Source organism: Acartia tonsa, chromosome 12, assembly GCF_053477335.1.
Source record: "Acartia tonsa isolate MP-2025a chromosome 12, ASM5347733v1, whole genome shotgun sequence".
NCBI lineage: Eukaryota > Metazoa > Arthropoda > Copepoda > Calanoida > Acartiidae > Acartia > Acartia tonsa.
In genome coordinates this window covers 20,837,607-20,981,785 of record NC_137271.1, presented here as the reverse complement: position 1 = coordinate 20,981,785, position 144,179 = coordinate 20,837,607, and the positions used below count along the sequence as shown (strand labels likewise).

Sequence of the window (144,179 nt, the reverse complement as noted above, 5' to 3'; positions counted from 1 at the left end):
AACTGTATAAAATGTTGTATTTGTTTGAAATGAAAAATACTATGAAATTTATTTATGCATGAACAAATAGAATAATTCATAAGGTAACTTATTCTTATATTTTTATCAGGAATCGGCAGCCGCAGCTATTTATTTTCTTCCACAGTAGCTCATTATATTTAAGTCAGTATTTAGCTGCTAGTGTGATTAAAACCAGTTTTTATAGCCGGTGCCTTCGGCACCTCGGGGCTAAAAAAAATAGGTTTAATCTTATAATTGTACATTCTATATCCGCGGAAAGCAGTTTATAATACGATACGAGAAATAACAATTACAAGTTTATTGGTCCAAGGACCAATAGTTAATTCTTCAGATTAGGTTAGGTATATTTCCATATTAGATGTAATTTGGGGGAAGATTTTAAAGTAGGGTTGGGCCGGATACTTTTTTGGCCGGATACCGGATATCTGACCCAACCCTAATTCGAAGCAAACAATGGTCAATAGATTTTAAAAAGTATATTTTAATAACACAGTTTACAATATTTTTTTATGATATCAAAGCAGCGTAGCTACTCAGTTTATAGGTCTGACCGTTACTCTCAGTGTAAAATTGCCAACCTAGATATTTATAGCTGTCGATCCCTAGTGTTTTTTAGAAAATATTTGTTTTAAAAAATCTACAGCGAAAATTGATGATCATTATACAAAAATTGTATATTTATATAAGAAAAATTGTAAATAAAATTTTTAACTGTCTTTTTACTGAAAATCGACACAACCCAATCTGTCCCGATTTTGTATCACTTTGAAAAGTGCGATTCCAGTTACGTCATATACGTTTCGGGAAAGAAAAAGGGAAGGGGGAAGAAAATCTCTTCAAAAGATATGGTAGAAAAGGGAAGAGATTTTCTTCCCCCCTTCCCTTTTTATATGACGTCACAGGAATCCCACTTTTCAAAAGTGATACAAAATCGGGACAGATTGGGTTGTTTTGAAAATCTGTTGCCAAAAAATTGCATTGGTTTGCTTTATTAACTGCCACCTAACTTAACCCTATTCTGGTATGCATACATATAATTACTATTCCGGGGGAGTGGGAAGGGGGCATTAAATTTCCACACTCCTATCTCAGAAACTATGAGAGATATCAAGACACGTTGAAAAGGAAAGTTGTTGCAGCCAGGATTGATGGATTGATGAGAAGTCATAAAAATCTAACAAAAATCTAATCACAATTAAAATGAGAAGCAAAACGCTTTGAGGGGGGCATTCATTCATATGGCAATAAGTCTCTATTAATGTTGATGTGCTTCGCCTTAATGTTTTGCATTAAAACTAATAATAAAACTATCTATACTATCGCATCGTATTATAGATAACCGAAGACCCAGGCTAACAAAACTGGTTATGAATTTATGATTTTTATTTAATATTCCCAGAAAATTGTCTGTAATATGATGTTATTATGACTGAGAACCTGTTTTAATCCAGCGGATGATGAACTCCAAATGGATTTCCTATTCTAGCACTAGTTTCCTAAAGTGTACAGCAGATAACCCAATTATTGCAGACCCTTTTTTCAGCTACTCCGGAAATTTGTGAAAACAAAGCGATTTATACATTATACATTCAAAATTTTAATGTTAAAAATTTAAATTTTTTTTTTTTGGAAGTTTGAAGCTATTTTAGCTAATAGCAAATTTCGAGATAGGACGCGGACGCTAGGTACACTTTCGGAAACTAAATCGGAGTTCATCCAGCGGATATTAATCGGTTTTGAAGCTATACTGGAATAGTTATTTCTCGCATCGTATTATAAACGGCTTTCCGCGGATATAGAAAGTACAATTATGAGATTAAAACTAGTTTTTTTAGCCCCGAGGTGCCGAAGGCGCCGGCTAAAAAATGGTTTTAATCTTATGATTGTACATTTCTATATTCGTAGAAAGCTGGATATAATACGATGCTAGACATAGTTTTTTCGTATGGATGGAACCGGTTCCTATCCACCGGATTCGAATGAATACGAGAAAATAAATTACATACCTTAATTTTTAGAATATTTATCACAAAAAACGCATGTGATCCTTAACACAGAAAAAAAGTTTTTTTTTCAATGCACCTTCGCAAAAAAATATTTATGTTTCCACAATATTTTGAAATTGTTTTGATAGCATAATTATCTTGTTATACCAATTGTGATTTTTTTTTATAAATAGAATGACCAAAATGAAGACAAACCCTATGACTGAATTTTTATGTTGAATCATCCTGCAGGATTATCACTAGTATAACCTAACCATTCCAGAGAATCATTAAATATATGTTTAACAAAAAAAAAGAATATTTAATTTGATATTATACAACTTTAGCATTATCCTCATATTAAAGTAAAAAAATAGAGGGGACATGGGCTATAGCATCGGAAATATAAACACAGCCGAGTCCCTACAAAAGAACAGAAAGCAATTTGAAAAGGGTCTTCATCACTTGGGCCAGGTAGTTGTCTGGGTTACACATCTATACCTATATATTTATTGAAGCTCTAACCTGAATTTTCCCATTTAATTTACGAACCTAACCTAATTCGAACTAATAATTAGCGAAACTTTAATTTTCTTTGTATGTTTGTGTAAATGATATCAAGTTCTTAAACTTTTTTTTGCTGAGTGGGGGACCTTGACTATCACTGAAATTCAGGGTAGTGTGGATTAATTTCCACAAAAGGTCTTATTTGCTTATTTTTTTCGGGAATAGTCCCTTTCGTGGCAACGCCCCTTAAGGGACGATTCTTCGTATTTTTAAAATGACTTTTTATAGGTTATTTTAGGTTAGGTTAGGTTATATTGGGTTAAGGGATTGCCCCGCAGGGTTAGAGCCCCCGCAGGGGCTAGATATATGAGGAAAGCTACTGTTAAAAATACAAAGAATTACCCCTAAAGGTGCGTTGCTACGAAAGGGACTATACCCGTTTTTTTTTCAAATTCGCAATCAGAAATCGGCTAGGATAGTTTGTGCTGTTTAAACTATTTGTAAATTTAATACATTCACATATTTTTGAACTATAAGGACAATAGGTAGTGAATTATTAAATTCAGGGCAAGAGGGGTCATTAGATTTTAATTGTTTAATAGTTATTTCTTTCATCGTATTATAAACGGCTTTCCGCGGATATAGAATGTACAATTATAAGATTAAAACCAGTTTTTTTAGACCCGAGGTGCCGAAGGCTCTGGCTATAGAATGATTTTAATCTTATGATTGTATATTTTTATATTCGTAGAAAGCTGGATATAATACGATGCCAGACATATTTTTTTCGTATCGAAGAGAACCGGTTCCTATCCACCGGATTCGAATGAATACGAGAAAAGTTGTACATGCTCTCTCATTCGATAGTCCAAAAAGTTGGTTCTTTTGTTTTCTGATTGGATTGTTCCAAGTTAACATAAGCGATAATTTTGTTTATCATCATTGGGGATGTACAATGTACATCAATTTATTGTACATTGTCTCTTAACATTCCTGATAAATAAAGGTTATTAACAATTTCGATGAAAAAAACAATTACGTTATTTATTTTTGGTTGCAGATATTTAGTAGCGAAGCTACTCTATAATTCGAAATGTCCGTCTGTCCGTCCGTCTGTCCGTCCGTCCGTCTGAGACAGAAAGGGGGAAACGTGATTTTTTTGGCTCCTATAAAAGATAGAGAGCTGGATTAAATTTGTTACCATACTTCATATTTTCACCAAGTTTCATTAAGATTCGTCAATTGGTTGAGGTGCTAGATCGAATCCTACATTTTTAAGTTTTCATGATTTTCTCAATTCCAATTCAAGATAGACGGCTGAAATTTTCAGGGATTGAATACTTTCATATTCTGCATGCTTTTATCAAGTTTTATTAAGATTTGCTTATTGGTTGGGGTGCTAGTTCGATTCCTAGATTTTTAAGTTTTCATGATTTTCTTTAATCCTATTCAAGACAGAAGGCTAATATTTATAGGGATTATATAAGTTAACAATTTACATATCCCCACAAAGTTTCATCAAGATTTGCTTATTGGTTGAGATGCTAGATCGATCTTAGATTATCAAGATATAAATACTAGGTTTCGTGATTTTTTAGTTTAGTGTTTTTTTATGAAACTGCAACATACTTTATTTTCGCCGGATATCCATCTATAATTTTTATGCTTCGCTACTTATGGATGTTGTCATCCTTGTTGTAATATAATTGGATATATGTATTAGATTTTTAAGGTTTTAGGGTTAACTTGTATTAAAATTGATTAACGCATTGTTCCAATATTAAATCTTATATTGGTTATTAGATCTTTTCATGAAAATACCCATTCTCGAATTTCATTCTTCTGCTAACCTAAAAAGTTACTTTAGGGGCCTAGAAATACATGTACAAAATTTCAACTCTTTATCTCTACTGGCGACCTAGCGCCAGGCATGTAAAATATCAACAGATAACGGTAGCACGGCGGTTTTAACAATATCTCAGTAATGTGCAATTTTTAAGCTCTTCTGCATATTTCAATTTAAACACATAAGGCCAAAGATATTATATCCAAAAAATCTTTTGTCAAAGTCTACTCTACACCTAGCGCCAGTCAGTTTTCTAAAATCATGCATTTTATACCTGTGAAAAATGAAATCGCCAGCGCTAGGTGTAGAGTAGACTTTGACAAAATATTTTTGGGATATCATATCTTAGGCCTTATGTGTTTAAGTTGAAATATGCAGAACACCCAAATTCACCTTCCAAGCCAATTTCTATGCATTTTAAATTTTTTTATGAAATAACGGGATTTTAAAACTGCCTTTTGAAAAGGCCTAAAAAGTATCTTTTTTTGTCCCTTTTTCACTGTTTATAGTTACAACTTATTAAGATATTATTCTCAGTTAAAAAAAATCGGCGCTTCCAGCACCAAAACCGGCAAAAACAGGCAGTTAAACTTCTGTACCCCTACTTAACCCCCTAACAGAACCCCCCCTCTATCTCGGCTCCTGTTACAGATAGAGACTTAAAACTTTTTTCTGGTGGTTCATGTGTATTTTTAGAGAAAATTACTTTTCTAGTCATAGCGGTCAGACCGCTCCTTATCCGCTTTTTAGCGGCCAGCCGCTAAATATTAAAACTGCTGTAGAGCAGCCAATTTTAAGGCTAAGAAAACAAATTTTATGACGAACTATTATTTTTTATAACAAAAAAATACCTTTCTGACCATGGCGAAAAACGACTGTGTTGGAATGATTTTTCTTGTATTCCCTGGCAAGTTCGAACCCATTAATTCCCTTTTCCTTACACCAGAGAATGAGTGTGTTACGCGGCATTCCTAACTATCTCCGCGCTTCGCTTGTAAACAAACAAAGGCGCGCACATTTTTTCCTTGTTGATTCCCATGTGAAGAGCTACGTGAATAAAAATAATGTATTGGATGGATATACATGCGCTCTAATCCGTGGAAGATCTCAAATAAGCCTTCCTGCTTAGTTTGACATCATAATGTGGTAAGAATTTATCTTAATTCTTAATAATAAGTGTAGTATGGTATATTTTTACGAAGAAAGTTAAAACATTAATTTTTCAACAAATAGACCATTTAACTGCTAACTTTTGACATACGAATATTTTCCTTAATTTTATTGATCATTTGAATCTAAAATTATCAATTTCTGATGCTATTTAATATGTTTCGTGCCAATTTAAAGTTTTTTAGAAATTTTATATTTTTAATTAAATTGAAATCACGCAACCTCGATATACAAAAATAATAAACCATTAATGCTATGTAATTAATCTTTATATTTTTGTTTTAGATTCACCGTTTTCATGGTAATAAATACACATTTGTAAACATTCACATGTTGGTCATTCGGAGGGCTTGGAGATTAAGATTTCGTGTACGGCAAGGCATGCGTACCGAAACAATGAAAACGAGACAGAACAGATGCGGCTAAGAAAATATCTGTGAAGTTTTGTGAATGTGTTGGTTGTGTTACCTTACCACACACTATTATAATCGTAATCAGTACAGTTAATTATTGTGACAATCATGGGTCCTAAAAAGAATAAAGGCGCTCAACTGGGACTACGGCTGCGCCCAGCCGTCGAGGCCCTAACCAGTGAACTAGATAAAGTGATGAAGTTGGTCAGTGAATCTTCAGAGCTTGATGTTAGACATTTCACTAAGGAGTCAATCCTTGTCCATGACAAGTTCGAGACATTCGATAGCATTATGGTCGGTTTTAGCAAGCTTGGTGTGAGAATCCAAGAGCTTGAGGAGTTTAGTGACATTTATTCTAATATAATTACTGTGCAAAAAGATTATAACGCTCTGAAAGATGCTCTAGATGCTATGGAGGAGCTTAGTGACATTCAAAGTGTTGTTGATTTAGTTGGTGATAATTTGCCTGACCATAAGGCTGAACTATATGATCGTTGCTTAAAGATTGTGAAGGTTATTAAAGGGTCATACTTTCCCTTACCAGAACCAATTATAAACACTTTGTCTGCTTTGATGAAACGGCTGGCCGAGGTTAAGCTTGAACCTGTGAAGCCGCCTACAACGACGGCGGGTGCTTCGACAGCATCGCCATTTGTGTCGCCGTTTGGCACACCACAGTTCGGCACCGGTTCTATGTTCACGCCAGGATATATGAATCGTGTCGACGAACGTCTTCTTCCAAGCTTTGACGGCTCAGAGTCAGCCTACGTAAGTTTCAAGGACAATTTTAAAAAGCTTACCATAGGACAGGACCCGTCATATTTACAGTTATTGTTGAGCAGTGAAAAGGTCTGCAAAAATAAAGAGTTAAGACTTCAGTTAATTCAGATTCAATCACATGAATCTCAATGGGCTTACCTCGACGCACGTTTTAAGTCCAAAACACGTCAGATGCTCTGCCTTTTCAACCAATGGGAGAAGAAGCCTAAACCGTCGGACTCCAACCAGATTGTGACAGTCTTAGCAGAGTTTGGTGGTGCAGTTAGCCAGCTCGAGCAGCTGACTAAAGATGATGATGATGAGGAAGTCACCACAAGCCAGTGGTTGACCATTATTCTTTTGGAAATGTTATCCAAAAAGTTGCCACGTGATTTCCAGGACAAGCTCAACCTGGCGTTGGGCTCGATGGATACCCCAAATATTCCTAAGCTGTTGAAGATTATAGAGGAACAGCGTGGCGCCATTTTGATGAGGTGTTCAATCGATGTAGACACCCCCTCCAAGAAGAAAGGTAATCCTGCGGCCGCAGCTACAGCCGTTGGTAAACCTGGGTCTCCAGCTAAGACCAAGAAGAAACAGCCTTGCCCGTCGGAAGGTTGTAACTCTGATCACCTGTTGTTTAAGTGCTCCAAGTTTAGGGATATGTCTGTTCCTGAACGCAAAGTCTTCATCAAGAAGATAGGCGCCTGTTTGCTCTGCTTACAAAAAGGGCATCGGGTGGCCGATTGTCCCAGAGCCGATAAGCTTGGCAGCTGTACCATTGACAGTTGCAACCAGCCTCATAATTCATTATTACATGAATCAGTTGCTAGTGGACAAGTTGCGGCAGTGTATGAATCACAATTGTTTAGCAAGAACAATTTTATGCTGATGTTGCAGCAGGTCCCGGCGTTGGCGGCTGACAAACGTCAAGTCACCGTCAATGCCATGTGGGACAGTGGAGCAAATTTGACGTTGATTTCTAGAAGTATTGCCAAGAAGTTAGAGTTGCCATCAACTGGTCGCACAGCTACTATTTCTCTGGCAGATGGAAAGAGCCAAGCATGTCCTACAGTCAAGATTTGTTTGGTTGACCGCAACCGGAATTCACATATTCTGGAGGCGGCGGTAGTGCCCAGCATTGGTACTGAAGAAGGGTTGCGTTCTATTGATCCTACAGCCGCCGCCGACATTTTCAACATGAAGCCTGATAATTTTTCTATGGTCGACGGCAAGATTGATGTTTTAATCGGCCATTTAACACCAGCTATGTTCCCGTGTGCAGATAAAATGGTTGGTGATTCTAGACTGTACAGAAGCTTATTTGGTACAGGCTATTTAGTTGTGTCTGCAGATGGCAGGACTGTTGCTAATCCTGTCGCCTGTAAAGCTGTGAAGTTGGAGGTCAGCAAGATGGAGTTCCTGAGTACTGAGAGTTTGGGAATACAGCCGCCATCAATGTGCAGCGGTTGTAAGAACTGCCGTCATTGCGCCGCCATAGCCGCCGGGCAGTCCGCCTTGGATGTGCGTAAGCGGCAGCTGATTGAAGAAGGTCTGACATTAGATCTTGAGAACCATGTTTGGACGGCTTCATATCCCTACAAGCAGCCGCCAAGTGTGTTATTTGACAATTCAGAGCAGGCCTATAAGATCTGCTTACGTGACCGGCAGAGAATGATTAAAAAAGGTGAATACAGCACCTTCTGCCAAGTGTTTCAAGAAGCTGTGTCTCGTGGAGTGTATCAGAAAGCTTCGCCAAAAGACCTAGCTTATACTAAGCCCGTGTATTATTCGAGCCTAGTCTGCGCATATAAAGAGTCTATTTCCACACCCTTGAGGATATGCGCCAATTCTAGCCTCTGCTGCAAGGGGCTAAGCCTCAATAGTATTATGATGGACGGCCCAGTTCCATTATATACTCTGATGCACAATCTTATCCGGTTCAGAAGTTATAAGTGTGCATTCGTGGCTGATATTCAGAAGTTCTATAATTCATTATTAGCTACCTATGAAGATTCTCAGCTGAAACGTGTTTTTTTCGCTGATACAGTTGATGGAGAGCCAGAGGTCTACCTTACCAAAACCATCAACTTTGGTGAGGCCTTGGCTGGAGATATGGCCGTGACCGCCCTCAGACTCACTGGTCGTATTTTTGGTGGACGTTCCCAGCAGGATGTTCAAGATGTTTATGGATCTGAGAAGATCAGAGGTTGTGACGTTGTAGCCCAGCAGGATGTGTGGAGAGATGTTCAGCAACCACTCAGTTCCGAATTTATTTTGTATCAAGATCCTCCATCGGTCAAATTGGAGACTTGTACTTACGTGGATGACTGTTTGAGCGGTCATAACAGCAAACCTGAAGCTGTCCAGCTGGTCCAAGAGCTGGAGAATATGATTGCACCTGGCAATTTCAAGTTTAAATCTGTTGTTTATTCTGGACATGATGTTGACAGTGTAAAGGTTCTGGGCCTTGTATGGGACCCTAAACAGGATAAGTTGTTCCTACCTGTCAGAGCCAACCACGGCGAGAAGATTAAGGGTAGAAAGTTACTGGAGGATCTGGATCTGGAGGACCTCTGGAGAAGTCTACCTGAGTTGATAACTAAACGTGAAGTTTGGAGAATTGTGCAACAACTTTATGACCCAATGGGTCTAGCAGCGCCATTGCTGCTTAAATCCAAGCTTTGTCTACGCTCAGTTTGCATACATGGATGCAACTGGGATGATGTTATACCTGGAGAGTTGAGGTCGGAGCTCGTGTCCAGCCTCCAGGACCGTTCGGCACTTGGAAATGTGTCGTTTAGACGTTCGATGGTTCCTGATAAGCCGTTGGGGCTTCCAATGCTTGTTGGTTTCTGCGATGCATCTAACCAGGCCTATGCAGCCATCACCTACCTGAGATGGCCAGTTCCTGGAGGATATGATGTAGTTTTGTGTTGCGCCAAGTCACGTGTCGCACCAGTGAAGATTGAGTCTATACCAAGGTTAGAAATGCTTAGTTGTCTAATTTTGGCAAGGCTTGTGGATACTGTTGCCAGAGCCCTACCTTTCAATATTTCTGGCAAAGTGTTTTTTAGTGATAGCAGCTGCGCCCTAGCTCAGCTATCCAGTGACAGTGTTATGTTAAATGTTTTTAACAGTCATCGTGTTTCCGAGATACAACAGTTGACGAGCCCTGAAGATTGGAGATGGGTTCCAACCCAGCACAACATTGCCGATCTGGCAACGCGTGGTTTGTGTACGATTGAGGATGTACAACCTGGATCTACATACCAGGAAGGTCCAAGCTGGTTGCGCCTGGAACAGGACCAGTGGCCCGTTAAGACGGCGGGTGAGGTAAATGCATCCATTCCCGAGAGCGAGCTAAATCCCAAGATGGCGAAGCTCAAGGTAATGTTCACACAGGTAGTGGACAATGATTTTTGGAGGTCTCTGGCAAGAAGGACCTACAGGCAGGCAAGGAGGACTGTGGCTGCAGTTCTTAAGGCTGCCAACTGCTTTAAAACGCTGCTTATCAAGAAACGTGGCGTTGCAGCAAATGAGGATGGTGTTAGCAACAATGATAGTTCTAAGTATCATGAGAACTATACTTTCACAAATACATACATGGATTCTGTTTGTGACCTGTTTTTGACTTCCTTCAACCAAGAGGAGGATATGACCATGGACGCCGAGGGGAAATTTGACTCCCTTCAACCGTATCATCACAAGGTCCAGGTTTGTTGGCCCATTGTGGGTCATGATGGATGTTATCCTCTTAGGACATTTACAATATTGAAAATGTCCGGGAGAGGAGATGAGGCTCTTGAGGCCGCTGCTGGAGGCCCCAGGAAGATTATGAAGGACAGCCCAGGTGTTGTCTTGCTCAGCCGCCACAACAGGCTGGCGCGGCTCATCCTTCAAAAGTCCCACGATGAATTGGGGCATGGAGGCCATCGTAAGACGTTGGCGCAAAGCCGCAGGTATGCATGGATCACACATGGCCGCATGGAGGCTATGAAGGTGGTCAAGAGTTGTGCTGCATGTTCCATTGAATATGCCAAGCGTTCGAGTCCCGCAATTGCTAATATTCTGCCAGATCGTGTCGAGCCCTCTGTGCCCTTCAAGGAGGTGCATATGGACCTTGCGGGGCCGATCGAAGTTACGAAGCCTGGCGTTGGTACCAGGAGTTCCAAGACCAAGTACAAAGTTTGGTTGTTGATTGTGGCCTGTAGATTTACACAGGCTGTGTTTGTTGATGTGTTGACTGATTATTCAACTGAAGCCGTGCTGGTCGGCTTGGGAAAACTTCAGGCGTTTTACAATATGCCTAGAAGGGTTACCACAGACAGAGGCACCAATATGGCCGGTGCCAAGCGGATTATGGATGAACTTTTGAAGGATACCCGAATGCATTTTGAATGGCATCTGGTGCCCACCGCAGCACACTCGTTCGTGGGTACTGTGGAGAGGCAGGTTGGGCTGGTCAAGCGTGTGTTGAACAAGAAGTTGGCTGGTGCTACTGTAACCTTCAATGATTTATTGGTATTGTGTGCTGAGACTGCAAAAGTCTTGAATTCTAAGCCATTGACCTATGCCACCCAAGGAGATGACGTCAATTGCTGGAGAATAATTTCACCTGCTGATCTGTTAGGCGGCAGGACCAACGATGCAATCTGCACCTTTGAGACAGGTTGTAAAGAGCCCATCACCAGGAGGCTGGAGAACTTGGAGGAGTTGACCCGTCAGTTCCATCAGGTGTACAAGGAGCAGCTCATGCCTGAGCTACTCAAGTCCGTCAAGTGGCGCAGCAACAAGGTGCTGCTCGAGCCGGGAGACGTGGTGCTGATCGACGATAGCACAAATTTGATGAAGAAGTTCAGATTGGGGCGTGTGGAAGAAGTGCGCCCAGGTGGGAGGACCGTGGTTTGCAAATTCAAATTATCAGATGACGCAGCCGCCACGAGTAACGAGACTTCCGCAAGACGTCTGCTCAAGATCAATCTACCCAAAGTTTAGTATAAGTATCGTTCTTGTTTAACTTTGAATTTTATTTTTACGGTAGATTTATCAGATATTTTTTTTCGAAAGACAAAAAACGCAAATTTTGACTCAATTTCGTTTAAACTTTCAAATCGACGCAAGATTTTTTCATTTGAAATGCAAACTTAAGTTATTTATACGTTTACACAAGTTTTTTCAATGAGTTAAGTCTTTCCGGGACCAGGGATTTTTTTCGCGGAAATTTTCCTAGGTACCTACGCAAATACGAACATTTTTATCCTTGTTTAGTTGAAATTCGATATGATAAAAAGTAACACAATGAAATTTTTTACATCATACAAATATTTCTTTAAGATGTATTATAATCACATAGATAATTTAATATTACATATATATTAAAATTATTTCTATTTACCTTTTAACCGATGTACCTAAAGAAAAATGCAGATTTTTTTCGTCTTGAATTAAGTAGATTCTTTGAGTTCGAAGATTTAAGCTTAATAAGACCGCTCTATAGTGTATCTTAGCTCTGTTACCTCGGCCAGACATACTACAGAACGGCAAAACTAAAGCATAAGATAATTTTATTTTGATTGCTTTGATTGATGATTCTAAAGTTTCTTGAATTATTCATGATCCTTTTAATTTTTGATTTGATTTAAACATCACTAATTATGTTTATTTTCAGTTGATGGAGCCCTGCGCCAGAAATCCTGTCGGAAATTATGCAGTATCAAAAAATTGTGATGGAAAGACATAACGTCCGTCAGGATAGCTGGAACATGGCATTATTAATATTTGAAAGATTGGTTAGTTTGTATCTTGAGGGGTTCATTCTAACTGAGGCCCCAAATTGCCTTAATTTTGACTGTATGAATATGTACAAGTTGCTTTCTTCTTAAAACAGAGAGAAATTGCAAACTCAGCATTTAGAGAAGTTCTTTTCTTATAATTGAGCTTTTGTTTTATTTTGGTAATTTGATTTGCATATTTCAATTGCAATTTTATTTTACGCAATTTTGATTCACGAAGATTTAAAATCATGAGATTTTAATTTTCCGATGTTTGATGATTTTTTTCACAGTCATATTTTATTTAGATTTAAGTATCTATTTTATTAAACATGTAAGATTTAAGGATTTACCTATTTTATCTAAGAATGTCTAGATGTAAGCCCGAGTATTTTTCCGCTGGAGAAAATGCTTAATTTTGAGAAGTTTTTTATGAAAATTCTATTTTTCTTTTCTAGCAAAAAGATTTAGTAGAAAAAATGTCATTATTTAATCTTTCTTTCTTTTGATTAAAAGTTTGAGTTGATTATTTAATTATTGATGCGATTTTTAATATAAAAATCATTTGCCTATTATTATGTAGGTACCTAATCAAAGTTTAGGTACTATTGATATTAATTCATGTATTCGCAATTACATGGTCTGTAATTCTAACTTTAATTGAGATTATGAGGCCATGATTAATGAGATGTGTGAGTGGTAAATGTGCATTTCATGAATATTGAATGCTTTTCCCATTCCTTGTTCCTATCCTTATGTGGTAGTGGAGTCGGTTTGAGTTATTGTGGTGTTCGTAAGTTACCATAATTAATTTTAGGCCTGATGGCCATGCCATTTTAAACTCTTGTAATTTATGCGTTATGAGATTGTGATTTGTGGACACTGTCTGCACGCATGATGTTAAGATGAGTTATTGTGTTCGATTCCCAGTGACTAGACGGGTGTGTGTTGGAATGATTTTTCTTGTATTCCCTGGCAAGTTCGAACCCATTAATTCCCTTTTCCTTACACCAGAGAATGAGTGTGTTACGCGGCATTCCTAACTATCTCCGCGCTTCGCTTGTAAACAAACAAAGGCGCGCACATTTTTTCCTTGTTGATTCCCATGTGAAGAGCTACGTGAATAAAAATAATGTATTGGATGGATATACATGCGCTCTAATCCGTGGAAGATCTCAAATAAGCCTTCCTGCTTAGTTTGACATCATAATGTGGTAAGAATTTATCTTAATTCTTAATAATAAGTGTAGTATGGTATATTTTTACGAAGAAAGTTAAAACATTAATTTTTCAACAAATAGACCATTTAACTGCTAACTTTTGACATACGAATATTTTCCTTAATTTTATTGATCATTTGAATCTAAAATTATCAATTTCTGATGCTATTTAATATGTTTCGTGCCAATTTAAAGTTTTTTAGAAATTTTATATTTTTAATTAAATTGAAATCACGCAACCTCGATATACAAAAATAATAAACCATTAATGCTATGTAATTAATCTTTATATTTTTGTTTTAGATTCACCGTTTTCATGGTAATAAATACACATTTGTAAACATTCACATGTTGGTCATTCGGAGGGCTTGGAGATTAAGATTTCGTGTACGGCAAGGCATGCGTACCGAAACAAACGACAAATAACGGAAATCGCCAATTTTGGCGGTAAAAGGGCGGTTGGCGGCGCTAAAGAATATTTTTATCTGTTTATAGTTACAATTTATTAAGATATTATTCTCAGTTAAAAAAAAATTTGCGCTTCCAGCAACAAAACCGGCAAAAACAGGCAGTTAAACTTCTGTACCCCTACTTAACCCCCTAACAGACCCCCCCCCCTCTATCTCAGCTCCTGTTACAGATAGAGACGTAAAACTTTTTTCTGGTGGTTCATGTTTATTTTTAGAGAAAATTACTTTTTCTAGTCATAGCAGTCAGACCGCTCCTTATATGCTTTTTAGCAGTCAGCCGCTAAATATTAAAACTGCTGTAGAGCAGCCAATTTTAAAGCTAAGAAAACCAAATTTTACGACGAACTATTATTTTTTATAACAAAAAAATACCTTTTCTGACCATCGCCAAAAAACGACAAATAACAGAAACCGCCAATTTTGGCAGTAAAATGGCGGTTGGCGGCGCTAATTAATATTTTTATCTGTTTATGATCACAATAAAAGAATACAAAAATTGGCTGATTAAGGTCCAGAAAGGGGCAACACAGTTAATTGTTGAAACTAATGTAATAGATTTTTATTTTAGTCAGATGCCAGACGCAGGCAATTAAATAAATTAACATTTAGAAATAGGAAAGAAAACAAAGTCATTCCTAATTAGGACAGAAGTCACTGGAAATTGATCTAATTGATCTAAGGAAGGCTACTTATGTCCTTCATCTAACAAAATCTAACTTAAGGGAGATGACTTATGTCCTTTGTCTGACAAATTCTTACATTAGGAAGGCTGCTTATGTCCTTCATCTTGCAAAACTTAGCTTTTCTGTCCTTCACATAGCAAAACCTCACAAAACATAGCTTTTCTTTCCTTCACATAGCAAATTCTTGCAAAACATAGCAAATTCTTGCAAAACATAGCAAATTCTAGCAACACATAGCAAATTCTTGCAAAACATAGCAAATTCTTGCAAAACCTAGCAAATTCTTGCAAAACATTGCAAATTATTGGAAAACTTAGCTTTTCTGTCCTTCACATAGCAAATTCTTGCAAAGTATAGCAAATTCTTACAAAACATAGCAAATTCTTGCAAAACATAGCAAATTCTTACAAAACATAGCAAATTCTTGCAAAACATAGCAAATTCTTGGAAAACATAGCTTTTCTGTCCTTCACATAGCAAATTCTTGCAAAACATAGCAAATTCTTGCAAAACATAGCAAATTCTTGGAAAACTTAGCTTTTCTGTCCTTCAAATAGCTAATTCTTGCAAAACATAGCAAATTCTTACAAAACATAGCAAATTCTTGCAAAACATAGCAAATTCTTGCAAAACATAGTAAATTCTTGCCAAACATAGCAAATTCTTGCAAAACATAGCAAATTCTTGCAAAACATAGCAAATTCTTGCAAAACATAGCAAATTCTTGGAAAACTTAGCTTTTCTGTCCTTCACATAGCTAATTCTTGCAAAACATAGCAAATTCTTGGAAAACTTAGCTTTTCTGTCCTTCACATAGCAAATTCTTGCAAAACATAGCAAATTCTTACAAAACATAGCAAATTCTTGGAAAACATAGCAAATTCTTGGAAAACATAGCAAATTCTTGGAAAACATAGCAAATTCTTGCAAAACATAGCAAATTCTTGCAAAACATAGCAAATTCTTGGAAAACTTAGCTTTTCTGTCCTTCAAATAGCTAATTCTTGCAAAACATAAAAAATTCTTACAAAACATAGCAAATTCTTGCAAAACATAGCAAATTCTTGCAAAACATAGCAAATTCTTGCAAAACATAGCAAATTCTTACAAAACATAGCAAATTCTTGCAAAACATAGCAAACTCTTACAAAACATAGCAAATTCTTGGAAAACTTAGCTTTTCTGTCCTTCACATAGCTAATTCTTGCAAAACATAGCAAACTCTTACAAAATCTAGCAAACTCTTACAAAACATAGCAAAGTCTTACAAAACATAGCAAATTCTTACAAAACATAGCAATTTCTTGCAAAACATAGCAAATTCTTGCAATAAGGGTCCCAAACTCAAAAAACGTGTGATCCGACCACCGGTTCTTGAGATACGGTGACCTGGTGTCCTTGGTACTGACGGTAAGATTTGGGAAACGGTTCAAATCCTTAGTAAATTTGGTCCAAAAATATTTTGACACTTAGTCAAATTTTTGTAGGGGTACAGAAGTTTAACTGCCTGTTTTTGCCGGTTTTGTTGCTGGAAGCGCCAATTTTTTTTTAACTGAGAATAATATCTTAATAAATTGTAACTATAAACAGATAAAAATATTATTTAGCGCCGCCAACCGCCCTTTTACAGCCAAAATTGGCGGTTTCCGTTATTTGTCGTTTTTTGGCAATGGTCAGAAAGGTATTTTTTTGTTATAAAAAATAATAGTTCGTCATAAAATTTGGTTTTCTTAGCTTTAAAATTGGCTGCTCTACAGTAGTTTTAATATTTAGCGGCTGGCCGCTAAAAAGCGGATAAGGAGCGGTCTGACCGCTATGACTAGAAAAGTAATTTTCTCTAAAAATACACATGAACCACCAGAAAAAAGTTTTAAGTCTCTATCTGTAACAGGAGCCGAGATAGAGGGGGGGGTCTGTTAGGGGGTTAAGTAAGGGTACAGAAGTTTAACTGCCTGTTTTTGCAGGTTTTGGTGCTGGAAGTGCCAATTTTTTTTAACTGAGAATAATGTCTTAATAAGTTGTAACCATAAACAGTGAAAAAAGGGACAAAAAAAGATACTTTTTAGGCCTTTTCAAAAGGCAGTTTTGAAATCCCGTTATTTCATAAAAAAATTTAAAATGCATAGAAATTGGCTTGGAAGGTGAATTTAGGTGTTCTGCATATTTCAACTTAAACACATAAGGCCTAAGATATGATATCCCAAAAATCTTTTGTCAAAGTCTACTCTACACCTAGCGCTGGTGATTTCATTTTTCACAGGTATAAAATGCATAATTTTAGAAAACTGACTGGCGCTAGGTGTAGAGTAGACTTTGACAAAAGATTTTTTGGATATAATATCTTTGGCCTTATGTGTTTAAATTGAAATATGCAGAAGAGCTTAAAACCTGCACATTACTGAGATATTGTTAAAACCGCCGTGCTACCGTTATCTGTTGATATTTTACATGCCTGGCGCTAGGTCGCCAGTAGAGATAAAGAGTTGAAATTTTGTACATGTATTTCTAGGCCCCTAAAGTAACTTTTTAGGTTAGCAGAAGAATGAAATTCGAGAATGGGTATTTTCATGAAAAGATCTATTGGTTATAGTAGTCTTTAACTTGTTAAAAGGTTACTATAAACTTTTCCATGAAATAAAGGAACATTTATTTACACTTACAATTTAACTTTTATTTTATTAGCACAGCTATTATTTAAAAGCTTGTAAGTTACCCGCTGAATGATATTTTGATATTTTTTTCTTTCTAACTTTATGTTACATTGCATCGGTAGAGAAATATAGGTGGATTAAATTTTCTAAACCACTTACTTCTAATCCCAATAATTGTTAGCTACAATAGCCAAAATTACACGTATGAAATTATGGTGTAGAAATATAGCTTGGAAATATCGTATATTATATATTTATCCTCCATTTATCTATCCCTGCATTCGTTACTTTATAGGGGGGGGGGGGGCCGGGGGGGGGGGGTTGGGAGAGACAATGGACTGTTATTATACTAGTCCCAAAAGTCTTAAAATAAAGTTTTAATATTCCTTGAGTTAACAATTCTGTGGTGACTTTTATTGAATTTAATTGGTTGGTTTATCTATTTGAGCGTTCAAGGGTTTCAACCAATAATCTACAGAAGGGGTAATTTTGTGTATCACCATTTGGAAATGTACATCAAATTTTCGGCCATTGGCCCATCCCTGCAGATCTCAGGTTACTTTATCTAACTTTGACCTCAGCAGCTAAATGGCTATTCAACTTTACCAGAATGTTTATACATTGCAAATTCTTTGACAACATAGCAAAATTTGTATTTAAATTTGTGTGACAATTTCAAATGACCAAAATGAATTATGCGATTTGTAACATGAAAAATTAGTTCAAGGCCTGAGGTGAATTCTTTAAAAAAAACTTTTGCCCCACTAAAATTTTAGTGAGGCAAAATTATCCCCTCTAAATTTTTAGTTTGCCATACTGATTTTAGTGGGGCAAACTGATTTTAGTGGGGCAACAGTTTTTTAAGAATTCACCTCTGGACTAACAAGAATCGTATTGATTTTATGATTTTTATTGTCTGTAATACGATAATATAATTCAGAGGATAATAATCGATTTCGAAGCAATATGTGCAATTTTTTTTAACTTAATACTTTTTTTAAGTCCTCTGTTGTACCTTACCTGTTGTAACATTATCTTTACCTAAAATTAGTCGTTTTGTGATCATGTTAATTTGTTGCTCCAGTAATAGATTTTGGATATATTGACTAGGGAAAATTTGTCGTCAGTTTAGGTTGCTAATATGGACCTCATTTATTATACAGGTTTTTTTTATTTAGTAGGTGAGGAAAGGATGAGGTAAATGGGGTGGTATCGTTATTTTGCCCAGCTTTGAGCATTACTTTATCAGAGTACATGCAACTCTGGTGCAACATCCAAGTAATAATGTATCGATTGATTTAGTGAAAAGTGTGATTGTCTTTAACAACATTTAGTAGGTTGGATAGTTGATTAAACACAGTGAGAATTTCTAGGAAATTTTATTAAACAATCTACAATGGTAACTCCTGGTAATATTCCATTCTAATTTTGCTGAAAATGAAGTAGGTTAAAAAGATTTTCACAATTTCTATTAAAAAAAACCTACGATTTTTTTTACAGTTTTTTGTTAGCCAACCTGTATATATCTGAATACTGTGAGTTTAAATCTACTACAAAAGACCAAGTTTTAAATATATTCAATATAACTTATTTTAACTTATTTCCTTCTATTTAACTTTTCATATTTTTAACAATTTGACCTAGTAATACAATTAATGCAATAAAAGATTTGTATTTTTTTAGAGTTTTGAGGCTTATTAGCCATTAGTAAGTCGTAGGGAAAGATAACTAGATGAATAAACCATTCATTTTATGATAATCTTTCAAATAAACTGCCATTTTTGAGACTTTGTAAACAAAAAGACAAACTGATAAATTCAAAATATAGAGCAACTTCAATACACAAAATTACCTTCTTTAGTTTACAATTAGTGGTTTAAACATTTTAAACTTTATTAACCAACCCATCAAGTCCCCACAGTTGTTAAGCCAATGAATAACAAAATGCTTTATAAAACTTGGGGACTATAGCCCAATGTCCCCTCCCTCCCTGAGCTGTATTCATATAATTATTATTTGTTTACATACTGACGTCATTTGTTTGTGATATCGTAGAGTAGCGAAGCTACTCAACAACCTAACTATTTGTTGATTCAAACTCAGTTTCTACTGAACTAATTTTCCTATTTCTATATCGTCTTCCATTTATGTTTGTCCAATGAAGGCAAATTCTGAACAAAAACTTCGCCACCAGTGGACGTTTTTGTTCTTGTCTATTGTTAATGCATAATAAACAAAAGTATGTTGGTAAATATTATAATAAATTGTTCTACATAAGAAAGCAAACATTTTTGAATACTAGAATCATTTTTCGTATCGTATTATTAGACAGCTTTCCGCGGATATTAAAAAAAAATTTAATAAAACTGATATTAATTGTATGATAATTATTGAAATATTCGTGAAAAAATTGTCTGTAATACGATGTCATACATGATTTTTTAGTATGGCTGAGAACAAGTTCTTATCCAGCGGATATTAATCGTTTTCGAACAATGGAAATGTTATTAAATATGTAGCGAGTATTCCTAAATACGGTGGTCTTAGACAAGTACTTTTAACAGTTATAAATCTATCTCAACCATAACATTTATAAATTAGTAACTACTGCTGCTTCATAACGAAATATATTTCAAAGAAAAAATCTTCATTATCAATCGCATCTGTAATAGAAAACAACAACATAAATAAATGAAAAAAAAGCATTAAGAATTATACAAAACTAGTCAAAATGTTAAAATATATCATAAAAAATAAAATTTTAAATTCACAGCTACTGTTTAGATCTTTACTTTAGCACAACCAAACACCAAATAAAGGATAAGCGGTCAAACTGGCTGTGTTATGAGAGAGAGAAAGGGAAGGGTGTAGACAAGTACCCCCCTTACAGTCGGGCCCCTTGCCGCACCTTAATCCGTTGGGGGGGGGGGCGTTCAACGCCCCCCCCCCCCCTATTATCTCAGTTCCTATTAGAGCTAGAGGGCTAAAAATTGTTGTGCAAGTCCTCTGTGTTATGATGAATTTCCGACTTTAATTACTTCAAGGTCAATTTTCGCTTCCTTCACCCTTTTATTTAACAACCTTTGTTTTTAGGTCCTTTTTTACTTATAAATTTCAAACGGCTGTAATTTTTTTATTTTTGAAGCTAGAATCAAAATATTTTTGCAGAAAATGTTTATCTTTATGTAAACTTTATATTTGAAATATCAAAATATAATTTCAGCGGCCGCAGCTGTACTTTGCAGCTGCCAGCCGCCGCAGTCGGCGGTCGGCGGGAAAACGGTGGCGTATCTTTATGAAATTTTAATACATTATGTAGACATGTAAGATAAGCTTAAGTTTGAAATTTGAAGTCTCTAAGTCAAAAATTGCGGCCACAGGAGCCTTTTAAAGATTTCTGGAGACCTGGAGGATCAGGACCTGCAGGATTATACCTGGAGCCTAAAATTGACTTGAAAACCTGTATTTAATATGAGGATTTACGCCAGGATAAAGATATTCAAAAAATTTCAACTCTCAGTTATGTCTCATACCCACACTTAAAAAGTCAAGCAGTTTGGGCTCTTTATCTTTCACACACAGAAAATGAGATAGAAAAAACCGAATAGGGGGGCGTTCAACGCCCCCCCCCCCCCCCGACCGTTAAGGGTTAAGTTATTTTCTCATTCAGTTAATCACACTTAACCTCGAAAATCAACTATGCGCTCAAACAATTTGAAACCTTGTATATTTTATAAATATGAATTTTCTGATTAAATTATTTGTTGAAAAATACACTAATTTTGCTAAAAAAAATCTAGCAAAATGGTAGGACCATCAAAATTGCGACTGTATATGTCTGAATTCATATATTATGTCGAATTTAAGTTCATATTTCTATTCTTAAGGACAGGGATAATTGCTCTCATAATCATATTTGGTATGATTTTCGCTTAACTCTTCATAAGTTTAAACTTTAGTGGGAGTCATGTCTTGCCAATGAATTTAGAATATATGTGGATATTATGACAGGGGAAAATTGTCGTCAATTTAGGTTGTTAACATGGAACTCATTTATTGGTCAGTTCGTTCATCAAGTATAAAGAGAAGGGATGTTGGACAGGGGGTGAATGGGGGTATAGTTATTTTAGCCCGCTGCAAGTTTCACTTTCTTGAAGAACATGAAATTCTGGTTTCAGATCCAATTATTAATATATCCATTGTTATACGCAAACCCACAACGCTTTACCCTCTAAGATATCAAGATCTTTAGTTTTTCAAACAGTCGGTCAAAAGGACCACAAACTTAATTAAATCTTAGTGTTTTAATTTATCTTTGAAATGTATATCCGTCTCCCTGATATATTTCCTGGTTATTTTAAAATTCAGTACCAATATGCAGGAAATATATCCCAAATTGCCATTTTAGCATAAATTCCAACCCCTGTATTTTAGGTTTTTGAAAAAAATTGGGGTATAGTCCCTTTCGTGGCAACGACCGTTAAGGTGGCGATTCGTCGTATTTTGAAAATGGCTTTCAATAGGTTATTTTATTAAACACATGATTCAGTGGCCAAAAATCTTACTAAAGCTTTAATTGCAAGATCTTTGTCAGAAAGCTCTAACTTTGCATTGTTAAGAGGTTAGGTTAGATCAAAAAGTATTAGAAGACCCCAAATGGTTCGGTTGGTGCTCGCAATTTGGGCTTCAAACTATTTTTTCATACAACCAGACGGTAGAGGTGAGGGTAAAGGGTTAAATTGTACACATGTAAAATAGAGGGATGTTCCAATATGCATAATATTTTATTGTGCATTTATATAGATATTAAGTAAACGTATTCATAAAATCAAATCAGTATAGACAAAGAATTGAGTAAAAACAAAAATATCCAGTAAACTTTTAGAATAAGAAATAAATAGTAGGAATTGATATAGAATATACGTGGATGTTAGGCTAGGGGGGAAAATTGTCGTCAATTTAGGTTACTAATTTGTACTTATTGGTCAGTTCGTAATCTAATTGGAGGGAAGGGGATAGCGTAAATGGAGTGTATAAGGAGTATAGCTATTTTAGCCATCTACAAGTTTTGCTTTATTAGAGCACATGATAATCTGGTGTAAGATCCAATTAATAATTAATCTATTATAGTGCAGACTATTAAACATAATTGTCCTTGTTTTAATAATATCCATCCTTTAATAGCTGCCGGATTGAATTTTAGATTCTTGACCTTTTCATAAATTTGTATGCACTGCTGTATTCAGAAATAATTATAGCTGAATAGTCTGGTAGTTGGAATATTGCCGCTAAAATATCTCTATGCCTCCATTATTATTGTCATTTTGGTGTTTGAAATTACATTGTTGCTAATACAAAAGATTTGATTACAACATTTTAAGAAACTTGTTTTTTTTTTGATGAAAAGTCTCATACACACTAATCTTAAAATATTTAAAATTTATAAATTAGATAAAATATTTATATACTCTGCCAATAGATATTTTTTTTGTGAAATTAAAAATGTAATTTATGCCTTTTTGACATTTTCAAAGCTTTTAATATATGTATCTCTACATTTTTAAAAATAGGAAAAGATAAAGGTGATACAAATTTTTAATTGAATTTTGAACCTGAGACATGACGATGGTGAGACTTGGTCTTACTTACTGACTTTCTGACAACCATATTGAAAAACTTTCATGACCTTACTAACATAACAGGGACTTCCTTGCTTATGAAATAGCGTATAGTGTCCAATAAAGAATGATGTCTTTCTATACCAATGACCAATGATAGGCCAGTATATATTGTAATTGACCAATGGTAAATTGTTTACTGGCCTATCATTGGTCATTTGTATTGTATGACGTAACTTTATATAGGACACTATACGCTGTTTCCTAGCTAGTCTCAGCTATTGAATGATGAAAAAAATTTCAATTTTCCCCCAACTTCTTAACCCTTTATTCCAGAAAAGGGTGCATTTTCCTAATTATTTTTTTCCTCAATCTTTGAGTATATTTCTTTTTTTTACACAAACTTCTAAAACGTGTTCCATGGGCGAGCCTTTACTTAAAAACTATAAAATCAAGGGAAAATAATATCACGTATCTAAAGTCTTTACAGGAATTTGTTAGGTTTATAACTAAAAAAAATATCATACACATCCAATATTTAAGGCTGGGGGAGCTTACACCAGATTATTATGTACTCTAATAAAATAAAACTTATAGCTGGCTAAAATAACGATCCTCACCCCATCCCCTCCCTTCACTATGTCCATGTTGGTAATCTAAATTTACAAAAAAAAATCCCCTGTCATAATATCCACGTAAATTCTATATCCAAATTTACGTTTTATATGAAAGTTTTAGCGAGTATGAAACGGTATTTGTAACTTTTATCAAAACTTTCATCGTTTTCCTCGATCAAAAACTATATCAGAAAGCTACATGGACAAAAAAAATTGTGGAGGGAGCGGGTTATGTAAGAAATAACACATAAACCCCTATGAAAAGGGTATAAGATAGATAGAAAGAGTAATTCCCTTATCTTTTTCTCTTCAAAAAATGCAATGATATATTAGGGCAGTTTATACCTATAACATTTATATAAAACAGTATAATATGACCAAAAATAGTTGAAAAAGACAAATTAATGTTCGTCCGTCTATCTATCCAAAAGGTAATGGATGTGGATGTGTTGATAAAAAAAGTTTGATTTGCAAAACTGTTATTTAAGACTACCAAAATGTCTTGAGCAGTTAATTTATTGTACATATGTTAGCTTTGTTATTAATGTTTGTTTTCATCCTTGTTCGTTTTATCAAATAATGCCTGTTACAGTCAAGGCATATATATCATGTGTCCTAAAACTGTATTCTTACTTTTTATGATAACAAAATGCAATTTTGTAGGGGGGGGGGAAAGGGTTTAAATAAAACAGAATTATTTTTGATTGATTATTGAAGCAATATCCCCTTTAAAAGTAAAAGGATGCCTTTCAGTCTGTTTGTAACAACAGACATTGCTAACCAGTGGACTTATATGGTTCTACAACCCTCCGAGGCTTTGTATATGTAGAAAATTATTTAAAAAATTGTATTGGGTTAGGATAATTCATTTCATCCAAGAGAAATCGCCTTTAAGTTTTTCAATCTTTTGCAATAAAATATATAATGATTTACAATAATTTCAATCTTAAGACTATAGTCTCTAGGTGCTTTATTTAATGTAGTAATTGGAGATTCAGATTTCTTTTAGGTATGGACAAACATACAAACATTATACTACTTTAGAATTCTAGGATACATGTTCCAATCAAACATAAATTACACAAGGATCTAAAGGGATAAGACAATGTCCGATAAATTGATGCAAATCCTCAATGATGATACACAAAATTACCCCTTCTGTAGATTACAATTACTGGTTGAAAAGTTTGGAGACTAAACTTAATAAACCAACAAATCAAGATTCAATTGAAGTACCCAAAGTTATTAAGCTAATGAATAAAAACGTTATTGTAGAACTTTTGGGACTAGTGTAATAAGCAGACCAATGTCCCCTCCCTCCCTGTAAATCACGTGTCCTTGACAGAGAGACCTCATTTCAAAGTGTTAATTCTCAATTCAATAATTTTCAGGAAAAAAAGGGTATTTTCTTTTCTCGTATTCATTCGAATCCGGTGGATAGGAACCGGTTCTCATCCATACGAAAAAACTATGTCAAGTACCTTATTATAACCAGTTTTCTACAAATATAAAAATGTACAATCATAAGATTAAAACCAGTTTTTTTAGCCCGTGTCTTCGGCACCAAGGGGCTAAAAAACTTTCCATAAGATCGTAAGTATCTTTTTTATTTAACATAGTAGGTTTTCCATGTTTGTTCGTTTTGCTAATTACTGAACCGATTAAGTATAAAAATTTAAATGTTTAAGATATCTTTGATTCCTGAATTGAAATCTGATGATTTAATTTTGGTTAACTTAACATTGACTATAAGGTTTGAAGCACATCTATAATGGATATAGAATATACGTGGATACTATGGCAGGGGAAAATTGTCGTCAATGTCAATCATGGAAATAATTTATTGTTCAGTTCGTTCATCCAGTAGAAGATGGGGATGGGGAAAAGGAGGTGGATGGGGGTTCGTTATTTTAGCCATCTACAGGTTTAACTTTATTAGATTACATAATAAACTGGTGAAAAATCCAAGTAATAATAAATCCATTACATCTATACATATTTCAGTATTCTTAGTTTTCACAATATGTTGTAGGTACAAGTCAATGGCATGTAATTAAATAACCAACCCAATAATTGGTTTAGAACTTTGACGGACAGCATAACAATTATTGAATAATAAGACGTACCAACATATCCTAATAAAAAATCAGCCGCGCTACTCATATAAGAAGTGTAAAACCGATGTAGGAAGGGGCAATGGACACTAAATGCCGCTGGTACCAAAAGTTTTAATTGTTTGACACACAATTTTTTTGTTACTTATAATATAATTTAATTGGTTGGTTCCAAACTGGTAGTCTCCGAAAAATTGATTTCAATAATAGTTATTTCTCACATCGTATTATAATCGGCTTTCCGCGAATATAGAATGTACAATTATAAGATTAAAACTAGTTTTTTTAGCCCCGAGGTGCCGAAGGCACGGGCTAAAAAACTGGTTTTAATCTTTTGATTGTACATTTTTATATTCGTAGAAAGCTGGATATATTACGATGCTGGACATAGTTTTTTCGTATGGATGAGAACCGGTTCCTATCCACCGGATTCGCATGAATACGAGAAATAAGTTTAACCTATAGTAGGAGTACTTCAAATTGTCCATTTTCGTATCCCTTTAGATCTCTGAGTAAAACCATTGGCATATGGTTATTTATGTAGTAATATTTAAGGGATGAGATAACTGACAGCAAATGTTTGTACACCCCAACAATGATAAACAAAATTATCCCTTCTGTAGATTATAATTATTGTTTAGAAACTTTTTACACTGCTGGTTTCAACCAGCCAAACAAGATTTCATAGAAGCGTCCAAAGTGTTTAAACCAACGAATAAGAGAATATTTCTTTTAAAATGTGGGTACCAGTATAATTTATAGCCATTAATCCCTTCCTCTCAATATTAGAGTGACTTTATTTTGCCAAAGATCTCAATCTTAATCCTTTTTGGTAGCGAAGCTACTCTATAATTCACAATGTCCGTCTGTCCGTCCGTAATTAATGAATTGGGGGAAACGTGATTTTCTCGGCTCCTATAAAAGATAGAGAGCTAAAATTTTTTGACAACATTCCCATCAATAAGGAGCACAATTAACTATAAAACATCAATGGCGGTCGGATTGCTTTTTAGCAGGTTTTAGGCTATTTTTTATGTTTTCCAAATTTTCCCCATATCTTTGGTGTTTATGTTCCGATTTTCAAAAATTTTTCAGTTAAAGATATTAAAATTAAATTTCCCGTCATTTAAAGAAAACAACAATGACAGTCAGACTGCCTTTTCAGGTTTTTGGCTATTTTTATATTTTTCACATTTTTCCCCATATCTTTGCTGTTTATGGTCCGATTTAAGGAATTTTTTCAGTTAAAGTTATCAAAATTAAATTTCCTGTCGTTTGAAGAAAACAACAATGACAGTCAGACTTCTTTTTTGCAGGTTTTTGGCTATTTTTATATTTTTCACATTTTTACCCATATCTTTGGTGTTTATGGTCCAATTTTCAAAAATTTGTCAGTTAAAGATATTAAAATCAAATTTCTGGCGTTTTAAGAAAAGAAACAATGGCGGCCAAACTGCCTTTTAGCAGGTTTTTGGCTATTTTTATATGTTTGACACATTTCCCCATATTTTTAATGTTAAAACTTTTTTGCATTAACAGTTTCAAAATATTTTTTTTTTATTTTGATGTGCATCTAGTATGTAATTTACTTTAACCGTCTTCATCATACAAAATACAACAAGGTTTTGTGTTTATTATGATTTATCTTTCTATATCTGTACTCTCTCTATCACTCTCAAGTCTATTTATCTGTATATATGTCTCTATTTCTTTGACTATCTATTTTTATCCATCTCTCAAACTTTCTTATTATCTTTTTTAAATCCTAATTTTGGTTTACTTTAAATTATCTTTTTTTCTTTCTCTCTCTCTCACTCTTTACAATTTTATTTATATCTCACTATTTTTCTGCTGCATTAACCCTTAGCGGTTGGGGGTGGGGATATATTATATACATATATAAAGAAGGGAACCCGAATGTTAAGGATTAATCTAGTCAGGGAGAAAGGGGACATTAGACAGTTTATTACACTAGCCCTCAAAGTTGTATATTAATGTTTTCTTATTTTTTGGCTTAATAACTTTGGTGGCTTTTATATAATTTTGATTTGGAGTTGAGTGTCTAAACGTTTCAACCACTAATTGTAATCTACAGAAGGCGTTACTTTGTGTATCATAGTGTACATTACTTTATCAGCCATTGGCTTATCCCTGTAATCTAGTTGTATGTGCTTGCCAAAGATAACAATCTTTTATATTCGTCACAATTGTTTAATCCAACCCTATGTTACCCAGGATCTTAAGGGATAAGACAATGGACGATAGATTGATGTATATTCCCAATAATGATAAACAACTATTAAAATTGTTGGTAAAAAATGCTCTATAATAAAACCCCAACAAGATTTAATTTTCTTCTAACGTTATATATTTAAACAAGGACAATTATATCCATTAGTTGCGCAAAAATGATCATTTGTTTGATAAAAAACATTAGTACCTCTAAGAATGATAATATAAATCAATTTAAATAATATATGTACTTGCATCTTGGGACTTTGTATTCGAAGTATAAGAAAAAAAAACAGAAAAATAGCCTAAAAGCATCCTAGGACATATGTGAAGATTCCCAAAAATGGAGAACACAATCGGTTCAGTAACTGGTGCATTATTTGCCAAATGTACCACTTTTCTGCACTACCTCTCCGATTTTGTTAATACTCTATATTTTGGTCCGGTGATTCAAGGATGCTGGATGGCCGAAAAAAAAAGTTTCAGAGTCCCTGGATGTCTAGATATCTAGCTATCTATAAAGGTAGGTAACAAAAATTAAAAAAACAACCATTTTTTCACAATTTTAAAAATTAATTTTTTCATCAATCTTACATCCAACCTATACATTTTATACACCAAAATGATCGGAATTTTTTACGTTTTTTGACAAAAAACGGTTAGCTGCACAAAAAATTTTGACTTAAAGGAACCCTGCAAGAAATACCGCGCTTTAACTTCTTAAAGCCTGCCACGAGTAGACCCAATACCCAAAATTTGAAGCCTCCAGATTCAATAACAAAAAAGTTACAGACATTTCAAAATGATTCTTTTAGTACAATGGAAATTTTGAAAGATTTTCATTGTACTAAAAGAATATTTCAATATTAAATTACGTCGTCAGGAAGCAAAATTAAAAGCTTATCTTTGTCAGAATTTTAGACTGCCAGTAACTGATAACATTATTGCAATAAAAACGCCCCTTTTTATAGTTAAAATGTCTTTAAAAAATTCGGTTTAAATTGCGTTTGAAAGCGTAAAATCATAGCGGGAAAAAAATTAAACTAATGTAAGTAATACAGATGCTCAGCTGTGATTGGTTGTTCAGCGGACTTAGCATAGACTCAGGCTTCTGATTGGCTGGAAATCCTAGAGGCTGGCATTCTCACGCTACAGTACTCTCAATACAATGCAATATAAACTGAATTTTTTTTAATGATTTTGACTATAAAGAAGAGTGTTTTTATTGTATAAACATTATCAGTTACTGGCATGCTAAATTTATGACAAAAATAAGCTTATAATTTTGTTTCTAGGCCACGTAGTTTAATTTCATAATTTCTAACATTAGCATTGTAATTCTTTCAAAATTTTCATTGTATATAAAATGTCATTTTAAAATGCATAGAACTTTTTTGTTATAGAAGCTGAAGGCTTCAAATTTGGGGCATTGGGTCTACTCGTAGCAGTCTTTCATCAGTTAAAGCGGTATATTTCTTGCATGGTTCCTTTAATATGAATTTTAGAAAATTAAATTTCCTAAATAAAAGTATTTGTATTTCAGAGTAATCTTGAAAAATCAACGTCTTCCTATCTAAACTGCGCATTAAATCCTCGGGAACGGCAAAAAACGTAAAAAATTTCGCCTTTGGCAGTGAATACGGCAAAACGGTTCGGTTTTTGCGCTTTTTGCATAAATAACAAATGATGTATCTTGAAAAGTTCTACAAAAATGAAGAAATAGTCTATGGCCTTAAAACGACTCCTTCCTCCCAAAAATGGGCAAAAACCATCATTTTTCAAAAACATGCACAGGGTGTCCCAAAAGTGTAAAAATTTGTAAAATAGGCAAACATTATTGTTATTAGTCAAAATCTGTATCTATATGACAGTTTTAAGTAACTTAAAAATAGAAAAAAAAATTTAAAAAAAAATAATTTTTTTTCTCTTTTTTTGAAAATACAGGGTGTCCAAAAAATAGGAAAATATTATCTGGTCAGAAAACACTGTAAAATTAGAAGTTTTGGCCAAAATAGCATTATGTGCGCTTTTTACATGAATAATCATTTTGGTTATAAAATGTATAGGTTGGATGTAAGATTGATGAAAAAAATTAATTTTTAAAATTGTGAAAAAAATGGGTGTTTTTTAAATTTTTGTTACCTACCTTCATAGATAGCTAGATATCTAGACATCCAGGGACTCTGAAACTTTTTTTGGCCATCCAGCATCCTTGAATCACCCAACGGACCAAAATATAGAGTATTAACAAAATCGGAGAGGTAGTGCAGAAAAGTGGTATATTTGGCAAATAATGCACCGACTATAAAAATCTTACAAACAAAAAAACCTTACTACTTTATATAGTAGGACTTTTTCTTATTATGTGTCTCATCCCCCAAGAAAATGGCTTAAAACCATCGCAGGACCATTAGCTATATTCCCCGAAGAATAGAGCAAAATCGGTTACTGAGATCCTAAGCTTCAGACAGACATCTTTCTACTTTGTATTTTAGATATACAAATACCTCCAAAACAAGATTTAGATTTATCTTTTCTTTTAACTTGATAATAATGTAATTATTGGTATAATTTTGGCAGGAGATGGCATACAATCAAATTTATACAGTTATGCTTCCTTTTATTAGGTTAACCTTGTTTAATGTATAGGGAACAGGGATAAATATTGGGCCATCTCAAAAAACGCCTATCTCAAAAAACGCTATCTCAAAAAACGCCTATCTCAGAAAACGCCTTTTTTTAAAATATTTTTTTTTAAATAAAGCCCTATTTATAACTAGTATTCAATAGAATAATAAAATACTTGTCATTAACTATGGAAAGTAAAATCTAACAAAATGTTGAATTGCCTTATAATTTATAATAATTATTCTGAACTAATTTTTAATTTTGATGAACAGCCGTTATTCTATTATATAAAGTAGTAAGGTTTTTTGTCTGTAGCTCAAGATATATATAACTACTGAACCGATTGAGTTCTTCATTCTATGAAGCCTTCACATAGGTCCCAGTGTTGGTTTTAGGCTATTTATGTTTTCAAGCAATTGTACAGATTTATATTAGAATTCACCAAAAAAATTAGTATGGTTATTAGTATTTGATTCAGTTAAGTACTGCGTAATATTAAAGATTTTAAATATTCAGTAGTTACGTCATTTGCGTGATATTGTTAGTGAAAAAAAGAGGAAGACGTAGTTAGTGTCGTCATAAAATTGATTAATAAAATCTCAGTGCAAAGATTAAAAAACGAACAAACCAACATTAGAAAATTGTAATAGCTTTACTTCTAGAAAATTTATGGAAGAATAAAATAATTGAATCGATTTAAAACACTGTATCAACATCTAAAAAAATAAAAGTTATTTTGTAATGAATATAGAATATACTATAATGTCATATACATCTCTTTGTGCCTGAATTATATTTAAATGTCTGAATATCTGCACAGGCTAGTTGGGTATGAAGGATCTACTAAGCTCAATTTTTCCCTGGAGTTCAGAACATTTCAGAATACTGGTCTGATCCTCTATCATAAACTAAGGTAAGTTAATGGATATAGTAGATATGGATATATTGACAGGGAAAAGTTAGGTTGCTAATATGGACCTAATTTATTGGTCAATTCGTTCATTCTGTAAGATGCGAGGGGTTGGGGGTAAAGGTTGTTTTTTTTGTTATTTTAGCCAGCCTGACTGAGAGACCGATGGACCAAGTTAATTATATACTGGAAGCTAAGATGTACATGAATTCTTTGACAAAAATTTCAGCTGTCTATCTTAAACTACATTCGAGAAAATAACATTTTCGTTGTTGATACTGACGGACGGACGAGCAGATAAATTATAGAGTAGCTTAGTAACTAAAACATATTTTTAATGTTTCTATGGTTTAAGCTATACTTGATTTTAACCTCGATTTTCTGCGGTATACTAAAGATATCAACAGCAAAACTTTTTGACAATCTTAAGCCCCTCTGCAACAAACTATGTAAGTTTGAAAACTTATGGGGCTAGACTAAAACAAGAACTAAAAGGTCCATAAAAGCGCAGCAAAAATTATACATATATTATTGAATATTAAGGTCTGTGTAGTAATAGTTATTTATTACATCATATTATAGGCAGCCTTCGCGGAAATAAAATGACAAATGTTAATATAAAACCAGTTTTGCTAGCCCCGAGGGACCAAATGCATAGGCTAACAAAGCTAATATTGATATTTTATTAATATTCGCAGAAAACTGGCTGTAAAAAGATATGATACATGATTTTTCATGAGGGATTAGAACCTGTTCTAATTAAGCGGATATTTAAAACCATCTTGAAAAGTATATAGAATTTCAGACACAACGTAATATCAAAAACACAATTTTTGTAATAAAATAAGGATGACAACATCCTTAAAAGCGAAAATAAACACATAAATTACATTAATACAAACAAACATTTGTAATATAAGAGATACATTTCAATTTTAATAAAATATGTTCTCAGAAGTTTTTCTCTGTGATGCAAAATGAAAGGATTGCTGTCTGCTGAAAGTGTTTATTGATACAATGATAATCTATAGATCTGTTTTATGCAGTATGCATAGATTTTTAAAATTTAAAACAAGGACAAATACACTGCGAAGCCCTTTATTATTTTTCAACATAGGACATCAATTTACTTGTTTTTGGATACTGCTAAAAAGACGATAGTTAAAACCAAAAAGAACAAAAACACGTCTTAAAACATGCGCTACAGACCATCAGACTTTTTTTGCATATGTAAAGAAACGTATCTTCTGATTTTTAGAAATATAACTTAAGTGAAAACAGGTAGAAAACTAAAAATAATCATAATTTTAAACAGTTTGACTTTAACAAAACAAGCGTTCTTCTACATTTGTTTTAACTTTCATAATTTTTAATGTTCGTTTGCCCTAACATTTTAGAGCCTTGCTTTTATGGATTTTGCCATCCTTGTTGTATATATAGGTTCACTTATTTCATACCTATTTATCTATCTATGTTTTTAGTTCTGATGGCTACGTGAAGGTATCTCTGGAGGGTGGCCAGGTGGCCACCAGGATCCAGTACTTGGATACTAAACCTCTCCAGCTTATTTTCAATCAGGTTAACTAATATTTTCATATGAAAGTAACAGGATGTTTGTCTGTATGTCTGTTTGTTTGTACTAAGATGGTTGTCCTCGAAAGTGTAGCTTCTTTTATGTCCAGGGGAGGTTTATAACTATTTTTGGCGAGGGTTCCTACACTTCCACCCCCAAGAAAAATCGTCATAGGAGAAATAACTAAAGCTAAAGGCTTCTATTCGATACTTTTAAAAAATGGAGCTACTCCACAACTAGTATAAGTCTGCCTCTACATTCTAAACTATGTCTCATCTTTCAATAGATATTAATTATTGAGCCGACCTTAGATAAATATCCCCAGGGTTTGTTTAGCTTCCGGAACTAAAAAGTATAAAATTTAGCTTGTTGATGAATTATTAATTTCATTGGATTTTCCTTCTAAATTGTCACATTGCATTGGACTAAATTAATTAAAGTATCTAAGGGAGGGAGGGGGCAATGATGCTTGAATTAATCTACATCCCTTTCTTTAAAAAAAAAGATAGATTACCCTTAAAAGAAATAAAAATTGAGAGAAAGATTAATTCAGGATTATCCATCACACCCCCCCCCCCTCCCTCCGCCGTATTATATGTTTGTGGGGGGATGGGGTTGACCCTTTTTAAGATACCAAAAACGTAAGTTTTCTAAAAAATAGAGATAGATAGTGCTACAACCAACCCTCTAAACTAACAAACAGACAAACATCCAACTACTATGTTTTGTCACATTATGAACCCATTGTGCCTACTTGTCAGATGAAGTTAATAGGATGAAAAGTGATATTCCTACCAAGGAGAAAGGGATGGGCATTCTTGGACATTATTAACACTTTAATAATGAGGTCTACAAACAATCATATATAGCTGTGACTCATTTATTTGGCGATTTCACACAAAATACATTACTGAGCACTGATAACTTTGCCTATCCTTATTTTGGGTGTTAGTGCAGTCAAACATCGTTAGGGCCCCCTTCCCACACGGGTTAGAAATAGCAAAAAAAATAAATCCCATCTTAATTCAAAAAACTATAAGTGAACAACATGTAATTTGTATGAAAGCACCATTTATCGTAAGTGCAGACAACCACACACATATAAAAATGAATTAATACACGTTCACCACAGCCACGCGTTTTTTTGCCTTTTTTGGTATGGGATATATATGTTGACTAAGCGAGCATCTTAACCCTTAAATCAAATAATTTCCTTCAGCAAATTTAACTATCAATATATTTATGTATTATGTTTGGGGAGGGAGAGGATTTTTGGCTGTTTATTACACTAGTCCCCAAAATTTTATTATTACGTTTTTTTATTCGTTGGCTTGACTAATTGGGAACTTTTATTGAATTTTGATTTGTTAGTTCATTAAGTGTCCAAACTTTAAATCACTATTTGCAATTTATAAAAGAGTAATTTTGTGTGTCATCATTAAAGATGTATATTAATTTATATGCCATTGCCTTATCCCTTTATATCCCTGATGTATAAATGTATAGAAATTTCATATCATCAAAGTAAATTTTTATTTTCACATAAATTTAATATTCTCTTTTTACCAAGAAAATTCACTCTTCCTGTTTCTTTTTATAACTATCTATCTATCTAGCTAGCTGAATATATCCTACAATATAAAGTAGTAAGGCTTTTTTGTCTGTAGCTTAAGATTTCTAGAACTGCTGAACCGAAATATTTCTCTTTCGCATATGTCCTGCTATTATTTAAGGCTAATTTGTATTTCAGATTCAAGTCTTGGGTTGTTTTATGCTATTCTTCTACCCTTCCCTTTTAGATGCTAGAGGCGCAGCCGCTGGTCTGTCATATTTTTTCTATTTTTATATCTTTTTTCTATCAATCTTTGTTTTTCTAATACTTTTATCTTTGATTGTCCTATCGATTTCAAATTTTGCATGGTGATTCCTTTAGTAGTTAGGTACAATTTAGAAAGCGTAGCAACTCTATAATCATTACCAAAATATCCGTACGTCCATTTTAAACATATTGATTTTTTTACTTTTTTAAATAGCTTTTTTCGTTAATTTAGGCATGTTAGAATTGTCCTATCGATTTCAAATTTTGCATGGTGATTCCTGTAATAGTTAGAAAGCGTAGTAACTCTATAATCATTACCAGAATGTCCGTACGTCCATTTTAAACATGTTGATTTTTTTACACTTTTAACAACAAATTTGTATGTGACCTAATTATCCGATTGGTCTGATTTTTGGTATACTGATTCCTGGGACAACAAAGTACAATATTATAAGCGAAGCAACGCTATAATCAAGTCCTAAAAATGTAAGTATGTCCATAATCATTATCCTGTATCAAGCAGTTTTTCAACAAATTTACTTACAATTTTGCTTTGACTCTTATACATTCGCATTCTGATTATTCAGTTCTGACATTATACAAGTGTTAATGTCCGTTTGTCCTACCGTTTCAGAGCTTCGCTTTTATGAATGTTGTCATCCTTGTTATTTATCCAATCATCTATCTATCTCTCTTTTTTCTATTTTTGTATAACTTTATCTTCCTCTCTCTATAATTTTTTATATCTCCTTATCTTTGCATATATCTATTTGTGCCTATCAATCTAATATTTTAAATTATCCATCTAAGTTTTGATATCTATCTATTTGTTCTACCTCTCCCTCTTTTCCCCATTTCAATTAATTTCCCTTTTTACTTTTATTCTGTACAAATATGAATTTAAAATTTACTTTTTGCAAAATATTTCAAACTTTTTCATGAGTTTAATAGATAAAGATAGATAGCAATTTTCAGGGTTGGGACAATGGTACCCTCCAATTATGAAAAACAAAAATACCCTTTTATGTAGACTACACTTATAGGTGAATGCCAATTGTTTGTACAACCCAATCTAGATTCAATATTACTATCCACATCTTTTTAAAGTAACAAATTGTAGAATAAGTTTACAAACTTCGGAGGGCAATATCATTGACGATTGTCCCCTCCTGCCCTGGAAATTTTTTTAAGAACATCACAACTATGCAATACATAAAAAGTATAGAGAATAGTTATTATAAATGAAAGTATATCAGGAATAATTATCCTGTATTTAAGCGCTTCATTTGTTAAATGTATGATTTTTTTGTTTGTTTTTGAGCTATTAATTTTTCTTGTTAAGGTTGTTGTCATCCTTGTTAGAATCCTAAATCTCCTCGTAACACTTTATATTCTTTAACTAGAGGCTGCTCCCCCACCTAAAATAGAAAACCCAACCAGTTCAGTATCTATTGAGCCCTTAAGCGTCAGACCCCTTCTACCTTCAATATTTTTTTAATATATAGATTGTACTTCCGTTTCTTTAAAAAAACTTTTATTGCATATTTATTAGATGAATAGGAATATATTCTTGGAAGAGTAGATACCTCATTTACTAAAGCCTCTACGCTTACAAATGTTCAATATCATTCTTTTTATCTTAAATTATTCAGAGATAATGAACAATAGATTTTTTACCCAATAATGATAAATTAAATTACCCCTTATGAAGTTAAGATTATTTCTGGAAAAGCTTTGACACAGTTAGTTTGTTTTAGCGGATTAAGATTTACATTTGTTGTCCACTCTCTCTGGTTTTTTTGCTTGAATAGTAACCTCTTCATAGACTTAAAGGGGCTTTCTGGAATTTGTTAGACTTTTTTGGGAGAGTTGGGGGGTCATATTCTAGGTAATTCTTAAAAAAAAAACACAAACGTACCAGCAATTATTTATGCTATTTGCTTTGGTTATGAAAAAACCTTTCACTTAGGATATCTTTTTATAGGAATTTAATTCTATGTAGGTGTATTTAAACTGTCTTACCTTTTTGCTCACATCTCTACGCGTAATAAGTTGATTGAGAGTCATGTGATATCAAATTAATAATTATTTAATTATTTTTCAGAATATGAGTGATGGAGAGTGGCATGCTTTAGGGAAACATCTCATTTTTAAAGAAATTTTATCATGCTAGTAATAGGATGTTTAATTGTCTGTTTTACTTACTATAACTTTCATCAAAATGGATTATGAACTTTTATACCTGCTATTAAAGGTAGATGTATAGAAATTAGTTTTTATATGACCAATGCATCATTTGACAATTAGCTAAATTTATCAATTCACTCATTTCGTATTAAAATAAAATATAAATTAAATGAACAAACTAACAAACCAACACAATATTTATAAAGTAGATCCGCTGCCTCCGAGAGAAAAAACTGCACTGTTATTAAAAATTTCACTTATATAATATAGTTTCATAGAAAATTGCAAAAATTATATTTATGACTTATTCATTTTTTACTAAGAAATATTTCTAGAGATAAAGAGATATATATTTATTTTTGAACAAGGACAATTACTTCGAATATTAACGAAGCTCCCTAAAAAATAGAGAATAAGTAGATAAATTTAAATGTAGAACTAGTTTTTACTACCTTTTTGACGGACAGACAGACGGAGTATATTGGAACTATTTAGGGAAAACACATCAGGAAATTATATCTTTGCAGTCGATTAAATTACATGACTAAGTGATGTGTAAACTGTATACTCAACTCATTGTTATGGAGAATCATTAGACAAAAATTAAGCCAACTATCCTAAATACCAGCTGAAAAAATCACAAATGTTTCAGGCAAAAATTTGGAATTAATTATTGAAAAGTTTTGCAGTGTTGATATAAATTTTTTGGCGTTAATTTTAATTCACTTGCTGCCTGAAAAATATAATAATATTAGAATTATTTATTGCAGTATTGCGAACCATGCAGTGTCAGGGATAAGTATTCATAAATTACTACTTCTGTATATTGAAATTATTGGTTGAAAAGTAAGTCGACAGACGATAAAGAGAATGTTTATAAAACTTTGGGTACCAGTACAATAAACATCTAACAATAAATGTGGAAAGCTGTTATGTCAGACACATGATATAAATTATCTAGGTTATAAAATGACTAGTAGAACTCTCAGACAAATCTTTACAATTAAAGGGTTAGTTGTATGCAATGTTCACTTACAAAATGAGTTTTAGGGCCAGTAGGCGTCTATTGGTTAAAAGAAACAAAACAGATGTATTACCTCAATATTTAGAGGTATAATCATTTTTAAAGTTGAAGGGATCTATATTATAAACACAAACTTTATATAATTTAAATTAATAAATGTCTGTCCTTGCGTTTGATTGCAACTGCAATTGTTTATTTTTGTGGCCGGTTCTTCAAATGCTTGTAGCAGCATAATTACACTACAATTTAAATCTTAAATAATTTACTATTATGATGTGATTCGCCTATATTTCTATCTTTGTATGTTTGTGAATTTCCATGAATAAAAATATTTATAGATATTGCTTTTGAGAATTATACAAAAAAGTAAAGTTACAAAAATGTAATTTTTAATTTCGCAATTTTTTGGGACAATTTTTGCAAAAGTAACGCAGCAATTAACTTTGTTAAAGAACCCTTAATTTTAATAAATGCTCCTTACACAAAGTAGTAGCAAATGTATTTTACTTTGACTGTAAAGTTTAGATCGAATTAGATTTTCTAGCTGTTGTTCATGTAGGTATCATATTTTGCTTACATTATTTTACTAAGACGCTTAATTTATCATAAAACTATGTTGTTTGTCAGAATACATCTTGTATGATTCCGAATTGCTCAAAAACTTTTTTGTTTGTTTTGTTAAAACATAAAGATACAGTAAAAGTTATGAAATTTTGCTCTGTTTTTGTAGCAGCCGTAAATTCAATTTCTTGCAGATTTTAGGAGATACTGTTTTTGCAGTTTTTAGGAATTTACAATTCTAACTGAAACATCTACTTCAATATGCAGTGTGCTTTTATTAATGGAACAAAAGTATTGTTTTTAACCCACCTACCATTGACAGAATCCATAAGCAATATCTTATTTTCTTCATTGGTTTGGGGATTTTTGTACTTATAAAAATATTTAATAGTTTTCATCAAATTATGCATTAAAACAAATAACAAATTCCAAGGTTATTATACTGACTAAATAACATTTAAATTGCAGCTAGGTCCCAAATGGCTGGCAGTGCAATATCTGTTCCCTTATCAGATGAAGCATTATTCTTATAATAAAGTAACAGGATGTTTGTGTGTTTGTATGTCTGTTTGTCTGTGTGTTTGTGTGTTTGTATGTTTGTACCGAAGGATCTCGCTAACCGCTGAACCGATCGGGTTCTCCTTAACAGGGTAGCTTCTCATAGGTCCTGGGAAGGTTTATAACTATTTTCTTGGGGGGGGTGGGACACCCCCAACCCCCCAATAAAATGAATTTATTTTTTGAATTTTTTTAACTAAAATTAAAAATGAGGGGGGTCACCCCTCCCTAAAAAAAAAAATTTTCGCCCCCCAACAAAATTTTGTTTTACCCTTTTAAAATCTAAAATAAGAAATTGAATTATTAAATTCGACTCTCTCCTCCTCAAGTGCCCCTAGAGGCCTCTAGGGGCATAGCCGATGGTTTGTTATAAAGAAATCGAAAACAGCTTTTTTGATATTATCTACTTATTTTATTTATGATAAAAGTATTTTGAATATCATTGTAATGGTGCAGACAGTAATTCTTTAAGCAAAACGAAAATATAAAAAAAAAGGAAGATAAAAAAATAAAATATTGTAAGAAATTTTAATTAACATTTGTATGTTACAGCATGTATAAGCTAATCAGTATCAGATTTCAAATAACGCCAATCAGATAACTTAAAAATTCAAATCAATGTCTAAATCTTTACCTAATCCGACAATCTATATTTTCAGAACTATATTTTTGTACTCAAGCAGGTTTAAATTTGATCCTTATGTGAGTCTGAGCCACCAAGCCCTGTTAAATTATCATAGCCAATCAGGGCCCAACTTTATATAATTCACCACACAAAAAAAGATGTTTGATGACACCAGGTTTTTATCTTGATGGAGAGGAGGGAACTTTGACATTGGATAAAGAATCTTTGATGACCACACTTGTTAGAGATGTAAGAACAGGTGACTTTGTTTAAGATTTTTCTCTACAGAGAAAGATTTTTCTATATACAAAAGGAGATGAGAGTTCAGTAAGATGTCTTTAACAGGTATACAGAATTGTTAATATTAAATGAAAATTAAATCGATCATTTCAATTTTTGTTTTGACAAGTTTCTAACAAAAATAAACCATAAGCAAACATACATAATATGTAACATATTTTATAAAACAAATAAAGTGATTTTAACCAAGACAGATTATCATCGAAAACATTGGTTTTAGCCAAAAAAAAACGTATAAAAAATGAATTTCACTATAAAATATTATATTTAAAAAAATGTTCTTTGTTGACTTTTTTAACAAAAGAACTATTTTTTTCTTGCATTTCTTCAAGAAATGCTTCTCTAAACTCCATTTTTAAAGTTTATTTGTAAGTCATAAAAAAAATAAAGTTTATTAAGAAAGTTATTCTTACAGCAACTTTCCACAAAATTTTGATAAAAATATCAATGAAATGCTGCTTTAGTTTTGAAATTATTTTTCCTTGTATTATGAAAAAAGAATATGTTATGTGTCATCCTTGAATTCTTATTTCAAAACCAAACAATGAACAAGTTACAATTTCTCAAAGCTCAGATGTGTGAAAAGAAAGTATAAAAATACCTCAAATTTTAATAGCTAATTTCAAATGACATAAGCTGTTTATTCAAAATCTCTAATTCTTCAATTTTAACGTGTTTTGAAACTTTTTACTTAGTATTGTAACAATGAAAAAAGGTTCAAAGCATGTTTCTTTCTGAATAGTTAAAAATAAAAATTAAATTTAACTTATATAAAATTGCTTTTATATGTCACCTTGATTCTAGGCATTCTCCTATTGTCCTATTGTCTGTTGGTGCAGTTTTTTGGTCTTGATAAAATCGTTATTTCCATACTATTGAATATTTCATCATTGCATTCATCTCTTTTAAAAATACAGGAACATGTATTACAGTATGGAATTGTATTTAAGACAATTTTGCACGAATAATAATATATACCAGTTATGTTAGCATAAGGCCCTTTAGGGGAAACAAAACTGGTTTTAATCTTAATAATATTTTTTATTTCAATATCTGATGCGACAAATATAACTATTCTAATAATTTTGTCGAATCTTTGGGGTCTAAAATAGGGTTCCTTTTTTATGGTTGGGGAGAGGAGGGTTGATTATCCTATTATATAAAGTAGTAAGCGTTTTTTGTCTGTCCCGAAGGATCTCGCTAACCGCTGAACCGAAATTGTTCTCCTTTACAGTGAACCTTCTCATAGGTCCTGGGAAGGTTTTAAACTATTTTTGGGGAGGGTGTTTTCACCCCCCTCCCCCCAAAAAAATATTTTAAAAATCTTTTGAAACCCAAATTTAAAATGGGATGAGGTCGACTTTTCACCCTCCTACCAGTGCCCCTAGAGGCTTCTAGGGGCGTAGCCGCTAGTTATTGATAATACACACTATTAGAAGAAATTCAACGACTTGAAAGATTGATCACTGTAACACCTTCATTAATATGTGTATCAAATATCTTATATAATCAAAATTTTCAAATGAAAATTTATCTCCGTCCATGGTTTTTGTCAGGGAGGGATAGGACATTGGGCTGTTCATTGTACTAATCCTCAAAATTTTTCTAATAAAGTTTTCTTATTCGTTGACCTAACAACTTTGGGGACTTCTATTGAATATTTATTGGTTGGTTCATGAAGTTAAGTGTCCAAACGTTTCAATTATTTATTGTAATATACATCAGGGGTAATTTTGTGCATCATCATTAAATTACATAATATTTTCTGCCATTGTCTTATTTCTTTTTCCTTGGGTTTCTTGTTCCCCTGAGGTTCAAATATTTTTTCAAACTTCTTGAATAACAAAGAAAATTCGATGCATCATATTTTGTCATACTGAAAATTGATGGATATCTTTCAGGATAGATAATTGATATCTTTCAGATAGAAAATAGACCATTTATTGCAAGAATAGAAAAGAATTTGTTAACAATACAAAAATTAGCTAGTCATGTAAAAAGCTATAGGCATATTCAGCCTTTAATCATTACTATTTTAATCAGTGGCTTCGCCCCTTGCATCCAGGGGCTCTGCATTGGAACGGAGAGAAAGGGGCCGAAACCAGAAAAACAAAAAATGGACTAGAACTATCCCTTATCAAAGATTAGGAACTTATACTTATAGAGCAGCTATGCCGCTAACTAAATCAGCTGACATAGAAAAACTTTATTTTTACAGAAACGATGATAGTTTCATATGAAAAGTGTAAAATGATTGTAAACCAAATGTAAAAAGAAATATTTTTAAAGCAAAAAGGTAAAAAGAAATATCTTTTTAAAGAAAAATAATAATAAACTCTCTTGAAATTAAAAGTCGTAGAAATTATGTGGGAGGGGGGAGTTGGTGTCTTACACTCTTATTATAAATTTGAATATATCAGATGAAACTAGACCTACATTTCCGTGCTTGGCAGACGCGCGTCAGTCGCGTGTAAGCCACAGTGAAATCGTCGCATTATAACTTTAGAATCCATCTGGATGTTTCAACCTTTTCCTAAACAGACAATCCATCTTTTCAGAATTTGAGTAAAACATTAGAGGGGGAAGGGGTTTAGTAACTCTCCCCATCGCAGTGTCCTTGTGCCGACTCTCAATGGTGTCGGTTATATTAACACAGCCAAGTAGCAGAAAACAATTTGCTAGCAGACGAAAAAGGTCATTGAAAAGGGAGAGAGGTAGTTATCTGTATATAGATCTATACTTTGGATCTGGTTTTATTCAGATGGTTAACCCTTTACAGTCGGGCCCCTTGCCGCACCTTAATCAGTCGGGGGGGGGGGGGGGCGTTCAACGCCCCCCCCCCTATTATCTCAGTTCCTATTAGAGCTAGAGGGCTAAATTTTTTTGTGCAAGTCCCCGGTGTTATGATGAATTTTCGACCTTAAGTAAGTCAAGGTCAATTTTCGCTTCCTTCACCCTTTTATTTAACAACCTTTGTTTTTAGGTCCTTTTTTACTTAAAAATTTCAAACGGCTGTAATTTTTTTATTTTTGAAGCTAGAAGAAAATTTTTTTTGCAGAAAATGTTTATTTTTATGTAAATTTTATGTTTGAAATATCAAAACATAAATTTCAGCTGCCGCAGCTGTACTTGGCAGCTGCCAGCCGCCGCAGTCGGCGGTCGGCGGGAAAACAGCGGCGGATCTTTATGAAATTTTAATACATTATGTAGACATGTAAGAAAAGCTTAAGTTTAAAATTAGAAGTCTCTAAGTCAAAAATTGCGGCCACAGGAGCCTTTTAAAGATTTCTGGGGACCTGGAGGATCAGGACCTACAGGATCATACCTGGAACCTAAAATTGACTTGAACACCTGTATTTAATATGAGGATTTACTATTAGAGGATATTTTAGTATTTTGGTAAGATAAAATGCTTTGTTTAAGTCAAAAAAAAATATTTTTGATCTTTACCTGGATGACCCTGCCAGGTTTGCTGGCATCCTGTGCCCGCCAGGATGGAGATATTCAAAAAATTCCAACTCTCAGTTATGTGTCATACCCAAACTTAAAAAGTCAAGCAGTTTGGGCTCTTTATCTTTCACACACAGAAAATGAGATAGAAAAAACCGGAGGGGGGGGCGTTCATCGCCCCCCCCCCCCCCCGACCGTTAAGGGTTAATTATAAATTGATTTTCCTGTGTTAAATTTCTTAGATAATTTGTGTGGGTTTGACTTTAGCAAAGAGGTTAATGGACAACAAATTTTGTTTTCCACAAGATGAAAAATATTTTATGACGATGCACAATTAGAACAACAGATCTATAATATAAATGTATTAATATACAGATAACTACATCCCCCCTTTTTCAATGACCATTTTCGTCTGCTACCAAATTGTTTTCTGCTACTTGGCTGTGTCAATATAACCGACACCATTGAGAGTCGGCACATGGACACTGTGATGGGGAGATACAGTTACTAAACCCCTTCCCCTTCTAGGGGTTTACTCTAAATCTGAAAAGATGGAAAGTTAATGTTCCTGTAACCTTTGGTTGATTTTCAAATACCCAATTGAGAGTCGGCACAAGGTCATTGCTATAGGGAAATAAAGTTATTTAACCATTTCTCCCTATAGTGTTTTACTCTATAGACAAAGGTCGTTTTAGAATCATTAATCATATAAGAAAATGCAATTTGTCTACTGTTTATTTGTTTATTATTGGTTTTTATTTTTTCTCTCCCTCTACATATGAATAATGAGGTTCTTAAATTGGTACTCTTTTATTTAGGTTTATAAGCTTTTTAAACAGGTATCTAAAGGGATAAGACAATGGCCAATACATTGATGTACATTACAAATGATGATACACAAAATTACCCCTTGATTAGATTAAAATTAATGGTTAAAACGTTAAAATGTTAAACAATAAACCAACCAATCTAAATCAAAAGTCCTCAAAATAAGAAAACTGTTTTATAAAGCTTTGGGGATCAGTGTGATAAACAGCCCAATGTCTCCTCCCTCCCTAATTCTAACATTATGCAGCAATAGTAACTAACATCATTTTATGAAATCTAAAATTATTTCATAAAAATTTAAATATTAGAGCGCAGAAGTGGGTACAAGGGGTTTCAAAAACTCCCTTTAAAATTAAGATAGAAGGGGCCTGCCTTCCCCCTTTTTTTACTTAATTGAGAAATATAACCTCATGACAAAACCCTGTGCACGCTTCGGAAGCTAAATGGGGTATTCCTGTCCATTGAATAAATGATGACCTATCGGTCCATCATTTATTCCCTCGGGTAAGAAATATTCATTCCTAAACAAAAAACTGGACAGGAATATCATTCTCATTTAAACAAAAAACTCATTTTTTATGCTAAAATGTGGTTTGATTTTGGTTTTTAATTTTCATTTATTTCCCGGCTATGATCATTTATATCCCTGATATCAAAGTTCTTTTAATAATTAATAAAAATTCTAAAATCTTCCAAAAAAAAATTAAAAATCTTCTAAAAATGACTACCTCCGGGAAATAAATGGGGTATTCCTGTCCAGTTGACATAAATGATGACCTATCGGTCCATCATTTATTCCCTCGGGTAAGAAATATTCATTCCTAAACAAAAAACTGGACAGGAATATCATTCACATTTAAACAAAAACTCATTTTTATGCTAAATTATATATATTGAAAATAAGTGTTCTTTTCAAAAAAATATTATAAATATGAAAAAAGGAGATTATTTTCTTTCTTTTAGTAATTAATAAAAATTATAAAATCTTCCAAAAAAAATTTAAAATCTTCTAAAATCATACCAGGGATATAAATGAGATACCAGGGAAATAAATGAATATTTACATCCACTATTTAAGGGGTTGTTTATGTGGGAATGAATATTTACATCCACTATTTAAGGGGTTGTTTATATGGGAATGAAATTTGTCTAAACCCTTCATAGATATTCTATTATATAAAGTAATTTTTTGTCTGAAGCTTAAGATTATAATAACTACTGTACCGCTTGGGTTCTCTAATTCAGATAAGCTTCACATAAGTCCTAAGATGGTTTTTTAGGCTATCTTATTTTTAGTATCAAATCTTTGTAAGTTTTGGACTATGTTAATGCCTATCAATTCACCTTCGAATACGGAGCCTAAATGCTAGGGGCGCTGCCACTAGCAAGGAATATAAAACATCAATATGAATTTACAGTGTTTTTTTTGTAATGAAATGTTATTGCTGCTTTTTTGATCTAAACTGAACAAAAAAACTAAAGGAGGTTCCTATGAAGGCTAAGATGTTATATTATCTGATATTGGCTAAATACCAAACTCAAAAAATGACAGGGGCATACATTCTAATAAACAAAGATATATACAGGGTGCGTCACATAAATCGGGACATTTTTTAAACGGCCATAGCGCGAAAACTACTTGACCAATCAGGACGTTTGACCCCACTATAGAAAGCTTAGGTAATGACCTTTTAGCACAAAAAAATCTTTGGACGAAGATGGACATGTACACCGAGCTGGACGCGTATATGTTCAACAAGGCAGATTCCAAATGCGCCGGTGGTTAAGTGCGCAAAATCACAAAACGTAGGGTCCGACAGGGAAGGAGTTGGAATCTTGACCCCAAATTTTGTGGGTGTCTTAGGCTCATTGAGACACACATTTTGCCGTGTTTAAATCCATTTTAGCTCAATCCTAGCCAAAATGAGGTCGATTTTTCAAGATTTTAAGCCTTAAGAAATCACAAACAGTGGGGCCCGACAGGGAAGGAGTTGGAAATTTGACCCAAAATTTTTTGTGTGTCTTAAGCTCATCGAGACACGCATTTTGAGTACTTAAAGTCCACTGTAGCTAAATCCTAGCCCAAATGAGAGCAAAAACATGGATTTTGTCAATTTGGCGGTTACTCATGATCCTAAGGAAATGTGGCCTCCCAGTAGCCCGATCTTAATTCAATGGACTTTTGGGCCTAGGGCTACTTTGAAGCATGCACCAATAGACGTGCCCATACCACAAAGACCTCCCTCATTGCCACTATCAAGGAGAACTACGCCAGCTTGGACAGGTACATTTTAACCTGGACCTGCCGGCGGTTGAGGAGGCGGGTAGAGACGGTGATTGAGGCTGGCGGCGATTTTATTGAATAATCTACTAGTCATATACCTATTTTGCTTCCCAGTTTTTAAAATTCAATAAATTCTTTAAAATTGACGATTTTATGTTCATTTCTTTAAAAATTACAAATTGTCCCGATTTATGTGACGCACCCTGTATATTAATATTAATGTCTGTATGTTATGAAATGTCCACACGCTTATATAATAAATGCAATTTAATAATACTAGCATCTAGTGGCTCTATTTTCGAAGTATAGGGGAAAAAATTGGTTGAAACCATCATAAATGTTTAAGTATATATTAAGTAGCTTTTAACCTTCACGGGACCTATCAAAAGCCCTCATAAAAAGAAGAACTCAATCAGTTTAGCAAATTATTGAAATCTCATAATACAGGTAAAGAAAACCTTAAAAACCATCCCAAATATTAATCTAAAAATTAAAAAGCCTAAAACCATCCAGGGACCTATTTTAGGATTCCTTAAAATGAAGAACTCAATTGTTTCAGTTGTTATTAAAATCATTCTTTTTAAACTTACTGCTTTATATAATAAGACTAGCGGCTACGCCCCTAGAGGCCTCTAGGGTCACTTGAGGAGGGGGGAGTCGAATTTGATAACCCAATTTCTTATTTTAGATTTTAAAAGAAAAAATTTTTAAAAATATTTTGGGGGGTGCAAAAAAAATTTTTTGGAGGGGGTGCCCCCACCCATAATTTTTTATTTAGTTAAAAATTTTTTTTTAAATTTAGGGGGGGTATTTTTCATTTTGATGGGGTTGGGGGTGTCCCACCCCCCCCAAGAAAATAGTTATAAACCTTGCCGGGACCTATGAGAATCTACCCTGTTAAGCAGAACCCGATCGGATCAGCGGTTAGCGAGATCCTTCGGTACAGACACATAGACAAACAAACATCCTGTTACATTAGTATAAGGATTATAGTTGCTTCGCTTCTCATGGCAATTTTTCTATTTTTTATCATTATTTTCCCTGCTTTGTTGATCCAATATATAATATATATGGAAATGTAAAGTACCTTCCTTTCATCAGAGCATTTGTGTAAGCTTTCAAATATCAGAAATAGATAAGTTTCTTGTAACAATGTTATCATAATCGATATGTAATTACTTGGATGTTACACCAGATTTTCATGTACTCTAATAAAGTTGTACTCGCAGCTTGTTAAATTACGGTACTCCCAATCCAACCTTTTACCCCATCCCCTCCCATCTTACTGGATGAATCTTCATAATTGCCAATTATCTCTTCTTTATAAAGCATAGGCCACGCACAATGGTTCTTCAATCTCCCTTGGATTTCGCACAACTTGAGGCATTGCTGAGAAATGAGATTTTCTCATATTAAATTCAAAATAGAGTTCTCTCCTCCAGGTTATTCTCAAAATAGGGGTTGGATTTTTTTTATCTGTTTGAAACGCTAAACTAATTTTCATAGACTTTATTGAGTATATCTATAAAACAAAGTAGCTTGATGTCTGTCCGTCTGTCTGTCCGTCTGTCCGTCTGTCTGTCCCTTAAGATCTCAGTAACCACTGAACCTATTGGATTCTACTCTTCAGGGTATATACCTATTGGTCCTGTGGTGGTTTTAAGCTATTTTCTTGGGGGGTGGGACACCCCCAACCCCCCCAAAAACAAAAAAATCCCCCCCATTTTTTTTTTTTTTTGTAAGAAATATCCTTGGCCCTTTGTAGAATATTTCCTTTGTGGAAGATTTCCTTTGTGGAATATTTTTTTTTACAAATTTCACCTTACAAATTTTACCATCTCTTGGGGCAAAGCCCCTAGATGCTAGGGGCGAAGTCGCTAGTGTAAACATAAAGTAGATAGAATAGCAGAAAGTCTTCTATTTTTAGGGTCTTTGTCAAAGGGGAAATATGCAATGGAAATTTTATTCTTCAATTATCATAAAAGTTTAGTAGGGTAAGATCCCTAGAAATGCTAGTATGCTTTGAATCAGCTTATAGTGCCTAAATAAATGACGTCATACAAATCATATGTCTAATGATAGGCCAGTATACATTATAATTGATAAATAGTAGAATATATACTGGCCTATCATTGGTCATTTGTATTTCATGACTTCATTTTTCATTTGACATTACAAGCTGCTTCTATGCTTTCAGTAGTGATTTAATAATTATTTCTCGCATTGTATTATCAACAGCTTTCCGCAGATATAGAATGTACAATTATAAGATTAAAACCAGTTTTTTTTAGCCCAGAAGTGTCAAAGGCATGGGCTAAAAAAACTGGTTTTATTCTTATGATTGTACATTTTTATATTTGTAGAAAGCTGGATATAATACGATGCTAGACATATTTTTTTCGTATGGATGAGAACCGGTTCCTATCCACCGGAATGAATACGAGAAAACAGTTTAAGAGTTTGTCTTAAAGGATACTTGTATAAATACTTTGCATCCTCTACTCTTACTGTAAAGCAAACAAAAAAAACCTCTTGACCTATAGACTATGCATTATCTTTACCTTCCTTATTGTTTTTTCTTTGTAGTATAGCAGCTACTCTATAATTTCATATTGTTACCCTCACATTTTTTATATTTCTATTTTTCTTTTATTTTCTTTACTACTAAGGAATTTCCTACTATTCAACCGATTGAGTTCTCCATTTAAGGAAAGTTTCTCATATATCCTGGGATTGTTTAATGTTATCTTATTTTTATATTTAATGGTTTTAGGCTATTTTTTTACACTTTCCCTAACAAATATACAAAGCCCCTAAATGCTAGGGGATCTAGAGCCGCTAGTTTATTATGTAGGGTAACTAAATAAATCTTTATCAGGAATCTAATTAAAGTACATAAATTAGTAAAATTCGCATTTTAAATATAATTATGCTTATTCAAGTAAAATGAAAACCTTACCTAGCCTTTGAAAAAAAACTTTTTTTGTTATCTGGTCTATTGGATATAAGAATTGATATCTATCTAAATTCTAAAACCAGAATCCCCAAGTTAAGAACTGTGTAAAGATCCTTTGTAAAATTTTGTGCATCGGCTAAATAAACATTCAGACCTTAGTTTTTAGTGCATCCAGGCTGTGGTACCTAACATGCATCTACAATAGCTACCTAGATAGATAGATAGTCAGAATCAGGATAGATAGATAGTCAGAATCAGGATAGATAGATAGTCAGAATCAGGATAGATAGATAGATAGAATCAGGATAGATAGATAGTCAGAATCAGGATAGATAGACAGTCAGAATTAGGATAGATAGATAGCACTGAAAGAGAAAGTTGAGAATATTATACAGGTACCTAAATAGATTTACAATCAGATAATAAAGTTGGTACAATAACTACCTAGATAGATAGATAGACATAATTTTGATAGATAGATAGCACTGAAAGAGAAAGTTGGGAATATTAAATAGGTACCTATTTAGATTTACAAACAGTGGATAAAGTTGGTACACTTAAAAATAAAATTCAGATAGTAAAAAAATGTTAATAAAAAACTTGATTAATCATATACTCAAATAATATACATGTAGCTGGAAAGATTATCAAGATTTTTTACTTTTGTAAAAATCAAATTGTTGTGCATAAAGTTGTATTCAACATTCATCCACAAGGTACACAGGTATACAAATATGTAAAAGCAGTCAGAAGATAGAAATGGAAAGAAAAAGAAATTTCAGCATTTTAAATAAGTACCTTGGTAGCTGTCCCATTAAAAAATTGATTACTCAAAATTCATACAAATAGATCAAGGTACATTAGGACAGAAAAACATACAATGAAAATTTTTAAACACAGATAGAAGAAAAATTTGGGTAATTTAAACATTTTACCTGGAAAGATTTACATACATGAATCATAATTAAGACTCAAAAATTGGAAGTATTAAAATTCTTTCTATTTTGTTTTAGGTGGTATTTATGACATTGGAGGTGGGCTTCATGGAGAATCTGGCTTCAGGGGATGTATAAGAAATCTTACAATTGATGGAAAATTAAGGTAAACCATTTGGTTCCGTTTTTATGAAATTATATTAGAGGTGCTTTCCCTTCAAAGTGCCTAGTGAGCACAGAATCCCCTACTCATCTATTCTTTAGTATTTAAATTGATTGAAAATATTGGGGAATGGTATTTATTTTCATTATGTCTAACCCATGAGAAGTTTATTAAACCTGCGGGGCTACTTTGTACACAAAATAACTTATTCTATCTTAAACAGGAAAAATACCGCTACACCCTTTAGTATCATTAATTTCAAAATAAGAATATGGTTTTTCTGTCTTTGAATAGGCTTTTTGAGGGAAACCGCCCAAATATGAGACACCAGATTTTAGAAAATTATCTTGAACCATTTATTTTAGTAAAGAAATTCCCCAAAAAAGTATAATTTAAAATGATTTTACTGTTTAGATTATTGGAATCAGGAGATGGAATAATAAAAGGATGTTCCTTGGAAGACACTTGCGGTTGTCAAAACAATGGACGATGTAGAAAGGTACTTTATAAACATTAAATAATCCTATTATATACTAGTAAGCTTTTCTTGTCTGTATCTAAGGATCTCGCTAAGTGCTGATCCGAAATGGTTCTCCTTTACAATGAAGCTTTTTATAGGTCCAGGGAAGGTTTTTAATTATTTTGGGGGAGGGTAATCCCACATTAATCGACCCTATAGGCTTCTAGGGGTGTAGTTGCTAGTTCTTATTATAAAGTAACAGGATCTCTGTATGTCTGTCTTTACCGAGAGATCTTGCTAACCGCTGAACCGATGTGGTTCTTCTTCCCAGTAAAGCTTCTCATAGGTCCTGTGAAGTTTTAAAGCTATTTTGGGGTACGGTACCACCATCCTCCCAAGAGAAATTATTTTCAAATATCCGCTTGGCGGCACCACTGTATTCTTCCTACAAGAGCACCATCTCATTTTCTATATTTTATAAAATTTACAACCCAGAACTTCGGCAAGTTAGACCAAAAAATTACGAGACCTAATCAAAACAAATCTATACTGAAACTAAAACCACATCATAGTTTTATTGGAAGTGTGTAAGTTTTAAGGAGTTAAAATTCTAACTTAATGATTACCATGACTAGAATAATGGATTTATTAATACTTGGATCATACCCTAGATCATCGTGTATTTAATAAAATGAAACTTATAGCAGGCTAAAATAACGCCACCTCCCCTCACACTACTGGATGAACGAACTAACCAATAAATGACAAGGCAATAGCAACCAAACGACAATTTTGTCCTCTGTCTTAATATCCACGTATATTATACATTCATTATTAGTTAGAAGAAGCTTGAAATTATAATTATATAATTATTCAGGACAAGTGTGACTGCACAGGAACAGGTTTCACAGGAACTGTTTGTACACTATCCATACATCCTACTTCATGTAAACAGGTAAATGTAAGAATAGTTTTATAGACAGCTTTCCACGGATATTAAAATGAAAAGTTATAAGATTAAAACCAGTTTTGTTAGCCAAAGGGGCCAAAGAGATATTGAACTGGAAAAGAGTAATGAATATTTTTTTTAAATTGCTTATATTTTACAACAATTCTTAAAATATAATAATGTAATAGTAAGAAGAAATACTTAATATGTAATGTTTAATGAAGTGAAAGCATAACACCAGTAATTATATTCTTACAAAAACAAATAAGAACAGAATTTGTTAGGATACAATATAGACTAGTATTACTTAGGATATTTCAGAGAAAGAGAGGAAAATGGGCTGTTTATTACTTAAGTCCCCAAAGTTTTATTATAACGTTTTCTTATTCGTTGTCTTAACATATTTGGGACTTTTAATTAATTTTGATTGGTTGGATTATTAAGTTGAGTGTCCATACATTTCAACCAGTAATTGTAATCTATAGAGGGGGTAATTTGGTGTATCATCATTGGGGATGTACATCAATCTATATTAATTTTATATAAGAAGAAGTTCCACCCAAAATCAAAACTTGAGCAAAAAGTTTTGATTGAGCCCAAAAAATAGTAATGGCCTCACATTTGTTTTCACAAAATCGAGGTTGTTTATAAAGGAATAATATTATTTTGGCACTGTCTGAGTTGATCTAAATTAAAGGTGTCTGCCTATTTGGACTTTATTGCCCTCTGGAGCTTAACATATATTATATAATATAAACATTATCCTTATATGAAAGTAACAGGATGTTTGTCTGTTTTTCTGCGTGTCTATCTGTGTGTACCGAAGGATCTTGTGAAGGTTTATAACTATTTTTGAGAAGTTTACAACCACACTTCCAAGAGAAATCGTTCCCAAAAATTGAATACAATGCTATTCAGGAAAGCTTTTTGATTTTTATGATAGTACCAGTTCTCAACCATTTTGAACAATCATGTATCCTTCCGTATTATATCCAGTTTACTACGAATCATAAAATTTAAACCAGTTTTGTTAAACCCGTGCCTTCGACATCTCGGTCTGTTTATAATACGATGCGATAAATAACCTTAATGCGATGATCATTTGGTAATATTCTTATAATTACAGGCTATATATTCTGGAATGAGAAAGGTGACCTACCTACCAGAGAACACAGGACTCAATGACCTGTACACAGTGGATATTGATGGTCCAGGGCCAATTAAACCCCAACAAATTCCATGCAGGTAAATGTTTCAATGTTGTCCAGGAATTAGTATTCCAAAAACCAAATCAATCGGATAATTATATCACATAAAAAATTGTTGTCAAAAAATTTAGAATCAAGAAGATTGAAATGAACGTACAGGCATTTGAATTGAATTGAAATGAATCATCATGAAAAAGTTTGAAATCAACGGGACAATTCCAACAAGTCTAAATATACAAAAAGATAATGAACATACGGACGGACAGACCGACCTCCATTATTAAAAAGCTTCGCTTTGAAAATAAGTTTTTATTTTATCATGACAATGATGTCTCAATAAAAATAAATGATCAAAAAAATCAGTTAACCCTGTCAGAAAACAAATCTTATGTGTCATGATTTTTTACAGTTTTATCTTACATTTATGATTTATTCTAAGAGGTTCTGTATATTACATTTTCTCAACTAATTATAGAATTTCTGTAAGATTAAATTTAGATTGTTATAGAATATTGATAAACTTTTCTTGTTAAGTTATGAAGAAGGGAAATATGTGACAAGAATTGGACACGACAACCAAGAACCTACAAAAGTTGATGGTTTTCAGGTATGAATATAATATTTTTTAATCTAATATCTTTATTTTAATATTCTTATAATAAAGTAACAGGATCTTTGTTTATCTGTATGTCTGTCTGTATCAAAGGATCTCACTAACCGCTGAACCAATCGGTTTCTCCTTTACAGGGTTGCTTCTCTTTGGTTCTGCGAAGGTTTTTATTAATTAACTATTTTTGGGGAGATAAATAATAAGAAATTTGATTATGTTTATCTAGTTTATTTTAAAAACTATGCATTGTTCTATCTATGACAAAAGAAAAAAGATAATTATCATAGTTAAATAAGTTTTTTTCTGAATTCTTTTTCTTTATTGCATACTTTATTTTACTTTTTCAATTTTTTATGAAGCACAATATGAAATGATACAACTAAAGATAATTATGTTAGTAAACAACTAATGTGATACTTACAAATCTTATTTAGTAAACTAAATGGTCAGTTTTACCCCTCATTGAGCAAATTGGACATGATATATTGGGGGTTTCAGTAGGAAAATACTTTACATTACATTGTCACTAACCTAATTCAGGCTTTTACAGAATGTATCAAGGAAAAAGTAATAAGTATGCTGACCTAATAAATATATATCCTATTATATTTTGTCTGAAGCTTAAGATCTCAGTAACTACTGAACCGATTAGGTTCTCTATTTTAGATATGTTTCATATAGGTCCTGTGGTTGTTTTAAGCTATTTGATTTTCAGATTTTTTTTTTTTGATGGTTTAAAGCTATTTTACTCTATCCTATAGAGACCCTATATGCTAAGGGCGTAGTCGCTAGTTTTAAAAAATGGATTAAGAAATTTAAAATATTGTTAAAGTCTTGGTTAATTGAATAAGGAAACATTATAAAAATCAATTTTTTAAAAATTGTTTTTTAAGAACTTCATTCAAAGGAATTCAAACAACAAAATACATAAAAAGTAATAATAGCCTCTTTAAAGCAAAGTAGTTTTAGAATGTAATTTAAATTGAGAGTGTCCTCTTAAGATTGTCTAAAATTAAAATCATAGGAAAATCATTCTCATTTAAACAAAAACTTATATTTATGCTAAAATGTGGTTTAATTTTGGTTTTTAATTTTCATTTATTTCTTCAAAGTAATCATTTTTTTCCCTGAGGTAATTATGCTTTCTTTTAGTAATTAATAAAAATTCTAAAATCTTCCAAAAAAAAATTTAAAATCTTCAAAAAAAATTCAAAAATCTTCTAAAAATATTTTCTCAGATTTTCATATAAATATGACTGTATAGACATGGGAACTTCAGTCGTGCGAGGCTTGTGGTGCAGAACTGAGATTCTGTTCACCCGTTGCCATGACTACCTCGGGGATAAAAATGATACCAGGGAAAAAATGATACCTCATGGAAAAAAATGACTACCTCGGGGAAATAGATGACTACCTTGAGGAGAAAAAAGAATATTTACATCCACTATTTTATGGGTCATTTATGTGAGAATGGTATTACACAGTTTAAGGTATTAACATATCTCTTTATGTTTGGGATGGTATAAATATAATTGAAGATGATGTATTGGGTGTGAATACGGATAACCTTGGCACCTACCCATTATTCTGATAAGACAATTTCCTTCATGGGTGTATAAACCCCCATCTCAAATATATCTACTTTTATTAGATAGTTTCCAAGCTTTTAAAATATTCTAATAATTATAACAGTACAGTGTCATTTGACCCTTACAGTAGATATTTTTATAAAAGGTAGACCAATGTAATTTTTTTAATTATTGACCAGTAAATGAAATGTAGAAATGAAGTATTATGCTAAGATGGAGGGGACATTGAGCTGATTATTACACCAGTCCCCAACGTTTTATATTAACGCTTTCTTATTCGTTAGCTAATCAACTTTGGAAACTTTTTCTTGAATTTTTTAGGTTGATTTATTAAGTTGAGTGTCCAAACGTTTCAAATACTAATTATCTTATCCCTTTAGATCCCAAAGTATTATGTAGGAATCTACATACTTTTATGTCTTTTTTTGATAATTTTAATGGAATCTACAGGTGGGTTGTTTCATTTGTTACCATGTATGTGTAAATTATGGATACTGGTTGAGATGTGTAATCTAATAATTGCAGGAGCCTGGGTCCTTCAGACAGACAATACACTACCAAGCCCCCTGGGAGTTTATACAACTATTAACTAAGAATTCTCTTCAGTGTACACAGTACCTTAGGTAAGTGTAATAATTACATTTACAGCATGGCTTCGGAACCGAACAATATCCGCTGGATTAGAACCAGTTCTCAGTCATACTGAAAATTCATGTATAGCATCTTATTACAGAAAATTTTCCACGAATATTAAAATAAAAATCATGAAATTAATAACAGTTTTGTTAACCAAAACCTCAGGACTAGAAAAACTGGTATTAATATTATAAATTTATATTTTGTTATCCGCGGAATGTTGTTTGTGATATGATGCGATAAATTACAATTATATAATTAAAAAAAAACAGCTTGCATGCATTTACAAATAGATTTCTTTCTATTTATTATAAAATTAATTTTGTATATTCACTGTAAAAAAAACCTGCTTACAATGCCTTGGAACGGTAATACTTTTTACTAAATGCTTGAATACATTTTTCACAAGAATGATTTGAATTATATTTTATTTGAATACAATCAAAAATAAAGCTTCAATCCTTAGTAAGTTTTATGAACTTTAAACATAAAATCATTTAGCTTCAAGAATTTCAAGAACAGAACAAAATTAATTCGTAATTTGATAAAAAAAAAATTGGTTTGCATTATATAGAACAACTAGAGGCTCTGTAATCGATCAAAGGTGTTGTAGGGAACAAAAAAATAGCCTTTAACCATCCCAAGGATTAAAGCTGAAATTAAATATAGTCTAAAATTACCCCGTGACCTATGTAAAGCTTCTCTGTAAAGGAGAACTCAACCAGTTAAGTAGTTATTGCAATTCTAAGCTAGAGACAAAAACCTTAGTCTTTATAATATAGTTCCTGATAAGGGAAAATTATATTAAGTTGAGAATTTTTTTTATATTTCTGATTGACTAAACCTAATCTTAAATTTTTACAGTGTAGAATATAATATAATGCATGATTTACTATTCATGCAATTTGTGGGAGTAATAATGTGCAAACATTAGTACACAATAATAAACAGTAAATAATTAGTTTTGCCTGAATAAATACTCTTTTATTTAGCAGAGCGGCTACTATGTAATTAATATTTAATATGTATTCATAAGGGGTTCAAAATGATCGATAAAGAATGGGTTTTAAGAAACATAAAATAAGGGGTGACAATTTCATTAAGATTATACATGAATCATACAGAATAGGTACTTAATTTCAGGGAAGCTACTCAGGTAGGAAGGGGGTCATAGGGCTGTTTATTACACTGGTCCCCAAAGTTTTATGATAACGTTCTCTTATTCGTTGGCTCAATAACTTTGTTGACTACACCAAATTTTGATTTGTTTCATTGTTAAAACTTTTCAACCACTAATTGAAATAAACAGAGGGGTAATTTTGTGTATCATCATTGAGGATGTACTTGGATTTACCACAACATAATTTCTTTTTCAAAAATCTTTGGTAGAACCACTATTGAATGAATAAGTTGATAGATGCAGATAGATATAAAATAGACAGTTATTATGTTAAAACTCTGTAATTAATTTATAATTGTTTTTGTTTATTCTGGGGTTATATTAATCTCTCCCCAGAGTATTTTACTTTGTAATAGATAGTTGTATATTCATATATAAACAAAGAAATAAGAGATATTGAAAGGGAGAGAGAAATAAAAGGAAAGCTAGTATAATAATAAAGAAAAAAATAATAGAAAGATATAAGAATGTTTTTTTTATTACTTGGATCTTTCACCAGATTATCATGTACTCTAATAAAGTAAAACTTGCAGCTGGCTAAAATAAGGACCCCTACTATATACCTAATTCACCAACTCCCCTTCCCTACCACTGGATGAACGAACTGACCAATAAGTGATGTCTATGTTAGCAACACGAATTTTCCCCTCTCATAATATCCAAGTATGTTACATCAATTGATATAAAAAAGAAAGAAAGACAGAAATAGAAAGGAAAAAGAGAAAAAAAAGTTATAATTAAAAGTAAAAGCAGTAAGAAAGTAAAGAGAAAATTAGTGCTAAAAAGACATTATGAAGTAAATTGAAATTGAGAGAAAACAAAAAAAACATTAAATTGGATATTTATCGCATCGTATCAAAGACAGCTTTCCACGGATGTTAAAATGAAAATCATAACATTCAAGCAAGGTTGTTAGCTCCGAGGAGCCGACGGCCTGGGCTCTTGAAACTGGTAAAAAATTTATGATTTTTTTATTTTAATATTTGTGAAAATTGTCTGAAATACGATGCTATACTTTATATTTCAGCAGTATGGCTGAGAACCGGTTCGAATCAAGCGGAAATTCATCGGTTTCGAACCTATACTGGAAATTGTGTTTTTTTTTACGTCCTATTAATTTAGTGTATTACATACAATTACAGTAATCTAGAACTTTGCTAACATAACAAAATAATGAAAACAACTGATTGGTAAACCATCAGAGGCGTGCAGAGGTTGGTTGTACCAACCCCCCTGTAGTGGGGTAGATAACCTACGTGTTCGACCCTTTACACCCCCCTTTACAAGGGTCTACACTTCCTGATACACCCCTGTAATACATTCAAGGGGGGTGTAAAGGTAAAAAGCCACATCGCTTTACCAATTCAGACTTCAATTACACTTTTTGCACCTTCGTTAAAATTAAAATGTAGTCTGTCTTACACACCCAACCTGATTTTGATTTGAGGGGCTGTTTAAATCTTAAGGGGGGGGACCAGGGGGGGTATCAAAATAAACCCTCTGCACGTCATTGCATACTATACATACAAATATGTTTCAGTAGAATATAAGTTCAAATAATGAAGTGACATATACTTTTTTAAAAACTTTAGAATTGCTACACTAATAAAAAGCTTTCAATAAACCTAAATAACTTACAAACAAAGTAATCAGTAGAATTGCTACGCTTAAACAAGCCGAAAGAAGGAAATAAGATCTTAATTGACATACATACAAACACAATAATCTTTAGAAAAGCTTCACTATTAGCAAGGAAACATAAAAATAACTGACATACATATAAACAAACGAATTATTTTATAGAATAGCTTTGCTCTTAACAAGCCTAACATAGGTAATGAAGTAAGTTTTATTAGGGTGTGCAACTTTTACAACCAAAAAAATAGGAAAAATAAAACTAAAATATACAATTTTGGTTTTGTCAAAAACTATTGGTCAGTAAGTATCCTTTCATTGTACATTGCTACGGAATTTAACATTACTAAACATTTCTTTTTCAACTAAGAGGAGCTGGAATCCAAGGCTATCATAAAGTGATTTCATCCTATGTTTTTTTTTATAGGATATACATAATTTAATGATAATAATTTAATTTTGATCCAATAACACATTGCCTTTTGATTTTGGCTTTGTTTGAAATATTTCAAAGTTTTGGTTGGAATGTGTTGACACTAAAAACAAATAAATCAGAAACTATTTCTATCAAAAACTTTTTTCTTGTTTATTATGTTTATGCAATTCAACTTAAATTTATTAATAGCAGATAATGTTTCATTAATAAAAAATCCTTAGGCACATTGTTCTTGCAAACTGCTTTTTAGTCAAATTCACAATAGAATAACATGCTTCCAAAAACCTCTATTGGAATAATAAGCACGTTACAGAAGAGATTGGGGGGTTACCCTACAATTTCCAGTTTAATTTTAAAAACAAACTTTTTCTTTGGGTTGGGTTGGTGGGGGGGGGGGGCAATTTATATTAGAAGGACTGGTTTACCTTCCTAAAAAATAGTTAAAACTACTCAGAGCTACTCCAGCTGTTAGTGAGATCTTTCGGTACAGACAGACAGACAAACTTTTCAATCAAGCTTTTAATCTAGAATAAGATTAATTTTGTATATCCTAATCGGGGATGTATATTAATTTGTCAATGATAATAAAAAAGAAAGGCTGGGTTTTTTTGTTTGCCAAAATTGGGTCAAAATCATATTGTTGGTTGGTTTGGTTGGGACAACTTTAGCAATCAACATACCACCAAAACATGCCTGATTTGCCAGGCAAGGAGGGGATATTGGACCTGTTATTACACAGGTACCCAAAGTTTTAAAATATTGTATTATTCTTTAGCTTCACAATTTTGTGAACTTTTATCGAATTTTTATTGCTTGGTTTATTTAATTGAGTGTCCAAACGTTTCAATCACTAATTTACTTATTTACAAAATAGATAATTTTGTGTATCATCATTGGGGATGTGTATAAATTTATCGTCCAATGTCTTAAGATCTCTGTGATTTCATAGACATGGGGTTATTTATCGCTTCGTATTATAGGCAGCTTTCCGCGAATATTTAAATGAAAAATAACAAGATTAAAACCAGTTTTGTTAGCCCAAACTTTTTTATAATAATATTTTTACATGCCTTTGCGTTTCTAATTAATACCATTCTGTAAATCTATTTTATTTAAAAGTGTATGAGTATTTGGATCTACTGCAGTTCACGGTAAAATATTGCTGGTAACGAATTTTGTTCAAAATCTATGAATTTTAAAGGCTGCTAGCTGCCAAACGGCTGAACGTACAGATCATACCCGCATTCCATTTTAAGCGGTATAAGAAGGCCTACAAATAATCTGGAATAGCAAAGATCCAAAGATGCACAGAAGAAGCTTCACTGAATTAAGAAAAAACGCGTAAATTAGTCCTTTTTCGCGCATTTCTCTGCACTGCGAGATAATTATGCATTATTGATTTATGGCTATTCCAGATTATTTGTAGGCCTTCTTATGCTGCTTAAAACAGTGTGCGGGCATGATCTGTACGTTCAGCCGTTTGGCAGCTTTACCGTAGATCCGAGTTTTTTTTCCTTAAGATCTCATAAACGACTGGAAATACAAAGCCGTATTAAGTTCTGAAATAATAATTTTAAATGGACATTAAGTTACAAATATACATCAAAGGTTTTTTGGTTAAAATATCGAGGAACATAGATAGATTTTAAATATTAAAATTTTTATATAATCATGTTTTAAAAGAAGCAATTACTTTACTTTAAGAAAATTACTTTCTTACAAAAAATGTGCTGATGAATAGCTTTTACTAAAAAAATAGTGTTTTCTAGATTCAGCTACTTTTAAATTAGCAAAACATATCACACAATAAACTTTCAATAATTAAAACTCTATGATACAAAGTTTAAAAAAGGTTTAAAATGTTTTTATTGCACCTAAGGGGGTGGGGGGAGAGGCAAAACCATCCTTAGAAATACACCAATAAGGGATTTTTAGGGATCTTACCAGACAAACAAACACCTTAATATGTTTTAGGAATTGATTCAGACATACTTGGATCTTACACCAGATTTTCATGTACACTATTAAAACGCAGGGAGTAAGGGAGGGGACAATGGGGTCTTAATTCAATATAAGAGTTATCAAAGAAAGGGCATGAAATCCAGTTTAATCCAATAAATTTGTAGGAAATTATATAGATTGTTAATTGAATAATAGATTTCCATAGCGTCATGTAAAGTGAAATCACAACTTGCTTTTGATGAAATATATTGAAGTTTTTTTGGTGAGATTTTTATATTAAAAGATTTATGGAACCAGCCAGCTGCTAGCAAGAATATGACTGCCCCTTTTTATTCTGTTTATTTCCCTTGCCCCTTACCCCCACCTCCCTTCTCCCTTCTCCCCGTCTGCTACATTCCAAACTAACACAACGAGTGTTTATTTCCCTTCCCCCCACTTCCCTTATCCCTTCTCCCCGTCTGCAATATTCAAAACATACATAACGAGTAGCGGCATTTCATGCGCAAGTCCCTAAACTCAGTCAAAAACTGCTAAATTCTTGCACATTCCCTTTAAGCCAGTCCCCAAAGTCTGAGACTCCTAAAAATTGAATATTCGATCCATTGTCCCCTCCCTTACTCCCTGATTAAAACGAAACTTGTAGCTAGCTAAAATTACGATCCACCCCGCGGCCCATTCACCTCTGTTACCCCTTTTCTCTCCTCCTACCGGATGGATGAACTGACCAATAAATTATTCCATGTTACCAACCTAACCTGTCATAATATTCACATAAATTCTAGAATCCTATGTTTTAGGCTATTTTTGTACATATATTTGAACAGCGTGTATAAACATAAAAAAGAGATAATTAGATTTAATGGTAATCACTAGGTCAGAAAAAGTCAGAAAGAAAACAAAATTCTTAAAAAAGAATTAAATAAGTTTGAGGGTATCTAGTAAAATCTCAAAAACGGCTTGTTGATTAGATTGTTCTGGGTTAGGGTTAAGGCTTTTTCAAAATATGTCGATTCCCTATCATATAATTGTGGGGGGGGGGGAGCTGACAATCCACCCCTCCAATCCATTGGCTGAGCCTTTATAGGGTATGGGGGTAGCTAATTAAAAATTGTCCATCTTTAAAATGGATTTATTATTACTTGGATCTTGCACCAGGTTGTCATGTACAATGACACGGAAATTAACAACCTAAAATGATGACAATTTTTCCACTGTCATAATATCCACTTACATATATTCTACAATCATTATCTTTGAGTAGAAAAAAATATAGAATTATGGTCGTTAATTTGACAAAATAATATTTCTTTCTAATATCTTTCCCCGTCTTTACTTGTTTTTACAATGAGAAAGATTAAGAAGTTGAAAAAACAAATCAATTCTTTTGACAATACATTCTCAATTCTTTTTTAAAAATTCAAAAATAAATCATAAAATAGTTATTTATCACATCGTATTATAAACAGATTTTCTCAGATATAAAATTTAAAATTATTAATTAAAACCAGTTAGCCCGGTCCTTCGGCCCCTCAGGGCTAAAAAAATTGGTATATCTTATCATATATTCGTGGAAAATTGACAGTAATACAATGTTATACATGATTTTTCAGTATTGTTTGTAACCGGTTCTTACCCAGCGGACATTAAACGGTTTCGAAGCCATAATGGAAATTATTTTATTATTAAAAAACAAACTTTGTTGATGTTCATTTGTTTAAGACATTATAATATCTATCTTATTAGATAGAAACAAAAAATGTAAATTTTTTGAAGGATTTGGATTGGACTCAAAACTTAAAATTCTTATTTATTTTATTTTTCAGGTTTGATTGTTTGGGGTCTCGATTGCTTGAAGGTGGTTTCGCCTGGTGGGTTAACAGGTATTGATTATTTTTATAGCATAACTACTCTAAAAGATTGTCTGTTTATCTATTGTTTCGCTTATATCTATCCTTGTATATGTAGACCTTTTTAAATACTCTACTTATAAATACTTAGGTTGTAAAACACCATATATTTAAAACTAAAAAACACCTTTTTCTAATAGTGAAGGTCCGTTATGATTTCTCGGCTTCTTTTTAAGATACACGGCTGAAACCATTTCTTCAACATTCCAGTCATTAAGGAGCACAATTAACTATTAACATCCATGGCGGTCAGACTGCTTTTTAGCATGTTTTGGCCATTTTTATATTTTTACATTTTTACAATTTTTGATGTAAACGTTATCTTTAAAAAGATATCGAGAAAACTGCAGAGTAGCCTCACTTTTCAAACTTACGTTGCAAAAAAATTGCACTGATTTCTGGTAAATGTAATTGGCTTATTTTCAATGCAAAATGTATCTATCTATTTATTTGAATACATACATTATCAATCATCTAATTATCTATCAATTTATCCATCTAATCAACATTAATTTAACTATCCATCCACCCATCCATTTATCCATCCATCCATCCATCCATCCATCCATCCATCCATCCATCCATCCATCCATCCATCCATCCATCCATCCATCCATCCATCCATCCATCCATCCATCCATCCATCCATCCATCCATCCATCCATCCATCCATCCGTCCATCCATCCATCCATCCATCCATCCATCCATCCATCCATCCATCCATCCATCCATCCATCCATCCATCCATCCATCCGTCCATCCATCCATCCATCCATCCATCCATCCATCCATCCATCCATCCATCCATCCATCCATCCATCCATCCATCCATCCATCCATCCATCCATCCATCCATCCATCCATCCATCCATCCATCCATCCATCCATCCATCCATCCATCCATCCATCCATCCATCCATCCATCCATCCACCCATCCATCCATCCATCCATCCATCCTTCCATCCATCCATCCATCTATCCATCCATCCATCCATCCATCCATCCATCTATCCATCCATCCATTCATCCATCCATTCATCCATCCATTCATCCATCCATTCATCCATCCATCCATCTATCCATCAATCTATCTATCCAACCATCCATTACCCAATTAATCATCCATTTATCCATCCAATCATCAATTTATCTATCTAAACATCCATACATCTATCCAACAAATGCATTTATCTATCTATTTATCCATCTAATCATTAATTTTTTTATCTATTTATCCATCTCTTCATCAATTCATCCATCCATTTATTCATCTAACTATCTATCCATGAAACTTTAATCTATTTACCTATCTATATATTTATCTATCTATCTATAGATCTATCTATATATCTAACTAACTATCTATTCATTTATCTATCAATTTATCTGCACTGATTTCTTAGTAAATATAATTTATTTATTTCGAACAGTGCAAAAAATTTGCAATAACAACTTGCAATAGTTTTTTATCAGGGCTCGGCAGCCGCTTGCCTGCCGCCTGTAAGCCTTGGGGAAATCAACCCTTTACCATTTAAAAACCAGCTGGAAGTCTACAACTGAACCAAATATGGCAATCCCTCTTCTCAAACAAATATATTTAAACTATTCAAATAGGTTTAAATTTGAGACTTAGTCACGGCTGACGAGTGGCTGCCGAGCTCTGTTTTTTTTTCAAATCTATTTTATTTATGAAAAATAAGTAGATGTCTGTCTGTCTGTCTGTTTTTGTATCACGGTCCTTATCAGAGGACTAGAGAAATACAGAGAGGGAGGGGACACTAGCCTGTTTATTACACTAGTCCCCAAAATTTTATAATAACGTTATTTTATTCTTTGGCCTTACAACTTTGGGTACTTCGATTGTCCAAACGTACCAACCACGAATTAAAATCTACACTAAGGGATAATTTGTGTATCAGGGATGTACATTAATTTATCGGCAATCGTCTTATCCCTTTAGATCTCTGGGACATTTATTTTTATGTTTTATACCAGTGCAGTGGTGTGCACAGGGTTTTGTCAGGAGTGCGTCCTTGTTAATTTTTTTTGCTGAAAATGCAATAAATATTGGTTTTCTGTTGTCTTAACAAATTAATTTATTATAAAAATTAGGGCAATACAAAATTGACAAAGTTGTTTTGCTTGAGATAGGAAAAATAAGGAAAAAGCTTACAATTTTTTTAATTAGAACAACTAAATGTTTTATGCATTATCCTAATAAAGTGTGTGTACCAAAGGATCTCGCTAACCACTAAACCAATATGGTTCTCCTTTTCAGGATAGCTTAACATATGTCCTTGTTTATATTTTACCACCCTCCCAAGAGAAATCGCCAATAGAAAAAAATGTTCCACTTCCCAAAAAAACAATTTTTAAAACATTTTCTTTTTAAAACTAAAATTTTGAATATAGAAAATTGTTACAGTTAAAATATATTTTCTTTGCTTTTTAAAATTTTACTTCACATGCTATTTGTTCATACTCATAAAAGATGACTTTAGACCCTGTAATCAGTTTTTACATTCTATATATATTATAACTCTATTGCTTTGCTTTGGAAGGACGAGAAAATAGACGCATTGTAACAATGATTATCACGTTATATAGTAACGTAGCTTTCAAAAAGGTTTTAGTTTAAGATTAGACAACTGGTTTAATTCATATGCTACTATTTACTTTAGGGTTTGTAAGACCTATCCATAAACAACCATTAAATGCTCGGTATTTGTCATTAAGTTAAAAAAGATGTCTTACAAGTTGAGCTTTTTCATAAATATTATAAACTGAATCTATAATGTTGTCTTTTAATATTATTCAACTCTTTTTAAAAATATATTTTTATTGATAAAGTTTTTAAAAAGAAAAAAAGGTTGTAGGACAAAATGTGAGAAATTGGAAGGTTTGAACAATAAAGTTATAGAACAATAGATTAAGATTTGTAAAATTTAATTGTGTAAAAAATGATATATGAAGAAAACAATAGAAGGCTCCAAAATTTATGTCATACAAATAATATAAATCAGAAAGAAGCTTAGGATCTTGGTAACCGTTTGACCCATTTGGTTCTGCTATTAAAGTAATAGAAAAGAGGGGGTACGAGTATACATAACTCTATCCACGGGGTGGGGACCCTGTGTCGACTCTTAATTTGGTCTTTGAATATCAGCCAATAGCGTTGGACAGCCAAGTCGCTACAAAAGAACATTAAGCAATTTTTGAGACAAAAAAGGTCCCCACTACTTGAGCCAGGTAGTTGTCTGGATTTTACATCTATGTTAATACATTTAATGTTCTTCAAAAATATATATATATATATATCATAGGCCAACAGAAAAAAAACAACATCTTTCAACCCCTAAACAACAAAAATTGTTGGTATATAAGGAAAGATCATATTTTTAAAAAATAATAAATGGGGGGGGGGTGATATGTTAGTTTCAATCTATTTCTGTTCACTCAATTATCTTAGGTTGGACTAAATATGCAAAACAATGAATAGGGGGGGAGGATATGTTAGTTTCAATCTATTTCTGTTAACTCAATTATCTTAGGTTAGACTAAATATGCAAAACAGGAATGGTGGGAGGGGATATGTTAGTCTCAATCTATTTCTGTTAACTCAATTATCTTAGGTTGGACTAAATATGCAAAACAATGAATAGGGGGAGGGGATATGTTAGTTTCAATCTATTTCTGTTAACTCAATTATCTTAGGTTAGACTAAATATGCAAAACAATGAATGAAGGGAGGGGATATGTTAGTTTCAATCTATTTCTGTTAACTCAATTATCTTAGGTTGGACTAAATATGCAAAACAATGAATAGGGGAGGGGATATGTTAGTTTCAATCTATTTCTGTTAACTCAATTATCTTAGGTTGGACTAAATATGCAAAACAATGAATAGGGGGAGGGGATATGTTAGTTTCAATCTATTTCTGTTAACTCAATTATCTTAGGTTAGACTAAATATGCAAAACAATGAATGGGGGGAGGGGATATGTTAGTCTCAATCTATTTCTGTTAACTCAATTATCTTAGGTTGGACTAAATATGCAAAACAATGAATAGGGGGAGGGGATATGTTAGTTTCAATCTATTTCTGTTAACTCAATTATCTTAGGCTAGACTAAATATGCAAAACAATGAATAGGGGGGGAGGATATGTTAGTTTCAATCTATTTCTGTTAACTCAATTATCTTAGGTTGGACTAAATATGCAAAACAATGAATAGGGGAGGGGATATGTTAGTTTCAATCTATTTCTGTTAACTCAATTATCTTAGGTTGGACTAAAAATGCAAAACAATGAATGGGGGGAGGGGATATGTTAGTCTCAATCTATTTCTGTTAACTCAATTATCTTAGGTTAGACTAAATATGCAAAACAATGAATGGGGGGAGGGGATATGTTAGTCTCAATCTATTTCTGTTAACTCAATTATCTTAGGTTAGACTAAATATGCAAAACAATGAATGGGAGAAGGGATATGTTAGTTTCAATCTACTTCTGTTAACTTAATTATTTTAGGTTAGACTAAATATGCAAAACAATGAATGGGGGGAGGAGATATATTATTTTCAATCTATTTTTGTTAACTCAATTATCTTAGGTTAGACTAAATATGCAAAACAATGAATGTTGCTGGGAGTTATATTCTAGTTTCAATCTATTTCTGTTAACTCAATTATCTTAGGTTAGACTAAATATGCAAAACAATGAATGTTGCTGGGAGTTATATTCTAGTTTCAATCTATTTCTGTTAACTCAATTATCTTAGGTTAGACTAAATATGCAAAACAATGAATGTTGCTGGGAGTTATATTCTAGTTTCAATCTATTTCTGTTAACTCAATTATCTTAGGTTGGACTAAAAATGCAAAACAATGAATGGGGGGAGGGGATATGTTAGTTTCAATCTATTTCTGTTAGCTTAATTATCTTAGGTTGGACTAAAAATGCAAAACAATGAATGGGGGGAGAGGATATGTTAGTTTCAATCTATTTCTGTTAGCTTAATTATCTTAGGTTGGACTAAAAATGCAAAACAATGAATGGGGGGAGGGATATGTTAGTTTCAATCTACTTCTGTCAGCTCAATTATTTTAGGTTTGACTAAATAGGCAAAACAATAGATGGGGGGAGGGGATATGTTAGTTTCAATCTACTTCTGTTAACTCAATTATTTTAGGTTTGACTAAATATGCAAAACAATAGATGGGGGGAGGGATATGTTAGTTTCAATCTATTTCTGTTAGCTCAATTATCTTAGGTTAGACTAATTATGCAAAACAATGAATGTTGCTGGGAGTTATATTCTAGTTTCAATCTATTTCTGTTAACTCAATTATCTTAGGTTAGACTAAATATGCAAAACTATCGAAAATCTTTGATCAAACGTCGGCAAAATTGAAATTTATACTTCTTTATTAACAAAAGAAAAGAGAGAGAGAAAGAGAAAGTGAAAGTGGGAGGAGTGAAAAAAGAGAGATTTGATATTCTTTAAAACCGATTGATATCCGCTGGATTAGAACTGGTTCTTGGCCATACGGAAAAATCATAAAAAGCATCTTGTTACAGACAATTTTTTATGAATATTAAATTAAAAATCATAAAATTTACAACTGTTTTTATAAAACGCGCCTTCGGTGCCTTGGGGATAACAAAACTGGTTTTAATCTTATAATTCTTCATTTAATATCAGCGGAAAGCTGTCTATTATACGATACAATAAATTTTTGGAGATTTTTAACATGAATTTGGAAGATTTTTTACAAAAATATTTTTGATGGTTTGGCTACAATATCTAAATTGTATAGCAACGTATCAAATTTTTTAGTGCTGGAGAACGGATGTCAAATTGGGCAGGTATTCATCCTAACCAAACCTTTGCCACAACAGACAACCAGCTGGAACCAGGTAAACATTTTAAGTATCTTGTTTTCGAAACTCTTATTTTAAAAAATGACGTAATTCTATCTATCTATCTATCTATCTATCTATCTATCTATCTATCTATCTATCTATCTATCTATCTATATATCTATCTATCTGTCTATCTATCTATCTATCTATCTATCTAACTATCTATCTATCTATCTTCTATCTATCTATCTATCTATCTATCTATCTATCTATCTATCTATCTATCTATCTATCTATCTATCTATCTATCTATCTATCTATCTATCTATCTATCTATCTATCTATCTATCTATTTATCTATCTATCTATCTATCTATCTATCTATCTATCTATCTATCTATCTATCTATCTATCTATCTATCTATATATCTATCTATCTATCTGTCTGTCTATCTATCTATCTATCTATCTAACTATCTATCTATCTTCTATCTATCTATCTATCTATCTATCTATCTATCTATCTATCTATATATATATCTATCTATCTATCTATCTATCTATCTATCTATCTAACTATCTATCTATCTTCTATCTATCTATCTATCTATTTATCTATCTATCTATATATCTATCTATCTGTCAATCTATCTATCTATCTATCTATCTATCTATCTATTTATCTATCTATCTATCTATCTATCTATCTATCTATCTATCTATCTATCTATCTATCTATCTATCTATCTATCTATCTATCTATCTATCTATCTATCTATCTATCTATCTATCAATCTATCTATCTATCTATCTATCTATCTATCTATCTATCTATCTATCTATCTATCTATCTATCTATCTATCTATCTATCTATCTATCTATCTATCTATCTATCTATCTATCTATCTATCTATCTATCTATCTATCTATCTATCTATCTATCTATCTATCTATCTATCTATCTATCTATCTATCTATCTATCTATCTATCTATCTATCTATCTATCTATCTATCTATCTATCTATCTATCTATCTATCTATCTATCTATCTATCTATCTATCTATCTATCTATCTATCTATCTATCTATCTATCTATCTATCTATCTATCTATCTATCTATCTATCTATCTATCTATCTATCTATCTATCTATCTATCTATCTATCTATCTATCTATCTATCTATCTAACTATCTATCTATCTTCTATCTATCTATCTATCTATCTATCTATCTATCTATCTATATATCTATCTAGTTACTGGCTACTGTCCATGTGGGGTGCAGCGCTCCTGCCAAAATCCTGCCAAACATTGCAATTGTGATTCTCCAGTGAGTATATTTTATTTGCCTTGGTTTAATAGGTCAATAGTAGTTAAAGGAAGTCTGCAGGAAATACACTGCTCTTACAGCTGAAAGACAGCCACAAGTAGACCAAATACCCCAAAATGTAAGCCTCTAGCTCTGATAAAATAAAAACAGTTATATGCATCTTAAAGTGATATTTTAGGGAGTTTAAAATCTTTTAAAAATTTCAAGCACTCATATAAGAAATTTCTTGCAGGCTTCCTTTTAATCAACCTTCTCCCATTTTTAATTGTGAAATTCTGCCTTTGTTATCTTAAATAATTGTAACACTCCTCATATAAAAGTAACAGGATGTCTATCTGTACTGATGGATCTCGCAAACTGACGCCAATGCGGTTATCTTTTGAAGTAAGGCTTCATAGGTCATGGAATGGTTTATAACTATTTTGGGGAAGAGAAATTGTCCTAAAAAATTTACCCCTTCAAAAAAAAAAATTTTGGGAGGGATTTTTAAAAGCGAAGCTTTTCTATAATTAGGGTCGGTCCGTCCGTACGTCCGTCCGTCCGTCCGTACGTACGTCCGTCCGAGATAGATAGCTTTTATTCGTTAATTTAGGCATGTTAGAATTGTCCTATCGATTTCAAACTTTGCATGATGATTCCTGTAGTAGTTGGGTACAATTTAGAAAGCGTAGCAACTCTATAATTATTACCAGAATGTCCGTACGTCCATTTTAAACATGTTGATTTTTCTACTTTTTTAATAACAAATTTTCAAGTGTTCTAATTATCCGTTTGATCTGATTTTTGGTATATTGATTCCTGGGACAACAAAGAACAATATTATAAGCGAAGCAACTCTATAATCAAGTCCAAAAATATAAGTATGTCCATAAACATTATCCTGCTTCAAGCAGTTTTTTAACAAATTTACTTACAATTTTGCTTCGGCTCTTATACTTTTAAATTCGATTATTCAGTTTAGATACTATACAAGTGTTAATGTCCGTTTGTCCTACCGTTTCAGTGCTTCGCTTTTATGGATGTTGTCATCCTTGTTCTTCTTAAAACTAATATTGGAAAAGTGCTGGTATAAAGTTTTCTGCTATGATGTATGTTAAAGTATTGAGTCGAAGACTAAATTGAGTTTACTGAAATGCATAACAGACACACAAACATACTTACACACACTTACACATTTATTTAGAATTTTTAGAGGGTGTCTGATTACATAAGATAATAAAAGCTTTGGATGGGATAGAAAAGGTTTTTAAAAATGTGAATTTATTTCATTTCTGCACAAAAAAGTCTTTTAGGGGTGATTTTTAAAAGCAAATGTAAAACAGCCTAAACCCTACCATAAATTAATGCTTAGCTTAATAAAATATCAACATTATTAACTATAATTTCTGAATAAAAGTATTTTGTTCTAATAGAACTAAAGTTTCAATATGTAAAATATATTTTATGTTCCAATTGTTAAAAAAAAATCCTCTAATTAAATGTTGAAACATTAAAGTAAAAGAATAGAGGAGACATGAGCTATATGTAACTCTACTCGCGGGTTGGGGACCCTATGTAGACTCTCAATTAGGTCTTTGAATATCAGCCAATAGCGACGGAAATATAAACACAGCCAAATCGCCAAAAGAGCAAAAAGCAATGCACTACCTGACGAAAAAGGTTCCAAAAAGGCCCAAAAACTGTCTTGGTTATACATTTATACCTATACATTTATTGCTGAAACTGAACAGAAAATTTTGTAATAAAATGTTGAAACATAGACGAAAAGATACAAAACTTTAATGTATGTTTATATAATACCTACATATAGAAGATATGAGGGATGTAGAGAAAGGACAATGAAACTCTTATTTTTAAGTAATTTAAGTTTTTTTTTTAAATTAAGTTGGTTTTAAGGTACTAAAATGCAACAAAAAAAAAGAAAATTGCCATTATGAACAAAATTAGTAAGATCTTTAATTTGACACCTTACTTTTTTAATTCTGTTAGGTAATTATTGAAAAATCGATTTTTTAAACCTTGTTTTAATCAAAACTTTCAACATAAATATATCCTAAAATAGGCATAAAAATATGGGTTCATATATACTTTTAGAATCAGAAAAGTATTACAAATCCATTGTAAGCAAAATTGAAAAAAGTAAAAAAAAATTTTTTAAAATGGCCTAACATATTATTTTGTACAGGCAACACTTACTTTACCCCCTCTTTACCCCCTTCCCATTTTTACTCTCAATGATTTTACTCTTAAAGATTTAAGATGGTTGTCTGTATAATATAATATTTTCATATAATTTCTTTTATCGTAGTTTATTTACTATTTTGTAAACTTTTTATTTCAATTTTGCTTAGAATGGATTTGTAATATTTTTCTCATTCTAAAAGTATATATAACGCCTATTTCTTATGCCTCTGTAATGATATATTTAAGTTGAAAGTTTTTATTCTCGTGGGTTCAAAAAAAAGAATTTTTCATTAACTACTCAACAGAATTTAAAAAGTAAAGTGTCAAATTAAAGTTCTTACTATTTTTGTTCATAATGGCAATTTTCTTTTTTTTTGCATTTTAGTACCTTAAAACCTACTTAATTTTTATAAAAAAAACTTAAATTACTTAAAAAATAAGAGATCTACAAAAAACGATTGCATATCTGAATTCTATGGAAAATTTTACATCTACTACTTACTGAAACACCTTCTAAAGACGCCTTCTTTACTATTTTGTTATTCTTGACAATTCGGGTGAAAAAAACAATGCTTTTTTATTATAGTGATTTAAGGAAGGGAGAGCACATATTATAACAGGCAAAGCAAACAGAAAATAATTATTAAAAAAACAAGGAAGCTCTGAAACGGTAGGACAAACGGACATATATAAACATAAACATATAAAATCAGAATATAAATGAGTAAGATTCAAAGCAAAATTGTGAGTAAATTTGTTGAAAAACTTTTTGAAACAGGATAATGTTTACGGACATGCTTACATTTTTAGGACTTGATAGTAGAGTTGCTTTGCTTATGATATTGTACTTTGGTGTCTCAGGAATCAATATACCAAAAATCAGAACAATCGGATAATTAGATCACCTAAAAATTTGTTGTTAAAAAAAGTAAAAATCAACATGTTTGAAATGGACGTGCGGACATTCTGGTAATGATTATACAGTTGCTACGCTTTATAAATCGTACATAACTACCACAGTAATCACCATGCAAAGTTTGAAATCAATAGAAAAATCTAAAATGCCAATATTAACGAAAAAAGCTATCCGTCTCGGACGGACGGACTGACCCTAAAATACAAGTCGATAATAAAGTTCAAAATAGACAAATAACGAAACTAAACTGCCAATTATCAGTTTGATTTTAAATCTTTATTAAACAGGCTGCCATATTTATATACTATTATTGCTGCGAAAATGAACGCTATTGTGATAATTTGGGGAAGTAAAAGCACGCCATATAAAGAAGTAGCAGGCATTATCAACTACACAACTACATACTTTAAGCTTGGAATAAAGTAATAAGTAAAAAAGCTTATAAGTATTAAGCTTATTAAAAGCGAAGCTTTTCTATAACTAGGGTCGGTCCGTTCGTACGTACGTCCGTCCGTCCGAGATAGATAGCTTTTATTCGTTAATTTAGGCATGTTAGAATTGTCCTATCGATTTCAAACTTTGCATGATGATTCCTGTAGTAGTTAGATACGATTTAGAAAACCTAGGAACTTTATAACCATTACCGGAATGACCGTACGTTCGTTTTAAACATGTTGATTTTTGTACTTTTTTAACAACTAATTTTTATCTGATTATCCGTTTGATCTGATTTTTGGTATATTGATTCCAGGGACAACAAAGAACAATATTATAAGCGAAGCAACTCTTTAATCAAGTACTATAAACATTATCCTGTATCAAGCAGTTTTTCAACAAATTTACTTACAATTTTGCTTCGACTCTTAAACTTTTATATTCTGATTATTCAGTACAACTATACAAGTGTTAATGTCCGTTTGTCCTACCGTTTCAGTGCTACGCTTTTATGGATGTTGTCATCATCCTTTTTTTTTTGGGGGGGGGGGGGAGGTTTGGAATTTAAGTAGGATAAGTAAATACATTCTAATGGTATTTCCCCTTAGATTTATTATTTATTTTTAAGGGATGGATAAAAACAGTTTTCTCCTTAACTTACATCAATAAAAAAGTTTTAAAAAATCCTCTTAAATATGAATGAACAGTTCAAAAATCTCAAACATGAAAAAAAATAACATAAGTATTTTCCTATGGTTTTATTTCTGTGTTACAAGAAGTTACAATGTACTAGAAAATCACATATGCATTCGTTATGGCATAAAGATTCGGAATAAAAATTTCTTGCTGCTGGTATTGATTTATACTGTGCTATGCATGATTTTTCAGTATGGCTGAGAACCGGTTCCAATTCAGCGGATATTAATCGGTTTCGAAGCCATACTGGAAAAGATTATCAAGGAAGGAATTAAAATTAAGTACTAAATATGTTTAGTTAAAATTATATTGTTGAAATTAAATTATAAGAATAGAGGGGGCACGGGTTATATGTAACTCTTCCCACTGGGTGGGCAATTACCCTGTCCCGATTTTGTATTCGGTCTTCGAAATCAGCTAACAGCGTCGGAAATATAAACACAGCCGAATCCCCAAAAAAACAGAGAGCTAATTGTTAGCAGGCAAAAAGGGTCATCAACATCATTAAACATCAATACTTAGACATTTATTTAGTATTATTTAGACCAAAAAACCTATAACAATATTTTCCTGGATTTTCTAAAGAATAATTATTTCTTTCCCTAGAATGCAACTGAAAAGTTTTTTTTCGAGGACACAAAAATAAAAGTGTATGGTTATTACGCTAATCTTCATCCTTTAGTTGTCAGCTGCTTAGGCAGAATTTTACATATTGAAAATTAATCCTTAAATAGCTTGCTTACATGGAGTGTCGATATATAAAAATTAGCTGAAAGGCTATACCTGACTTTATTATGGCAATCCCTCTTTTCTTACAAATTTTAACAGCCTCTAAACGCGTATTAATTTGAGGCTTAGTTGCGGTCGCCGAGCCTTGAATTACCTAGAACATACAGATAAAGGGCAGCCAAACAAACATGTTTAATTTAAACTAATTATAGTCAAACACATGCATAAACACACACTACCATACAAAAAGAAGCCGTATGCAAAACCTTAAAACTTTATAACATAAAGGATTAACGAAGATTACAAATATGATAACAGTTACATTTAAATCAGGAATAAAAGGATAGGTTATTGGAAGTTGAATGAAGTTGGTTTTGCAGAAATTAATAAAAATGTGTTTGAGCAATAGAAGAATCAGAAAAATATTAAAATTGTACGTTTTATATCCTTGTAAAGCTGTTTATAAAAAAAAATATGCGAGAAATAACTATGAAAAATATTCAGCTTTCAGATAAAAAATTTATGATTATAATTTTTGTTTTATTTTTCAGACAAATTACTGGTTGTTTGACGAAGGAGTTATTTCAGACAAGGTATTGTTTTTATTTCTTTTTTTTGTATCTTAGTTTGTAACCTTTTGATTAAATGTATGTGCATTTTGTTCTTTGAAACCAGGGAAAAGGGAAAGTGATTATGACAAACAATTCTGACGAAGACCAAACTGCATTACTTTTGTGTCACTTTTGATTCCTGTGACGTCATAAAATAAGGAAGATGAGAGGAGAAGTGGGAAAGAAAACCCCTAAGAAAGATATAGAGAATATGACGTCAAAAGTGGTGCAAAAGTAATGCAGTTTGGTCTTCGTCTCATAAAAAAAAACAAGTTTTACACCAACTCTACGCCAACAAAATATTTAATTTTTGACAATTTCAAATGTAATTAATTAGCTGAATCATAAACCCTATTCAAATCATAAACTTCAAATTGGTTAATATTGCCTTATTTAAAAAAAACGTAGCTTTTCTATAGTAAAGGTCGATCCGTCCGTAACGGCTAGCTCGTAGCGTTATGCCTCACATGTCCTATGAATTTCAAACTTTGCATCACAATAGTTAGAAACGATTTTATGGTTGGTGTCATCATTGTTAGTTGAATAATCTATAAAATAAAATTTTGTCCAATATGTTATTTTTTAGGATTCCTTGCCTGTTTCTGCATTATATTTTGGGGATACAGGAACTCCATTTGATAATAAGGTAATCTATAATACAAAGTAGCTTGATGTCTGTCCGTCCGTCTGTCTGTCTGTATGTCCGTCCGTCCGTCCGTCTGTCTGTCTGTATGTCCGTCCGTCCGTCCGTCTGTCCCTTAAGATCTCGGTAACCGCTGAACCGACCGGTTTCTACTTTTTAGGGTATATACCTATTGGTCCTGTGGTGGTTTTAAGCTACTTTCTTGGGGGGTGGGACACCCCTACCCCCCCCCCCCAAAAAAAAAATTCCCCCCAATTTTTTTTTATTTATTTTGAATTTGATACTGGAGCAGATCCAATTTTTTTTTCCGAAAATTTTGAAATTAATACTGGGGCAGCTGCAATTTTTTCCCAAAAAATTTTTGCTAATAACAAGGACCAAAATATTCATGATTATTATTTTTAGGAGGGAAGATTTACCCTTGGACCTTTAGTTTGTTCTCAAGACCTTCAGCTGGATATAACTAACATTCAGGTGATTAGTAAATTAGGACATATTATATTTTTTTGTCAATGAAATTGTATATTTGACACAGCCTCTATTGAATATTTAAGGTGTAAAACTTACTTTGAAAATGAGTTTATGCCAATGAAAACTATTTGTGAGGTGTAAATTTGTAAATTTGACAGCTTGAAAAAAGTAATACCATTAAAATAGACAAAAACACATCTACTTGTTGTCAAAAGTACAGTGATTGTACTTTTGCTAGTTAGTTATGTGGCAACGTCCCTAAATATTTTATTTTAGGATATAAAGCCCGGATTATTCTTTGCCCCGTTTGACCGACATTTTAATCTGCTTAGCCTTCACTTTAAAGTTTCAGGTAAAGTTTTTGAAGTTAAACCCCTTAGACAACCAACTCTTTGATTGAGCTCTCTTTCTTTGATGCCCTAACAACAGATGGTTTTGAGTTGCACCCGTTTACCAGGCAATACAATGGCATAGCACTTCAAGAGTGGAGTCATGCGCTAGAAATTGCAGTAGTTTATAATTACAAAGAGAGGAAGGGAAAATTAGACTTAGTGTATAGAAAGGTTAATATTTTATCCTCATTGGAGATGTATAATGTAAATGAATTTTTCGTCCACTGTCCTATCCCCTACAGTCCCTGTATAATATACTTTCTCGTATTCATTCGAATCTGGTGGATAGGAACCGGTTCTCATCCATACGAAAAAACTATGTCTAGCATCGTATTATAAACCGCTTTCTACGAATATAAAAATGTACAATCATAAGATTAAAGCCAGTTTTTTATCCCGTGCCTTCGGCACTTCTGAGCTAAAAAAACTGGTTTTAATCTTATAATTGTACATTCTATATCCGCGGAAAGCCGTTTATAATACGATACGAGAAATAACTATTATCACCTAATCCTAAGATCCTGTAAAAAAAGGATTTATTATTTCTTGGATCTTACACCATATTAGCATGTTCTCTAATAAACTTGTAGTTGGCTGAAATAACAACCCAACCCCCCTCCATCCCATAATAATCCCATCCAATACTCCATCCCCTCCATTCCTACTTTATTAACGAACAGACCAATAAGTGATACCAATGTGAGCAGTATATAATGAAGACACTTTCCCCTGTCATAATATCCACGTATATTATACATCCATTCCTGTAATATATACCTTTTTTAATAGGAAGAAAGCTAAGTAAATAATATTCATATATCGAATAAATAAACATAAGTAAAGTACAGGGACAAATTATATGAAAAGTAGATTATAAATAGATTTTATACGTATTAAAGTTATCTGAATCTCAGTCTGTATTATTATTTTATTTACATTCTGGTTACTTCTAATTATGATTAACAAAATTTTCCCTTCCTTACCCCTGGTTTTTTGGAGTTTTCCTGTTTCACTACTTTCACTATTATGCATATTTAAATCTTTACTAATTTATCGCATTGTATTGTGGACAGCTTTGCGCTGATATTAAAATAAAAAATTATACTGTTCAAACCATTTTTTATTTTTAATTTGTAATCGTGGAAAAATGTCAGTAATACGATACTATACATGATTTTTCAGTATGGTTCTAATCCACCTGATATTAATCGGTTTCGAAGCCATATTGGAAAAATCTCTTCTCTATTTGTTATCAGTAATAAATATCCCTTTTCTAAGCACATAAAGAAAAAATAGTATGACAAAAGCATGTATAAATAGAGGAAAGAATAATATAAGTTGCCTATCATTCTTATATAACAAGGATCAAAATATCAAAAAAAAAAACAATGTAGCTTCTTATTGGTCCTGGATAGGTTTAAAACTATTTTTGGGAAGGTTACTTGAACACTCCTAATAGAAAACGCCCCTAAAGAAATTCACTTATTTTTATTTTTAAAACTAAATCCTAAAATTGGGGTGGCTAACCTCCCTCCCCCCTCTAGAGGCGTAGGCTATTTATTTTAGATTATTCTTTATATTTATAAGAAAATTAAAAAATGATTTTTAAATGATATTTGCAAAGACAGACGTTCTTTTAGATTTGCTTAAATATTATGACGAACGGACCGACAGTAATTTATATAAAAATTTTGTAACAAAACAAGGATGACAACAGCCATAAAAGCGAAGCTCTGAAACGATAGGACAAACGAACATTAACACTTGTATAGTGTCTGAACAGAATAATCAGAATATAAATGTATAAAAGTCGAACGAAACAAAATTGTAATTAAATCGGCTGAAAAAACTGCTTAAATACAGTATATTGTTTAAGAACATACATACATTTTTAGAACTTGATTATAGAGATGCTTTGCTTATAACAATGTTCTTTGTTGTCCTAGGAATCAGTATTCCAAAAATCAGACCAATCGGATAATTTTATCACATAACATTTTGATGTTAATAAAGTTAAAAAGCAACATGTTTAAAATGGACGTACGGACTTTCTGGCAACGATTATAGAGTTGCTTCGCTTTCTAATCATCATGCAAAGTTTGAAATCGATAGGACAATTCTAACATGCCTAAATTAACGAAAAAGCTATCCGTTACGTACGGACGTACGGACCTATCCTAATTATAGAAAAGCTTCGCCTTTAAAAACATGTGTTCATAGATATTATCACAACAGTATGCTTATTTTTTCTATTGACATGGCCTTGACATGCAAGGATATTTACAAATATATATAAAAATAACAGGATGTGTATGTGTCTGTGTGTCTTTGTGCCTGTATACATGATCTCGCTAACCTCATAAAGTGAATGACCAGGGAGGTTTTATACCTTCCTCCCACTCCCAAGAGAAATCGCCCCTGGAAAAAATGTTCGGGAATAGTCCCTTTTGTAACATCGCCCCATAAGGGGCGATTCGTCGTATTCTAAAATTGCTTTTTATAGGTTATTTTAGGTTAGGTTAGGTTAGGTTAGGTTATATTGGGTTAGGTAATTGGCCCCGCAGGGTTAGAGCCTCCCGCAGGGGCTAGAAATAGGAGAAAAGCTACCGTGAAATATACGAAAAATCGCCCCATAAGGTGCGATGTTACGAAAGGGACCATACCCAAATGTTCTTCTTTACACTCCAGTTGTAAGTGGATCTCACTTCCAACTGGAAGTGATTTTAGATGACCCTTTATTTTCAAACAGACAGTAGTCTTATTTTTAAAAGCGAAGCTTTTCTATAATTAGGGTCGGTCCGTCCGTCCGTACGTCCGTACGTCCGTACGTCCGTCCGTCCGTCCGTACGTCCGTAACGGATAGCTTTTTTCGTTAATTTAGGCATGTTAGGATTGTCCTATCGATTTCAAATTTTGCATGGTGATTCCTTTAATAGTTAGGTACGATTTAGAAAGCGTAGCAACTCTATAATCATTACCAAAATGTCCGTACGTCCGTTTTAAACATGTTGATTTTTTTACTTTTTTAACAACAAATTTTTATGTGATCAAATCATCCGATTGATCTGATTTTTGGTATATTGATTCCTGGGAGAACAAAGTATAATGTTATAAGCGAAGCAACTCTATAATCAAGTCCTAAAAATGTAGGTATGTCCATAAACATTATCCTGTATAAAGCATTTTTTTAACCAAATTTACTTAGAATTTTGCTTCGACTCTTATATATTTATATTCTGATTATTTAGTTCTGACAATATATAAGTGTTAATGTCCGTTTGTCCTATCGTTTCAGTGCTTCGCTTTTATGGATGTTGTCATCCTTGTTTATAAACATTTAACATACTTGTTTTTTCCTTTCCCTTTTGGTCTATCCAATAAGCATCTACCAAAACAAGGATGACAACATCCATAAAAGCGAAGCACTGAAACTGTAAGACAAACGGACATTATCACTTGTATTTTGTCAGAACTGAATAAGCAGAATATAAATGTATAAGAGTCGAAGCAAAATTATAAGTAAATTTGTTGAAAACTGCTTGATACAGGTTAATGTTTATGGACATACTTACATTTTTAGGACTTGATTATAGAGTTGCGTTGCGTATAATATTGTACTTTGTTGTCCCAGGAATCAGTATACGAAAAATCAGATCAATTTGATAATTAGATCACTTAAAAATTTTTTGTTAAAAAATTAAAAATTCAACATGTTTAAAATGGACGTACGGATATTCTGGTAATTATTATAGAGTTGCTACGCTTTATAAATCGCACCTTATTACTACAGGAATCACCATGCAAAGATTGAAATCGATAGGACAATTCTAACATGCCTAAATTAATGAAAAAAGCTATCCGTTACAGACGTACGGACGGGCGTACGGACAGACCGACCCTAATTATAGAAAAGCTTCGCTTTTAAAAACAGGAATAATATAATAATTAAGTTATACATATTTTGCAAGTGTAACTTCTATGTGTATAACTAGGCATGTCCGTTGAAAAAAACTTGACTATAAATTGACTAAATTTGACTTACTTCTCATTAATACTTTTGAACATTATTTTCCTTGTTTTACAAAGCTTTAACTAGCCCTTAAGACCTATTATTTTAAATATATTCTAACAAGAATGACAACATCCATAAAAGCGAAGCTCTGAAACGGTAAGACAAACGGACATTAACACTTGAATAATGTCAGAACTGAATAATCATAATATAAATGTATAAGAGTCAAAGCAAAATTGTAAGTAAATTTGTTGAAAAACTGCTTGATTTAGGATAATATTTATGGACATACTTACATTTATAGGACTTGATTATAGAGTTGCTTCGCTTATTACATTATACTTTGTTGTCCCAGGAATAAGTATACCAAAATCAGACCAATCGGATAATTATGTCACATACAAATTCGTTGTTAAAAATGTAAAAAAATCAACATGTTTAAAATGGACGTACGGACATTCTGGTAATGATTATAGAGTTGCTACGCTTTCTAACTCATACCTAACTTCTACAGGAATCACCATGCAAAGTTTGAAATCGATAGGACAATTCCAACATGCCTAAAATAACGAAAAAAGCTATCCGTTACGGACGTACGGACGGACCGACCCTAATTATAGAAAAGCTTCGCTTTTAAAAACGCTAAAAAAAAGCTGTATATAATAATGATCTTAACTAGAAGTCAGCCTAATAAAGTTTATTTTAATAAAATGATGAAAAAGTTGGAGAATATGAAAGAAAAAGTTGCTAATTCGATAAGATGAAAAGACTAAGAGTGGGTTCTAGAGGCATTTTTATCTTTCTTAAATTTCATAACAAGTGCTTTTGCACCAAGTTTTATGCCAGGTGGTTACAAGTTCGATTTTAAACACATTATGTTTTATGATTTTAAAAAATACAGGGCTTCACGAATTATAAATTCTGCCGTTTGAACTTTGCAATTATTTAAAAAAGAAATGGGTTTAGATTAATTTATTGGTTATTTTTTTCTTTGTTGAATTATTTGTTTTATGGGTTTAAATGTTTCTGTTGGAAAAATGGATTAATTTTTACTTGGATCTTACACCAGATTATCATGTACTCTAGTAAAGTGAAACTTGTAGCTGACAAAATAACGATATCCCCCATCTTCCCCCTTTACCCCACCCTCCTGTTAAATGAAATTAGGTCTATGTCAGCAAGCTAATTTAACGACAATTTTTCCCCTGTCATAATATTCTGAAATAGTATACATCCATTATTGAAACGATTGTGATACTCTGTTGATAAACAATGCTAGGAATAGTATTAGGAAATTAAAAGGATACCCAAACAGGCTTAAAGTTATTATACTTAGAAGGTTATCAAAATTAATTTTAAAATTTAAATTTTTCTTATATTTTAAGTAACAAACATTTGTAGATCGTTGGTCTTGATTTAAACGTTCATTTCAAAATGTATTTTGTCAAACGCTTTTCTTAAGTCCAACTGCTATGAATTAATCCATTTATCCAAATGTATGTTGAATATACGTGGATATTATGACAGGAGAGAAATTTTTGTCAATAAAGGTTGCTAACAAGGAAATCATCTATTGGTCAGTTTTTAATCTATGGCAAAAAGAGGTTTATTTCTTTAAGTATTTAATTTTGCTGCATCCTGTATTTGAAACAAAATTATGTACAATTTTGTTTAGACTTATGTCCAATATTCTGCTTATTCAATTTTGACTCTCTACAAGTGTTAATGTTCGTTTGTACTACCATTTCAGAGCTTCAATTTTACGGATGTTTTCATTTTTGTCTTTATAGGTCTAAGAAGAGAGAAAATGGAAATTCTACAAATTCGTCAGAGCAAGGAAAATTATTATGGAAAATAAAAAAAATAGATGATTATAGTCAAACTATTAATCAAAAGAACAGAGGATGAGCTATACTTAATTCTGCCCACAGGACGGGGATCTTGTCCCGATTTTTTATAGGGTCTTTGAAATCAGCTAATAGGGTCAGAAATATAAACAAAAGAACAGAAAGCAATTTGTTTGCAGACGAAAAGGATCTCCGCCACTTAGGCCAGGAAGTTGTCTGGATTATACACATCTATACTTAAGTTCTTACATGTGCCTTACTTACAAACCAATAGTCCGATCTTCTTTTTCAACCTGGTAAGCAAGGAAGGTTTTATTCTTGAAATAAATCTAAAATACCGTTTAAGTTTGTTGTGCCTAATCCCTGGGAGACCCTATCCTTGCGGGGCCAATGCCTGTGGTGCCCCAACCTTGCAGGGTTACAATGTACCTAATATAACTTAAACATAAACACATAAAAAATATCCTCCGACCTATTTTTAATTTATTTTAAAATAAGTTGGGGTTTTAAAGGTACAGATAAATTTATTTCATTTACTTTATTTTTACAAAAAAAAGTTTAAATGTAAACCAAATCTTAAAATTTTAATATGATATAAGCTAATATGATATGAGCAAATAATGATAAGCAACAAATTTGCAAATAAATATATATTTATTCTTGAATATTAATATACAGGGTGTTTTTGTTTGGTTTTTAACCTAGATAGTCTATAAACATTCATACAAACGGACAGATGGACAGATATTGTTTTACTTTGTATTAAAGATACTGGAGTTTAATATTCTTGGGGTCTTAGTTAGGTTTTAGGCCTCTTTGCACCAAATCTAGTTAATACTGTCAAAAAAAATCACACTCATCAAAAAAAAACTTTGCCTCCCCCCCCCAAAAAAAATATATATATATATATTTTCGCATATAAGAAACAGCCTGTATATTGAATGTGTAAATGTTAATCCAGAATTATGTATTCTCTGATATTTGATCACACCACACAATGTTATTATAATGTAAGGTTTATCAATACTAAGTTCACTTTCCAATTTAAAAAAATATTTTTGAGGATTTTTGCACGTTGGGTCCATACCATTCGTTGTAATTAACTTTATAGGCTAGTGCCTAAGCTTTAGGAGCTTTAGATTTTTATCATTATTTCGTTTCTAGCGCCTTTGATGCCATTTTTACCCTCCCTCCCCCTCTCCCCATCAACAAAAGAAAAATTATAAAAAAAAAATTAATTACACTCCCCACACCTCTTAAAACACTACAATCTTGGAGGGTTAACTATATATTACTAAAATACAAAAATAATATTCCAACAGTATAACCTGAAATCTAAGTACTTTGAAAGGTATATTTGAAGATGTCAACATTGGATGTTTCAAATTCCTTACACTCAAATTTCAGTTTTCAAGCCAAGCTGTAAAATAGTTTATGATCATACATTGATCCCACATAGTTTTAATATGATATGGCGAACATTGGATAATACTTTATGTTATAAAGCTAGGTTGATATTTCAATCCTTTTTCATTGATGAAGGAGTATTATAAAGTTTAATTATGAGATTAATTTGCCTAGCTTGCCTTTAATGTGGTAGCTTACTATAATTGAATGACACTTTTGAAGAAAAAAAAATTTCTATAAAATAAGTAATAATTGAAGAAATATGCAGGCAGTTTTATAATTATGCATCTATACATACAAAATTTATTCTCTATTCATTTTAATAGTTTTATTATATGTTACTGGCCTCATGTTAGTTTTTTAAGAAATAATAATTTTTTCATGAAAACAGGAAAAATCCAATGGATTGTCACATGATGAAGAAAGACAGTTTTCTACAGGAATATTCATGAATTTATTTAGTCCAGAAATGCTATTCTAATGTTTTTTATTTATTTTTAATACTTTTAAAACTCACCTGTCTATAAATAAAATTGGAGTAAAGTAAAAAATGGGACAAAATGAAATTGCTTTATCTGTTTTTCACTTTATTTATTAATTTTTATGATTTGTTGTTCAAAATGATGGTTTAATCATAAAACGGAACATCTCTTTTGTAACAGTTTGGAATACAATTGACTGATTATAAGTAGAGATTTTAAAATACGAATATGATAAACTTGGCCTTAAAACTCTAAAAATCATATTTCATGAATTGTATACAAAACTAGGCTCAGAGACATTGGATGATTTGAAATTAATAATTTCAATTAGCTGTAATTCTGTGGTTACCATTAATGGAGCTGATATACAAACAAACATAAGGTATCTTTTTTCTCGTATTCATTCGAATCCGGTGGATATGAACCGGTTCTCATCCATACGAAAAAACTATGTCTAGCATCGTATTATATCCAGCTTTCTACGAATATAAAAATGTACAATCATAAGATTAAAACCAGTTTTTTATAGCCGATAGTTGAAATATTAAGGGAGTAATAAGCGTTTCAAAAAAAACAGTTTACGAGGGACACCCTGTATATAGTAATAAATCAATTTTACATCTAAATATCCACATGTATTTAACAGTCTATCGTTTATCTACCTAAGTGATAAAATATTTTTCAATTAGTTTATTACTGAATAATATTTTTTTAAGTATCTATAACTGATTATATCATCGTATTACAGACAATTTTTCACGAATATTAAAATAAAAATCCTTAAATTAATGTCAGTTATGTTAGACCGGGCTTTCGTCCCCTCGGGCTAACAAAACATGCTTTGATATCATATTTTTTTAATTTTAATATCCGCAGAAAGCTATCTATATTGCGATTAATAACTATTATCAATCAAATGAATGACCCATTTGCATTTGATTATTTGAGTGAAATATATCATCCAAATATTAAGCATTTTGTGTATTGCAGTAGGAGATCCTCCCCCCCTAACTAAACTTTTTTCTAAAACATATTTTAATCTTACATTCATGAACCTTACCTAAATCTTTAAAAAGTGTGTAGAGGGGGGGGGAATATGTCTTCAAGTATAAAATAGAGGATTTTTCCCAAAAAGATATTTTTCTTTTGGACAAATAATACCCCAGTAAATCCTTGTCAAATTTATATTTGGAGTCCGATACAAAAAAAATATTTATTTTCATTCCATCTAATTTTAGAACATTGACAGTTAGCTAGAGAAGGACGATTACGTTAATAAAAAGCGTCCTATAACGATAAGCAACGAGAAAGAGAGAGAGAGAGAGAGAGAGAGAGAGAGAGAGAGAGAGAGAGAGAGAGAGAGAGAGAGAGAGAGAGAGAGAGAGAGAGAGAGAGAGAGAGAGAGAGAGAGAGAGAGAGAGAGAGAGAGAGAGAGAGAGAGAGAGAGAGAGAGAGAGAGAGAGAGAGAGAGAGAGAGAGAGAGAGAGAGAGAGAGAGAGAGAGAGAGAGAGAGAGAGAGAGAGAGAGAGAGAGAGAGAGAGAGAGAGAGAGAGAGAGAGAGAGAGAGAGAGAGAGAGAGAGAGAGAGAGAGAGAGAGAGAGAGAGAGAAATAAAAAGAGATAGAAAACAAACAAAAAAGTGATTATCATATGAAAGTTTTTTTAATGTTTGGGCCAAGGCTCAATTTTCTTATTGTGGCTATTTCCATAAAACTACAAATTATGATAACAGCAATATTCAATTTTTCGGGGTTTTGTCGCTTTCATTGCCTTACCCAAGTAACTAAAGTAATCGGATGTATGACAAAATATTCCTTCAAGTTATCTTTCATTGATGTAAGTTATCTTTCATTAATGTAATAGAATAGAGGGGGCTATATGTATCTCTGCCCGCTGGGCGGGGACCCTGTCCCAATTTTGTATTGGGTTTTTGAAATCAGCTAATAGCGACGGAAATATAAACACTACCGAGGCCTTAATAAAGAACAGAAAGAAATTTGATAGCAGATGAAAAGGGTCTCAACCACGAGGGCCAGGATTATACATCTTTACTTAGACATTTATTCCAGTAACTCTAGTACATTTCTTATATATCAAATCAAATAATGCAGTAACCAGAGAAATAGTTCATTATTCTAGATAGACAAGAAATTGGTAAAAAAGAGTGCGTCTAAAATATGTTTGTTTTTAAAAAGAATAGTGGTATTCCCCCTACCCTCTAGTCCCACCACACAAAAAATAGCTTAAAACCATCGCAGGACCAGTAGCTATATTTCATGACGAGTTAGGCTCTATCGATACAGCGGTTACCGAGATATTAAGCTTCAAACAGACAGACGGACAGACATCGTTTTACTTTGTATTAAAGATATCTTTATGTTGTTAGAAATAAAAAGTTTATGAAGATATTTTTATAGGTATTTAGTGTCAATAAAGCATTAAAACTTAAAGCGTTTTCTGTTTGATAGTTTATTCGACAAAGCCCAAATTGTGTTAAATAGTGTCAAAAATGATCCATGTGACGTAATAAAAATAAGGGATTATCCATCTCTTTTTTAGGGGTTTTCTTTCCCACTTCTCCTTTCATCTCCCTTATTTTATTATGTCACATGGATCATTTTTTACACAATTTGGACTTTGTCGTTTATTCTATTATTTGGAACGTGATTGAAAGTTTCTAAAATCCGTCAATAAATAGTGATTGTTATGATCACACAATTAATTATTGTATAACGAATGACGAGCTGAGGTATATACACTAATAATAGCATAGCTTCGCTTTTAAAAAGGGGAATTTTCAGGGTTCTAAAGAGATAAAACAATGTCCGATGAATTGATGTACATATGACTATACACAATTTACCCATACTGTAGATTACAATAATGACACTCAACTTAATGAAGCAACAAGTAAAAGTTCTAAATTAGTCCTCAAACTTGTTCATTCAAAAATTAACAAAACGTTATTTTAAAATTTTGGAGACTAGTGCAATGAACAGCCCAGTGTCCCCTCCCTCCCCGGGAATTTTAATTAATTATGTTGAATGGCACTAAATAAAGGAAATATTATGAAAAGGACAAAGTAAAATAAATATACTTCACTGACCCTTAATAAATTCCCCCTCAACAGGGCTAGGGGGATAAGTCATAGGAATAATAGTTTTTTTTTCTCATCATATAATAGACAGCTTTCCGCGGATATTAAAATGAAAAATTTTAAGAAAAAAAAAACAGTTTTGTTAGCCCCGACGGGTATTAAATCTATGTATTTTAATATTTTTGGAAATTGTCTGTAATATGATGCTATACATTATTTTTTAGTATGGTTGAGTTCAGGTTCTTTAGGTTAGATAGGTTAAAAAGCAATTAAACACATTTAAGTAATTGTTAATTAAAAGATATATAATTTAAGTCACTCAATTTGGAAAATCGGTTTTGTTTGGCCAGGTGATGACAAATCCTTAAATTCCTGTGCCTCATTTATTATGTTTTGATAATACAGATAATTAGTTCTATTGTCATCATTCTAATTATCTATCTATCTATCTATTTATCTATTTATTTATCTATCTATTATCATCAGTTTTTATTAGTTAAGCTATTCTACAGTTCAACGGTGTTGATCCTCAACCATGCTGAAAAATCATGAATAACATCGTATTACAGACAATTTTCCACAAATTTTTAAAACAAAGAAATTAATACCAGTTTTAATCTTACAATTTTTTATTTTACTATCCGCTGAACGCTGTCTGTAACAAGATGTGTTAAATAACTTCTATTGAAACCAATCTATCATTAAATAAATATAAATAACTTGGCATTAACTCACATAATTGTCTGAAGCTACTGAAACTACTAAACCGATTGGATTCTCTATTTTAGGTAAGATTTACAAAGGCCCTTAAACAGTTTTATGCTATTTTATGTCTTGGGATGGTTTTAAGCTATATTCTAGCTACTCGCTGCCCTTTGGAAATCAATCAAAACAAATATAGCTGGAGAATTTTGCAGGTTTTGTGATGACACGTGGCACCACCTGTTACTGGACAGATCCCACCTTGGATTCTACCTGGCCATTGACAACACAGAGATTGCTCTGGAGCCGCAGCCCATACCTGATCCTGTTCTATGGATTGCTGGCAGACAGGTAACATAGGAGGGGAGGGAATGGACATTGGGCTATTTATTACACAAGTCCCCAAAGTTTTAAAATAACGTTTTCTTATTCGTTGGCGCAACAATTTTGGGGACTTTTATTGATTTGATTGGTTGGATTAAAAAATTTAGTGTTCAAACGTTTCATCCACTAATTGTAATCTACAGAAGGGGTAATTTTATGTATTGTAATTGGATATGAACACCTATTTATCTGCCATTGTCTTATCCCTTTAGATCCATTTAAGATACTTCCCTCAAACATTACTACTAAAAACCTCAGTTAACCATGAAACTCCCATTTTCACATTATCCTGTTCTATATATTGCAAGCAGGCTTGTTAGCTGCAATTGGCGTCATATCAAAGATGTTAAAATTGTACAATCTTTTGCTATGCAGGAATATAAAGGGACAAGACAATGCCCGATAAATTGATGAACATACCCAATAATGACACACAAAATTACCACATCTATAGATTAAAATTAGTTGTTGAAAAGTTTGAACACTCAACTTTATGAATCAACCAATCCTAATTCACTTAAATTCCAAAAGATGTTACGCCAACAAATAAGTAAACGTTACATAAAACTTTGGGGACTAGTGTATTAAACAGCCCATTGTCCCCCCTCCCTCTGAAAGGAAATATATAATATGCAATAATCAGGAGTTCCTTTATTTCCGTTTAGTATTTATCATAAAATTTTTTGAAACCCTAATTATTGCTACACTTTCCCCGATTTATATATCATTTAAACTTTTGGCGAAAAATTGCAGCATGCAAATGTGATGTTATGCGCAAGTGTATGTATATCAGAAGATTCCCTGAACATGAGAATGGCTTTCATGTAACTTGTGTTGTATGTTAAGGGTCATAAATCCAACCATAATGGCTCCTGACAACCTCAAAATAAACCTTACTTTAACACACAAACACACACACACACACACTCATATACATAAACACACACACACACAAACCATGCTTGCAGCAAGGATAATTATCATAATAAAATAAAATGATCTCACTAACCGATATGGTTCTCCTTTATAGTGTAGCTTTGCTAGGTTCTGGAAAGGTCTATAGCTACTTTTGGAGGAGGATATCACCACCCTCTCAAGAGAAATTAAAATAAAATAAATCTATCAACGAATAAATATTTTTGGTTAAACATCTGATCTGAATATAGATTGAAAAAAAATATTTCACATGCATCTAGAGGCTTCTAGGGGTGTATATATAGTGCTAATTATTACAAAACTTAGTGGCGAGCTTCGTTGTATTTTCAGGGCTAATTTCTTATTCCTACGGGGCGATCGTTAACATTTACCTAAAATAACCTGTCAAAAGCCACTGTGAAAATGAAAATACTTCGTTTTCTTTCTATGATCCATGTAAAAGACATAGATTAGTTGTGCTTAGGTTAAATGGGGTTAGCTATTATAGCCGCACTAAATACGTATTTCAAAGATCAGAAATTGCGTTAATATTTCAAAGTTTAATAGAACTACTTTATAGAACTAATAGACAATAAATTAATGACGATGTTAGATTATAGATATGCCACATTAATAGTATTGTACCGTATTGTCCTAAAAATCAGTAATACAAAAATCAGATATCTTACAAAAATTTGTTGTCAAAAAAGGAAAAAATCTGCATTTTTTAAATGGACATACAGAGTACAAACTTATTGGCAATGACGTCTGTAGCCGTCAAATCGTGGCCGGACGCCCTCGGAGCCACACCTGGCTCCGACACGTCAGCCCCTCCCGAGGCCGAGCCCGTCAAGTCGCGGCCGGTGGGTCCCGGAGCCGAAGCTGGCCCCACTCCAGCCACGTATAGGCTAAGCGCTGTCACTCCAACTGACGGCCAGCCACCCCAACTGCGCACGGCCAAGCGAGTGGTCTTGCCTGGCCGCGGTGTCATGGCGGTCCCTGTTGAGCTAGTAGGCCACCGCACCAAGGATGCCATCCAACTAGCTGCCCCAGAACAGAGGTTTGGGGAGGATCTTGTCATCCCAGAAGGCCTGTATGCCCACAGGCCTGGATCCGCCACTGTGTTTCGAGTACTGGTGGTGAATGAAGGGGAGACGCCCCTTCTGCTGGACGCTGGCCTCCCAGTGGCAGGGGAGCTGGTCAAGCCTGACATTTTAGAGGTCTCTGATAAGCCTCCCCCGAGTCTCCACTCGTTCCAAGAGCCTGCTGAGCCCCCAGACATGCAAGAGTTGTGGGAGGCCCTTGAGATGGAAGACAACGAGTTCCTGTGCAAGGACCCCTTGCTCAAGAAGGAGGTCTGGACCATGCTATCAGAGTACAGGGACGTCTTCTCCAACTCTACCCCCGGCTGCACCAATATAGTCGAGCTGCAGCTGCGCCTCAAGCCAGGGACCCAGCCGATCCGCCAGAGATTTAGGGATCTGAACCCGCGGCAGGAGGCTGAACTGGAGAAACAATTGGACACCTGGCTACAGGAGGGAGTCATAGAGCCGTCAGACTCCGCCTGGAGCAGCCCCCTGGTGCCCATCAAGAAGAAGGACGGGAGCACCCGCTGGGCCGTCGACTACAGAGCCCTCAACAAGTGCCTGGAGCTGGACAGCTACCCTCTGCCCAGGATCCAGCAGCTGGTAGAACGAGCTGGAGGGCACCGCGTCTACAGTGCCCTGGACGCGGTGGCCGCATACTACACCATCCGTGTGTCTGAGGACAGCCGGCCCTGCACCGCCTTCACCACCCCCAGAGGCTTGTATCAATGGAAAAGGATGCCCTTTGGCCTGGCTACGGCACCATCCGTCTATTCTAGATTTATTGCAGGGGTCCTAAACCCATTAGGCACAGCCAACCTCCAGTCATACCTTGACGACGTCCTGACCTTCCACCAGGATACCTGGGCCCACCTGGCTAGGCTCCGAGAGGTCTTGGAAGCCCACCGCAGGGGAGGAATCCGCCTCAAGCCAGCCAAGACTAAGCTGTTCCGAGCCAAGGTGGATTATCTGGGCCACACCCTCAGCCGTGAGGGGATAGCCATGCAAGAGGATTATATTGACCGCATCCTGGACTGGCCGGCCCCCAGCACCCCCAAAGACTTGCTGGCGCTTCTGGGGTTCTTTGGATACTACCGCCTGTTCATCCCAGAGTATGCCGACCTCACCTACGAGATGAATCGGCAGAAGACGGCCAAGACCCTAACCTGGACACCTGAGATGGAAGCCCAGCTGCTGCAGCTCAAGGACAAGTTCCGTCAAGCCCCCATCCGAGCGCCGCCCAGGTTTGACTTGCCAGCGGTATTCCAGCTCACCACAGATTTCAGCAGCCGCGCCATCTCTGCCATTCTGAGTCAATGCCAGGACGGCAAGGAGAGGCTGATTGCCGCCGTGGGGCGCAAGACAACCGACCCCGAGACTCGCTACCCGTCCTGGAAGGGAGAGATGGCCGCCATTATGTATGGGATCCGGAAATTCCACGGCATCTTGTCCTACCGCAGCTTCCAGATCAACACTGATTCCTCAGCCTTGCTGCAGATGAAGTCACTGAACACATCCACAGGAATGGTGGCCCGCTGGCAAGAGGAGCTAGCGGCCCTAGACTTTACTGTCTGCCACCGTCCTGGCACCCAGAACACCAACGCTGACGCCCTCAGCCGCCGGGAGGACGCCAACATGCCAACGGCCAGCGCCGAAGAATTAGCCGAGCAGGCTGAGTATCTCCATAACCTTTGCCAGCTAGGGGAGTCCGCAGCCAGCCGGCCCCCTGCCGCCCGACTGGACCCAGCTAGAGTACTAGAAGCCCAGACACAAGACCCCCTCCTGCTCCGTGTCCGCCAGTGGGTGGCTGATGGCAGAGCCCCAACCAAGGCTGAGCTGCGCGGCAAGGACCGAGACGAGCAGCAGTACGCCAGCCGCTTCTCAGCCCTGGGACTTGACGAGCATGGTTGCCTCACCACCACTGACCAGACCCTGACAGGGGAGCGGACAAGATACCTGCTGCCTTCGGCCCTCCAGCAGGACGCGTTCTTTCTAGCCCATGGGACCCCCATGGCCGGACACTTTGGGATGGACGCGACCATCGCCCGTGTGGCCATGCACTTCTGGTGGCCCAACCTGGCCCGTGACGTCCGCCTGATGGTTCAAACTTGTCCTGAATGTGTCCAGAAGGTTACCAAGGAAAGGTTGAAGCAAGGGATACATGTACCCTCCCGCCAGGGGTATCCACAGCAAGTCCTGTTCATCGACCTGGTGGGGCCGCTGCCAGAGACCCCAGCTGGGAACCGCTACATCCTCACCTGCCAAGATGGGTTCAGCCGGTTTGTCAGCCTCTACGCCATCCCCAACAAGCGCACCCTCACGGTGGCTGAAGCCCTGCTGCACCGCCACCTGGCCACGTTTGGATGCCCCCTGAAGATCCACTCCGATAATGGGATGGAGTTCACCGGCCAGGTATTCCAGGAACTGGCCTCCAGGCTTGAGATTGGCCTGACACATCCACCACCCTACAACCCACAGTCCAACCGAGTGGAAAGGTTCCATCGGACGCTCAATACCGGCATGCGTCTGTTCTTAGACAGAGACGACAACAACTGGGAGCCCCACTTGCCTGCCATTGCCTTCGCCTACAACACCAAGGCCTGCAGATCTACCGGCGTGACCCCGTTCCTAGCCTTCTTTGGGAGAGAGGCCAAGCTTCCGGTGGACATGGTGCTCCGGCTGCCAGAAACAGAATATGCCTCGGTTCCAGCCAACGTCCAAGCCCTCCTGCAACGTTACTATGCAGTGTATGATGCCATCCAGCAGAAGGAGGAGGGAGCCATCCGGAGGAGCGCGGCAGCTTACGAAGGCACGGCCAAGTATGAGGTTGGAGATTTGGTCTGGTACCTGGCCCCCTGCCTGGTGCCAGGGAAGGCAGCCAAGATCACCAAAAGATGGACTGGCCCCTGGAAGGTAGTGAGGAAAGCTACAGAAGTCCATTATGTCATCAAGCCTGCCTCTCCAATCGCCAGGATCTCGGAGGTTACCGCGCATGTAGGCCGACTGCGCAAATACACTGGAGATGTGACTGCCCACCAGATTCCAGCAGACATCCAAGTTGATGTGGACGGCGACGAGGATGCCACCGAGCTGCCGGTTGGAGCGGCGGCGCCCGCAGCTGGCGACCCAGGACAGTTCCCAGTGCACCAGCCGGCCGCAGCCGCCCCACAGCCCAGCGGCCAAGATCGTGACCCAGTAGAAGAGGACCTGCAGGAGCAACCCAACGAACCACCGCCGCCGCCGCCAGTTCCAGAGCCACCCAGAGATGCCATCTGGAATCCTGACACAGACATGGAGCACCTGCCAGCCAGCAGCGAGCCTGTAGGAGGAGAAGCAGCTGTTGCAATGGAAGAGGCCGCCCCAGAGGACGAAGCTGAAGCCATGTGCCCCCTGTTGATGACAGCCATCCCTATCCGTGTGGGGGCTAGGAGGCCAAGCAACCTGAACCAAGCAGGCGCCCCCATGGAATTTTATGCGCCCTCACCCATCGTCATTCCCCCCTTGGGAACCACCAGAGTTAGCCTAGGCCTCCGTGTCCAGCTACCCGCTGAGGCAGAGCTAGTCCTGCAGACGAGGCAAAATTTCCAGCGCCGGGGCCTGGCCGTCGCCAACCCCCGTCTAGAAGCCAACCAGGAGCTGACAATGCTGATATCCAACCACAGCCAGACCGAGCAACGAGTGTCCTGTGGAGCCTGTGTAGCCAGAGCTGTCCTCCATCGAGCTGTGCCCCAGGAAGAGCCTGTCCTGCGCAGACATAGGTTGTCGTATCCCCAGGTTCAAGGCCTGGTGGCTCGAGAGCCACGCAACCCTTGAAGGGGAGGTTGTGGTAATACGACAACCAGACGGACAGGCAGTTTACAGAGTTGCTACGCTCTGACTTATCATAACAAACCCACTGCACTAATCTTATTATATCACCATCTATCTCATGACCGATGTTGACCCCGCTATCTAGCGGTCAAACTGGCCTGCCTAAATGTGGGGAGGGGCTCAAACATGCAACTATCACGCGCCCCTCACGCGCTTATATAACCGGGAGGCGCTGCCTCCCCTTTTACCACCGCTGCCCCCACAGCCTGTCTACCGCCGGGAGCTAAGCCCTAGCGTCCCACACCCCCTTCAAACCTAACCATTGTTATAATCTGTTGTATATATATAGTAATCATTGCTTGTAAATATTATTCAGTTAAATATATAATTTCTGTATGACTAAATCCTGCTAGTTTGTTTTGGTAGAATAATTCAAGGCTAGGGCTCGTTGAACTCGAACTCGTTACCCTGTGGGCCGAGAACGCTCGGCTTACCAGACCTACATTACAATAAAGTGTAATAAATTTTCCAGTATGGCTTCGAAACCGATTTATATCCTATGGATTAGAAGTGGTTCTCAGTAATACTAATCATGCATTGCATTACAGACAATTTTCCACGAATGTTAAAATATAAATTATGAAAAGTCTAACAAAGCTGGTTTTCATTTAATAGTTTCATTTTAATTTCCGCGGAAAGCTGTTTAAAATATGATGAGATAAATAACTATAAAAGCTTAAGATATTTTTTTTAAATACATGCTGTTTAAACATATAAAGATACTTTAATACATTTGTATGTAATTGTGCTGATCCTTCTAATTAAAAAAAATTTAATTTCCATCATGCGTATTTTTTTTAAATTCGCAAATTAAGAAGCAAGAGTTTAAATCCCACAGAAAGTTTTAAAGTGTGTTTTTTTAATGGTAATGTTCAATTTTGACCACCCTTTCACGCTTTTGGGAATTTGTAGATTGAAAGTATAGCCCTAGCAAGTCTGGTTATACATATTTATATATCGAGCTACTGTAGTTATGCCATAAATTGAATTTTGAAAAGGTTTAATAGTTTAAGATAATTAAATTTCTCATAAAAGAAACAAATTTGGTTTTAGCTGGGCATGTCAATAATTTATGCCTGTTAATGTGCCAAGATATTACCCAAACTAGTTCTATTGATGGTACTTTGATTGGTATACTTTTCAATAAAACACAAAAAAATATGAAAATCAAATAAGTTGAAAAATCTCCTACAATTTTTTTTTAATTATCTTGTAAAAATCATTAGTATCTAGTATTAGATAAATAAAATTGAAGTAAAAAACGTTTATAAAAGAAAACAAACAATCCATACTGGTTTTATATTTAATAATTATTAACTTTCAGAGTAATCCATTATCGACCTCCTCTCATTTTTCAATAATCATAAGCTAGAAATTTCAAATTAGATGGAATTTTTAATAATAAATAGTCTATTCCCCTATCCCCGTGTCCCTGGGTGCAATCTGGGAGGAAGGTAACATTTGGCTGTTTATTACACTAGTCCCTAAAGTCTTATGATAGCGTTTAATAGTTCATTGGCTTAAAAACCTTGGAGACTTTTATTGAATTTTGATTGGTTGATCCATTTAGTTCAGTGTTCAAACTTTTCAAACACCTATTGAAATCTACAGAAAGGGTAATTTTGTGTATCATTATTGGAGATTAATCTATCGGCCATTGTCCTATCCCTGAATCACTGGCTGCAATATATCTTGTCTCTTGGAATTAAACCATGGAGCTATTAGCTTTCATCTAGGTATGCATTCAAAATTTTAAATTTTTAAAATAACAGATTTGGCGACTCAAAGAAAAGAATAGTTATTTATTGCATTATATTATAGACAGCTTTTCGTAGCTATCAAATTGTAAAATTAAAACTAGTTGCTGAAGGCCCGGTCTAACAAAACTGGTAGTTATCATTTTCATTTTAATATTCGAAAAAAATCGTCTGTAATATTTGGTAAATCTGATTTTTCATTGTGGCTGAGAACCATAATAATTCCTCAATGACGTAATCTAAAGAGATAAGGAAATGGCCTGTAAGTTGATGTACATCCCCAATGATGATACATAATATTATCCCTGTTTAGATTACTTAAAGTTGTTGAAACGTTAGGTCACTAAATTTAATGAACCAACCAAACAAAATTTAATAAAAGTCCTCACAGTTGTTGAGCTATCGAATAAGAAAACATTATTATAATACTATGGGGACTAGTATAATAAATATCCTAATGTCCCCTCCCTCCCTATCTAATGGCAATTTTTGAACTTGCAATTCGGTGTTTTGCCTTTTTTTGCTCGGTTGTGTTCACACCTGATTCTACCCACAATTTACCTGAATTAAGAACATGCACACACACATATTAGAGGCTTCAACAAAGAATAATTTTACTTTTTGGCAAAATTTGACAGCCCGAAAATAACAGAGCTCTTTGTCCAAAAAAAGTATCAATTTATAGATTTGTAATAATTCCTTTATTTGTAATACACTAGCGGCTTCGCCCCTAGCCTCTAGGGGCTTGGCCCATGAGGTAAAAAAAAATAAAAAATACTGGTGCTGCTGACCATATGCATATGGGCAGCACCAGGACTTTTTTTTTGGGGGGGGGGAATTTTCATTTTTTGGGGGTTGGGGGTGTCCCACCCCCCAAGAAAATAGCTTAAAACCACCACAGGACCAATAGGTATATACCCTGAAGAGTATAATTCAATCGGTTCAGTGGTTACCGAGATCTTAAGGGAAGGACGGACAGACATCATTTTACTTTGTATTTTAGATAATTATACTTTAACATAAAATATCCTACAAATTTAAAATTCTAAACAGACCTCCAAAGTGGAAATATTAACTTTATCTCAAAGTCAAAACATCTTTCTAAATGTTCTCTATGTCTTGTTTAATCTCTAATATAATTTTCCAGTATGGCTTCGAAACCGATTAATATCCGCTGGATTAGAACCGGTTCTCAGCAATACTGAAAAATTATGTATCGTATCGTATTTATATATCCAGTTTTCTACGAAAATAAAAATCACAATTTTAAAACCAGTTTTGTTAGACCGTGTCGATCGTGTTCTCAATATTTAAAAGTTATGCTTTGAAAATTTTCGAAATTTTTATTAAGGAAGAAAATGGAAATTACAAAACCCCCTAACAAACACATTTTGATGCAAACCTTTGATTCAAGCAATTTTGTTACAAATCAGAGAAAGAGACAATTTTTTTAGAATAAATTGTAGAACAGGAGCGTTTTAATTACAGTTATTATAATGAAAAAAGATCATGTAATCAAATATGTTAAAGTAATAGTTTAGTAGAACATTATTTATATGCAAATAAAGTTATTCTTAAAGAATATCTAACAATTAGTTGAATAGTCATTTATTTTTTTCAATCGATTTATTATTAACCTGGATGTTGCAACAGATTTTCCTGTACTTTGAAAAAGTTATGCTCGCAGCTGGCTAGAATAACGATAACTTTCCCCCAATCCTATCCCCTCCTTCTGGATGAACCAACTGACCAATAAATGAGGTCTATATTAGCAAGCTAAATGGATGACAAAATTCCCCTATCAATATATCCGGGTATATTTAGATAAACTGTTCCAATCCTTTATATAAATTTGGGTTAACATCTCTTAACCCATTTGTTAGATAATGTAATATATCAATTGACATATATATTATAGTTTTATTTCATACATTTACCTTACTTTTAACTAAATTGTTTTTAAGATTTCATTATGGTTAGGTTATTGCTAAGTATTATTTAACTAAATAATTAAAAATAGAAAAATATTCCTAATTTTGCAACAAACTCTTTGAATGTAAGATCTTTATTTATATATTATATATACCATAATTGAAAGCATTAAAGTGTTTCCAAAAGCTACTAAATAATTATGATTTGTAACATAAATGCCTTGACAAAAAAATGGCGCAACTAATGGTAAAGCACAATGGCCAATTACTTCACTTTTTGACATTATAAATATATAATTTTGCTCACTTTGAGCCTTTTTTCTATTAATATTATGTTGATTAAGTTCAGTCAGTTTTGTCTGCTACGAGAATTACTTTTTAGCAGCTTTCTATTTGCTAGTCCCCATAGTTTTTAAAATTATCCAAAAAAAGTTTTGGGTATTTCCTCTCAGAAATTTTGTTTTCAATTTTGAAAATTTGAGTACGCCTCCCCCCCCCCCCCCCCCCCCCCGACAGCGAACTATGAACTCTGGCCGCAGCGCTCGGGTCCCTAGCCTGCCTAGCCGCAGCGCTCGGCCCCCTTGCCTGCCTAGCCGCAGCGCTCGGCTCCCTAGCCTAAAACCTAACCTAATCTAAAATAGTTGTTCGTCGTTGTCGGGGGGGAGGGGGGGGGGGTACTGAAATTTTCAAAATTGAAAAAAAAAATTTCTAAGAGAATAACGCCGACAGTTGTTCTGGTGTCCAAGTACAAGACATCCAACACAATTAAATTTATATCCATTGTCCTATCCCTATATCCCTGGGTTGGTTGTCTGTAATACTAGATGATGCATTGACTCCTGAGATTCAAGTTACCCAAATAATTAGTAATTTTTTTCCAAGATAAATGTCTCTTGTCTTTTTATTGAATCTGATAATTTAGCAAAGTTTTAATATGGGGTTATTTTTTACTTTTTCTTCTTGCATCGTGGTAATGGATATAGGATATACGTGGATATATTGACAAGGGAAATTTTATCGTCAATTTAGCTTGCTAATGTGGAACTCATTCATGGTCAGTTTGTTCATCTAGTAGAAGGGGATGAGGGGTATCATTATTTTAGACAGTTGCGAGTATTACTATATCAGAGTACCTGTAAATCTGGTGCAACATCCAACTAGTAATATATCTATTATTGTGGTGTAGGTGAGATAGTGTTGAGAAAAAGAAAGAGAGAGAAATTAAACATACAAATAGATAGAAAAAAAACATACAGAAAAAGTACATAAATGAGAAAGATAGAGAAAAGGGAGAAAAAGGGATAATGCATAATAGAGAGAAAGAAGTAAAATAGCCAGTTTAAAAACAAGAAAGTGCTGGAGCAAAGAAGAAAAGAAAAGAAAAATTATAGATAGATACTAGATACTATAATATAAGGAATAAGAGAGATAGTTGTGATGAATATATTTCCAGTATGGCTTCGAAACCGCTTAATATCCGTAGGATTAGAACTGAATATCAGTCATACTGAAAAACCATGTATAGCATCGTATTTTATACAATTTTCAGCGGATACTAAATAAAATAAACTATTAATACCAGTATTGCTAGAACGGTCCATCGGCCCCTTTGTGCTAACAAAGCTGGTTTTAATCTTTTCTTTTATTTTAATACCCACGGAAAGCTGTCTATAATATGATACGATAAATATCTATTATATAAATAAAAAGGATAAGAGAAAAATTTGCGGTTGTGATAGAAAACTTTATGGTTTGCCCTCCTTGCATCAACAATCGATATATTATTACTTGGATGTTGCACCAGATTTTTATGTTATACTCTAATACAGTGAACAATAGCAGCTGGCTAAAATAACTATGTCTATATCCACCATCTAGCCTCTTTAGCTCATTCCCTCCACTCCGAACGAACTTATCATAAATGAGGTCTATATTAGCAACCTAAATTGACGACTAATTTCACCCTGTCAATATATCCACACATTCTATATCAAATGCATTCAGGGATAACGATATGGCATCCAAAGAAAATATTTACAAATTCAAATATAATATTAGGCGCATTCACTCACAGTGATTTGTTGATCACTGAAATCCTCTTTCCTCAATTTTTTTTTGAAAATTAAAAATAAATGTCGGACGGAGGAGGGGGGGGGGTTAAATTTTTTTTAGTAATTCTGGTTAAGGCTACATTATTAACCCGCAATGTTATGACACTACAGGTACAGTGGAATGCTTTCAAAGTGACCATTTTTTTCTCGTATGTATGTCACTTTCGCCCTTCTGGTGGGAGCTGGGTGAGATATAGACTTTTGTGTAACAGTTGATAATTATTATTTTTTTTGTATGTATTAACCCATGCTAAAATTAAATAAATGTTATTTTATGTTATACTAGCGGCTACGCCCTTAGAAGTCTCTAGGGGCACTTAAGATAGGAGAGGGAAAAGTTGACCTCATCCCATTTTAGATTTGAGTTTCAAAAGAGTAAAAAAATATTTTTTTTGGGGGGGAGGGGGGTGAAGACAGCCTTCCCAAAAATAGTTTAAAACCTTCCCAGGACCTATAAAAAGCTTCACTGTAAAGGAGAACAATATCGGTTTAGCAGTTAATGAGATCCTTCGGGACAGACAAAAAACGCTTACTACTTTATATAATAGGATTATGAAAGTGTTTTAAAGTTTTCTCTTTGCTATGCCCATTCTTAACATCCAAGATTGGTATACTGTAGCTCATTGGTGACTCAGCAAAGTCAAAACTTGGATTTAGTGTTCGGTCACCTTGAAAGCATCCCACTGTTTAGGCCCAGCAGGGTTATGACCAACACAGTGTTTAGGAAATTCAAAAAAATTACCTCCATTCCCTTTTTTTTATTTAATACAAAGTTGGTTGACTATTAATAATTGAAATATAATTCAAACATATATTGTTTAGTTAGGTAAAAATAGATACCATTTTGTCTCAGTATCTATGATAATTTTTCAATGAAGCATATCTTGTTAAGAAGATATTTTATGTTCAGAGGCACTATCCTTCACAATCCTGTGGTGCATGTCAGGTCATAAACTACCAGAAAGGTTTCATATATAATACATATATTAGTAGCGCAGCATACTCAAGCCAAAATTATGTTAAAAAATAATATAAAATATCTCTAAATATTTTGTAATAACTAACTAAAAGTAAATTGCCAGATCTATTTTATCAGGATACATAAAAAAAACTTTGTAAAGATTCAGTTCAATAATGTACAAAATCTCAAGATTTCTAGGGGCATTTGATGGAGACAAATTTTACTTTTCTCTAAAGCTATGTCCAAGTTTAGATAATAAGCCATATTAACATTAATTTGTTTAACATTGATTATTAAAAAAGGTAATTCACACCAATTGAGAGGAATCTAAACCATGGGAGACATTTGCCCCAGATAGGGTTTTACTAATGCAACCTTTACAAAGAATTTTACTTATCTTTTAAGATATTTTTTTTCTTGTGGTCCTCTTACAGTAAAAGGGAACTTGCCAATAATTCCAATAAAGCAAGCTAAGAAATATCTAAATTTTATTTGAATTTTGAAAATTTTTAGAATCATATTCAGCAATATTTAAAAATTATTATATAACGTTAGGAATTATAGAAACATAGTAGAAGAAAAATATTTTCTGAAAAAAAACACATTAATAAATTACCACAACATGTTTCCTACATGTTGGCATACAATCATCACATGTATTTCTTCTAAAAAGACATATGACTAGGGACAAGCAGATAATTTTAGCTGTTTAAAAGGTTATCTACAGCTTTAAATTAAATTTCTAAATCTCATTCCCTATTCCGTGACTAGGCATTGTGCTCCTAAAGTTTTCCTTCATAGGCCTCATTATTAATTTAGTATAGATTAATCCAGCAAATATAAATGAATTGGTAAAACATTAACCCATAGTGAGAAAATATTTTTTCAACTAATAAACAAATCTTTAATTGATGTTTTATTTCTTAGTCATTATCATTGATTGAAGGATGAAGGCTATTTAATTTAAACCATTTGTTATGGGCCGATTGGATTATGGCATTGGAAGCATTCAAAAATTGAGATTTTATGAAACTGGAAAGATCAGCTCCATCTTTTATGCAGATTAATCAAAAAATGTTATTGATGATTCCAATATTTTTGCATGCAAGTTTTGCTGGGTGTGTATGAAGGTACTGGTGCACTTTGAGAAAATACCAGCACTGATTGCTAGTCAAACTTTATAAAGTCAAACAATACCTCACATCTAGCTAGCTATGTGTATTGGTAGTGTGCTACACACTACTCCCTGCAACAGGAGTTTAAAACTGTGGAAAATTCCTCACTGTTTTATAGTTTTATTTAGTGCTTTCCTACAAAATTTTACTAAAAATTTTTTGATTGATTTATAATTACAAGGAGTACCCAAAAACTTATTGCAGGAGAAAAATAATTGTGTTGTTTTGTAATAAATAATTTGGTTGTTATGGATTCATCACTTTTATGATATTACCAAAGCGTTTGATAGGAAACTTTTGTGGAATTAATAATTATATACATTTCAAGAAGTAAGTTTTTGAGGACAAACATTGCTTAAGATTACTATTCAAACTCAAATTACTCAGAAGATGAAGCTTACATGCTTTTTCTGATAATGATTTGTTATTTTTAACCTTAATTTATAACACATACTAAGTTTCTTTTAAGAATTTCAAACAGGAATACAGGAAGATGTGAACAGTTCATACAAGTATAAGAGAGTTTATAATCTATAATAAAGTAAATATCTAATTTTCAAGAAAAATCTCTTAACATCAAACAACAAAATAACAACATTTCTTTAAATTCAGGAGTTCTTAATTTATTATATGTATAAAATATAAAATGAATATTAATTATGATAAAATCAATGATTTGATTTCAAGAATATAAGACTGAATGTAAATGTGTGTTGAAGTTCTTGCGTATTCTTACATATGAATAGAAATACTGCATTTCAAACTTATAAACTTAGCAGACCTTTACAACTTGTAATAAACCAATTAGTTGAAGAACATTCTTTGTAAGGTTTTCCTATATTATATTACTTTCAATTATTTGAATTTTTTAAAAACAATCGAATTAAAAGAAAAAATATAAACACAAAATTCTTTATAGTAAATCATTTTTACCTCTAATACAATTTTAAGTTTAGTATTTACTACAAGGCTATGTTTTCAGATGAAAATTACAAAAGTAGGTTTTAAAAATGATCATTTATTGTACAAAAAGGTATTCCAACCATAAACTTTAGCTATATTGGTAGTAAATAATGCAGCATTATCATACACTTTCAGCCCCTGAATTTTATTCTTTTAAGGGGTCTTTGAAAGAAAGCATAGCAAAAAAACAAGGATTACAACATCCATAAGTAGCGAAGCTCAAAAATTATGAATGGATATCCAGAAAAAAATTAACCTTATTGCAGTTTCATAAAAAAAACACTAAACTATAAAATCACAAAACCTTGTATGATTTATAACGTGAAAATCTAGGAATCGATCTAGCACCTCAGCAAATTAGCAAATCTTAATGAAACTTTGTGGAGATAAGTAAATTGTAAACTTATTTGATCTCTAAAAATATCAGCCGTCTATCTCAGATAGGAGTAAAGAAAATCAAGAAATCCTAAAAATCTAGGAATCGAACTAGCAACCCAACCATTAAGCAAATCTCAATAAAACTTAATAAAAGTATGCAGAATATGAAAGTATTAAATCCCTGAAAATTTCAGCCGTCTATGTTGAATAGGAGTTGAGATAATCATGAAAACTTTAAAATGTAGGAATCGATCACGCACCCCAACCAATTGACGAATCTTAATGAAACTTGCAGCTCTCTATCTTTTATAGGAGCCAAGAAAATCACGTTTTCCCCTCTATGTCTCAGACGGACAGACGGACATTTCGAATTATAGAGTAGCTTCGCTACTAATAAATAATTAATTTTTATATATGTAGATTATAGATATTATTATTTGATTTAATAATTTTTATTATCCACCCATATCAATAACTTAAGGTACCAGTATATTAAAACCAATACCTTCTTACATATCCATACTACACTAAACTACCTAACTAATTAATAATTTCATATTCATATAAATATACATGATTCTGGCCAGGGCTTGGCAGCAGTATTTGTTTAACAAGCTATATTCAACAATTTGTAGCCATTTGCTGAATTTCAGGAAATCTACAGCCTTAGTTACTTAAAAATACTGATTTGCTGCAGAAAAAACAGCAATTTTATCAATCTGCCGTTAATAGTCTACAGATGAATAAATTGAAGTTAGTAAAAGTGTCTACTAAAATAGAAGACAAATGTTGCAACTATTCTGATTGACGTCATATAAGAAGGAAATATGATATCGATCGAGATACTCCAGCCAACTTTTTTATTTATTTTTCCCCTTTCTTAAGGAGACCCTAATAGCTTTTCTTCTATTTCTATCCCCTGCAGGGGACTCTAAGTCTAACCCTGCGGGGCTAGTTGCCAAACCCTGCAGGGCAATCAATAACCTAACCTAACCTAAAATAACCTATCAAATACTATTGTAAAAATACGACAAAACGCCCCTTAAGAGGCATTGTCATGAAAGGGACTACACCCGACCCTTTTACCAGCTTTGAATACTTTGACAGCTGCCAAGCCCCGAGTCTGGCTTCCAACTTTTCATCATAAACAATTAAAAACTTATATATAGAGAGAATAATCTGATGGAAATAATCAATTTTGTTAATGTAAAGCTTTTGGAAATGCAATGTTTTGATATTAATATGCATTTTAATATCTAATCTTTATGCATTCTGTTTTACATTTGAATACAGGATTTAAATAAAATAAAAGATTTATAACCAAGCTAAATTTAAAGCATAAGCAATAAAAAAAGATAAGTTTATAGTAATCAATTGGCCAAAAATGTTTAAATAATGTTTGGGGGAAAAAATAGGAAATAATCATTAATCCAGACAAATAAAATCAATGAAATAATTATTTTGAGGGAAAATGATAAAACTTAAAATTATCTTTTTCTATATGAACAAAATAATTTAACAATCACAAATTACTAGAACAGTCGTGTTTGTTGGGGAAAATTTATATTGGTCTTTTTATAGTTTTGCACAGAGGCACACAGAAGGTGAGTGTATCCACCCCAATGGCAAAATTATGGGAGGTTAAGACCCCCCTATCGCTAAAAATACACCTGTCTTGTTTTCTGTAATACCAACCCCCTAAATCTCACAACCTTCTAAACCCCCACGGTTTTAGTTTAAATTTTGGCAAAATACTCAGCTCGTCAAGGTTTTTAGCTAGAACCTCATTGTTTGAAAATTTCTATATCCCAAAAAATGAATTTTTAAGTTTTAGAGATATTTATTGTCCCAATACTTTAATGTTTTTTTCAGGATTTCTCCAGATTCCATGGATGGCTAGGATCCATCTACCTGGACGATGATCTGGTTAGTCTGGAGCCCCTGCAAGTAAATAAACCCAGGTAAGACTTTTGGTTGCACTGATCTGGCTAAATCAAAACAAAAGACGTTGAAAATTCCACATGACTTTCATAACAGTGAATCTTTTATGACAATAATAATCTTTATGACACATGTTTTCATGAGCAATGCATTTTTATGACACATGTAATTTTGTGACATACATACCTTCATAAGAAGCAATGTTTTTTTATGACAAGTGAACTTTTATGACAAACATAAGACATGTTTTTAGGAACAAATGTTTATATGACAAATATACCTTTATGTGAATTGTTTTTTTGAAAAGTGTACCTGCATGAGAAATTATTTTATGAGAATTTTTTGGCAAGTGTACTTTTATGACAAAATTACATTTATGAGCAAGAATGGAGATGAATGCATTGAAACAAACTTATTTTTATTAGAATGGAGAAATGTGTACCAGATTATTGCAAGAATGGAGGTAAATGTGTAGAGACAAACTCGAAGCCTGTCTGTGATTGCTCACAAACTTCTAAACGAGGTAACTTTTTTCAGTATGGATTCAAAACCGATTAATATCCGCTGGATAAAAACTGGCACTCAGCCACACTGAAAATTTTTGTATAGTATCGTATCACAGACAATTTTCCACAAACATTAAAACTTAAAAGTATGATTATGAAATACAAATAAAGGAATCATTACGAAAATATAGATTGAAGGTTTATTCAGGGATAAGGGATGAAAAACCTGCCTATAAATTAGGTTCGGCTAAATTTTGAAAGGGATAGTGCAATTTTTATCATTTCCTAATTGAATCAATTTGGTGGCAGCTCCTATTGGCTATGTCTCTAAAACCAATAAGGTTTGTCAGTATGGGCTTATTTTATACTAAGCAATAAGCAATAAGCAATTGGCTGCCAAAGAAAATAAAATTTGCGGCAATATGCGCATATGTATATAGAGTGCAAAGCTTTCTAACCCATTCTAAACTGTTACAGGATTCATCATATGAATTGATAGGACAATTCTAACATGCCCTAATATATTAATAATAAGAGCTAACCGTTACGTACAAACTTTTGACAGCCAATATTATGCAACTTCGACGTATGCTCAATTATTAAAAATTACGAGATATTAACAAATTCACCCCCTTTCCTTTTTTCAGGTGTTTACTGTGATGAAAGTGTGGGCCTAAGTTTTACTCCAGAAGATAAAGTTTCTATTGATGTTAAAAATCAATCTATTAACCTCAGGAAATAATCTTTAGATTATCATTCTTATTATTTTGATTTTTTTTAATTAAACCCATTAGACTATTCCTTTTTGGTTACTATAAGGAGGAGAGGGGTTTAAATTGAGCTATTTTACTACATTTAAATCATGCAATGTTAGTTCTACCCCCCTCCCTTCCATTCCAACATTTGACATATTTTAAAAGATTATTCAATTCTAGAAATATTGAGTTAACTGTGACTACAAAATCGAGGTATTTTATTTATTTACTAATTACTTCTCTAGGGGAGAGTGAAATAGGCCAGAAAAATAACGTAAACTATCCAAAGACATTTATCAATCTTCCTTGAAAAGTGCAATAACTTCGGAACAGCAGTTTCCGAGATCTTTGGCTACAGACAAAAAAAGGATTTTTATTTAAGACAAAATGTTAGGTATATCTTAACGGACAAACAAACAGAAAATTACTAATTTATATGAATAGTAGGATATATAAGTTGGAAGGAATTTTAATGTTAGAGGGAGATTTGAAATCTGCATCAAATATAAAATATTTTTTTATAAAGTTCATTTTTTGTATAATTCTTTATCTAAAAGCAGAATTACAATCTAAGTTAATTAATTTTGACATCTGTGGTTGGAAACTACCTGCGCTCTAATTGGTTGAATGATGTGCGACACTTAAGCTTCTCCAATCAGAGCGCAAATAATTTTCAATCTACCAATCACAGATGCCAAAATTAATTAACTTAAATTGTATTTCCGCTTTTAGATAAAGAATTATACAAAAAACACATTTTATACAAAAAAAATCCTTAAAATTTAACGCAGATTTCAAATCTCCCTCTAACATTTAAATTCCTTCCAACTTATACATATATCCTAATGAAAAGGTTCCACTTATTGTCTTTTTATTTATATTTAAAAGTATTATATATTTTGTGTTCTATTGAGCTTAGCATCTCATATATAAAAGTCTATATTATGTACTTTTGTTATTTAGAGATGTAGCAATCTTAGAAGCAGTTGCAAGAGAGGCCACAGTCTTAAGGTAAGTTGATTTTCTTCATGTTATGGAATCAAAGCTTTTTTACAGTTAGTTTCTTTCGCATAAATCCACATATTATTTATTAAACAGGAGGAAAATTGCCATCAATTTAGGTTGCTAAAATAAAACTCATTTATTAGTCAGTTCGTCCATCCAGTATGGGCGGAGGGGATGGGGTAAAGTGGTGGATGGGGAAGATCGATTTTTTTGTGTTACTTTATTAGAGAACATGAAAATCTGGTGTAACATCCAAGTAATGATAAATCCATTGTTTTAGCTTATACCTGACTATTTCTGGCCAGATCAGCCTGACCCTCTACCTGGGTAGACAGATTACCGTTCTTGTCCTACAATCTAGAAGAAGGTAATCTTAGGTTATGAATCTTAGGAGATTATACCGAGACAAACAAACTTTTCTTTTAAACTGTTTTTTTAAAAGCGAAGCTTTTCTATAATTAGGGTCGGTCCGTCCGTCCGTACGTCCGTACGTCCGTCCGTCCGTCCGTACGTCCGTAACGGATAGCTTTTTTCGTTAATTTAGACATGTTAGAATTGTCTTATCGATTTCAAATTTTGCATGGTGATTCCTTTAGTAGTTAGATACGATTTAGAAAGCGTAGCAACTCTATAATCATTACCAAAATGTCCGTACGTCCATTTTAAACATGTTGATTTTTTAACTTTTTTAAATAGCTTTTTTCGTTAATTTAGGCATGTTATAATTGTCCTATCGATTTAAAATTTTGCATGGTGATTCCTGTAATAGTTAGGTACGATTTAGAAAGCGTAGCAACTCTATAATCATTACCAAAATGTCCGTACGTCCATTTTAAACATGTTGATTTTTTTACTTTTTTAAATAGCTTTTTTCGTTAATTTAGGCATGTTATAATTGTCCTATCGATTTCAAATTTTGCATGGTGATTCCTGTAATAGTTAGGTACGAGTTAGAAAGCGTAGCAACTCTATAATCATTACCAGAATGTCCGTACGTCCATTTTAAACATGTTGATTTTTTTTACATTTTTAACAACAAATTTGTATGTGACCTAATTATCTGATTGGTCTGATTTTTGGTATACTGATTCCTAGGATAACAAAGTACAATATTAAAAGCGAAGCAACTCTATAATCAAGTCCTAAAAATGTAAGTATGTCCATAATCATTGTCCTGTATCAAGCAGTTTTTCAACAAATTTACTTACAATTTTGCTTTGATTCTTATACATTCGCATTCTGATTATTCAGTTCTGACATTATACAAGTCTTAATGTCCGTTTGTCCTTCCCTTTCAGAGCTTCGCTTTTATGGATGTTGTCATCCTTGTTTATGTTAGAATTAGGTTAGGTAAGGTTAGATACTAGATAGGGTTTAGGAGAACCCCGCAATTGCTTGAAATATTTCACATAATTCTATTCATTGTGTTTTTTACTGACAACAAGGATGATAACATCCATAAGTAGCGAAGCACAAAAAATAAAATCATGGATGGTAATACGTACAAGTAGATTTAAAGTGTATTAATTAATTGATTTATTGGAGAAAATAAACACGAAACCCTTTAAATTACATAAAAGATGCTCATAACAAATATGTAAAACATACAAAAATAGCCTAAAACCTGCTTAAAGGCAGTCTGACCGTCATAGTTGTTTTCTTGAAACTACTGGAAATTTAATTCTGATATCTATAACTGAAAAAATTTTGAAAATCGCACCATAAACACTGAAGATATGGAAAAAATGTAAAAAATACAAAAGTAGCCTAAAACCTGCTAAAAAGCAGCCCTACCGCCATCTATGTTTTATACTTAATTGTGCTCCTTAATGATGGGAATGTTGTCAACAAATTTCAGCATTCTATCATTTATAGGAGCTGAGTAAATCCCATTTCCCCCATAGCGTTACGGACTGACGGACAAAGTGAATTATAGAGTAGCTTCGCTACTATAAATTACAACATGCTAAATAATTTTAGGCAAAAATAGATTTCTTGCGATGTAATATTATTATACCCTAACAAAAATGGGTATTATCCTCTTAGAAATTTTTTTTTCAATATTGAAAATCTGAGTACCCCCCCCCCCCCCCCCCTAGATATACCACACTTTTCTGGGATCTTGCTGAGTCAAGTATCAACTGTTGGGAATATCAAAGGATGACTCCATGCAAAATTTGAGCCGGATCCGGCCAAAACCGGCCGTGAATTTTATGAAAAACCGGTTTTTTCCGGTTTTTAGGGGGTATCTGTAAATCGATTCAGCTGGAGCAAAACCGGGTAGAGGTACAAAAAATTTTACTTCACATGAAATTTAGCCAATGCAATTGCCTACAAAAATGTACTTCATCATCAACTTGATTGGACAACTCTTTCCCCTCCTAAATGTCCATTAAAACCTCGGAAACGGCAAAAATCGCCAAAAATCACGCCTTCGGCGGCAAATAACGGCTAAACGGTCAGCCGGAGGCGAATGAAACATAAATAAAGAAATGTCTGCCTCAAAAAGTTGTTCAACATCAAAGAGATGCTTGAAGTCTCTAAAACGACTCCTTCCCCTCCTTTAAGGGGAAAAACTGAAAAAACGTGATTTTCAAAAGTATGCCCACTTCGTGGGTGTGGGGGGCACTGAACCCGTCACCCCAGGGTCACCAAATATAAAGTCTAGGCGGCCCACAATGCTGAATTTTCACCAAGTGAAAGTCTTGTGTCATTATCTCTTATGAGAAAAAAGTTATTAATTAATTAAAATTTCAAATTGTGATTTTTTGATGGATTTCTTTGATGAAATGACAGGCCGGTCAATTTTTAGGCCATTTTTTGCGGTTTTTGGGCCGTCACACCCAAACGGTTTGAGATAATCTCACGGGACCTTTTGCCCAACCTAAGTCTGGTTATTTGTGAGGTCTAGGAAAAAAAAACAGACTTACGCAAAAGATTATAATTATAATCTTTACACAGAAAAATGGCACGAGGTGAGGGTTTGAGGGGGCAAAATGAGCCGACCAGCGATTTTTGACGGCACGCAGCGACGTCGTGCTTCATCCAATCCGGGATTTTTTTTTCTTAGACCTTACAAATAACCAGGCTTAGGTCGGGCAAAAGGTCCCGTGAGATTATCTCAAACCGTTTGGGCGTGACGGCCCAAAAACCGCAAAAAATGGCCTAAAAATTGACCAGCCTGTCATTTCATCAAAGAAATCCATCAAAAAATCACAATTTGAAATTTTAATTAATTAATAACTTTTTTCTCATAAAAGATAATGACACAAGACTTTCACTTGGTGAAAATTCAGCATTGTGGGCCGCCTAGACTTTATATTTGGTGACCTTGGGGTGACGGGTTCAGTGCCCCCCACACCCACAAAGTGGGCATACTTTTGAAAATCACGTTTTTTCAGTTTTTCTCCTTAAAGGAGGGGAGGGAGTCGTTTTAGAGACTTCAAGCATCTCTTTGATGTTGAACAACTTTTTGAGGCAGACATTTCTTTATTTATGTTTCATTCGCCTCCGGCTGACCGTTTAGCCGTTATTTGCCGCCGAAGGCGTGATTTTTGGCGATTTTTGCCGTTTCCGAGGTTTTAATGGACATTTAGGAGGGGAAAGAGTTGTCCAATCAAGTTGATGATGAAGTACATTTTTGTAGGCAATTGCATTGGCTAAATTTCATGTGAAGTAAAATTTTTTGTACCTCTAACCGGTTTTGCTCCAGCTGAATCGATTTACAGATACCCCCTAAAAACCGGAAAAAACCGGTTTTTCATAAAATTCACGGCCGGTTTTGGCCGGATCCGGCTCAAATTTTGCATGGAGTCATCCTTTGATATTCCCAACAGTTGATACTTGACTCAGCAAGATCCCAGAAAAGTGTGGTATATCTACCCCCCCCCCCCCCGACAGAGAACTATGAACTATGGCCGCAGCGCTCGGCTCCCTAGCCTGCCTAGCCGCAGCGCTCGGCCCCCTTGCCTGCCTAGCCGCAGCGCTCGGCCCCCTTGCCTGCCTAGCCGCAGCGCTCGGCTCCCTAGCCTAAAACCTAACCTAACCTAAAATAGTTGTTCGTCGGTAGTCGGGGGGGGGGGGGGGGGGGGGGGGGGTACAAAATTGAAAAAATTGAAGAAAAAAATTTCTAAGAGGATAACGCCCAAAAATGAAATAAATCTTATTTGTATATAAAATTGATTCATAATGTTTGCAAGTAAATATGCTTTATATATCTATTACGCCTTTATCTACATCATAAAACTGTTATCATATGTTAGAAAAAGCGCCTGTTTTGGCACCGAGAATACATCAAAAAAAGCGTAAATATGCCTTCATTTTTATGCCTACTATATTATGAATGTGTGTCTATATTTTTGACCCATTTTTAGATAGCGAAGTTTATATAAAAATGACTTTAAAGTCAAGTGTAAAAAGAAATTTAAATTTTTTTACAGAAAGTAATAATAGTTATTTATCGCATCGTATTATAGACAACTTCCTGTGTATATCAAAAGAAAATATTATAAGATTAAAACCAGTTTTGTTAGACCCGAGGGACTGAAGGCATGGGATAACAAAACTGGTTTAAATTTTTAATTTTGTTCTTAAATTAAAAAACCAATGGTGGTGTAGAAAGCGTACAGGGTATTACAATGTAAATTACATATTTTTAGGGATGCGAGCGGAATATATGATATATCAATTTCAATCAATGAACAAGCCAACACTATTCAAGGTAAAACAATTTTAGCAGTTACTCTATATAAACACATCCGAGTCCCTACAAAAGAACAGAAAGCAACTTTCTATTAGACGAAAAGAGTCTCCACCACAATTGGCTGAATGATACATCTATAACTAGGGGTCACTCCTATAATTGCTGTACACCAAATGATAAACAAACTTACTCCTTCTGTAGCTTGGACACTGCTATATTTTAATCATTCTTATCAAGATTTAATAGAAGTTCCAAAAGTTTTTAAGACAACGATAAGAGGGACAAGCATAATTTACAGTCCAATGTACCCTCCCTCATTCAGAGAACCAACCCTTTAATTGCAATATCTTTGTCGAGTTGTCTCGATAGTTTTGATTATTTTCAGTTCATCTATCTCTGCTTCTAATCAACTAGTGGATTTATAATTACTTGGATATTACACCAGATTATCATGCAATCTAATAAAGTAAAACATGTATCTGGCCCTATCCCCTCTCTTTTCCCAATACCCTCCCTTTACACAACTCCTCCCCTCCTGACAATAAATGATGTCCATGTTAGCAAGCTAAATTGACGACAATTTTACCCTGTCATAATATCCACATATATTCTACATCCATTCTAATCCTATTAAGCTTTTTCTGGATGGTTAGGTGACAATTTTATGTTTCTTTCTTACAACTAATTTTTTAAAAGAGCAGCTTTAGCTTAAAATGTATCACAGTCGCTAGTAATCGAGCATGTATTAAACTCTATTTATGCTGCGTTGATATTAAAAATCATATATAAAATTTATTGGCAAGTTTCATAGAAAGTTTTAAACGGTTAGCTCAATTCGATCAGGTTTTTTAAAAGCGAAGCTTTTCTATTATTAGGGTCGGTCCGTCCGTACGTCCGAACGTCCGTAACGGATAGCTTTTTCAGTTGATTTAGGCATGTTAGAATTGTCCTATCGATTTCAAACTTTGCATGGTGATTCCTTTAGTAGTTAGGTACGATTTAGAAAGCGTAGCAACTCTATAATGATTACCAAAATGTCCGTACGTCCATTTTAAACATGTTGATTTTTTTACTTTTTTAACAACAAATTTTTATGTGATCAAATCATTGGATTGAACTGATTTTTGGTATACTGATTCCTAGGACAACAAAGTATAATGTAACAAGCGAAGCAACTCTATAATCAAGCCCTAAAATGTAAGTATGTCCATAAAAATTATCCTGTATCAAGCAGTTTTACAACAAATTTACTTACAATTTTGCTTTGACTCTTAAAATTTATATTATGATAATTAAGTTCTAACACTATTCAAGTGTTAATGTCCGTTTGTCCTACCGTTTCAGTGCTTCGCTTTTATGGATGTTGTCATCCTTGTTAATGAAAATATTACTTACTTTAATTTTCATGACTGGACATACAATGGCTATTAAGATAGATTTATATGAGAAAACAGAAAGGAAAACCCTAGGTGTTTGTTTTTTGATCCTTAATAAAATAATAGATATAGAATATAATATGAGAGGGGAAAAGTTGTCGTCAATTTAGGTTGCTAACATGGACAGCACTTGTTAGTCAGTTCGTTAATCCAGTAGGGTAAAGGGGATAGGGTAAAGGGGGTGGATGGGGGACCCAGCTACAAATTTCACTTAGAGTACATGATAATCTGGTGCAGGATCTAAGCAATAATACATCCATTTATAGAATCTATGTATTTTCATCCTAAATTCAAACCAGTTATTTTTATTAATTTAGCAGTTTTAGCTGGCGGGTTGACAAGTTTCCTTATCATTTAAATTTGCATAATCCCGTGCAAAAAAAAAAGAATTTGCACAGTTTAAACCTGTGAAAGAGTTGTGGCTTCTGAAGAAAACTATTTTCCAGTACAGCTTCGAAACCGATTGATATCCGATGGATTAGCACCGGTTCTCAGCTATACTGTATTACGGACAATAGTCCACGAATATTAAAGTAAAAATTATAAAATTAAAACCTGTTTTGTTAGCCTTATAATCTAATTAATGTGATCAAATTTAATTTTAGAAAAGTTTCTCTGTTCCACTTTATGACATTTTTTCCTGCACAGTGTTAATATTGCAATTTTAAAAGTTTATATTTCCACATTTTCATGTCCTATTGCTGTTCATGAAATAATAGTCATTTATCGCATCGTATCAAAGACAGCTCTTCGCGGATATTAAAATGAAAAACTATAAGATTAAATACAGATGCCGCCCGCTCCGATACGTTGACATTTTGACCGTGGAAAAACTGTCTTCAATTTATGTTGCCGAATGAATATCAGTTCGTCATCGAGTAGCAGGAGTGGGTAAAGTTATGGGATGGTGGTATCGTTAATTTATCCAGCTAAACGTTTCACATTATTAGAGTTCTTGATAATCTGGTGTAAGATGCATGTAATAATAAATCCATTTAATGCCCACGAGACGTCACAATTTCATTGATAAACATACGGAGAAATTAAATAAATTAATTAGTGGATATATTATTACTTGAATCTTACACAAAATGTTGATGTTCCTCATTCCACACTCTAAATTGATGAAAATATTTCCCCTGATCACGTATATTCTATAACTATTTATGAATTATAGAGTATCTTTATTTTTATCAATATTTTCGATACATTTGATTTTTTTTTTGCAAAAAAAAAGAAAATACATTTTTCATGTTTGCTTAGTTTTACATTTTAAAACAAGGACGCCGATGTTCATAACACCTTTTCCAGTGTTAGAACCAGTTCTCAGCCATACTTAAAAATCATGTATATCATCGTATTTTTCACTAATTCATAATATAAATTATAAAATCAATACCAGTTTTGTTAGCCAGGGCCTTTTGCCCCTCGAAGCTAACAAAACTGGTTTTAATCTTATAATTTTTCATTTCAATATCCACGGAAACTATTGCCTTTTTTGTGTACACAGATCTAAAAAAGGACTAAAACTAAGCATATTTAGAACCCTTTTCGCGTGATTTAAAAATTCTGTTTCATTGTCAATATTTTTACATTTCACAGAAGAAAAGGATTTGCTTGCAGGGATCAAAAGGATAAGACAATGGCCGATATATGGATGCACAATGCACATTGCACATCCCCCAATGATAATATACAAAATTTCCTCTGATGTAGATTACAATTAGTTGGACAAACAACGTAATGAACCAACCGATAAAAACTCAACAAAAGTCCCCAAAGTTGTTAAGCCAATAAATAAAAAAAAAGTTATCATAAAAATTTGGAGACTAGTGTTCATAAAAGCCAATTGTCCCCTCCCTCCCTGATTTGCTTGTCAGGGACAGTGATACGACATCTGAACTAAATTTATTTTGCCTCTATTTTTTCTGTCGGGCAAAACAATTACTTCCCCCCCTTCTTATTTTTTTACTTTTACTTTTTTGAAACTAAATAAAAAATGGGGATGTTGAATTCAAGTCCCCGTCACCTTAAGTGCCCCTAGAGGCTAATAAAACCATAAGGAAATATAAATCTAAAGCAAAACTGTTTTCTTCTGATATTATATCCCCCTCCTTGTCTTTTTGTTCTTTCCCAGAAATTTTAACTTCTTTGAAAATGAAATTGAAGTACTTTCAACCCACAACTTGAAAACAAAAGAGAGTGAGTTTAGTTTTCCAGAAAACTTGGACTTTCCAACACTTTCCTTAAGAGCATAAATAATACCTAAAAAAATTGGGGTATAGTCACTTTCGTGGCTACGCCTCTTAGGAGGCGATTCGTCGTATTTTAACAGTAGCTTTTAAAAGGGTAAAGTTAGGTTAGGTAATTGCCCCGCGGGGTTAGGAAATTGGCCTCGCAGGGTTAGAGTCACCCGCCAGGGCTAAAAATAGGAGAAAAGCTACTGTTAAAATACGACAAAACGCCCGTTGAGAGGCGTTGCCACGAAAGGGACTATACCCAAAAATTGTAATAAAATATAATAACAATGAATAATTAAATTCTAATTAAACATAAATGACAACATCCATAAAAGGGAATCTATAAAATCAGAAGAAAGGACAAAAAAATATTTACTCTTGTAGAGTGTAAAAACTTAATAATCAGAAGTATTAACAAAATTATACCCAATTGTTATAGGAATCATCATACAAAGTTTGAAATCAATAGGACAATTCTAACATGTTTATGTTAAGGAAAAAAGGAAAACCGTTACAGACGTACGGACGGAAGGACCGACCTTAATCATATTTAAAATAGTTGACCTTTTGAAACGAAGTATCTTGCTAACGGTTAACCGATTGGAGTAACCGTATTGCATCTTTAAATATATGTATATAGAGATGGTTTATACGTGCTAATATAGGGGGGGGGGGTAGATGAGGATACCCAACCCATAAGAATATCATTCTTCCTTTTATGTATATAACTAGTGGCTGCGCCCAGAGAATTTAGGGTTCTATATTCTAATGGGTAGACCAAAGGCAGAAAAATATTCTTAACAATTATCCAGCTTAAATTTAGGAATATTATAGCCTGCAATCAACCAATAGATATCTTGAAGAATGAAGAACTCTATCGGTTCGTTAAATCTTACAAACATAAAAACCCTAATACTTATATGTAGTATAATAAAGAAAGGGGCTCTTTTTAGGTTAAATATGAAAAGAAATAGATATTAGACTAAAAAGTTTTCTGTCACTCTATATTTTGAATATTTTTCAATTTGCAATTCTTTATTCAAAGTGGTGGATTTAGAGCAATTTTCGTCTACTTTAGCAGATAACCTTACATTCTATCAAATTACAAAGTAAAGAAGCAAGGACATTCAAGTTTTTTTTAGGGGGGGGTGAAATAAGGGGTTTCAAAGTATTAGTTGGGTAAACACCCCTCCCCCCGACTATGTAAAAAAGTAAGTTTTTTTTTGTTTGACCGTCAAGATATCGCTAACCTCTGAGACAATTTTGTACTACATTTTAGAGGAGCTATAAGTTGGTCTTGGGATGGGGGAAGATATTTTAACAAATATTTAAACCTTGTACTTTAACCGAACACTTAAGAACACAAAAATCCGCTAAATTTCCTACTGTTACAAAAACATTAAAATTTAAACATTGCTATACAGAGTTGAGAATCTACATACACGAGTCAAAACATCATTCAATATTTATACACATATAACATATAAACATTATTTGGAGCGAAGATACTCTAATATATATTTATTTACTAGCGGCTACGCCCCCTAGAGGCCTCTAGGGGCACTTGAGGAGGAGAGAGTCGAATTTAAAAACCCAATTTCTTATTTTAGATTTTAAAAGAAATTTTTTTTTTGGGGGGGGGGGGCGGCGAAATTTTTTTTTTTGGGGGGGGTGCCCCCCCCCCCCCTCATTTTTAATTTTAGTGAAAAAATTTTTTTTTTAAATTGTTTTCGGGGGGGATTTTTCATTTTTTGGGGGGGTTGGGGGTGTCCCACCCCCCAAGCAAATAGTTATAAACCTTCACGGGACCAATGAGAAGCTACCCTGTTAAGTAGAACCCGATCGGTTCAGCGGTTAGCGAGATCCTTCGGTACAGACACACAGACACACAAACACACAGACAAACAGACATCCTGTTACTTTAGTATAAGGATTTACTATGATACGTCGACTAAACTAAAATAAATGAATTAATACTAAGTAGTAAGATATATAAGTTGGAAAGAATTTTAATGTTAGAGGGAGATTTGAAATCTGCATCAAATTTTAAGGATTTTTTTTATAAAATTTGTTTTTTGTACAATTCTTTATCTAAAAGCGGACATACAATTTAAGTTAATTGATTTTGACCAATAGGATAGGTAGATTGGAAACTACCTGCGTTCTGATTGTATGAATGATGTACGACACTTAAGCTTCTCCAATCAGAGCTCAGATAATTTTTAATCCATCAATCACAGATGTCAAAATTAATTAACTTAAATTGTATTTCCGCTTTTAGATATATAAAGAATTATACGAAAAACGAATTTTATAAAAAAAATCCTTAAAATTTGATGCAGATTTCAAATCTACCCCTAACATTAAAATTCCTTCCTACTTATATATCTTACTAAGTAGGTTTTAGTCTATTTTATTGGTAAATTTCACCAGAAATTTCCCTCAAAGTGACTAGTTGAGCTAAGAAACCTCCTCCTATAACCCAACCCTCCCTTATTTAGAAATAAATGGGATTAACTAAATTTCTAAAGATTTATAAAAATATCTTTAGACTAGCCATTATTTTAAACATAACTGTTATTTTATTATTTCATTTGTTTTGTTTATGGAGAAAGACTAAACTACATAACTTTTGTGTCACTTTTGAGGAAGACGATTCCCTTTTCTCCAATCTCTTTTGAAGAAATTTTCTTCCCCCCTTCCCTTTTTCTTTACCGATGTATATGACGTCACAGGAATCGTCTTCCTCAAAAGTGACACAAAAGTTATGTAGTTCAGTCTTTCTCTTGTTAATGCTGCATATTTAATTGTTATCGTTTTATCTAAATAACAAAAAAACAATAAAAAAAAGTATACCTCAATTTTCAAAATAATTAGGTACCTTGCTAATCATCTATATTTGAATTGTATTTGAATGTTGAGCTAACAGAATGCAAAGCTATACAAATAAATACAGAACAAGGAGGATTAAATACACTGGTAGCATAACTCTTTCTTCAAATTGTGGTTAGGTCAAGTAAGGGTTTGAAAAGCCTGACAGGGATAAGGCTCTGCAGTGGGTTGCACAGGGTTTTGCCGGGGGTGGATACGCCAAAAGCACCCGAATACTTTGACAACATTTTTGTATAGGGATGTAGGGAGTTTATCCACCACCCTAATTTTATCAGAGGGTGGATGAATCCCCTTCTGTACGCCTCTGGGGCTCTGTATGGTTAAAGTCTTTAAAAATAGGTTTTTTAAGTTATGCTCCACTCGTTGGTTGGAGAAAATACCCTATTGCCTTATTTTTAGAGGATAGTGACTTTAAACCACAAAGTTGAAACTTTAGTATAAGTATAAAAGGGGTCAAGTAAGAGTGAATTTTTAAAAGAAAGTGATATACAAACAACCAATGTTAATATATTGAGTAGCTATGCTACTTTCAATGCATAGAACTGAGATAATTCATATCATTGCATAATGCAATCAATATATCATTACTTGGATATTGCACCAGATTTTCATGTACTCTGATAAATCAATACTCGTAGCTGGCTAAAATAACGAAACTCACGTCTATTCCCTTTACCGCATCCTTTCCCCCTCGTACTCTATGAACGAATTGACCAATAAATGAGGTCCATATAACCAAGCTAAATGGTCGACAAATTTTCTCCTGTTAACATATCCTGCATATATTATATCCATTCCTAATGCCTTTCTTGAAGCAAAGCTTCACTATAGGTTAATAAATGTTGTTGTCTGTTTGTTACTATGATAAAAAGTAAATCATTCATGAGTCCCTCAATTACTTCGAAGTCATTAAGGTTATACTTTTAAAAGAGTAAAATTAGTGTTCATGTGTTGGTTTTATGCTATTTTCAAAAAAAATTACCCATTGCCTCTTATTTAAACTTTTTTTTCAAATATAAATTTTGAGGGATTGGGGGATTTTTTATACAGTGGCTATTAATCTTAATAGTTTTTTTTACTATTAGTATGGTGTTACAATTGCCTACTGATTCACTTTCTTATTATACTTTTGGACAAAATTGTTCTTGATTCACAAATATTTTGTGATGATAAACAACCCTTTCCTTGGTGTCTGACAATGCAGAACCTTGAAAATGATAGAAGATAAACAATTAAAGTTAAAGAGGGTTTCAGAGTTGCTACAACACTTTGAAATCACACAAGAATATTTGTATGTGCTTGTTTACTCATATCTTGACATACTAGTGTTACAGAAAGACCTTAGAACTTTTATTTCAATTTGATTCTCATTCTGATTTATAATTTAAACATCCACGGGGATAGTGCAATTAAAGAAAATTTATTTGCAACGATTTGTTTGTCAATGTAATAAATGTTTTTTTGTGCTACCCTGCCCCCACAGTGGGATTTTTGGTCATTTTTTAAATTTCCTCAATTTTGAGTTAAATGTCCCAGGGGCTAGTATTACCATTCAAAAGTTGCCATGCAACAGATTTTTTTATATACTACAAAATTAGGCAAAATACAGCCGTTTTGCTGAACATGGTCAAAGGAATATTTTTAAAAAGTGATTTTTTTCATTAAAATCATCATACATTGCTTTTCCTACTTTTTCCCAGAATAAATTGGTGTAAAAATCTGATTAAATGATATGTAACAATATTTCATTGATATATACAGATGTTTCTACTTTAAAATGCAAAGAAAAATAAGAAAAGTTGTCATAAATCTGTAATTTAAAATCCAAGAACACCTAATATTGCATCTTAAAATAACATGTATTTTTTACGTTTAAAGGTTTTTCTCACTTGGGGCTACGAGGTGCCAAAAGTTATTTAGGCCCTGATTAAATTCAAGTATTCATAATTCAAGATTAGTTCATAACTCTTGGCACCTCGTAGCCCCAAATGAGAAATCCAGCTTAGAAAATAGATACCGTGAAGTTGTATTAATATAAATTAAATACCATTATGAAGTCAAACTATTAAAAATTGATATAATTTAATAACACACATATTCAATCTTTAAAGGTTACCTTTCCGTTTTTAATAGTGAAGCTATTCTGTAAATGATACGTCCGTCTGTCGGTAATTCTGTCCGTTAGAAACATTATTAGGGAAAACGTGAATTTCTCGGCTGCTATTTAAAAGACTTTATTACCATACTAAGAAGCATCCAGATTATAATTTACTAATTCCTTAGTCTATCGGTAATGGTCTGACAACCAGTTGATTTAAATTTGAACAAGGATGACAAAATTCATAAAAGCAAAGCTCTGAAACTGGGTGACAGACAAACAGCGTGAATATGTAAAATATATATAAATAAGTCTTGTCAAAATTTTGCCTAAATTTGTTGCAAAAGTTCTTAAATATAAAATACTGTTTAAGGGTAAACGGACATTGTTAGGAATTTATTATAGAGATGCTTCGCTTATAATATTGTACTTATAATATAAGTTAAAAATCAACATAAACGTATTGACATTCTGGTAATGATTATAGGGTTGATACGCTTTCCAAATCGTACAGAACTAATACAGGAATCAATAGAACAATTCTAACATGCCTAAGTTAACGAAAAAGCTAACGTTACGGACGCAGGGACGTACGGACTGACCCTAATTTTAGAAAAGCTACGCTGTAATTTTAGATAGACAGCTTTTTTTGGGGGGGGGGGAAAGATTTACCTCATTGACTGTAATGCGCCCCTAGCATCTAGGGTATTCGAAGGGATATAGAAGGGCAGAAAAATAGCTTAAAACAAAACCCAGGCTTATTTATAAAAATGAAATAGACTGAAACCATCCTATAAGAAGCTTCCCTCTAAAGAAGAACCATATCGGTTCAGTGGTGAGTGAGATCCTTCGCTACACACAAAAAAAGCTTTATATTATAGGAGATACTGAAAATATATATACAATGATTATTATGAATAGTTTTAGGAACAAAGCTGCACAATTTTTATAAATGTGTGTATGTCTTCCTTTCTGTATTTCTGAAACATTTCAATTAAATTTCATTTATAAGCCACTATTTTTTATGTCAGTCCTTTAACTTTGTTTGAAATACTTGATTTATATTGTTCTTTCCTTTCAATGCCCTTGGTTTCTAAATCTAATAGTAGTCCCTGAATCCACATTCATTTGCTGTAGGTATTACTTAAACTCTCCATCCAACAATTAAAATTTGAAAATAACAATGATGACAACATCCATTAAAGCGAAGCTCAGAAAGGTGGGACAAACGAACATTAACACTTACAAATTGTCATAACTAAATAATCAGAACATAAATGTATAAAAGTTTAACAGAATTGTAGGTAAATTTGTTCAAAAACTGAATAATTACAGGATAATTTTTAATGACATTGTAAAAGGGCTCGGCAGCCTGTATACCTCAGGCAAACATTTTACAATTTTAAATATCAACTAAAAGGTCGAACCTGACCCAGGTATGACAATCCTTCATATCAAAGATCTTTTAAAGCATCAAAATGGGTTAAAATTTACATCTTAGTCACAGCTGATGCGCAGCTGCCGAGCCCTGTATACTATTTATTGAAAGCATATAATATGTATATTAATCATATATGTACACCTTAAAAACTCTCCAAAAGTTTTAATTGAGGTCTAAGTCGATGTTAAAAAAAATTTTCATTTTAATAGAATAATATAAGAAATTTCGAATTTTTAACCATATGAATAGATTAGTTCTAGGGACATTTTTCTTATTAAAATCACAATAATATGTATATAATATGTTATATTACATAAGCTATAACCTGTATATGAAAGGTTTTTACTTTATTTTTACATAGAATAAGCTTTTGTTGGCATTTGTGACTCATAAAGTTAAAAAATCCCCAAATCAGCCAAAAAACCCACTGTGGCCCCGAAAAAAATAAAATAAAAATTCTCGGAACCTCAGAGACAGAAATACCGGCTTAGCGATTACATAATACATATGCACTTTTAGATTAAATTTTGGAGTGTACATCAAAGGCTTTACTAAATTCAAACCTACAAAAATATGTTAATAAGAAAACATTTCCAATAACTGTATTATCCTAACATCAGGATGGGAGAGGGCACTGGATTATAAATAGCATTGGTACCCAAAGTTTATGAAAAATTAATCATATTCGATAGCTTCAAAACATTGGGTACTTTTAATAAACAAAATTTGGTTGATTCTAAGGTTAGAAACTAACTATTAGTTTCTAAAAATTTAACCAATAAATTTAGATTACAGAAGAAGTAATCTTAATTATCATCATTGAGGATAACTTCAATTTATTATTAATTTTTTTATCTACTAATTTTGAATGGTTGGTGTCTGCTATAATTTGATAAATAATAATTGAAGTTATGGAATACATCAGTTTAACCTTTTCGGGCCTATAATGAACATACAATATTTGGTTAAAAGTTATATATTTTCAGTTACGGATGGAATCGATACAAAGATGCAGGGACTAAAACCTGGAACCCTGCAGTATCTGGACAATATTCAGTATATCAAATTAGGAGGTAAGTACTGACTTGTCAGTCATTCAATCAGTTGGATAAAAACAAAGACTAGCGACTTCGCCTCTGCTATCATTGTAGCTGATATAATTATGAGACATGTACTTTTAAAGATATGTTTTGTCTTATATTTAATAAGCTATAAAAATTGGAAAGAATTTTAATGAATATAATAGATTTGAAATCTGCATAAAATTTTAAGGAAATACAAATTAAGTTAAATAATTTTGACATCTGTGATTGGTGGATTGAAAACTATCTGCGCCCTGATTGGAGAAGCTTAATTGGCGTACATCATTCAACCAATTAGAGCGCAGGTAGTTTCCAATCCACCTATCCTAAAATTGGATTTGCGCTTTTAAATAATGAATTATATAAAAAACGAATTTTATAAAAAATCCTTAAAATTTTATGCAGATTTCAAATCTATTATATTCATTAAAATTCTTTCCAATTTTTATAGCTTAATATTTAAGTCACATTGCTTCTGGAAACCTATGTCTACCATAAAACTGAGATCATGCTTGAATAGAGTTTTATGTTGATATAAAAACAACACAAAAAAACTCGGACAGATTCGTGTATGCAACCATAAAACGAGAATATACTCTTAATTTTTACCTTGATTTTATCAACCTTACATTAGAATGGAGATGCTGGTATTATTATCAACATTCCATCCTACCCTCTTCTCCACTGTTTATTTTAAGCTACCAGAGGAAGAATAATTGCAGGAAACATTAATAAATTGTCAAATCCATCTAAAAAGACAGCCGCTGTAATCAACAACTGTATTAATTTGAAAAAAAATGTTTGGTAATTTTAACAGATTTTTTCAAGATTTTGGTAGCAAAACATCTTGTTTTATGCTCCACCAAATATTATTTTATATTTCACTTGTTGTTGTGTTAACTTATTTTTTTCTAAAAGAATTATCTGACTTGTTATCTATAATTTAGGAGGAATGAAAGGCTGTTTAGAAAATCTGATGGTGAACAATAAGGGGGTGCTCAAACTTCTAGATCTACCCAACCAATCCTTTCCAGGGAGCTGCCGTAAGTCTCTTTTTTGAAAGCGCACATTCTCTATAATAAGAAGCTTGCAAAAGAGTGTCCTAAAAAAGGGGAAAAATTATACTACGTCTGCCGTTTGGCCAAACTATTCCGATTGACGTTTTATTAGAAGGAAATTATGACGTCAATCGGGATACTGAGGCAAAACAAATCTGTAACTAGACAAAGTGTCTCAAAAAAAATGTGACGTCATAAAAATGAGGGATTATCCATCTCTTTGTAGGGGTTTTCTTTCTCACCTCCTCTCATCTCCCTCATTTTTATGACGTCACATGGCTGATTTTTGAGACACTTTTTCCCTTTACATTTTCTTTTATTTGTCCCTTTTTGATGATTAACTTTTACCAGCTTTATTTCATTAATTAAGTATACAAGGATGGTATCCTAATATATAAAGTAATAAGCTTTTTTTGTCTGTAGCAAAGGATCTCGCTAACCGCTGAACCGATATAGTCCTCCTTTACCGTGTAGCTACATATTTGTTTTGGAATGGTTTTGGGCTATTTTATTTTTATAAAATGGCTGGGTAGGTACGGTTTTTGGCTATTTTTCTGTCTTCCACCTTTCTTCGAATATAGAGTCCCCAGATGCTAGGGAAGCATTCGCTAGTACCAAATAAAGAACAAATTATTTAAGTAGTATACAACTAGATAATGATGAACTTTAACACCTTATCTCAGCATCCCTTCTGTTGTTAGTAGCGAAACTACTCTATAATTCACTTTGTATGTCCGTACGTCCGACAGTCTGTAATGTTATGTGATTTTCTTGACTGCTAGTATAGAAAATTTGTAGTGAAGATTTCTATGACATAAGCGCATTTAATTTATACATTGATTTGTCCGTCTGTCTGTCGGTCATGATTGTTGTAAAAGATGTAAACGTTATTTTCTTGTAGCTTGTTTTGTTACTATTCGTCCTTGTTTAATCTATCAAAAATCAATTTGTCGATGACCAGGATCAGAAATCAAAAGCCTGGGTATTTAATAGGTCATCCTTTTTTATAAATTCATCGACCTAAAATCAGAAGCACAAAAAATGAAAAATATAAAAAAAACATAAAATGATCAAAATAGTACATTTTTAATCTTATCTACAAATGTAAAAGAAAATAATTACAATTATTTAAAATTGAAATTAAAATCTAAGTTGAATTTAAATGCCAGAACATCAACAATAACCTTAATAACTATTGGGTATTATGAAGAGTTAGGTTAAAATATTTGAGACTTGGGCTAACATGTCAATCTATCTCTATCTGTCTATCAAATCAATTCAGTCTGTGCAAAAATTTTGCATCCCTAAAAAAAGAAATTTAAATTTTGTAATTTTTAAGCTTTGGTTTCATTGCAATTAAAAATTTAATTTCACTATTTTTTTACCAAATGTGGTTAAATAAGAATAATTTAAAGTTAAGTTTTTCAACCTTTTTTTTGAAAAATACAATATTCTAAGACATGAAAATATATTTCTATTTTAAAAATCAATTTCAATTCATTTTGTCAAAAAAAATCCATTAGTAGCGAAGCACAATAAAAAATCACGGATGAACATATGGACAAAGTTTTTTAAAGAGCTGATGTTCAGTAATCATAATCATAGAGAGGAGGGATAATGGGTTGTTTATTAAACTGGTCCCCAAAGTTTTATAATAACGTTTTCTTATTCGTTGGTCTAACAAATTTGGGGACTTTAGTGAATTACAATTTTTATTTTTTTAAGCTTAGTGTTCAAACGTTTGAACAACTAGTTTTAATTTACATAAGGGGTAATTTTGTGTATCAACAGTGGGGATGTACATGTACATCAATTTATCAGCTATTGTCTTATCCCTTTAGATCCCTGGATCACAATTTCATGATAAATTGAAATTAATTTATGTTATTTTTTCACTTGTTAGACTGACAGACAGACAGTAAGACGTACAGACCATAATCATAGAGTATCTCTGCTACATATAATATTAAATTAATTGAAAAGCCTATACAGGAAGTAAAAAGAAGTAAAGAAAGTAAAAGTTACTTTTTTGTTTTAAGTTTTTAGAAATTGAAATGTAGGGATATATAAGTTGGCCTAAAAAAAAAACTAAACAATTTCTTATTTTTAACCTCGAATCTTCGAATGTTGTGTGAAACGCCCTTATTCAATATATGGGTTTAAGGTTTTAGGTGACATCAAATAGACAACAAACCATTTTATTGTGCAAAGGCCAAATCATTTTCCTTACTCTCATTATTGATGTATCACAGCTAGCAGTATGTGCTATTTTCAACATCCTTTGTAAAATTCTGTGGAGTAGACTCGAACCTGACAAGACACTTTTTATCAAATATTTTTTCATTGTAATTAATCTTATTTAAGCTCGCTTGCAGTAACTGGACAAAGTGTCTCAAAAATCAGCCATGTGACGTCATAAAAATGAGGGTTTATCCATCTCTTTTGTAGGTTTTTTTTTTCACTTCTCCTCTCATCTTCCTCATTTTTATGACGTCACATGGTTGATTTTTGAGACACATTGTCCAGTTACTTTCTTACATAACACTATATTTCTGAATTTAGTTTTTAAAGTAAAGTATTGTAAAGTTTGAAAGAAAAAAAGGTGGTTGCGGTTGTGGTTGTGCCTACTTCGTCGTTCATATCAAGGACGATTGCGATTAGTAGTAGCTTAGATTTTTAATAAATAAGATAGATATTGAAAGAACAGAGCATTTCAGGACACAACCCAATCTTTCCCGATTTTGTATAATTTTTACGGAACACGATTCCAGTGACGTCATATTTTTCTTTCCCGAAAAAGGGAAGGGGGGAAGAAAATCTCTTCAAAAGAGATGGGGAAAACCCCCTTTTCTCCCATCTCTTTTTTTCTTCCCCCCTTCCCTTTTTCGGGAAAGAAAAATATGACGTCACTGGAATCCTGTTCCGTAAAAATTATTCAAAATCGGGAAAGATTGGGTTGTGTCGCATTTCAGGTCAGAATTATACTAACATGTAACAAACATGAAATGTGTTATGCTTTACAATAACAACAAAAAACGCATTACAGACAATTATTACAATTACAAGCATTACATTTTTATGAACCAAGGCTTTCCTAAAATCTTGTGTACAATGTACATAAACTAAACATGAAATGTTATGTATTAAAAGTAAAAACCCTCTTAACGATTGTAAAAAAAAAGACCTAGTACAGTTAGGACTTTTAGATAAAAGTATTACAATCAAGCGTTGGTTGTCTATTGGATGTTACTTAACCTATTACCCATGGTACAGGACAAAAAAAAACATTGCTCCCCTTAGTTATCCATGGTTTCCTATCTGGCGATACAGTGTCTTGAAAAGCATTCTAGCTCATGCGAGATAATGGTATTGTATAGTGCTAAAGTTACTTATATACGATGAAATTTAAATTTTTTTTCAGATTCACCAGCCAAACTAAGAAAAGAAACAGACTATTACACAGGAGATTATAATATACAGGTACAAATTTAGATTTATTCTTTTGCTTAAAAATCAGAGATAAAATGAATTATTTAGAGGCTATATAAAATAAGCTATAAAAATTGGAAAGAATTTTAATGAATATAATAGATTTGAAATCTGCATAAAATTTTAAGGAATTTTTATAAAATTCGTTTTTTGTATAATTCTTTATCTATAAGCGCAAATACAAATTAAGTTAAATAATTTTGACATCTGTGATTGGTGGATTTAAAACTATCTGCGCCCTGATTGGAGAAGCTTAAGTGACGTACATCATTCAACCAATTAGAGCGCAGGTAGTTTCCAATCCACCTAACCTATTGGTCAAAATTTATTAACTTAAATTGGATTTGCGCTTTTAAATAATGAATTATATAAAAAACGAATTTTATAAAAAATCCAATTTTATGCAGATTTTAAATCTATTATATTCATTAAAATTCTTTCCAATTTTTATAGCTTAATATAAAACTCTTTCTCCGCTTCTATACTCCTTTTTTGTGTGACAAAGGGAATACTAGCTTTCACAAAATTCCGTAAAGTTGTAAGATTCCAGTCAAATGAACTTATTAGGTCAAACTATTTATAAATATGCGTTTGGTCAACATTAAGAACAGTTAGACTTAATAAGAGCATTTGACTGGAACCTAGCTCACAATTTTATGGAATATTGTAAAAGCTACTTTTTCTTTTATTAATATCAATCATTTTACATATTATTCATAAATGAATCCTTTTAATTTTTTCATACTACTTTCTATTTAATTCGCTACAAGCCTAGAGACATGTAGGGGAACTTTAGGAAAGGGGTGGGTTTGATAAGTTGACCCCTCACTTCAAATTTTTTTTTAAAGAAAAAAAACTGAAAATAAAATTTCTCTTTGGGGGGTGAGGGTACCCATCCCCAAAAATATTTATAAAACTTGCCTGGACCCATAAGAAACTTCACTGTTAAGGAGAACCATATCTGCCTAGCGTTTAGCAACCTGTCACTTTTATTTTAGGATTATTTTAATATTAATTTTAGATTGTAACGAATTCTCTTGTTCTTGGTCTTGGAGTTTCTTTGGTTGTTGTTCTAATATCACTGGCTGTTCTTACTGTTCTTAGGTTTGTTAAATTATTATTATTAGCAAAGCTTCTCTATAGTGTAGGCAGTATAGGATGCAACACTGGATTAAGGAAATATAAGGATATATTGACAGGGGATGTCTACAATTTAGCTTGCTAACATGGACCTAATTTATTGGTCAGTTCGTTTATCCAGTAGGAGAGGGGGTTGAGGAAAGTATGGGTCGATATTTTAGCCAGCTGCAAGCATCACTTTATCAAAGTACATGAAAATCTGGTGCATCATCCAAGTAATGATATATAAATTGATGCAACAGATATTTTTCAAACTAAGATTTACAAATGTGACAAAAAAAAGTTTTTGTTTTTATCCATCCCTGTAAAATAGCCTGAAACATGCTAACAATTTAAGGATAGTTTTTTTACATTCTGAAAAAAATCTAAAGTCACAATTTTTAGACTTTGGTGGAATGATAGAAAGCATTTATTTACAAGAGAACAAATTATGAATTTAAGGTATAAAAAGAATCACTTGGAAAAAACTTAAAATGGAAAAATAAAATGGTTTAACATTTATTTAAAAACAGGACTTTATATTGAATTTTAGTTGGTAAATTAAATATATTTTAGCATAATTAAAAGTATCTTTGAACTGAAAGTACTTTTAGGTATCTAAAAGTTTATTCTATCTAGTGTGATTTAAAGGTACCCTGAATTCTGTAGATGCTGATATGTTTTGGTATATTTAGGTACCTAAGAAGACTTATTTATGGGGACTGTAAACACATTTAGATATAAACTATACAAGAGAAGATGTATAAGTACTCTGAATGCTGTAGATACGTATATTTATCTTTATGTAGCTAAGAAGACAGATCTATGGGTACTATAATAAAACATATTTAGATGTAACAAAAGCTAGAGATTCTGATTTTTATTTTTGTGTTTTTTATGTACCTAGGAAAACAGAAAGGTAGGTACTTTACAAGAGAAGATGTATAGGTACTGTGAATGCTGTAGATACGTATATTTATCTTTCTGTAGCTAAGAAGACAGAACTATGGGTATTCTGATTAATCATATATATATATATAATAAGCTAGAGATTTTGATATTCAAATTTTGTAGGTACCTAGGAAGACAGAAAGGTGGATACTATACAAGAGAGGATATAGGCACTCTGGGAGCTAGAGATCCAGATACTGCAGTTCTCAATGGAGTCACAGGAATACAATTTTAACATTTAACTATACAGTACACCTAATACTTAAAGACAAAAATTTGACATCAAAGGGTTGGTTGTTATTTTGGAATAATTCATTTATTACCTCAATTGTTTAAGTAGAAATCTCAAAACATAAAAGATGGTCAAAAACTTATAGAAAACTTTCATTAAAAACAAATGTAAAAATTGTAAAAAAAAAAATCAGGTCATAAAGTTGAAAGAAGAAAAGAATGGATCCTTTGATTAAATTCAATTTAAGAAAAAACTATTTTGAAAGTGAAAATTATCAAAACAAAATCATAAATCAGTTTAAAAATAGGTTGTTATGTAATTGGTTGTAAATAACGATGAAATCAGATTTCAGCTCTGGCAAACCTGTGCAAAAACAATTGATTATAATTGAGTGATAAAATAAAATCTAAAAATAACAGTGAACATATGCCATTAAGAAAGTGAGTAAAACTACAACACTTTTGGTCAAATATATTATTGTCAAACGAGTTTTTAAGTGGGATAAAATGAGTGGTTTTAAACACCCCTTTACCCCCACCCTTCGACGCTTATGGCTACACTACAGAAGCAGGAAATCGAATCATTTTAGAAGACTTTTTGGGTTGTAAAATACATCCCAACCTCACACTGTATTACAGATTAAAGGGATTTTTTAGTGGAGTGAGTCAGAATCTACCTGAACCAACTATAGTTACAGTCGGCTGAATTCTGCTAAGGGACAAATATATATGATACTTGAAAAAAAAAGATTTCCGTCAGCCAAATTGTCTGTATTATTGTTCCATAATAGTTATTTCTTTCATCGTATTATTAACAGCTTTCTGCGGATATAGAATGTACAAAGGCACCGGCTAAAAAAACTGGTTTTAATCTTATGACTATTCTAACTATTGTCGTATTCATTCGAATCCGGTGGATAGGAATCGGTTCTCATCCATACGAAAAAACTATGTCTAGCATCGTATTATATCCAGTTTTCTACGAATATAGAAATGTACAATCATAAGATTAAAACTAGTTTTTTTAGCCGGTGCCTTCGGCACCACGGGGCTAAACCGGTTCTCATCCATACGAAAAAACTATGTCTAGCATCGTATTATATCCAGCTTTCTACGAATATAAAAATGTACAATTATAAGATTAAAACCAGTTTTTTAGCCCCTAGGTGCCGTTACCAGGAATATTTTACCATGAACTGCAGTGGATCCGAATTATTTAGTATTAATCAATAAAAAAAATTCTATATAAAAAATCCCTGGCACGAAAAAAAATTGATGGTAAAATAAAATTTAATGTTAAGCACATCATTATTTATGTTATATTTATTACAATAAATTATCAAAAGTTACTTTTTCTAATTTAAATTTATAGTATAAAGCTACTCTATAACTTTCTTGAAGCGAAGCTTTTCTATAATTATCTGTTAATCGCTGATAATGTTTTTACTTGTATTAAAATCAGCCAACAATAATTTACAGAAGGACGAACAAATATTAACAATTGTGAAGTAGCAGCGCTTAGGGAGGATTATAACGGACCGACCCTAAAATCTGAAATGCTACGATTTTGATAGTTTTTTTTGGCATAGTATCATAGACAGCTTTTCGCGGATAGTAAAAGTAAAAATTATAAGATTAATTATAGTTTTGTTAGCTTCGAAGCCATAATATTATGATTTTTTATTTTATTTTTCATTGAACGTTGTCTAAAATACGATGCAATACATGATTTTTCAGCATGGCTGAGAACAGGTTCTAACCTGTGGATATTAAGCGGGTTGGAATCCATACTGGTATAGTGATTTGAACATTTACGCTATGTAAATATGGTGTAAAGAAAACTAAATATCATAAAAGCATAAGACAATAAAAGTTAATAGCTGGAAAGAATTATAGAATGTTGGTACGTATCATATGAATACATTAGGCTATTGGAATGAATGTAAAATATACGGGGATATTATGACAGGGGGGGGGAAATTAGTTGCTATCACGGACCTCATTTTTGGGTCAATTCGTTTATCCAGGAGGGGAGATGAAGGGGTAAAGAAGGTGGATGGGGGGGCATATTGTGAGTTTAGCCAGCTAGGAATATCACTAATACTAATAATAAAAAAACTAGTGCAACATTCAAGTAATAATCAATAGATTTACTCGGGCTCTAGGATAAAACAATGACGGTTAAATTGATCTACACCCTTTCTTTCCCTCAATACATTAAGCTTCTATATTGTTACATGCGAGATTTGGGTTGAAGGTTTATTTATTATCGTGTCCATTGTCCTACCTCTGAATTCACCCAGGGTGGGAGGTGATATTGGGCTGTTTATTACAGTAATCCCCAAAGTCTTATTCTTTGGAGACTTTTGATTGGTTGGTTCATTTAGTTGAGTGTCTAAACGTTTCAACCACTATTACAGAAGGAGTAATATTGTGTATCATCATTACGGATGTAAATAAATTTATAGGCCATTGTCTAAGTCCTTTAGATTCCTGGAATTTCCGACTACTGTTACGCCCACTTTTCTTTTCATCTCTCCGACAACTAGCTTTAAAATAATAGAAGGATCAAGAACAGTAATCATTGTTTGTGCAATGTGTGTATGCGTTTATTAAAATATTAACACCACCAAGTCGCTACAGAAAGCTATTAGCTAGGAGATGAAAAAGGTTCCTACCACTGGGACCAGGTAGTTGTCAGGGCCGGGTTATACATACATCTATACATGTACATTTATTGTCAAGTATGATCTCAAATATTGCTGGTCAAGAAAGCATGACAATGATCCTTAGCAATTAATATGGAGGGGGGGGGGGGCGGGGCAGTCATGCAAGAGAAATACCCCCCATCAATTTTCCTTTTATTCGAAATTTGTTATTTTTTTAATTGGAGATAATAAGGTTTTTTCAAACAAACACAATAAAACTGCTTTTCTAACAGGATATTAAAGTAACAGAATGTCTGTCTGTATGTAAAGCAAAGGATCTTGCGAACCACTGAACCGATATGGTTCTCTCTTACAATGAAGCATATCAACTAATTTGGGGGAAATGAATTACATCGCACATTTCATTATTGCTCAGTGTTAACCATCAAACTTGAGCACTATATCCATTCAAATATTACAACCATAGGGTTGTGATCATTTGTCATCTAATAATACAAAGTAGCTTGATGTCTGTCTGTCCGTCCGTCTGTCCGTCTGTCTGTCTGTCTGTCTGTCCGTCCGTCCCTTAAGATCTCGGTAACCACTGAACCGATCGGATTCTACTCTTTAGGGTATACACCTATTGGTCCTGTAGTGGTTTAAGCTATTTTCTTGGGGGGGGGGGACACCCCCAACCCCCCCCCCCCAAAAAAAAAAAAAAAAAAAAAATTCTGGGGAAACTACTTCACATAAATTATGGGCAGCAGCACCAGATATTTTTTGCTATGCTTAAATCTATCTATCTAACTTATTGATATAAAATTGGGTTAATCTTCTTGAAACTTTCTCCTCTACATGTAATTATGTAAAAGTTAATATTGATAGATTAAAAGGTTCTTTTTTCTGCTATTATCAACATTAATTTGGTATTAAAGATTTTACGCATAATATTGGTTAAAAGCTCACTGTTGTTCAACTTTTGGCTTTTTATTAACCTTGTTTGCTTGACACAGTCAATTAGTTTTATAGTAGCTTCGCTCAAAAAAAGTGTGAAAATCGCCCATTTTTAACGCCCCTTAAAAGTATTAATATATTTAAGCAAGGTTTTTCTACAATAAGCGTCACTCTGTACGTCCATAATTTATTTGATTCTGGTTAATAATTCATCCTAGACTAGCGGCTACGCCCCTAAAAGCCTCTAGTGGAACTTAAGATAGGAGAGGGAAAAGTTGGCCTCATCCCATTTTAAATTTGAGTTTCAAAAGAGAAAAAACATATTTTTGGGGGGGAGGGGGGTGAAGACACCCTCCCCAAAAATAGTTTAAAACCTTCCCAGGACCTATAAGAAGCTTCACTGTAAAAGAGAACAATATCGGTTTAGCAGTTAGCGAGATCCTTCGGGACAGACAAAAAACGCTTACTACTTTATATAATAGGATAGAAACGTTCTATCGATTTCAAACTATTCATGATGATTCTTGCAACAATAGGATACAAAAGAAAGAGTGCCAACTCTATAATTATCACCGCACGTTATTTTTATAACGGTGATATTTATGACGATAAGGTACACTATTTTCAACGAAGCATTTCTATAATCAAGTATAAAAACTCAGTCTGCCGTCGCTCTATATTTGTTAATGTTTGTATGTCCCACTGATTTGAAAATTAATCTTAGCTTGTATGGATGATTTTCATCCTTGGTATATTACATTGTATACATTGTAAAAACTGTCCTATTCATAGTTGACATTTTTATTAGTTTCAGCAGGGCTAAACTTTTAAAAACTCATAACTCTTAACGCCCTTTTATAGAATATATGGGGAGGGTGTTTTCTAGAAGCTGCATTATTTTTTCCAATTTAACTATTCTTTTGTAAGTCAGTCTTTCGGTGAATATTAACAATAAATGTATAAGTATAGATGCATAACCCAGACAACTACCTGGTCCAAGATGAGGGGACATTTTTGTCTGCCAACAAATTGCTTTCTTATTATTTTTGGGGGGTAAATACCCCCTCTTAAATGGTTGGAGGGGGTAGGGGGGTCATAAAATTAATGGGGTGCATGAATTTTGACACCCTCCTTGGCTGTTTAGGGGGGGATGGACACCTTGAGAGGTGTATCAACCCAAAACCCATTTTGTATACATATAACTTTTATATAGAAAAAAAACTTTTAGCTAAATAATTTTTTTTGTGTGTAAATGTATTTACGTTGAAAGTGATAAAAAAGTATTATATTTACGAGGCTAATGATAGTAGCTTTTATAGTAGCAGTAACGATATATAGGGATTTTCAAAAGCGAAGCTTTTTCTATAATTAGTATCGGTCCGTCCGTCTTCTATAACGTTTAGCTCTTGGTAATTTTTACATGTTATACTTGTCCTATCGATTTCAAACTTTGCATGATGATTCCTGTAGTAGTTAGGTACGACTTTGACATCGTTGAAACTCTATAATCATTACCAGAATGTCCTTACGTCCATTTTAAACATGTTAATTTTAATTTTTTTTTAAACAGATATTTATGTGATATAATTGTTTTTGGTATACTGATTCCTAGGATAACAACGTACAATGTTATAAGCAATGCATCTCGTAGCAAACAAATTTACTTACAATTTTGTAATGACTTTTATGCATTTATATTCAGTTCTGACACTTTACAAGTGTTAATGTCAGTTTGTCTGATCGTCATCTTTTAGAGCTTCGTTTTTATGGATGTTTTCATACCTTGTTTTGGCAATGGTTATATATGTATCAAAAAACCTTAATATTTTTAAAGAAGGTGTATCAACTATTTTTTTTATAGCTAGCCGGTTCTTTTAGTAAGTAGTAGATGTAAAATTTTTCATAGAATTCAGATATGCAATCGGTTTTTTTGTAGACCTCTTATTTTTTAAGTAATTTAAGTTTAAAAAAAAAAAAATTAAGTCGATTTTAAGGTACTAAAATGCAACAAAAAAAAGAAAGAAAATGGTCATTATGAACAAAAATAGTAAGATCTTTAATTTGACACCTTACTTTTTCAATTCTGTCAGGTAATTATTGAAAAAATCGATTTTTTTAAACCCACGAGAATAAAAACTTTGAACTTAATTTTATTATTTCACAAATAAAAAAATATGGGTTCATATATACCATTAGAATCAGAAAAATATTACGAATCCATTGTAAGCAAAATTGAAAAAAAAAGTTTACAATATAGTATATAAACTACAATAAAAGGAATTATATGAAAATATCATATTATGTTGTACAGGCAACGTCTTAATTCTTCAATTGAGTATAAAAATGGGAAGGGGGTAAAGAAGGGGTAAAGAGGGGGTAAAAAAGGGAAGACAATAGTGTTGTCTGAACAAAAAAAATAATTGGCCATTTCTGTAATTTTTTAATTTTTTAATTTTTTTCAATTTTGCTTACAATGGATTCGTAATATTTTTCTGATTCTAATGGTATATATGAACCCATGTTTTTTATGTCTGTTTGAGAAAATATTTAGGTCTAAAGTTTTTATTATACCGAGGTTAAAAAAATAGATTTTTTCAATAATTACTCAACAGAATTTTAAAAGTAAGGTGTCAAATTAAAGATCTTACTATTTTTGTTCTTACTGACCATTTTCTTCTTTTATTTTGTTGCGTTTTAGTACCTTAAAACCGACTTAATTATTTTTTTTAAAAACTTAAATTACTTAAAAAATAAGAGGTCTACAAAAAAACCGATTGCATATTTGAATTCTATGAAAAATTTTACATCTACTACTTACTAAAAGAACCGGCTAGCTATAAAAAAAAAGTTGATACAACTTCTTTTGATTTAATAGATAAATACAAAAATTAAGAACAACACTAATATTTTAATTTGGATGATGTTTTTGAGGTGAAAAGCCTTTTTTTTGTTCATTTCCTCTCTGAAGATCCTTAAATTTATGGTAATAATTTAGCCTGTTAATGGGTTTAGGCATTCCCACCGCTCTTATTGATAATGTATCTCATCTTTTAGCAGAAAAGACTGAACTTTCATTTAGTATTAAATTATTGACTGCACCCCTAGCATCTAAATAGACTAAACCCATCCCAGGACCAATGCAAAGCTTAACTAAAATGGAGAAGTCAATCCGCCTATTCATTAGTGAGATCTTAATGGACAAATAAATAACATTACTACTTTATGTAAAAGGACTTTAGAAACAAATTAACAACAAATAGTTTTTTTGTCGTTGTACTGTTTAAAGATTAGCCTTGATGCTGATGAACGGAAAAACTGGAGAAAATTAGTTTTCCTTCTGATGAAAACTTCCTGTCTTATGAGGAAGTAATGTAAAGTTTAATGTTTTCCTTCTTTTCAATAAAACAATGGATATAGAAATACGTGGATATTATGACAGGGGAAATTGTTGTCAGTTCGTTCATCCAGTAGGAGAGGAGGGGATGTTGTAAATGGGGGAATGGTTCATTATTTTAGCCAGCTACAAGTTTCTCTTAATCAGAGTAAATGATAATCTGGTGTAAGATCAATTACTTATTTGGACTCCCTAAAATAGATCTAACCCCTAAAGATGGCGGTACAGTGGTGTTTATCCCTCTCAAACATTTGAAAATCACCCTTTCTTTCAAAGAATTTAAGTATTTTTTAACCTAACCCCAAAATCGAAGGCATAACAAACATTAAAGATTCGAATTTATAGAAAAAATGTAAAGTTATGTAAAGTAAAAAAAAAATGTTTGGTGGCATTGCTACGAAAGTCCTATTAAAAAGACCTAAATATCCAAAAAAAAAATTATGTCGGATCTGTTTAGGTCTTTTGTAATTGTAGGTCTTTTCTTGGATTAGATATTTTTTTTAGATATTGAATAACGTCTTGACAACGGTACAGGATGAATTTATTTCCAGAGCTGGATCTTTAAATCATTTCAATGGTGCTCCAAATCGGGGTGAGCCAACTTTCCACCAATGAGAGCACAGCATTTTACGAAATGCCGCGCTGTGATTGGCTGAAATTCGGCGCACCCCGATTCGGCGCACCATTGAAAAGATTTAAAGATCTGTGTGTGTGTGTGTAGGTGTGTGTGTGTGTGTGTGGTTGTCTGTGTGTGTGGATGTGTGTGTGTGTGGTTGTCTGTGTGTGTGGATGTGTGTGTGTGTGTGGTTGTCTGTGTGTGTAAACTGTAGGTGCATCTGTCCGCAATAAAACAGCGAGAGATATTTTATTCATTCAACAAGAAGGATAGATAGATAGATAGATAGATAGATAGATAGATAGATAGATAGATAGATAGATAGATAGATAGATAGATAGATAGATAGATAGATAGATAGATAGAATATATATCCATTTCTTAAATAAAATTTTTAAGGCTTCTAATCCTATATAACACTTATTTACATTAATATTATTAACTTAATATCACAAAAAGAAGATATATTAGTAGTAATACAGCTACTTTACATTGGGATATGTCTGTTTGTCTGTACGTCCGTCGGGATGTTCACAAGTATCTAAAGGAATAAGACAATGACAGATAATTTGATGTACATCCCTAATGAAAATATACAAAATTATTCCTGTGTAGATAACAATTAGTTATTGAAAGGTTTGACACTAAACTTCATGAACCAACCAATCAAATTTCAAGAAAAGACTACAAAGTTGTTATGCCAAAGAATAAGAAAACAGCCCAATGCCACCTGGGATGTATCAGTATTTTAAACTATGCAAGACACATACACACATACAAAGTATATTTCATTTCTAAATTATAGTTTATTGTTCTTTTGACAGGTTTTGATTTTATTCAGCTATACTATGAACATTATAGTCCTTGTATGCAAATATAAGAAACAGATAAAGTTTAATCATTATAGTAGATTAATTTTAATTCTTTCCCTTTCTATTATAAATCAATATATAATGTTTGTAAAAGATTTGGCCTTTTTCGCTTTTCTAGGTTTATCAGAGAAGCTTTTTTCAGTTAGAAGTTACAATAGAACAAGGATGACAACATCCATAAAAGCGAAGCACTAAAACGGTAGGGAAACGGACATAAACACTTATATAGTGTCAGAACTGAATAATCAGAATATAAATGTATAAGAGTCGAAGCGAAAATGTAAGTAAATTTGTTGAAAAACTGCTTGATACAGAATAATGTTTATGGACATACTTACATTTTTAGGACTTGATTATAGAGTTGCTTCGCTTTTAATATTGTACTTTGTTGTCCCAGGAATCAGTATACCAAAAATCAGATAAATCGGATTATTAGATCACATAAAAATGTGTTGTTAAAAAGTAAAAAAAATCAGCATGTTTAAAATGGACGTACTGACATTCTGGTAAAAGACTAGAGCTCTCTATCTGAAATGCCTTAACCGTAGTACTTCAGCAAAGTGAAATGGGGCAGATTTTGAGATGTATAATAAGGTCAAAACCGTGAAAATTTCTCGGTTCTTGACTTCAGGGACCCATTCAGGGACCCATATTGAACTCAATTTAAACTATGGGTTGCGCTGACAACCCTAGCTGAAACTTCATGCCATTTACAAAAAGGTAAAGAACGTCGTTCTAGCTCAACTGTGGTCCAAATAAGAGCCTCCGTTTCTAAGGGTAGCTTGAAAGTTGGGCGAATTTGGATCCTGAGCTGGGGTTACTCACGTTGCTAAGGAAATGTGGCCTCCCAGCAGCCCGATCTTAATTTAATGTACTTTTAGGCCTGGGGCTACTTTGAAGCATGCACCAATAGACGTGCCCATACTCCCTCATTGCCACTATCAATGAGAACTACGCCAGCTTGAACAGGTACATTTTGACCTGGACCTGCCGGCGGTTGAGGAGGCGGGTAGATGCGGCAATTTTTTGTACTGGTCCTGTTGTGGTTTTAGGCTATTTTAATGGAGGGTGGGACACCCCCAACCCCCCAAAAAACACAAAAAAAATCATCCTCTATTTTTTTATGCAGTTAATTTAAAAGGTGGTTGCAGCACCAGAGTTACTTATTTTTTTTGTTTATTTGCCTCTTGGGGCAAAGCCCCTAGATGCTAGGGGCGAAGCCGCTAGTATAAGTATATGCTAGTTATTTTTATTCTAAAATAATCTTGTTATAGCTGTGCTACTTATGGGCAAAATCATTCTTTTTTTCTTGTCATTTATTTGTTGTAAAAGTATATTTGTAAAAATAAATTAGGTGTAAAATTATTTCAATGGTTTTGCTCAAAACATTAATGATTCTAAATATTTTTCATTGATTTTTTAGACGTTGTGGCGAAGCTTCTCTGTTATTTATCGCATCGTATTATTGAAATCTTTATTAAAAGTAAAAAATTAAAAACATTTTAGTTCACCACGAGGGGCCGGGCCATCAAAACTGGAATTATTTCATGATTTTTATTTCAATACTCATAAAAAATTGTCTGTAATCCGATGATATACAAGATTTTTCAGAATTGCTGAGAACTAGTTCTAGTCAGCGGATATCAATCGGTTTCAAAGCCTTATGGGTTAATACATTTTTAATTTTTCTTTTTAAGCAATTATAGGTAATGGGACTAGCTTTGTATGTTATCATCCTTGTTTTGAATTACTCAATAAATTAGGAGCTTTGTACAATAGATCTAAATATAAGACAAAAAGAAAATTTTAAAGCTTTCTTAAATTCCTTTTCCAGTATGGCTTCAAAACCGATCAATATCCTTGGGTAAGAAACGGTGCTCAGCCATACTGAAAAATCATATATAGCGACGAATTACAGACAATTATCCACAAATATAAACAAAAATTAATATCAGTTTTAATTTTTTAATTTAATGTCCGCGGAAAGCTGTCTATAATTCGTTGGGACAAATAACTATCAATGTTTTTAATACTGATAAATTACCAGGAACTAAATATGTACTAAAGACTAAAAGAAAGGCTTTAATATTGAAATAGCCGACTGTCAGAGAAAAGTCGTGCAATCAAGGGGTTTGTATTATAAATTTGCTAAATTTGTTTCTTTTCTTTTATCTTTCTAATCAATCAATCTATTTATTTTGCCCACAAGAAAATGCTGTAATAAACAAGGATGACAACATCCATAAAAGCGAAGCACTGAAACGGTAGGTCAAACGGACATTATCACTTGTATAGTGTCTGAACTGAATAATTAGAATATAAAAGTATCGAAAAAGTCGAAGCAAAATTTAAGTAAATTTGTTGGAAAACTGCTTGATATAGGATAATGTTTATGGACATACTTACATTTTAAGGACTTGATTATAGAGTTGCTTTGCTTATACTTTTGTTCTTTGTTGCCCCAGGAATCAATATACCAAAAATCAGATCAAACGGATAATTAGATCACATAAAAATTTGTTGTTAAAAAAAAAGAAAAATCAACATGTTTAAAATAGAGGTAAGGGTTCTGGTAATGATTATAGAGTTGCTACGGTTTTTAAATCGTACCTAACTACTACAGGAATCATCATGCAAAATTTGAAATCGATAGGACAATTCTAACATGCCTAAATTAACGAATAAAAGCTATCTATCTCGGACGGACGGACGGACGTACGGACCGACCCTAATTATAGAAAAGCTTCGCTTTTAAAAATTTTATTAGCCAATCTACTCTATAATTCATAACGTCTGTCCGTCAGTTCGTCCGTCAAGCTATGGGAAAATGAATTTTCTCGGCTGCTATTGGAGATAAGTGATTGAAATTTTTTATAAACATTCTCTGTATCAATGGGCATCAAGGGTGTGATTTACTTTGTCCGTCAGTCTGTCGGTCATGCATAAAAAGACATAAAAAATATTTTCATTATTTTTAGAAAGGTTTCATAAATATTGCATATTAATCATCTGAACATCTTTTCTATAATTCATTTTGTCTGTCTGTCCTTATATGAATTTCTAGTGCTTCGCCTCTTACGGATGTTCTCAATCTATTTAAAAGCGAAGCTTTTCTATAATTAGATTTGGTCCGTCCGTCCGTGACGGATAGCCTTTTTCGTTAATTTAGCACGTTAAAATTGTCCTATCGAATTTTGCATGGTGATCCCTGTAGTAGTAAGATACAATTTAGAAAGCGTAGCATCTCTATAATCGTTATCAATATGTCCGTACGTCCATTTTCAACATGTTGATTTTTTTCACTTTTTAACAACAAATTTTTATGTGATCTAATTATCCGATTGGTCACGGATTCCTGGGACAACAAAGTACAATATTTAATATTATAAGCGAAGCAACTCTACAATCTAGTTCTAAAAATGTAAGTATGTCCATAAACATTATCCTGCATCAAGCAATTTTTCAACAAATTTACTTACAAATTTGCTACGACTCTCATACATTTATATTCTAATTATTCAGTTCTGACACTCTACCAGTGTTAATGCCCCTTTGTCCTACCGTTTCAGAGCTTCGCTTTTATGGATGTTGTCATCCTTGTTATTTACTAAACATGAATAAAAAGGTGACCATGGTAAAGTAAAGTCAATAAGACTATGCAGATTGTTTGGGACAGTGCTGAAACTTTGGGTACTTCTAGTCAATTTTTATGGGTTGGTTCTAAACTAGTAGTTTCCAAACTTTTCAACCAATAATTTAATCCACAAAAGGGGAAATTTTGTTAATTCGGGATGTATTTCAATTTTCGTCCCTTGTCTTATCCCTTTAGATCCCTTACGATTATCCGCCGCTGTTTTACAGCTATTACAGTTTAGATTGTTTAAATAAGCAAACGACAGCTGCGGCCGAACTCTTATCTTTACTTTCCAAAATTACCAAATTT

General features: G+C 33.2%; 2 protein-coding genes across 2 annotated transcripts; both read left to right on the top strand.

Annotated features, from left to right (window-relative positions):
* Positions 1-31,508: 31,508 nt before the first annotated feature.
* Positions 31,509-83,600, top strand: LOC145333238 (neurexin-4-like). Its single transcript, XM_080178375.1, has 18 exons — positions 31,509-31,621; positions 33,100-33,196; positions 37,115-37,146; positions 40,142-40,224; positions 50,797-50,884; positions 51,296-51,380; positions 52,219-52,296; positions 53,417-53,535; positions 54,033-54,105; positions 56,223-56,320; positions 63,370-63,426; positions 69,296-69,375; positions 70,580-70,653; positions 76,165-76,206; positions 76,811-76,870; positions 77,273-77,341; positions 77,615-77,690; positions 83,533-83,600. The coding sequence occupies exons 1-18, from the start codon at positions 31,509-31,511 to the stop codon at positions 83,598-83,600; spliced, it is 1,392 nt and encodes a 463-aa protein (XP_080034501.1).
* A 1,797-nt stretch (positions 83,601-85,397) lies between these two features.
* Positions 85,398-133,048, top strand: LOC145333236 (neurexin-4-like). Its single transcript, XM_080178374.1, has 16 exons — positions 85,398-85,425; positions 85,767-85,860; positions 89,492-89,627; positions 106,679-106,767; positions 107,173-107,270; positions 107,901-107,988; positions 108,189-108,221; positions 108,972-109,019; positions 109,294-109,380; positions 113,672-113,733; positions 124,809-124,895; positions 125,852-125,947; positions 129,384-129,442; positions 130,473-130,555; positions 131,645-131,743; positions 131,948-133,048. The coding sequence occupies exons 1-16, from the start codon at positions 85,398-85,400 to the stop codon at positions 131,982-131,984; spliced, it is 1,224 nt and encodes a 407-aa protein (XP_080034500.1). The 3' UTR covers positions 131,985-133,048.
* Positions 133,049-144,179: the final 11,131 nt, after the last annotated feature.

Coding starts and splice junctions, on each gene's coding strand:
- LOC145333238 (XM_080178375.1), top strand. CDS start 31,509: ATGTCTGAATATCTGCACAGGCTAGTTGGGTATGAAGGATCTACTAAG. Junction 54,106..56,222: donor CAAAAGTTGATGGTTTTCAG/GTATGAATATAA, acceptor TAATAATTGCAG/GAGCCTGGGTCCTTCAGACA. Junction 76,207..76,810: donor AAGGAGTTATTTCAGACAAG/GTATTGTTTTTA, acceptor GTTATTTTTTAG/GATTCCTTGCCTGTTTCTGC.
- LOC145333236 (XM_080178374.1), top strand. CDS start 85,398: ATGGATTGTCACATGATGAAGAAAGACA. Junction 113,734..124,808: donor ACAAGCCAACACTATTCAAG/GTAAAACAATTT, acceptor ATATATTTTCAG/TTACGGATGGAATCGATACA. Junction 125,948..129,383: donor ATCCTTTCCAGGGAGCTGCC/GTAAGTCTCTTT, acceptor ATTTTTTTTCAG/ATTCACCAGCCAAACTAAGA.